This window comes from Monodelphis domestica, chromosome 5, assembly GCF_027887165.1.
Source record: "Monodelphis domestica isolate mMonDom1 chromosome 5, mMonDom1.pri, whole genome shotgun sequence".
NCBI classification, from domain to species: Eukaryota; Metazoa; Chordata; class Mammalia; order Didelphimorphia; family Didelphidae; genus Monodelphis; species Monodelphis domestica.
The window spans coordinates 213,758,295-213,902,473 of record NC_077231.1 but is presented as its reverse complement, the minus strand read 5'-3'; the positions used below and the strand labels follow the sequence as shown (position 1 = coordinate 213,902,473).

Sequence of the window (144,179 nt, the reverse complement as noted above, 5' to 3'; positions counted from 1 at the left end):
TGGGAGCTGCCTCCTCCCTCCCCTGTCTGGGGAAGGGTGGGGTGGCTCTCAGTCTCTAAAAGGTTTGCCATCACTGATCTAGATAGTTGTTGTTCCATCATTTCATTTGGGTTCTAATTCTTCATTACCCCATTTGGGGTTTTCTTGGCAAAGATACTGGAGTGGTTTGCCATTTCCTCCTCTAACTCATTTTATAGATGAGGAAACTGAGGTAAATAGGGTTAAGTGACTTGCCCAGTGACTTGCCCAGGGTCACACAGCTAGTATGCATCTGAAGCCACATTTGAACTTGAGTTTTCCTGACTCTAGGCCAGACACTCCTGCCACTTCACCACCTAAGTGCTTGCATCTTGACAGAATGGTTTCTTAATCCCTGCATATTTACTGACTTCTTTCAAAGTTTTGTATCCAGATGTTCTGGCTTGTCTTGTGATGAAGATACATCAGAGATTCTCAACTTTGTTGTTGTTTTGGTTTTTTTAAATAGTAATTGGTGCATTTGTGCTGTGTCCTTCAAGGGTTCCGCACAGCTATCTTTAGCTTTTCAACTCATTTATGCCATGCATAGCAACACACACACACACACACACACACACACACACACACACACACACATACACACACACACACACACAGCTATATCGGGCTAAGACAGGGAAGAGAAACCAGGTATAAGACAGGTCTAGACAAATAGATTTTGGGAATTAGGATATATAGACAAAGCATTTTAGTGCCTACCATGTTCTAGGAACATAGTAGAGTCAGCAAAGCAGCAGTGGCAAGCAGGGCAAACCTCTGATTTCTTTTTTAACTCTGTGAAATTGTATACACTCTACTGGGTTTTGGTGACCCAGACCCATAGGTATTACACAGAGGCCAGCTAACTCCTGCAGTTAAGACAGAGTCATTTTATTATTAACTCTGACTGTACAAGACGTTATATCAGAGAGCTGTGTAAGCCTGAGTCTTATGAATAAATGCAGCAACAATTTCATCTACCCACAAGTCTTGGATGAACTGTGAGCATCAGAATTCAGGGAAACCAAGGAAACCAGAAAAATCTGCCTCTTCCTACACCTTTCCTATGCCCAGGAATATTCTCCTATGCCCAGGCTCTCCGGAATGATAAAGGTGTCAAAAATGAGGTGACATCATCTGGGAAACTTGGGTGGATAAGTTGTTTTACCAAAGTGAAACCAAGCGTGTTTGAATTTCATGCCCTAAGAAGCTTTCAGAATGTTCTGATTAGAGAGATAATCAGCCATATCCTGCCCTGCCCTCTCACTGTCCATTGAGTTACCCCGCTATTTTGTTTGAGAAGGAAGAGGAAGATATAGGCATAGGCAGCAGGACAGAGGTAGGAATGTGCTGGTAATCAGAACCTGATTTCCTGGGAGAAAAATGCACTCAGGACACACTTTAAATTTAATCTGCATTAACATTTTATCCATCACTTTTTAAAAACTTTAAAAAAATGTTTTTGAATTACATGTAGGAACAATTTTTGACAATTGCCATCTGATATTTTGAAATTCAGAACCTCTTCCTCCCTCCCTTTCTCCCCACTCCCCAAATACGGTCAATAGTCTGATCTGGGTTATACAAGTGTTATCATGAAATACATTTGCAAACTACTCATTAAGAGGAAAGAAGACACATATCACACATACAATAAAAAACTCATCTCCATCCTTTTCTTAAGTCATGGACACTCAACAAAACAATATATCAAGCATTTGCTAATTCCTGACATGTAAAGGCATAATGAAAATCTAACAATTAGCTCTGTGAGCCAGTTATAGAGCGTCACCATGGACCAATGCTTCCTATTCTGTCTTCTGTTTCCTGAGATTGACCAATAACCTGGAACTGCCATTAGAGGGTAATTTGGTAAGGCTCCAGGGGCCATTCTCTGTCTCTGAATTTTCTGTTGAGTCTCTGAGGGAGAACTCTCCCTCTTCCCAAAGACTTATAGGGGGACAGAATTTGTATTTCATTACCCATATTGTTTGCAGGAATACTCAAAGACATTATCATCTCTGGGTATTTGTTTTATGTCCCCAGTAAGATAGCTAAAATCGGAATCATGGAATGTTAGAACTGAAAAGGGACCTCAGAGACTCACTTCAGTCTAACCCCTTTATTTTGTTTTGTTACTTCTTGTTTTATTAATCTACCAGTGATCTGGGGAACCCTTGATTTACAGGACTGAGGCAACCACCCAATCATTAGAGACCATTTGAAGTTCCCAGGTGCCCTTGGTTTCTTGCATTGAAATAAATCGCCAAAATATTCTGCTCACACCCTACCTTTCCCCACGTTGCCTTTGCCTGACAACAAAGAAAAACAAGCAAAATTGACCAACACAACGACCACCTAACAACATATGCAGTGTTTTGCTTCTATAGTCTTTATTGTATCATCTCTTCCCTGGGACCACTATGGGCCACTGCAATTGACCATTGACCAACACAGTGATTGTCAGTTCAGCTGTCTTTTTGCATTGTTTTTATTTGCATTATTGCAGTCCCTGTTCTTCTGATCTGTTCTCTTCAGTCTGAATCAATTCATATGAACCTTCCCATGTTTCTTAATCCATTGTAGTTATTTCTTGCAGCTCAATAATACTCTATTATATTTATCTGCCACAGTTTGTTCTGCCACTCCCCACTGAACAGGCACACATTATGGTTCCATTCTTTTGCTACTATAAAAAGTACTAAAAAGCTACATAAGAGCAGGAGGATTTGGAATGTTCAGAGGGAGTTTTGATTGACAGAAGTGGACCGTTGGAGTCAGGAGCAAAGGATCCTGGTGAAGAACGAAGGGGACCTGAGAAAGATCCCTGGAAAAGGAGGGTTTTTTGGACCGGAGATCTCAGGTTGAGGAGAGGTGTTCTAGTCTTGCTCAAGATCGTTCAAGAGCCAGCCCAGAGATTAGCCCCAAGAACCAGCTGTGGAGCTTCTCAGCAAAAGACTCATTTGTTGCCTTACATCTTCATCAATATCTTAAGAGATTCAGGGAATCAACCATTACAGCTAGAAGGAAAATGAGCCCCCATTGCCTGTGGATTGAATGAACAATTGTGACATATGAATGCAATAGAATATTTTTTAATGTAAGAAAGTATGAGTGTGAAGATTTCTGAAAAATTTGGAAATATTTCTCTGAATTAATGTAGGGCAAAGAAATCAGGACCAGGAGAACATTTCCTCATTGAATGCAATGATATAAAAGAAAACATCATTGATAAACTTTAGAATGATGATCAAGGAAATGACCAATCATGACTTCAAATGACTTAATAGAAAAGCATTATTCCCACCTTTCAGAGCAGTGGTAGGCAATAGGTATAGAATGAAACATACTTTTTCAAAGATGGTTGATGTATTAATTTGATTTGCTTGACTACCTATTTGATGAAAAGAAGAATCTTTCTTTCAGTCTTCAGCCTCCTTGGGGTCCAACAGTACAACTCCCTCATTTTACATATGAGAAAACTAAGGTAGAGGGCCTTCCTAAGGTCACATAGCTATCTGGTGACAAGGTGAGAACTCAGGTGTCCCAGATTCCATATCAGTGTTCAATGTCAAGGAAGAAGCTTCCTAGGAATGTTCCTATAAGGTCTATATGGCATGTTATACAAAGCTAGTATATAATAACTGCTTATCAACTAGTCAAATAAATCATTTCTTGGCTGATTACCTTTATTAAAGGGAAATACATTTTCATTATGTAGAAGAGGATACTATCCACTTTCCTCCCTCCCATACAAAGACTTATGGCTTAATCCAACAAATATTTGTTAAGCACCTACAATGTGTCAGCCATTGTGTTCATTGATGAGAATAACAAAGACAAAAGTAAAACAACTTGCCCTCAATGAACTAGCCCATCCATAGCCACAAGCATTGGAAAATATGGTTGAATATCATCCCTGATGCTAATCTGACTTTACCTCTGGTCATTCTTTCTTGTATTTGTGTCCTGTGTTTGTATGTCATGTCTATGAGTCTCTGCTGTCTCTTTAGCCTTTGTGTATTTTTCTCTGTCAGACAATGATAGACCTGTAAGAGATTAAGGTCTAGCTTCCTGGATCCTTTAGATGTTCTCTAAAATATTCCTAACAAATCTCTATCTAAGCACTTCCAGTGACTGGGGAATTTGCTACCAAAATAGAGGGGCTGCCCAGTGAAAACACAGTACTAGAGGCATGTGCTAAAGATCCTTTTAGCTATTTGACAAACTTGCTTCTAGATATGTGATTAAGTAGAATGGAGACTCTTCTCTTCAGAATATATTCAGTTCTTCCCTCTGGAAGGAATGATGGGTTGATTATTAAATAATTACTATTTTCCAGAGACTGTGATAAATGATGGAGACCCCAAAAAGTAAAGTAAAACAGTTCCTGCCCTCCAGGAGCTCACAGTCTAATGGGGAACATAATGAGGTACATACAGAACAAATAGAAGAAGACTGTGGCATTCAAAATTTTGCTTATTTTATTGACCTTAATGCCGTTCCTTTGCTTTAAGCCAGTGCTCATTAAAGGACTTACTGATTTGTAATTTGATTTCTGTTATGGACATGAGGAAGCACCAAAATAGTGCAGACTACCAAGAAAATTGAAAGGTACTTTCTCATCTCTACCCAAATAAAAGGCAGGCCTGGAGATGGTCACTTTAGATGGAAGCAAAGCAAAGAATTTTAAAATAAAAATTTGGCCTAAGCACTTCTGTATGGGGGCTGGCTAGCTGGCTAAGAATTTAGATCTGACTCACAAAAAGGCTGAAACAGCCCTGGGTTATGGGCTATCTCACAAAAGAATTGACCAATTTCCCTTCAGGAAAGGGATAGCATAGTAGCTAAAATTCAGCAGAAAATGAGAAGGTGGCAGAAAAGAGGATGTCCAGAAGATGATAGAAGCAACCTATAACTCAACAGAGAAAGGAACTCAGCAGAGAGTAATTAATTCCACATGGAAGCAGCAAGTGACAACTTTAGAGGCAGAGCAGTCTTCAGCAGGGGTGCAACCTTAGGTGCATGAGTTGTTCTTACTATTATAGTTCCCTCTTCTGTATATAAGTTCTATACAGGTAGCCCACACTATTGGGCTGGGAACCTGTGGAGAAACATAACTGTATGTGTACAAAAGAATTTTCCTTGTTATTTATCACATTATTCTGTCTCAATTAAATGTTTTTAACTGAATTTAGAATGTATAGTTTTTAATAGACAGGATAACTTGAACGTGGGTATAACTTTTAGGGGCCCATATTTGAGGGAGGATTGAGCTATATTTGGAAGTTTCTCTGGGACCAATCTTTTGGGAAGATAATGCTCTAGCATTGAAGAAGTTCAACGATTTTTCCTTTTAATCCTATTTTCTAGCTACTTTTGGATAGCAGAGTTTTCTGATATGATTTTTGTAGACTAGACCAGTTAATTTAAAAATAAATATTCTACTATTATATGTCAAAGTATTGCTACCATTTTGTTATTAATTATTGAATTGACATTGTGAAACTGGTGTTTAAATGGCATTATTTTGAATTAGCATGGATGCTTAGTTGTTAAAGAACAGGTACCCTGTTGGTGGGAATTAATTCTCATTGAGGACTGTCTGGGGGGAAAGGACTTTAAGGATGGCAATGTTAATACAGCCTCTAAACCATTCTATAGACAAGTAAGAGGAATGTAAAGTTAGGCTAAGATAGACCAAGATAAGGCAGGGTGGTAGTAGCAGCTGCATTATATCAACTTTATGAAATATTACTACATTCTATCACTCCCAAAGTGACAATTGTTGATTGATGACTGGTTAGCAAATCTCTCCACTATTGAGCAGAAAATAATGAAGAAGTTTGAAGACATCTTGATGGGAAAAGGATGGAATGTAGACCATGTGTGAATCTTGCTGGTGGAAGGGGTACCATTCCCCAGCAATTTTGCAATTCAGAAGTTGTACCAACTCATGATTGAAAAGCAACCCCATTTGCTTCAATTTTAAGAAATAGAGACAAACTATCATCAGCAATCTGTGACCACCAGTAGTTGCACCATCTCCAAGAATAAATGATCCTGAAGGAATGATTCTGCAGGTCCTCTGCTCCCCTGAAACCCTTGATTCTGCAATTAAAAAGATGGATCTTTGTGTCTAAACAGTCCAGAATGTTCAAAAGGACACTGAAATTCCCCAAATCCAAGCTAGTCTGTACTATTCTTTTTATTTATTTCTGTTCCTAGTTGGTCATAGTTTATCTATAGCATCTATATAAGATATATGTAATGAAGGGATTAACCACCTAACTAACATCTCAGAATCTAGGATCCAGGCTATACTGAAAGGTATATTGAATAAAAATTTCCATTGCACTTGTTAATTAATGATTATACATACCCACATACAAACACACATGCCTGCACACACATAGCATTTGACTTGGTAGAGAACAACAGTCTAATTGTGTCCTTCAGATATCTCTTTGGAAACTCTCCAATAGATTCTTAAGATGCTTTTCTCCCAGATCTTTGACTACTCTCAGGTCTTTGGCTTCTCCAAAGATGGAGGCAGTTTCCCTGGGAGCTCAGGCTACAATCTTGCAAGCCTAAAGTATTATTTTACGAACATATTAATTACATACTAAGATCCTTGAAAGAAGCAACCCATACCTTGGGCTACAACCACAATAATAATTTGTTCAACAATCTTCTCTGATCCTCAATACCAAGCCATTAATAAAATAAGTAGAATATACTCACCAAAGGCATTCACCAAATTCAAATAGAAGAGGGACTTTTTTTTTTTTTTTTTGCAGAAAATCTTGTCTTCTAGATGTTTCTATTTATGGGTGACATTGGGCAAATTTCTTAGAGTCCCAGTGTACTACAAAATGTTCAGAAAACTAAATTGCTAGTAATTCACACAGGAAAAACCAAATGGATGAAAAATGACTGTTGCTTAGACAACATAACACATTTATTCTCTGTTTCATTAAGTGGAGTGCCTGATTTCCTTTGGGTCTATTCCCTGGTTTATCTAGGTTCTCCCCCATAATCTGATAAAGAGGCCTACCTCATCTTTCAAGCTCCCTCCAAATGTTCATTAACTTTTAAAAAGCTAGTCTCTTAGAAGTTTGAGATGTCAAAGGGCTAAAATGTAATTCTGGGTTTCCCAACTCTAACACAAGAGGACAGGCTCTGATAGGGAAAAGAGAATAGGAGGGCAGCCTTTTCAGGACTCCAAGTTTATGGTTCTCCTCTCACACACCACCTTTACGGTCCCGGTATGGCCTGAGTCTCCCAAAGCTGCTAGCCCACACTTGTTAGACCCAGCCAGGTATCTGCCCCACCTCATTCCTGCCTCCAGGTCTGGGGTGTTGGGGGGTCTGGGAGGTTGTGAAAGGGGGTGTGACCACTGGAACATAGCCACAACCAATCGCAGCACGCCATCGGGGACAGCGGGATGCGGGCTCACTACGTGAGCAAACGCTCTCCTTCATTCATCCAATCAGGACTGCCCAGAGGGCGGAGCTGAGGTCTACCTGGGTGCAGGTGAGGAGATCTCCTTCCTCTCGGCTTAACCTAAGCCTGTAGTTCAAGATATGGTTCGGCACCGAGCTTCCCTAGAGGAGGGAATGGCTGGGGCCGAGTTCCCAATGGAACCGATTCAGAATCAGGCCCAGGAACAGGAGAAGCTGGGCGCCCCGGAGCAGCAGGTAGCCGGGGAGCAGCAACCGCCTCTGGAGCAGCCGGAGCTCGGGAAGAAGCCTGATGAGCATCCTCAGGGGCCCAAAGAACAGGCGGCGGGGAGCCCGGCTACAACCCGGAATCCTCTCGGAGAGAAGCCGCTCTCCTTGCGCCCCACCTTCCTCCGAGTGCCACAGCCAAGCTTGGGTTATGGCTCTTTCCGCTGTCGGGGATCTTCGAGCTCCGAGCAACTCCAGGGCCGCGGGGATCGAGAGGGGACCCTGGCCCTGGTCCCTGTCCCAGCTCCGGCAGAATCTCAGCCTCGGGAGGGCGAGCCGTCCACTCCAGGCGCTGCGCGGGATCCGGGCGAGGCGGGGTCGGGGGCCTGGACGCCTGTGGAACTACAGGTGGACGTGCGAGTGAAGCCCGTGGGCACGGCGGTTTCAGGGCTCTCTCCCTCTCCCCTGCCCACCACCCGGTTCTTCTCTGTGACTGTGCCGGACTCCCCCGCCTTCTCGCGCCATTCCTCCATCTCCCGCTCCGGGGTATCCCTAACCCCTTCCCCCGGGAGCACGTGGGGAGGGAGTCCTCACCCCTTGACCAACTGGGCCGATCGGTACCGCGAGCAGGAGGGGCGGGCCAGCCCTGGACTCGCGCGGTCCAGGGAATCCCCGTCCGAGCTTCCCCGATGTCGGTGCCGGGAGCTGGGGCTAGGGGATAAGGAGTGGGAGAAGCTACTGCCCGGGTGCGGGGCCGACGGAGACAAGCTGCACCAAGCGATCGCACGCATAGGTAAGAGACTGCAGCCCGCGGGGGTTCCCCGGCCCGGGAGCCCTGGTTAGCCCGCACTTCCCCACTGGGAGGAAGAGGGAAAGCCCCAGTGTCCCATCGGTATTCGCCTGCCTTTCCCAGTGGGGGAGAAAGGTGACAAGGGAGGAATCCAGAGAGAGGGAAATCCAGCCTGTGTGGGCTCCTGGACCTAGCTCGCCTGTGATGCGGGGGGAATTAACTCTGGAAATGCTGGAGGATATTTACTCCCTGAATGGCAGCCCCTGCATCTTCTTTCCTTTCAGCTCCTTCCCTCAGCCAGGAGACGTTTTCTGTTATTGTGAATGCTGACATCATGTTACTGTATGTTTGATTCTTCGAAAACATCAAAATAAAACGATCATCCTGGATTTCGTTTACATTTTCCCCCAATGTCTTTTCTTCTCTTACCACCTGCTGAGGGGGCGGGGAAGGAGCTGACCCCTCTGCTTTACTTGCCCCAAGGTTTCCGGGATCCAAGCCAGTATCTGGACATGGTGGAATTATTAACCTGCTCAAGGCCCGAATTCTCTTGGGCTCATTTCTTTCACATACCTGTACTTTTGGCTAAGTGAATTCTCTACACATGGAAATATTCCTTTTGGAATATATTGAGGGAGACTGAGTAGGGGGAGGAGGAAAATGAGTAGTAAATGGGAATGGTGGGAATCAGCTCAGACCCAGGGTTGCGGAGAGATGAGGGGCAGGACACGGCTCTAACCTTTGAGGTCTGAGTAGGTGAGATGAGGAATTATTTGGAAGAACCTTTCCTGAAAGAGGAGGTAGGACTAAGAATGTTACTACACTGTCTTGATGTCTCTTTAGCATCTCCTTAGCACAGTAATATGTCCACAGTCGCCATTTAATAACTCCTTGAATGAATGTAGGACAGTGAGGGGGTAAAGCTCTCTCTTGGCCTCCCCAAGAATATGCATTTCTGTCAGTGCAAGAGAGAAAGGATAGCCAGTATGTAGGAATCAATGTTCTTAAGGAGGGAAAGACTGGGTCCCTTGCATTCCTGTAACCCAGGCTAGTTGTCTAAGCAAAATCATTCAACCTCCTTGTCCCTAGGCAACTCAGCCTACTTGGGTGAAAGTTTCCAAACCTTGATTTCTCTCCATTGATAAAATCTGAAGTCTAGATGTTTCTTTTCCAAGAGAGATACTGAGATATAGAGTCGGTTGCATTCAAGGTCATGTAGTTCCATGTAAAAATCCCATGATGTCCCAGGCCCCGTGCCCTGGTCTCTGTTCACCCTTGAGTCTTTCTTTTGGGATTGCTGTATATTAAAATAGGCTGTAATTAAGATGAACCCCCTTTTCTCTTTTCTTCCTTTCTAAGAGAAAGTTCCTGCAATGGAAAAGACCAAATGAGGGAGGTTCCTGAACTCACCTCTTGCATGAATTTTTGCAATTGTCTCCTCTTTGTTCTCTAGGACCTCCCTCTCCCCTCTTCAATCCATCCTCATACAGCTGCTGAAGACATTTTCCTAAAGTCAGGTCTCACCATATCCATTCTCTACTCAATAAATTCCAGTGGATCCCTACTGCCTCTAACAGCAAATTAACCTCCTCTACTTGGCTTTTAAAGTCCTTTATAACATAACTGCAAACTACTTTTCCCATTTTTATTAGTGGTCCTCCCATAGTCCAAAGTTCAGCCAAATTAGCCCTCTTGCTATTCCTTTTGTACAGCACTCCCTTTTCTCCCATCTCTCCCTTTTCTATGATTTTGCACTAGCTATTCCCCCAAGTCTGGCATACACTGTCTCCTCACCTCTGATTCTTAGGATCTCTGCTTTTCATCAAAGCTCCCTCCAATCACTGTCCCTTTTTTTTAGCCTTTTCCTTCCATCTTAGAATTGACACCAAGTGTCAGTTCAAGGCAGAAGAGCAGTAAGTGCCAAGCAATTGGGGTTAAGTGACTTGCCCAGGATCACATAGCTAGGAAGTGCCTGAGGCCAGATTTGAATTCAGACTCTCCAATCCCTAGGCCTGGCTTCTGTCCACTGAGCCACCTAGCTGACCCTAATGACTGTGTCTCACATGCAGCCTTTCCTGGTTCCCCTGAATTGTTTGTGCTTCCCCATGCTAAATTACCTAGCAAATATTTTGTATATACTTATATATGTATATATGTATATAAATATATGTATTTTTTTCTCCTATTCAAATGTAAGTTCTTTTAGCTTTAGGGAAGGGACTGTTTTGTCTTTGTATTACCAAATCTTAACATAGTGCCTGGCACATAGTAGGTTCTTAATAAATACTTCTTCATTTATTGATTGGAAAACTAGAAATGTAGTGCAGTGAACAGGGAATTCATAAGTTTCCTAAATAAAGATATGCAGGTAAAGACCTAAACTGAGGAGTATAGGGGATGAAGATGGTTTTTAGCAGGTTAGACTTAGTAAAATTGAATCTATAAGATCTTTAGTCCTAGGCTATCACCTGAAAGGGAAATTCTTGCTTTACTGACTAATCATTTGTTATATATAGTTATTAATTTGCTAGACACTGAGAAGGAACCAAAAGAAAGTAGATCCCTGTCTTCCAAGAACTTACAATCTAATTGGGAAGGAGGAGGAGAATAAGAATGTACATGATAGAGGGCACCTGGGTAGCTCAGTGAATTGAGAGCCAGGCCTAGAGATCAGAGGTCCTAGGTTCAAATCTGGCCTCAAACACTTCCTAGCTGTGTGACTCTGGACAAGTCACTTAACCCCCATTGCCTAGTTCTTGCCACTCTTCTACCTGGTTCTAAGGTGGAAAGTAAGGGTTAAAAAAAAAAAGAATGTAATTAAGTAATAGTATGAAGGAGTCAGTACTGAACACCAAAATAAAAGACAGAGAGAGAAAGCCAGCCAACCAGTCATCTGAGAGGGTAAGTGCTACAGGAATTCAGAAATAGGAAACAATACCTTGGAGTTGTCCCCCCCCCCAAAAAAAAAACACATAAAGAAGCTCATACATTCTCATAGCTCCTATTGAAACTTCTAAGCTGATGACTCCCACATTTCTATTTACAACCTTCTAATTTTGTTCCTTCCCTTGAAAACTTCCTCCTCCTCTAGCCACTTTTCAAGGTCCAGTTCTATTTCAAAGCTGGCAATATTTAGGAACCAGAAGAAAGGCACTGCATAGGTAGGTAAAGCAGTAAAAAGAGTTCTGTGAGCAGTAAGGGAAGAAATTCACAAAATGTTAGTGGGGATACCAGGAATCACCAATACGGTTAAGTCCAACAAGAAGAAGAAAAATGCAATTTGGCCAGAAGAGTTTCTCTATAATGAAGAAAATACTTTCAGTGGATTCAAAGAAAAAGAGGCTACAGAGGTCTAAGGAGGAACAAGTAGTGAGGAAGCAAGTAAGGAATATAGCTTATACTTTGAGAAACAACAGTGAAAGGAATTATTAATATCTCCTTTAATTCTTAGGATTTACAATTTGGTGTTTAATTGGGGGTTTTTTAATTTGTACTTTTTTTAGTTGCATGCCCAATTCATTGATCTGGTCTTTCTCTACTTTATTGATGTAAGTCATTAGAGATACACATTTTTTCCCCTAAGGCATGCTTTGGCTATATCTAATAAATTTTGGTATCTTGTCTCATCAATTTCTTTGATTTAAAATTATTGTTTCAGTGATTTTTTTTTCTTTTACTCACTCTTTTGGATTAGATTATTTAGTTTCCAATTGATTTTTAACCTATGTTTCTCATATGTCTATTGAATGCAATTTTTATTGTATTATCATCTGAAAATGATGTATTTAATATTTCTGTATTTGGTTGTGAGGTTTTTGATGCCCTAAAACTTGGCTGATTTTTGTACAGTAGGTGCCATGTATCATGAGAAAAAGTATATCCCTTCCAATGCTCATTCAGTTTTCTGAGGAGGTCTATCATAACTAACTTTTCTAAAATTCTATTCATCTCTTTAACTTCTTTCCCATTTTTTTTGTTAGATTTATCTAGTTCTGAGAGGGGAAAGTTGAGATGCCTCATCAATATAGTTTTACTTTCTATTTCCTCCTGTAACTCATTTAACTTTTTGTTTAATAATTTAGAGCTCTACCATTTGTTGCATATATGTTTAGTATTGGTATTACTTTATCATTTATGATAACCTTTAGCAAAATGTAGTTCCACTGCTGTTCTCTTTTAATTAGATCCATTTTTGCTTTTTCTTTGGTTGAGATCATGTTATTTCTCATTATAATTTGTCACTACATACAAAACTTTCATTAGATTTTATACATATGCAGCTTTTTGCCCTCTTAATACAGCCTAGTTCTAGTAACAGGATCCACAGGTTAACAAGGATGAACAGCTTTACAGCTCTAAATATATATCCATATTGTTTTCTAAAAAAACAATTCACAGATGCTCTAGCAATATGATTTCAGGCCTGTTTCTCAATGTTCCCATCAGCATTTAGCCCCTTCCCCCTTCCCTCCTGTTTCTCTGTATGTTAAAAAAAAAAAACAACAACAATTTTTACTCTTATAACTGTACATATTGTTCTCTCTTTATCCCAGGTCTGATGAGAGTAGGGTTCTAGTACTACCAGCCCTCCAACCCCACCTCCCCTTCTCTATGGCAGATCCTACACTCATTCCTCTTCTATATGAGATAGTCATTCCAACCTACCTCTTCCTGGTCTATTCCACTAGGATTTTGGTTCATTTCATTACATTCATCCCAACCTCAAGTCTTCCATCCATACATGCCCCTTCAAAATAACCAGGCAATAATGCCATTCCCAGGGTTCATAAATGATATTTTCCCATATAGGAATCAAAATTGGACTTTTTGTGTTGTTTATGGTTGGTCTTTCATTACCTTTGTATGTTTCTTATAGATCAAAATTTCTTCTGACTTCTGGATTTTTTCCCTGGGAATAGTTGAAATTCTTTTAGTTTGTTAAATATCCATTTTTACCTTTTATAATTATTCTCATCTTTGCTGGATATATTATTCTTGGTTGTAAGTCCAGTTCTTTTGTTTTGTGAAATGTTGTGTTCCAAGTCCTTTCTTTTGATGTTGTGGCTGCTAAGACTTATGTTATTCTGACTGTAGCTCCCCAACATTCAAATTGGTCTTTTTTTCTTGTTGTTTGTAATATTTTCTCCTTATCCTAGGAGCTATGAAACTTAGCAATGATATTCCTGTGCATTTTCATCCTTGGTTCTCTTTGAGATAGCAATCAGTAGATTCTTTCCATTTCTATTTTACCTTCTGATTCTAGAATTTCTGGACAGCTTTCCTTGATGATTTCTTGAAGTATATACCAAAACTCTTTTTTCATCATAACTTTCTGGGAGACCACTAACCTGATAGTTTTCTCTCCTTGATCTATTTTTCAGATAAGTTTTTTTTTGTGATAAGATATTTCATTTGCTCTTCTATAAATTCATTCTTTTGATTTTGCTTTATTATTTCTTGTTTAAAAATTGTTAGCTTTCCCTGGTCCAACTCTAGTTATTAATACATTATTTTTTCCCATGAGTTTCTGGATCCCTTTTTCCATTTGGGTGTTCTTTATTTAATAATTTCCTTAGTTTTCTTGCATTGCTTTTGTTTTTTTCTATTTTTTCCTCTCTCATTTGGTTTTTGAGGTCTTTTTTAAACTCTTCCCAAAGCTCTTTTTGAGTTTGTGGCCATTTATAGTATTTCTTTGCTATTTCTGAAGTAGGTATCTTTATTTCACTATCCTCTGAGTTAGAGCTGTGGTCTTCCATGTCATTATATTACCTATCAATAGTGAGGTTCTTTCAACTTTGCCTGCTCATTTTTAAAAAATTTTAGCACCAAGACTTAATCGTTGGCTTTTTACTGGAGTCTTCGGGCTCCTAGTGCACTGGGGTATATTGCCTTAGTTTCAGGACTCCATTTGTGCTTTTCTCCCTTGCATTCCACTTAGTTTTTACAGTTCAGATCTAATGAAGTCCTGGATCCCTTGCTCAAACCCCAGTCCATGATTGAACTCAGGTGTCTGATCAGAGCCCATGGGCATTCTGCCACTGCAACAGCAAGCAGTAAGTTTGCCTCCTCCTGTGGCAGCAAAGCATCCCTCTTTCATACCACTTAATTTTATTTCTTTAAGTCATACCATTATAGTCAGCTCAAACCTGTACTTTATGACTATGCATACTCATTCTAACTCTTCTAATAATGATAAAGTTCTTGGGAGTTATAAGTATCACTGCCCCATGAAGGAATATAAAAAGTTTAGACTTACTGAATTCTTTATGATTTCTCTTTCCTTTTTATCTTTTTATTCTGCTCTTCAGTCATGTATTTGAAAGTAAATTTTTCTATTCATCTTTCGTCTTTTCATAAGGAATGTTTGAAAGTTTTCTGTTTCATTGAAGGATTATACTCAGTTTTGCTGGATAGGTTATTCCTGGTGGTAATCCTAATCCCTTTGCCCTCTAGAATATCTCATTCCAAATCCTCTGATCCTTTAATGTGAAAGCTACTAAATCTTGGATGATCATGCTTGTAGCTCCATGATATTTGAATTCTTTCTTTTGGATTGCTTGCAATATTTTCTCTTGGGCCTGGGGAATCTGGAATTTGGCTATAATATTGAGGGAGTTTTCACTGAAGATCTCTTTCAGGAGATGTTTGGTGGATTCTTCAAATTTCTATTTTGCCTTCTTATTCCAGGATATCATGGCAGTTTTCTTTCATAATTAGTTTAAATATGATGTCTAGTCTCTTATAAAGGATTTCAGGTTATCCAATAATTCTTAAATTATGTCTCTTAGATCAATTTTGCAGGTCAGTTATTTTTCCAATGCCATATTTCACATTTTCTTTTATTTTTTTCCATTCCTTTGACTTTGTTTTATTGGATTTTTAAAAACCCATTCCATCTTAGAATTGATACTAAGCATCATTTCCAAGGCAGAAGAGTGGTAAAGTTTGATATTAAGTGAGGTTAAATGACTTGCCCAGTGTCACATAGCTAGGAAGTGTCTGAATCCAGATTTGAACTCAGGACCTTCCATTTTCAGCTTGGTTCTATCCAATGAGCTGCCGAGCTGCCCCTTGTTTTATTGTTCTATAAGGTCTCATGAAGTCAAAAGCTTCCACTTGCCCAATTCTGCAAATAGGCATGTAATAGAGTCATACAGCCAGTACAAAGAGTTCCCTGTAATCTTTTTTTCTTTAGTTGTCTTTAGTGAGTTTTGTGCCTCCTTTTTTATTTAGACATTTCTGTTTTTTAAAATGTTATTTTCTTCAGTGTTCTTTGTGCTTCCTTTACCAAGCTGTTGCTGCCCTTTTCATGATTTTATTATACTGTTCTTCATTGTTTTCATTTCTTTTCAAAATTTTACCTCTGCCTCATTGTAATTTGATTTTTAAAAATCCTTTTGAGGTCTTCCAGGAGTTCCTTTTGGATCTGTAAGCAATTCATGTTTTTCTTTTTTTTAACTTTGCATATAACCATTTTGATTTGTGTTCTGGGTTTGTTCTTGATCTTCTCTGTCACCATTGTGACATTCTTTTAAAATCTGGATGTGTATCATTTGGTGCATATATGTTAAGTAGTGATGTTTATTCATTATTTATAATACCTTTTATTAAGATACAATTACCTTCCTTATCTCTTTTAATCAAATCTATTTTTACTTTAGCTTTGTCTGAGATCATGATTACTATTCCAGCCTTCTTTGTCTCTGTTGCAGCCCAATAGATTCTGCTCCAGCCTCTTACCTTTACTCTGTGTGCATACCTGCCTCAAGTGTGTTTCTTGTAGACAGTATATGGTAGGATTCTAGTTTTTAACCCATTCTACTATCTGCTTCTATTTTATGGGTGAGTTCATCCTATTCACATTCATAGTTATGATTACCATCTGTGTATTCCCCTCCATTTTTACTTCCTCCTTTAATTCTAACCTTTTTCCTTTCCCTCTTACCCTCCCCTCTAGTGTTTTGCTTTTAGTCAGTTCCTACCCTTTCCCCTTCCTTATATTACTAACCTTCCTACCACCTCCCTTATTATTCTCTTACTATAGGGCCTCTGGAATATCCTCTAACCTCTCCCTCCTTGTATTACTTCCCTCCCCACCACTCCATTTCTTACTACCCTTCTACTTCCCTTTAGGGCAAGAGACAATTCTGTACCCCCAATGGATCTGACTACTCTTCCATCTCTGATTCAATTCCAAGGAGAATAAGGTTTAAGTATTATCTGTCACCAACCTCTTCCTCTCTTCCACCTTATTGGTTTTCTCTCCTCCCTCCTCCCCCCAAACTTCTTTATGTGACACATTTTACCCCATTTTACTTCTTTTCCCAATTCTCTTAGTATTATCCTCTTTTTTCACCCCTTGTTTTTTTATATTTTTTGACATATCCTAAACAGTTTACCATTGCACCCTCTATGTATACTTCTAACTAATATGATAATGATAATATTTTAAGAGTTATAGATATCATCTTTCCATGTAGAAATACATACCATTTGACCTTGTTGAAGCCTTTAATTTTTTTTCTCTTTCTTATTTACCTTTTTATGTTTCTCTTGAATTCTGCATTTGGGCATCAAATTTTCTATTTAAGTCTGTTCTTGGACTTCTTGGAATGCTTGGAAATCTTCTATTTTATTAAATGACCATACTTTCCCCAGAAAGAATATAGTCAACTACCCAGAATATAGGGTAGTTGATTCTTGGTTGTAGACGAGTTTCCTTGCCTTCTGGAATATCATATTCCAAGCCTTCTGATCCTTCAATGTGGATACTGCCAGATCCTATGTAATCCTAATTGGGGCTCCATGATATCTGAATTGTTTCTTTCTAGCAGTTTCTTGTATCTTCTCCTTAGCCTAAGAATTCTTGAGCTTGGTTATAACATTCCTGGGAGTTGTCAGTTGGGAATTTAATGCTGGAGGTGATCTGTGAATTCTTTCAATCTCTACTTTACCCTCATGTTCAAGAATTTCAGGGCAGTTTTCTTGGATAATTTCCTATAGTATGCTATCTAGACATTTTGGGGGGGGGGTCATGACTTTCCAATTCTTTGCCACTACAAAAAGAGCTGCTAAAAATATTTTGGTGGGGGAAGCTGGGTGGCTTGGTGGATTTAGAGTCAGGCCTAGAGATGGGAAGTTCTAGGTTCAAAACTGGCCTCAGACACTTCCCAGCTATGTGACCCTGGACAAGTCACTCAAACTCCATTGCCTAGCCCTTACCACCAATACACAGTATTGACTCCAAGATGGAAGGTACAGGTTTAAAATAAAATATTTTGGTATAGGCAGGTCTTTTCCCCTTATCTCTTATGTCTTTGGAATAAAGACCCAGTAGCAGTATTTCTGGATCAAAAAATATGCATTGTTTTGTGGCCCTTTGTACCTGGTTCCATTTTGCTCTCCAGAATGGTTGTATCAGTTCACAGTTCCATCAATAGTATATTAGTGTACCAATTCTCTGTCTTGTTTCATCGTAAATTCTTCTCTCATCCATAAGTCTGAAAGATAAATTTTTCCATGGTCCCCTAATTTGTTTATGGTGTCACCTTTATTTCTAGATCAAGTATCCATTTTGACATTTTCCTGATGTATGGTATGAGATTTTGGTCCATGCCTAGTCTCTGCCATATTGCTTTCTATTTTTCCCAGCAGTTTTTGTCAAATAGTGAGTTCTTTACTCCAAAAGTTGGATCTTTGGGTTTTTTGTACACCAAGTTGCTATGGACCTTAAATGTCATGTCTTGATTACCTAATCTATTCATTCCATTGATCCACCCTTCTATTTCTTAGCCAGTAACAGATTGTTTTGATGATTACTGCTTTATAGTATAGTTTGAGATCTGGTATGGCCAGGCCTCTTTCCTTCATATTTTTTTCCATTAATTCCCTTGATATTCTTGGCCTTTTGTTCATTGCTATTGTTTTTTTTTTCTAGTTATGTGAAAGAAATTTTGGGTGGTTTGATTGGTATAGCACTAAATAGGTTGATTAATTTGTGTAGGATTGTCATTTTTACTATATCAGCTTGGCCTCTGCATGAGCAATTAATGTTTTTCCCAGTTGTTTAGATCTGATTTTATTTGTGTGAGGAGCGTTTTGTAACACTCTAGAGGCAGAAGGTCTGAGTTCAAACCCTACCTCTTGTGTGACCCTGATTGGCATTCCTTTATATCTAAATTATCTTTTTCTGGCTTCCTGTAGGGTTTTTTCTTTTGTTTGAAAGCTTTGGAATTTGGCAATTACATTCCTGGGAGTTGTCTTTTAGGGATTTAGTGTAGAGGGTGTTCTGTGAGCTCTGTCAGTGGCTGTATTGCCCCCTTGTTCTAGAATCTCTGGGCAATTTTCTTTGGTTATATCTTGCATTACAATGTCGAGTTTGCTGTTTATTTCTGGCTTTTCTGGAAGTCCAATTATTCTTAAATTATCTCTTCTTCCTCTATTTTCCAAGTCTGTCACCTTGTCAGTGAGATATTTTATGTTCTCTTCTAATTTCTTGGTCTTTTGGCTTTGCTTTATTAATTCTCGCTCGTTGTCTTTGAGTTGCCTGATTCTGACTTTTAAAGCCTGGTTTTCCTTTTCACTTTGGTCATACTGGTTTTGTAGATGCGTGAATTGCTTTTGCATTATTTCCCACTTTTCCTCCCAGAGGGCTTCCATCTTTTTGATCCTTTCTGATTCAAATTCTTCATGGGTTTGTGGAGAGTTTCCATTTCCTTTGGAAGGTTTCGGAGCATTTGCTTGTGTTTCCTCTTCTATTTCCTCTGTATTTTGTATTTTTGCTCCATAAAATGTGTCCAAAGTCACCCTCTTCTTCTTGTTTTTCTTGGAATTTTGGGGCTTTTGTGCTTCTGTGGAGTTTGCCATCTCTATCTGAGTGGAGAGGACTAGCTTTTCTTATCTCTGTCTGGTGTTCAGAGGTTTTAGCCCTAGGCAGATTGTCCGTTCTATGCAGTTGTTGTTCTGTCTTCCTGGGGAAGCCAGGAATTGCTGGTGTTTCCGTGTTACTGCCCTCCTCAGTTCTCTCCCAATGCTTCTCCTTTGCCTTACTTCCATGCTCTGAGCCTGGCTTGGCCCTTTCTGCGGGGTGTTTGTTTCTGTGCCTTAGCCGGTCAGGAGAGCCAGCACTCTGAGGGGAGAGGGGCCGCGGCTTCCTGGAGGTCCTAGGGCTCCTGATAGGATTAGCTTTCCCTGGGTTGAACTGAGTATGCCCTGAGGCGGGGACCTTCCGTGAGACTAGGATGGAAGGATCCAGCCAGGGGGTTACAAGCTCCCCCCATCTCTCTCTGTTTCCCTGCTGTCTGTGTTGGGTGCCCCCTCATCTGAGTCAGGTTGTTTTCAGGAAGCGGCCTTCAGAATAGCCGGTCTTGAGGCTCTGAGGTTCCCTCTGCTGCCTTGGACTCGGCGCTCTGGGTTGGGGGGGATGGGTCCTGGGACCTTCCTTCTGCCTACCCCTTAGGTCCGAGTGATCTCGGGTTCTGGCTTTGTGGGGGGGGGGCGTACCTTTTGATCCAGGTCCAGGAGGAGGATTCCCGGAGTCTATGCTGTTGTTCGTTTTTAATTTCGGCGCCTTAGGAGCATATAGTTTGAGTTCTGTAGGGAAGGGTTTCCGGAGATCTGAATTTTAGCTTTCTCTAAGCCGCCATCTTGACTGGAAGTCTCCCCTACCTCTTATACTTACTACCTTTTTAATCTTGAACAAGTCATTTCTCCTTCCTGAACTTTAGTTTCCTCTACTTTAAGATGAAGGGATTGTACTGGGAGCCTCGGAAGTATATTCCAACTGTAGGTCTATGATCCTTTGACAAGTAAAAAAATGATCCCTGCTCTCATAATGTTTGGCATCTAGTAGGGGAGATAATATATGTACCCAAATAATCATAATACAAAATGAAATGTAAAGTATTAATGGGAAAGGTCAAAAGCAAATTGCCCCAGGTTCAATATCCTGGAAGGCTAAAAGTAACCATATTATTACTACATAAAAATAGATTTTTTTCTTCATTAAAAAAATGACATTCCATTTTCCTATATATGAAGTTGAGGTTCATTTTCTCTGTTGAATATAAAGAAATGGGGATATTAAAGGCATCTCTGTTTCTAAATCTTAGGTGAGAATGGAAACACTTTTTTAAATTCTGGAAACCTCTCTAAATTGAAAAATATTATTTTTTTTTTAATCCAAAGCATTTTTTCTTGTCTCCTGTAAAAGCACCATTAGTGGGCAAGTTTGCTTTGTTCCTCCAGAGTTTGGTAAACATTCCAGTTTATTTCCACAACCAGCACACTGACCAGGTGGTGCTTTATTTAGGGGGATAAAGAAGCTGGCCTTACCGTGTATTTCTGGTGTCTCGAGATGAGATTACAGAAGTCTAGAAGAGACGTTTTTTCTTTGATTGTATACTTTGGCTTTGGTAAAGCAATTGCATTCAAAAATATTCAGTTACCTTGAATAGATGGAACATTCCAGGCAAAGAGTTACTTAAAACTAAAAATAGATGTGAATTGGCATTTCGGAGACCTTCCAAGGTGACTGTAAGAGCTCCTTATCATCATTATTTCTTTTGACTATAGATTCTACATGCTGTATAGTTTATTTGGGGTGCAGACAGGGAAAGCTACAGTAATGGATTAAAACTATTCTGTACGGAGTTGTCATAGCTAGAGGGTAATTCTAGTGTGACAAGTCTGTAGTTGCAAAAACACTTCTCCAGTCAGTCATTAGACATCCTTTAAGCTCTTACAAAAGAACTATGATACGTTCTGGGGATACGAAAAGAGGCAAAAGACAGTATCTACCCTTGAGGACCTCTCAATCAAATCAGGGAGAGAACATACAAACAATTACAGACAAACAAAATATATGCATACATGAAATCACTAACTTTGGAAAGGCACAAAAATTAAGGGGTGTTAAGAAAGGTTTCCTAAAAAAGATGGGATTTTAGTTGGAACTTAAAGGGAACCAGGGAAATCAATGAGCATAGCTGAAGACATACAGCATTCCATTCATGGGAAGAGCCAGAGAAAGTGTTGGGAGTGAAGAGTGGAATTTTTGTTTATGAACTAAATTAGCCTTGGATCTAGGAGGCCCTTAGAAATAATCTAATTCAATGCCCCCATTTTATAAAGGAGGAAAACTGAAGTCTAGAGAGAGGAAGTGATTTTAGGAGAACAGCTTTCATCTTGTTCAAAAGATAGAGAGAAACCAACCTCCAGACTAAAATTTGACTGTCTAAGATGGATGGTAAATTTTCAAGAGTAAAACTCTGAAGGCAAAGGAATAACCCTAATAAAGAAAGGAAAGGGAAAGGGTTTTTTAATTATTATTTTAACAATATTATTCATTAAAAAAAATTTTAGTTCCAAATTCTCCCCCTTTTTCCCAACCATTAAGAAGGCAAGAAATATGATGTCAATTAACATGTGAAATCATGCAAAACACATTTCCCTATTAACCATATTTCTCAAAAATACATGAAAAAATAATTAAAATGAAAAATTACACTTCAATCTGCATTTAGAATCCATCAATTCTTTTCTCTAGTGGTACATGGTGTTTTTCTTCCTAAATCCTTCAGAAGAGTCTGGAATCATTGAATTGCTGAGAACAGATAAGTCTTTCATAATTGATCACTGAACAATATTGTTTTTATTCTGTAGACTGTTCTCCTACTTCTGCTCACTAAAAAGAAGTTTTTTTTAAAATAGAGATTTTATTTTTACCTATTACATGTAGTAACAAATTTCTACATGTTTTCCAAAATTATATAATCCCAATTGTCTGTCTCCTTCCTTCCTTCCCTCACCTCTCCCAGAGCCAGCAAGCAATTTGATCTGAGTTTTACATGTTAATACATGCCTCATGCAAAATATATTTCCATATCTTTCATTGTTGTAAGAGAATAATCACATAAAACCAAAACCCAAATAAACTTAAATGAAAAATTATATGCTTCGATCCTTTTTCTGATTCCAAGAGTTCTTTCTCTGGAGGTAGATAGGTAACATTCTTTGTCATAAGTTCCTCAGAACTGTCCTGCATCAAATCAAAACAACTCTGAGGTATCACCTCTCTCTCACCTAGCAGACTGGCCAATATGACAGCAAAGGAAAGTAATAAATGTTGGAGGGGATGTGGAAAAATTGGGACACTAATACACTGCTGGTGGAGTTGTGAATTGATCCAACCATTCTGGAGGGCAATTTGGAACTATGTGCAAAGAACTGTAAAAGACTACCTGCCCTTTGACCCAGCCCTACCAGTGCTGGATTTGTGCCACAAAGAAATCATAGGGAAAAAGACTTGTACAAAAATATTCATAGCTGCGCTGTTTGTGGTGGCAAAAAAAAAAGGAAAATGAGGGGATGCCCTTCAATTGGGGAATGACTGAACAAATTGTGGTATCTGTTGGTGATGGAATACTATTGTGTTCAAAGGAATAATGAGCTGGAGGAATTCCATGGGAACTGGAATGATCTCCAGGAATTGATGCAGAGTGAGAGGAGCAGAACCAGGAGAACATTGTACCCAGAGACGGATACATTGTGGTACAATCAAATGTAATGGACTTCTCTACTAGCAGCAAGGCAATGACTCAGGACATTTCTGAGGGACTTATGAGAAAGAATGCTATCTACATTCAGAGAAAGAACTGTGGGAACAGAAATGCAGAAGAAAAATATATGCTCAATCTCACAGTGAGATATGGATGTGACTAGGGTTTTGATGTTAAAGTATCACTCTACTGAAAATATGAATAACATAGAAATATGTTTTGAACAATGATACATGTATAACCCAGTGGAAATGCTTGTTGACTTTGGGGAGGGGTGAGTGGGGGAGGGAAGATTATGAATCATGCAATCATGGGAAAATATTGCAAATAAAAATTTTAAAAAATTGTCCTGCACCCTCTAAATAGACCTTAAGGATGGAAAGGGAGCTCACCTACTAACTTAGATTTGTTTAAAAGCTATGTACAGAAGATGGAAGCAAAGAAGAATAACAGGAATAGCACAATAGCCCAGCATCATATGGAAGAAATAAGGTCACACGTGCTAAGGAATGGAGCCTGGTGGGGAAAGTTTAGAAGAGAAAAGGTTTTTTTTTCGTGACTATTTTGGAGAAAAGAGGAGCAAAGAAGATAGAGAGCCTCTGCTCAGGGTAACTGAGGTGACCCATCACCCCAAAAAGAAGGCTAAGAAACTCAGTTCATATTTTGCTTAGGTTTTCTTTGCCAAGGAGGATAATCTTTGGGTTGAAAAGGACTGAACACAAAAAGATGGCTGATAGGGAATTGATACTCAAGATAAGGAAAGACATTATAAGAGAGCACCTAACTACCTTTGAGTAGTTCAAATCACCTGACCCAGATAACTACATCTTTAGTTCTGAAGGAGCTGGCCGGTGTAACTGTTGATAAACTTTGAAAGATTCAGAGAGAAGATTGGAAAAGAGAAAAATGGCCCAATTTATTTTTTTAAAGAAAGAAAAATCTGAAAAACCAGGGCCAGTGACTGTGACTTTGATCGCTGGCAAAATTTGAGACCTGGTTAATTAGAGATAAGCAGCTTGTGCTGGTGGGTAGAGGACCAGCCTTGGATTCAGCAACCTGACCTGGGTTCCAGCCTTGTCTTTGATGTACTAGCTCGGTGATCATGGGCAAATCACTATGGCATGGCAACTCTCTGAGGCTGTAAATTAGAGATGAGTCACTGATTCTCACATCTTGATGAAATCAAAGGTCTAAACAAAAAAGAAGCCTCTTAGAAATAAGGAAATCTCTAAACTATAATTCTGAACTGATAACTGACTTTATTCATGGGTAAATAGAGTCAGTGGTCCCATCATTCCCAGTCTGTGATGAAAGATATCTTGTGGATGTTCACAGTTGTTTTTTTATAGGCTTTTGACAGTTGATACAAATTATTGCTTAACAAAATCCACATGCTCAAATTGTTATTATTTAGATAAATAATTAGATAAATTAGGTTAGCTAATTTAGGTTGATAAATTCTAGTGAAAGGTCCAAGCAATTTATTGATCTTATAACTTGTACCTTCAGACAAAAACTCTTAAGAGACATAAAGGTAAACAGAGCCCTCTCTCTGAGTCATGAAATCTGAGGACCTTGTTATTGACCTGAATTCCTAGAAAAGCAAATACTCTTCCTACTTTTACAACTGACTCTATGATTGCTTCTGTTATCTTTATTCAAAATCAGGAGATAGTAAAGATGTGTACTTAACATAAGAAGGTTTATAACAGGAGCTCTTGGGCTAACTCTTTCCTTATCTATCACTGCTTATTACTGGAACTAGCCTTTCTCACATTCTAGTTACATATGCTATTGAAAAGATTATGTATGATGAATTAGTTTTATTAAATGACAATAAATGCAAGTTCAGCTCTTCAAGCCCACTACTAAAGCGATAACTAATGAGCGTCTATAAAAGGAATCCATGATGGCCAATCATGGATCCATCAAGAGAAAGTCATGGCAGATTGATGGAGAATGCTATAGAGAGTTTACCTAGATTTCAGCAAAGCATTTGATAAAATTTCTCCTGCTATTCTTGTGGAGAAAATGTGGAAATATAGGCTAGAAAATAGTACATTTTAAGACATGGACAAAGTAGGGATTTGTCTGGCTGGACTCTGCATATTTTCTATAAAAGTTTTATTTTTTATTCCTTTAGACAGATAGAGGGAGGGAGAAATAATAAATAATTGGAAAAATAAAGAAATGTTGTGGGTTGTTTGTTTTTTTAACGGGCTTTGAGTGGGTGCAGAAAGTATTGATTGAGAAGACTCCAAGAGTAGTCTGAATCTCGAAAGACATCTACAGGGAGAGCATCAGGGACCTGGTTGTTCCCATAGCATTGAATATTTGGATATGTAACTTGGAAAAAGGTTGGTATTCTTAACAGATATGCAAATGGAACCAAGCTAGGAACCATAAGTAATACTGAATGGCAGAGTTGGAATCCCCAAAGAGCTTGAACATCGTATATCTACCCTGGAACCAAAGCAAACAGAATGAAATTCACTAGGGATAAATGTGACGTCTTATCTTTGAATTCAGAAAATCAGCCTCCCAAGGATGAGAGAAGCCTGGCTAGGCAATGGTTCAGATGGAAAAGATCTGGAGACTTTTGTAACCTGGATGTTCTGCATGCATCAGTAGCATTGTCTGATAAGAAGGAAAGCTACTGTGCCTACAGGTTACAATAAGAGATCTGGCATCCAGGGCTAGGAAGGCAATAGACTCTTTGGGCTTTATGTTTAGTTTATGTTTAGCCATGTTTTAGGGAGGACTAATGAGCTAGAGATGGCCAAAAGAGAACAACCCAGGCTTTGAAGACTCAAATTCATGCCACAAAAGCATCACTTGGAAGGACCTGGTGATGTTTGATCTAGAGAAAAGGATGTAGGAGGCATGATTGCTATCTTCAAACATCATCATATGGCAAAGGAAAAGGCTTTATTTCGATTGGCCTCAGTAGAAAAGGTTGCCTCAAGAAGTAGAAGTAGGGGGCAGCTAGATGGTTCAGGGGCTAGAGAGCCAGGGCTCAAGAAACTGTTGTGATGATTAAATGAGATAATATTTGTGAAGCTCTTCACACGGTGCCTAGTACACAGTAAGCACTATATAAATGCATATTCTCTTCTCTTTCTCTCCCTTCTTTCCCCATTTTGCTGCTATACTGTAAGGACTATGGGACCTTTCCATTTGACTTGAACTGAAACCTTCCATGTGTGTTGTCTTAACCATTAGAATGTGAGCTCCTTAAGAGCAGAGACTGTCTTGCTTTCCTATTTATATTCCTAGTGTTTTAATATGCAGTGCTTTGCACAGAACAAATATTAGTATTTTTTCATTCATTCGTTATTGACTACTTTGCAATTTCTGTGATTCCATGACTTGCCCAAGGTCACATATGTAAGCAAATAGTAGAAGAAGGAGTCAGATCCAAGGCCTCCTTCTCCACATTCAAGGTTCCCTTTTCATTATAAGTGATTTTTCTGTTTCCTATTAAGAGAAAAAATATGACAGAAAATCTTCTTAAGAGCAAATTACAGCTGTAAATGGGCTAACCCATTTATTCATTGCTGAAGGGGATTTATCACTGTTGTTTGGGGAAGAAGGATGGGGAAACTCATAACTAGGACCCAAGGAAAGCGAAACAACGACAAAACAGATTCAACTGAACTCAAGGATAAGTGAAGACCTAGTACTGACCAAAAAAGTCCTCCAAATATTGTATTCAATGTGGCCCTTTGGAACAAGGCCATGGGGCCATCTCTGAAGCATAAAGGCAGATATTTTGTGTATCAAAAGGAGTTTCAAACTTGGCCAAAAAGTTGATATCAAAGGTTCAAAAGCAAAATTTCAAGGCTAAGTTATTGCTGCTTAGACTTACAAAACCTTTAGAATTCCATAGGAAAAGAAATTCTGAATCTTGAAATAAAAAATAGAAGCAGATATTTCTTAGAACCTCCAGGCTAGAGGCCTTCCTTATTTTCTCTTGCCATCTAGAGAACATGGGCTGCCTGTTGGTCCTCATCATGTCACTGGCCTGTCTTTGTTGAGCATTTATTTCTTTGATGATGCCGTCAAATTTTAATGGTGTTATCTGTACTCTGTTTTTTCTTTGGAGTTCCTTTTTTGTGGTTCACTGGAGTGGGTTCAGGCCATTATCCACTCACCTACCCCTCCATTATCCTCTAAGATGGCTACCTAACTAGCCAATCAATATTTATTTATTTTTAATATCTCTTGCCTTCTGTGTTAGAATCAATACTAAGTATTGGTTTCAAGGCAGAAGAGCAAAGGCTAATCAATTAGAGTTAAGTGACTTGCCTAGGGTCACACAGCTAGGAAATTGTTTGAAGCCAGATTTGAACCCAGAATCTCCCATTTCTAGGTTTAGCTCCCAATTCCCTGAGCCTCCTCACTTTCCCAGCTACTCAATACGGATATCAGGAGCACACTCACAACAAAACCCGCTGGATCTCACCATCTCTCTCAGATTGTGTCTCCCCATTTTTCTATTTCTCCTGCCTATTTTTTTTCTCTCCTCCCTTCTCCTCTTCTTTTCCAGTTCCCAAGTCTTCCTCTCTGGATGGCTTCATCTGCCTGTTCTCTCCACAACACTTCCTCCTTAGTCCTTCTTCCTCCTCCCAGCTCCTCATGTCCCCCAACCTCTAGTCCAATTCTTCTTCTTGCTTCTGTGACTCTTATCTATTTAGTAAGCCCTGCAGGGAAGCTCTATACATTGATACAGATAATCAGCATTAGACAACTGCCTGAAGCATTTAGAGATTGTTATTGTGTGGACAGGTTCAACTCTTCATGACCCAATTAGGGGTTCCTTGGCAAGGATATTGGAGTTAGAGGCAAGTGGGCAGCTAGGTGGCTCAGTGGATTGAGAGCCAGCCATGAGATGGGAGGACCTGGATTCAAATCTGTCCTAGACAGAAGGCAGCACCAAGATGGTGGCTTAGGAGCAGCAAAAGTTGAATCTGCTCTGACTGTCCTTTCAAACTGATCTTTAGACAGTGCCTCAAAAGGATAGGATCAAAGCAGGACAAATGAGGGGGCTCTCCCACTGAATGTAACTTGAAAGGTAGGCAGAGAGAGAGTTAAATTTAAAGAAATAATATTTCCTAGCTGTCCAACCCTGGGAAAATCACTTAACTCTGTTTGCCTCAGTTTCCTCATCTGTAGAAATGAGCTGGAGAAGGAAATGATAAGCCATTCTATTATTTTTGCCAAGAGACCCCCAAATGGGGTCATGGAGTGTCAGACACAAAAGAAATGAATAAACAACAAAGAATTTGAAGTATACATCATCTAGGTTCCAGCCAAACTTGTTTTACCCTGTACAAGACTTTTCTTCTCCAGCAGCATAGTATGGTTGAAAGGGTACAGGATTTAGAGTCAGAGTGCTTGGGTTCAGATTCTGAGACTTGCTATTTGTGTGACCCTGGGCAAGTTGTTCAGCATCTCTAGGCATCAGTGCTTCATATGTCCTTTCTATCTCTAAACCCTGTGGCCCATTTCCATGCCTTTGGTCGGGATGTCCCCTATGCCCAGTGTACACTCTCTTCTCACCTTTGCCTCATAGAATTCCTAGCTTCCTTCAAAGACCCTCTCAAGTACAATCCCTTATAAACCATCTTGAACCCCCACCCCCAGTTGCTATTGGATCCCAAACTCTCATGAAATTACTTTGTATGTATTTTGTACTTGCTTTTCTGCTTTCCCTCCAGTAGAATGTAAATTCTTGGAGGCCAAAGACTGTTGCCCTTGCATCTCTAGCTCCTTGCAAAGTTCCTGGCCCATGTGGATGATTCAATATTATCTCTATGTAGGTTCTCATAGACCCTCTTCAGATCTATTTCTTCAGTCCCAACATTTCTCCTGACCTCCAGGCTCATGTCTCCAACTGCCTCTTTGTCCTGTAGACATCTTAAACTCAACATGTACAAATCTGAACTCATTACCTTTCCCTAAAAAATCCTCCCCCTTCTCAGCTTCCCCAATCACTCTAAAGCAGTGGTTCTCAACCTTTCTAATGCCGTGACCCCACAATACAGTTCCTCATGTTGCAGTGACCTCCAAACCAAAAAATTATTTTGGTGGCTACTTCAGAATTGTAATTTTGCTAATTTTGATTTGGAATATAAGTACCTGATATGCATTCTCATTGCTACAAATTGAGAGGTTGAGAACTGCTGCTCTAAAAGCTACCACCATCTTTCCATTCACCCAAGCTCACAACCTAAATGTCATCCTCAGATCCTTACTCCCTCTCACAAGTCTCCTCCATAATCAGAGACTTGCCCAAGTCCTAGTAATTCTCCATATGTTGTATACTCTCCTTTTTCTTTTCTGACACTGCCACCTCATAGGTGTGGACCCTCTTCATCTCATCCCTGGAATATTACAATTCCCTGTGGTTGATCTCTCAATCTCTAGTCCTGTGTTGGTGAACTTATGGCACATGTGCCAGAAAAGGAGCTGCTTCCTACCACCTTCTCCACTGTACCTGAGGATATTTCTCACATCACCTACCCCTCTGCCCAGCAACCCAATGGGAGTGCTTACTCCCTCTTCTGTCTGGGGTAAGGAGGAAGCTCACATAAGGTATGAGGGTTGCAGTTTGGGCACTCAGTCCCTAAAAGATTTGCCATAACTGCTCTAATCTCTCCCCACTCCAGATCATCTTCTGCTCAGCTGTCAAATTAATTTTCCTAAAGCTCAGATTTAGCCATGTCAACCCACTCTTCAATAAATTCCAATGGCTCCCTATAACTCTAGGATCAAATAGAAATCTATCTGTTCAGCATTCAAACTTTATAAACTGTTCTCATCCTGCCTTTCCAGGCAGTGAGTTTGACCTCTTTGCTCTTCCTTACACAAGTCACTCATCTTCCAACTTCCTGTATTTTTACTGATTGTCCCCCATGCCTAGAATACTCTTTCTTCATTTCTGCCTCCTGGGTTTTCCTACCTTCTTTCAGGTCCCATTTACAATCCTATCTACAATTGACAACAAGAAAATGCGTTCTCCACCAGCCACTACTGCGTATGTGGAACCATGGGTTATAGCAAATGGAGAAATTTTGAATGCTGTGGATAAGATCACTTATTTTCCAGGGGTGTACACATAGATGATGAGGTTGAGCCACACATTGCCATAGCTAGTCCAGCGTTTAGGAGACTCCAAAAGAAAGTGTCAGAAAGAAGAGGTATTGGACTGCCTACTGAACTGGAGGTCTCAGAGCTATTGTGCTGACCTCATTGCTGTATGCCTATGAAACCTGGACAGTCTGTCAACACCATGCCAGGAAGTGGAACCTCTTCCATTTGAAGTGTCTTGAGAAGATCCTGAAGATCAATAGGCAAGATAAGATACCAGATATTGAGGTCCTTTCTTGAACACAACTACCACACATTCAAACTCTACTGCAGTGAGCACAACTCCATGGACTGACCATGTTATTCTAATGCCTTAAAAGACAATTTTACCAAGAACGCACACAAGGCAAACCCTCATAGGTATCTAAAGAAGCAATACAAGGACTCTCTCAGAGTCTCTCCAAAGAATTTGAGTATTGATCAAGGGACAAAGGAGACACTAGCACAGTTCCACCCAGCATAGCCTCCCTGCATCAAAGAAGGCTCTGTGCTCTAAGACCAAAGCAGAATTGCCATAGCTCAAAAGAAACATGAGATGTGCAAATTTTGAGCTTTCTGAGCTCATATTGTCTAATCAGCCTCAGTCAGACACCCTGCACATTACAATGTTGTCATATTGGTCGTCTTCTAGTAGGAGGGACAGCCATGACCTATAGCAATGCTAGCTTCTATGGTAAGCCTTTCTGATCCACTTAAGGCTAGCACCTTCCCCTTGTTGATTACTTCCAATTTATCTTGTCTATACCTTGTACATATTTGGTGTGTGAGCTTTTCAAGGGCACTTTCTTTGCCTTTCTTTGAATCCCCAATGCTCAACACAGTGCCTGGCACATGGAGGACACTTTTAGAAAGCCTTTTCTTAGAAGTCTAAAAGGTAATAGATTATGGGATTTAAGCTGGAGTCTTTAGAGGTCATCTGGTTCCATTTTCTTTTTTTTTTAATAAGATTCAGAGGGACAAGTGACTTACTCAAGATCAAAAAGCTGATAAGTGACAGAACTATCACTTGTCCTCAGTGTTCTTTCCCGTAACCCCCATAGTGCACTACACACAATAGATGCTCAATAAAAGTTGGTTATCCATACTATTTCCCAAGTAGTTAGTTTTACATTTCCCATTGCTAATTTTAAAAGTGGATGAGTGGTATATTTTCTACTTTTTGCTTTTAAAAAAATTCCAATTTTTTACATTTAAACTCACATAGCTCTTAGGTGATTTCTGTACTTCCCAGGGTCCCCAGACCTCTACCCCTACTATTATCAATGTGAGATAATCCAGGATCAGATGCTGGGATATTCTCATCTTCCCCATAATCAATTTAGCTATCTCCTTGTTTTTGCCGAGTCTGTCTCTTGTTTTTCCACCGTCTAGGGCTGCCAACATACATGAAATCCCTACGCTGGTCTCTGGTTGTCATGGCAGTATTGCTGGCCATGGCTGTGATTACCCTTGTGGTCCTGGCCTCTCGAACAGGTAACGCGTCTTTTTTATGTTTTTTTTTCATCCTTTAAATCTCTCCTCCACTCCCCCTCCCTCCATCCCTTCAACCCCACCAGAATCCCATCACTCCCAGCCAGAATTCCCCTCATATTCTCCCAGATTTGCCCCAGTGGCCCATTTGGTTATATTGTCCCTGTTTCCACAGGAATGAAGTGCCAACCTTGTCCAGAAGGCTGGATGTGGTCAGAAGAACATTGCTACTATCACTCTTTGGAGGTTCAAAGCTGGGAAGACAGCAAGGCTTTCTGCTCAGCCCACCAGGCATCTCTCCCATTATTGAGCCACTCAAAGGTGAGAGGGAAAGAGCCTGTGATAAGGCAGTGACCAAACCAGGACTGATCTGGAAGCAGGTTTATGGAGGTCCATGGGCTTATAATCTGGGTGAGAAGATAGATCATACTAGTAGCAAATGAGGTGTCCACACTTATAACAGACCTAGCTCTTGCCTTAATTTTCCTGGTTGTCAGAAAAGCAACAAAAACTAATATATATCACTTACTATGTGCCTGGCACTGTGCTCATTCTTTTTCAGTTATTATCTCATTTGATCCTCACAACAGTGGAAGATAGATGCTATTATTAGCCCCATTTTACAAAAGAGGAAACTGAGGCAAACAGAAGTTAGGTGACTTAAGCAGGATGGCCCAGCTAGTAAGTGTCATTTAAACTCAGGCTGATGTTATGGAAGAATCTTAAAAGATTGCAAAATAGCAATGGCATTTATAAGAGTAGACTGATTGAAATAAATGGGATACTCCCCCTCTGGTGTGGTAAGTTAGGGCTTTTTCCCCCCACTAAAAATGCAGAAAACAGTGTTTTAAAGGCTGGGAAACCAAATACAAAGTAGGAATTAATCCTTTTTTTTTTTCATCAAGAAGATTGTACAATGTATGCCTGTCCTCACCCCATAAAAAGAGTACTGTGCGAAAATTAATTCTATTTTTTACTTCTGAATTTTGGCAGACACCGCCATCACGTTTTTTCAACTATAGACAGCCTGAATAAAGTAACTGGTTCCTCAGTTGTTGTTGGGTCCTTAGAGGAGGAGAGACAGATGCCAACATCTGAGATAGAATTCTTTCTGTGCCCATTCCAAAGCCCCTTTTGATGAAGTTCTAGGCAGGGTAGTTTCTGTTTCTGCTAGAATTTGAAGAATACAAGAATACTTCTATGTTAAAAGAAAAAGGAACAGTTGGGTGGCTCTAGAGCCAGAAGGTCCTGAGGTTCAAATCTGTCCTTCCTAGCTGTGTGACCCCTATTGCCTAGCCCTTACTGCTCTTCAACCTTGGAACTAATACATAGTGTTGATTCTAAAATGGAAGGTAAGGAAAGAAAGAAAGGAAGGGAGGGAGGGAAGAAGGAAGGAAGGAAGGAAGGAAGGAAGGAAGGAAGGAAGGAAGGAAGGAAGGAAGGAAGGAAGGAAGGAAGGAAGGAAGGAAGGAAGGAAGGAAGGAAGGAAGGAAGGAAGGAAGGAAGGAGAAGGAAGGAAGGAAGGAGAAGGAAGGAAGGAGAAGGAAGGAAGGAAGGAGAAGGAAGGAAGGAAGGAAGGAAGGAGAAGGAAGGAAGGGAGGGAGGGAGGGAGGGAAAGAAAGAAAGAAAGAAAGAAAGAAAGAAAGAAAGAAAGAAAGAAAGAAAGAAAGAAAGAAAGAAAGAAAGAAAGAAAGAAAGAAAGAAAGAAAGAAAGAAAGAAAGAAAGAAAGAAAGAAAGAAAGAAAGAAAGAAAGAAAGAAAGAAAGAAAGAAAGAAAGAAAGAAAGAAAGAAAGAAAGAAAGAAAGAAAGAAAGAAAGAAAGAAAGAAAGAAAGAAAGAAAGAAAGAAAGAAAGAAAGAAAGAAAGAAAGAAAGAAAGAAAGAAAGAAAGAAAGAAAGAAAGAAAGAAAGAAAGAAAGAAAGAAAGAAAGAAAGAAAGAAAGAAAGAAAGAAAGGAAGGAAGGAAGGAAGGAAGGAAGGAACATAGGTCATAGAAAGAGTCTTAGATTTGGAAGGAATCTAATCCAACTTCCCAACTTGTCATCTCCTGCAGGGATCCCCATATAATGTCCCTCCCCCTAGGTGTTCCACCTACCTCTCTTTGAAGACATCCAGGGATAGAGAAATCACATCTAACAAACCAGCCTCGTCCCATTTTTAGGCAGCTTTGTTAGAAAGCTTTTCAATGGAGCTTCTGAAATCTGCCTCCTGGTAACTCCCACTCACAAATTCGAATTTTGATTTTTGGCATTGACTTCCTCTTTTATCAGGTCTCTTCATCTTTTATGTGTATGTCCTGGACTTCATGGGGAATCTGATAAAGCCTTTGGAGCCTTTGTAAATATGTTTTAAATGCATAAAATCAAATATACTGAATTTCAAAGAAAATAAATTATATTGAAATATAGCTACCAAAACATATTTTTTTAAATTCATAGACCCCAGGCTAAGAACTCCTACATCCTGTACATGATGGCTCTTCAAATTGTGGAGTTTTTATGGTTTGTTCTCTAGGCTAAACATTCCTTCAACCTTTCCTCATGGGACCTGCTTTCAAGACCCAACCTTCTCTACTTCCCAGCCACCATCCTGCTTGGCCTCCTGTGTATGTGCTCAGCATCCCCTTAAATTTCAGTACCTAGAGATGTGGTCTACCCAGTGTAACACAGTAAGACTGTTTCTTCCAAGAACAAATAGCAATAGCTCTATGGTACTTTGTTGTTTTACCCACTATTTCTGTAGATAATTAGTAATAGTTTGTATAATCCCCATTATACCTATGAGGGGAACTTGAGCTCAGATATGTTAAGTGACTTTACCAAGGTCATACAAACCAAGATTTGTAACCAAGGCCTCTGATGCCAGATCCAGGCTCTTCCCACTATTTGATTTGGGGGGGGGGGGGGGCAGCTTCATACGCTATTGACTAGAGTCCCCAATCAACTAGATCTCTAAATCTTCTTTACATGAACTGCTGTTAAGCCAGGTCTTCCCTAATAATGAACTGGTATAGTTGATTTTTTAAAAAAGCAAAGCATATTAGAGTTGTCTCAATTCAGTCTCATTTTTTTAGTTGAAGTCTATTGTTTCAGCCTATGGAAGTTTTTGAATCTTGCATCCATCATATGATCATTAGGCTTATATCAAAGCAAGAGTGTGCTGGAGTCAGCTCTTAACAGCTAGCCGAGTGTTAAATTCTCAGGGTGAGCACTTTACATTCTAGAAACAGCTGATACTACACATCAGGACTTGATTTGTGTTTTCTTGTTGATTTTTGGACTTGAGAAGTGGAGAGATTAATTTTTTTTTTTAATTTTTACCTTCCATCTTAGAACCAACACTGTATGTTGGTTCTAAGGCAGAAGAGCAGTAAGGACTAGGCAATGGGGGTCAAATGACTTGCCCAGGGTCACACAGCTGGGAAGTGTCTGAGGCCAGATTTGAACACAGGACTCTCTGTGAGGGAATATAGTGAAAAAGGTGCGGGGGCAGTCTAGACGTGCCTCTAAGCTGCAGACACCTCAGAACTGGGATCAAGGAAAGACATCATTCCTGAGAGGATTCTTTGCTGAGTCTTTGCAACTGTTGCTTCTGCCAGCTGTTACAACTAAAATTCTCTGGAGACTGTGTCTTCATTGTATACTTATTGATTAAATAGCAACAAATGAGACAGCTTAGAAGGAGAGCTTGGTGGCTAACCACCACCTCCTCGACCAGGCTGAACCAGCTCCAAGCCAGAGCCAATGCCTGCCCGACTCCCTGGTTCCAGGAGAAGGGGCTGACATCCTTCCCCTCCACCACTGAGATGGAGGACTCAGACCTCAATCTTCTGGAAGCCGAGTAACCATGTGGCACTTAGAATGCTTGCCTGGACATGGCGTGGGTTTCCCAGCAGGGCAGCTAGCTGACTGACTTCATTACTAAGGGAATCCTTGTTTAGAGATAAAACAAAGAACTTTCCTCCAGCCAGCCCTTCCTTACCAAAGACAAAAGATGTAGGCAAAAGGAGGGAGGACTCTACTCATGCATAGCCTCAGCCTGGGGAGAGATGTAGCCCCCAAACCAAGTGGTTTGTTTTTTTTAGCTCTAAAATCCAAAGGTTGATTGGGGAGCCAAAAAGGGGTATAAACTAATATTAACTTTCCAGATAGCTATTAACCCGACTAATATCAAACCAGATTTTTTAAAAGTTAGAATCTCATAAGATCAGAATATTAAAGCTAAAAGGATCCTTTGAGGTCTTCTCATACAATCACTTCATTTTACAGATGGGGAAATTGAGGCACAGAGCAGTCAAATGACTTATTAGTTAGTGGCAGAGTTAGGCCTAGAAGCCAAGTCTTTTGACTATTTCTACTTCAAGTTCTCTTGGGCTCTGTGAGCCATTTTCCACATGAATTAAGGGCAACTAGGTGGGACAGTGGAAAGAATGCCAGTCCTTGAGTCAGAAGAACTCATCTTGCTCAATTTCAAATCTTTCCTCAGACATTTACTAACTGTGTGATCTTGGACAAGTCATTCAACCCTATTGCCTCAGTTTCCTCATCTGTAAAACAAGCTAGAGAAGGAAAGTGCAAACTGCTCTAGTATCTTTGCTAAGAAAATTCCAAATGGGGTCATGAAGAGTCTGGCACGACTGTGACAACGGAACAACAGTCACCACCACATGGCTTATAACTGACATAGCTGTAAAATAACACTTTGAGTGCTATTAAAACTCTCATTTTAGCCTCACAACCCTGTGAAGTCAGTACTGTAATTGCAGTTCTGTAAGAAAAAAAGGACTATCATAATACTATTATTCCTATTTTATAAATAAGAAAACTGAATGTCAGAAATGTTAAGTGATTTGCCTAGGGACTAAAAGCTAGTATCAGTCAGAATTATCATCCAGGCCTTCTTCCCTTCTGGACTAGTACCCAATCTGCTGTGAAGGGTTAAAATTTTGGGAAGGAGTTTGATAAACAGTACGGAGGGCAATTTGGTAAACCACAAACACTTACTTATTTTGAAGAGAAATTAGGATAGGAAATAGGAGGGAAGACAGTGAGATGATCACTCATATTTTATAGCCATGCCTAAAATTCAAACCCACACAAAAATTCTAAGAAACTATAAAAGATAAAATTAAATCTCAATAATAAACATATTGTATTTTAAGAGATTTATTAGTGATCATTAGAAATCAAGGAATAAAGAAGATACAAAATAAAGACCACATGCCCATGACTGATCAGCCAGTTCAAACACCCACCTTACCACCACCAAGCTCTGGACAGGAAGTAAAGATGGAACCTTCCACATGCCCGCCTAATATCCCCTATCTACAGGTAATACATAATGACAGGAAGTCAATGGGCTCCTGGGAAATGTAGTTCTTTTTTAGAGTAACAGATTTTCAATTATACAAAACCCTAAATCTAACTGCCTTTTTGGGCAGGATCTTCTTGCCTGGCAAAGCAGGCCTAATTTATCTACCCTGTCTAACTAAGATTATATTCTCTATCTATCTACCTGAACTTAATCAATGAACATTAACCATTAAACAACCTCATGAAAGTAGTTCTTCTCCCTCATCTGTAAATAGTGAAACTGCCTGTCAGAGACACAGACATAAATGCCTTTTCCTTCCAAGTTCTGAGTAGAAAAGCCCTCCTAGTCAGAGCCTTCTCCCTCAAAGTCCTAAGGAGAAAAAACTTCAGAACCAGCTCCTTCTGCCTCAAAGTTTTGAGGAGAAAAAACCCTCAGAGATAGGCTCCTTCTCAAATTAGTATCTCAACCCAAACTCTCAAAAGTTAACTGCCAGTTTCTCGTGACAAAGAGACTGATACAGAACCCTGCTCTCTCTAGGAAGCCAGGGAAATCTGCCCACTGATTTCTGCCCACTGCCCACTGAATCCTTTCCTTATATAGTTGGCTTCTTAAAGAGAGAGAGGGCCGATCTGTCTATTATTGCCTCCTAAAGAAACAGAGGGAGATTAGGAAAACTCCTTTTAACACTACCAGTCATGAACTTCCTTCTTGGTGATTCTTTTCTTCCCACAAATCTTTCTCTTCACCTTGATTTTTCTCTTACCCCTCTGCCATTTGCTTTCTATCAATTTGTGTCATCCCTTCTCCAAATTCAAACTCAAAACTCACCTCCTCTCTGAGAAACCCTTCCCTGGTTAACCCCATCTGACCTTGTCCAGTACTCTAATAATGTCTTCTCTCAGTACTTACTTGGTTTCCATGGAGTATACTTTTCATTTATCCTTGTCTATTTCTTTTGAGTGTCCTAGAATTACCCTGAATGGAGAAGCCTTTTCTTCCTATGAAGGCTCAGTAATTCCCCAATTCCAACCCTTCAGGGGAGAAAAATCAACTGAGAGCTACCAAAAGATAAAAAGTGACTTGATTCAGTTTAGGTTGGGATTCTTTCAGGGAGAGAAGTACAAAATGTTCCACTTTTTAAATTAACAACTGGGGTCATAGAATTCTATTCAGTGTCTCAAATACTTCAAAGAAACTGCACATACTTCAGTTCCACTGGATCACCAGACAAAGGAAAAGATAGAAAGGAGAAAAGAGTAAATGAAAGGCCAAAAGACAGATGGATGCTAAACTAGACCAGACCATCCCAAATAAAGACAGAGCCAGGAAAAAGAGAGGAAAGGATAAGAAAGAGATCGTGCTCTTTAAAGTCATATTTTTATGGATAGCTTTTGTTTTTATGTTACTGTCCTTTCCAAGTATATCCCTGCCATAACCAGCATGCCATCTGCTCTGTTTACTGCTGCTACAAGATAGCTTCTCTTTTTTTTTTCCAAATCTACCCTCAACAAGATCTCAGCTCTGCCCCATCCATTCCCACTCCCACCTTCCAAAGTTTCTGGTTGAAGCTCCTAATTCCCTTCTTATTTTTGGGGAAAAAAAGTTATATTGTATGGAAGCAATTGCCAAGGGAGTTTTTAACTGAAACTCCTGGGATTCAGAAGCTCCAGGGTAAGGTGATTATGAGTTTTAAGATTTATCAGCTGTAGGAAGGTAGGGACAATATCGTTGTATTTCCCAGAAGTCCAGAACAATAGTAGTTGGCGCTCATTAAATATTACGTGAATGAAGCCCATCTTACAAGTGCAATAAGTCAGAGGGAATGTAAACTTAAAAAAAAAAAGGAAAGAATGATAATATGGCCCTTTCCTAAGCCCAGGAGCAAGGAAGAAATCTATAGACAGATGATAGAAGAAGAACAAATGCTTCTCCTTTGTCAGTCCTTGACGGCCCCTTGGAAGGTGGACCTATTAATATTTTGTTCTGGTATTCCAAAAGATTAGAGTTTATTTCCATTTTTTTTAACTCTTATTTTCTGTCTTAGTAACAACTCTAAGACAGAGGGCAAGGGCTAAGCAATTGGAGTTAAGTGACTTATCCACAGTCATACTAGGAGGATTAGAGTTTAAAGGACAAATCTTAATGTAAGAGAACTCTAGCAAGAACAGTATCTATGGACTCAGGAACTGGATTTAAGTTCTGGGTTGGTCCTATTTCATTTGCCCCTTTCTTGTGTATGATCTTGGGCAGCTTGTTCATCCTTTCCTAGGACCTCATAGAGAATGAACTTCTAGTTAGAAAATTATGGATTAAGTTCCTGATGTGCACACCCTACCCCCACAGCCTCTGGATCCCCAGTGTTTCTCACTTAACACCTCCCCCAATAATTTGTGTAAAATATAACTTTTCCCTAAGGATAAAGGAGTGGGAGTTGCAGGTAGTAAAGAGGAGGATGGGAGTAGGAGTGGGAATGCAAACAGATGGGACTGATTTGGGGAGGGTCTGGCAGACAGGTAGAAACAGCTGGAGGTTGTAATCTAGAGGGGGGAGATGCTGAAATGATGAGGGCAGAAGGGATGCGATGGAAGCAGGGCAGGGAAGGTAGCTCAGAAACTCTTGAAATACTTGACTTCTGATTAAAATAAGAACCTTGCTCAATCTCCTGGAGGTGGCAGGGTAAATGGTTGATCTTTGGGATGGAGAACTGGGTTTCATGGGTTTTTCTGGGTTGCCATGAGAGAAGAGAAGAGACAAAATAGTGGAGCTAATTGCTGTCCTGGGAAAGGTGTTAGAACAGGAAGAACCAGTTGGGTCTTTGGCTCTGACCAAAACATAGCTTTCCATTTCTTTTGGTAGTCATTTCTTGGTCAATTAGTTGCCTGGCAAGAACACACTGATCTACTCATGTTCTCCATGTTCCTTCTCCCTTGGCCACCCCCAGAATTTCCTATCATCCTAGGAAAATGCAATGCAGAGGGAATAGTAAGGAGAGACCAATAGGAGCTAACGTCCTTTTCTGGCTTTTGGTTCTGTTGCCTGCCATTCCATTCACAAGACTGCTTTGGGGGAAGCAGAGCTTAGAGGAAAGAGCTAGCCAAATATTTAGCCCCACCCCCATAAAAGAGGCATAAACGAGCAGGACAGCCTAAAAGTCCTGGGTTGACTTTATATACCTAAAAAAGAAGAGCAAGCTATACTTAATAGAGACTCACAGTTTCCCATATAGATCCCCCTTTTTTTCTATGTTCTACGATGTATATGGAGACACCAATTTTGTTTGGCATTTAAATACATAATGAAAAGGATTTTTATTAGAAATATTTTAAACCCATTTATTTCTCTCCTTAGCCTTGTATTGCTGCCAATCAACAGCCTACTGGCTCCAGATTGTGCCTCTATTGACATTTCTGTTAGGAGAAATATTGTGTTAAGAGAAATATTAAGTTCTGTTCTTAATTAAATGTTGTTACCTAGCCAGCAGGGTTAGGGGTACAGTTAGGGTTAGGGTTAGTGGTGCCCCTTGGCCAGGACCCCTTCTCTGCTGCCTCTTCCTTTTAAAAACAAACAAACAAAAAAAAACTTTACCTTCTATCTTAGTAATAAGGGCTGGATAAAGAGGTTAAGTGCCTTTCCCAGGGTCACACAGTTAGAAATGCTGCCTTCTTCCTTGGTGGAGGGAAAATGCTCAGATGTGGCCCCAGGAGTCCTAGTTCTGACACCTTACTAGCAATATAACCCTGGCTGAGTCACTTAACTTAATCTATCACATAGAGATAAAAACATATATAACCCCCACACACACCTTGTAAAGAGGTATATAAATGTGAGATTTTCATCTTCTTGTGGACGGCTTTCATGCCAATGTCACTCATATTCATCCATGGTTTCTGAGAGGTAGCACAGTGTATCAAAAAGGGGGAAATGCTTTCAAAAGAGCTGCGTTCAAATTCTGGCTGTGATTGGGGACCTTGTACAACTTTTGGTAAATTATTTCATCTCTCTGGGGTTTTGTTTCCTCGTCTGCAAAATGGCCAAGATAGTCTTACTCTGCTCCAGCATTCTTTGCCTCCCATTTCCCACCCAAGACCCACTCAGGTCTTGGAAGGGACAATTTGCGGAGCAGCCCAAACATAAATAATGGAGAAAAGGCGTGAGATCTAACAAAATGGTGAATGCTTGTGGAGGATAGGTTGGGGGAAAGTAGTTTGTCGTTAGTCAATAATAATGCAAGATGAAGGGCCATTCTCTGGCGCAGACTTCAATGCGGAGAGGGGATGGTTTATCAGGGAAAGGTCATGAATCTAAAGACACTTCCTAGAGGAATTTTCTGTGTAGACACAGAAATGTCCAGGAAGGCTCTGGACTTGGCCTTCTTTTCTTTACTCTTTATTTTGCCTTCCTCAGAGATACTTTCCCACTCCCATTCTCCTATGGCTTCAACTAGAACTCCTCTGCCAGAGCCCTTCAGGTCTATGCCCCTTTGACCCTCTATCTTCAGCCCCATCCTCACTGGCAAGATCCAGTCTCCCATTTCTACTCCATGTTAGACATTTTCAGCTGGAAATCTCTCAGACATCTCCAACACCACATCAACCCCTTCAAAGTAGTCCCTTACTCTCACCTTCCTCTTAATGATCACTTTAGTTTTCCAGACTCCCAGCCTCCTTCCTTCACTCTCACATTCAATCAGTTTCCAAGTCCTACTGATTCTTCTTTCTCAAATCTGTCTCTTTGTGTCCCAACCTAAAAATGAAGGGTTGCTCCATCTCTAGGTGCCTTCCATCTCTCATATTCCGTGAGGCTAGTGACTCAATGGGTTAAGAGTCAGGCCCAGAGATGGGAGGTCCTGGGTTCAAATCAGATCTCAAACACTTCCCAGTTGTGTGACCCTGGGCAAGTCACTTGACCCCCATTGCCTAGCCCTTACCACTCTTCTGCCTTGGAACCAATACACAGTATTGATTCAATGACTGAAGGTAAGAGTTAAAAAATTTTTTCTATGATTATATTAGATTAGTAGATTCATGAAAGCAGAGACCATGTTTCTAACTAACATCTTTATCTAACCCCCCCCCCCCCGTAGCATCCAGGATAGTGCCTTACACATAGACAATGGACATTAAATATTTGGTGAATAGATTTATGAGGAAGAAATATCTTGGAGTTGGAGGAGCCATGAGCTTATTAGCTTCTCTGGAGCTTTGGAAAATGTAGAGGACTATTTAGAGAAAGGATGCTAGATAGGGTAGCTCTTGGGCCACAAAGTAAAACAACATTCCTATTTTTTTCCCCATAGAAATTCCTAAGCAGCCAGATCTACAGGTTATATTGGGTGGGTCTATATCGAGGCCCTGAAGGTTGGCACTGGATTGATGGGGCTCCCCTGCACCCCCAGCTGTGAGTGACTACATTGGATCTGGATGGCCTGTATGGGTAGGATAGCACCTCTCTCCTCTATCATGGCTCTCTGCTGATGCTATTGGTTCTCCAGTGTGGCCTCATCCATGTGATGATGGGCTATGGACCCAGTATCTGTTTCCCTGCTGTATGGGTACCCTGGGTGAGCCCTCTGTCCCCTAGCTGGCAGGCACACATCTACTTTCTCTTCTCTGTTGAGCTGACCCTACTCTCACTGTTTCCAGAGTATCTGGGAGGAGGGAGGGTTCAGAAGAGCCCTTTGCCCTCTTTTTAGCATTCATTTTCTCCTCTCATGGGGCCAATTGTGGTCCCATCTCCCCGAAATGAGTTAATACTATTTACAAAGCCACAAACAGACCAGCCTATGTAAAAAGAGTACTTAGGTACTAGGGGATGCAGAGTCAATAAGTGCCTGGATTTCCATGGGGGTGGGATACCAGAAAAGGCTTCCTGGAAAAGTTAGTGTGTTAAAGGGAAGGAAAGCAAAGACAATTATATAGCATCTCCTCATCCAAATCCTTTATTTTTTCCATCTTTGCAGGCTCCCAGAGGAAGATGAAGGCAGCCTTCAGAATCGGAACTGTGGGGGGTTGGAGGCAGGGAGGCTCAAGGCTTTAGAATGTGCCTCCTCCAGACCCTGGATCTGTGTCAGGGAGGCCAAGTGATCTGCTCACTCTTCAAGTCCAAGCCCACAAGAAGTGAGTCAGAGCATCATGATATGGCATGGACAAGGTCAGATTGTGTGCTGGGGGTGGGGGGTGGGGCACTACTGCTTCTCAGAATAAATATTGCTGCGAAACCTTGGCCTGGGGCCCAGAGAGAGACCCTGAAAACAAACTATTCATCAAAAACTCGGGTAACGTACCTCTATCCTCAGCCAAGAAGACCCTATCTTGTGGGGCGAAGAAAAGTGGCTTGTGACCAACGGAACCTTAACCCTAGATTTAATCCAGCCTCTGAACTCTGCTCAACCAGTGGTCAGTTAATATTTCTGGGGTCAAGTTGTCCTGAAATAGGATCCCCACACCCTTCCTTCCCAACTTCTTATACATACATGCTCACTTTATTTTGTCAAGGGATAAGGAGAATTCAAAAAGCCAAATTCCTGTAGGGATTGAACTGCTACTTTTCATTACAGTACACTAAATTCCAAGAATGTCTAAATTGCTTTGTTACGGTCATCTCTAGTTAAATGGTGGGCTCCATTGTTAACCATTATACTTCAGGTCTGCAGAGGTTATAGATGAATCCTGTACACAGCCGAAGCAAAAGAATACAACCTCAGGGGGGCCTTTGCAAAGCATGAAACTTTTGTCACTTAAAAGGGTGTTTGTTAGAAACCAAGGTAACCAGGAAGGAGGTCAAGATGACTGAATACAGTGTTCTTGAGCAGATCCAAAAGGTAGGGACCAGAGGCAACATTGGAACATGGTTTATTAGAACTGTCATTAGAATGGAATATAGGAAAAACTTTTACTATTCTAGTCCTTACTTCTTAGAACCATTAAGTACATTCTTTTAAAAGACTCCCTTTCCCTCTCTCTGCCTCCTGCTCCTCTGTCAAAACTAGTCCTCTTTTTTTCTTCTTCTAATTATGCAACTGAAAGTAAATATGTACTTGAAATTGCATTGGACCACACATTAGAAGATTTGGGCTCAAGCCCTAATTCCAGGACTTTATTAGGTGAATGACTTTGGGAAAGTTGATTGACTTCTCTAGGCTCAGTTTCCTACTCTTCGGAAGGAAGGAAGGAAGGAAGGAAGGAAGGAAGGAAGGAAGGAAGGAAGGAAGGAAGGAAGGAAGGAAGGAGAAAGAAAGAAAGAAAGAAAGAAAGAAAGAAAGAAAGAAAGAAAGAAAGAAAGAAAGAAAGAAAGAAAGAAAGAAAGAAAGAAAGAAAGAGAGAAAGAGAGAAAGAGAGAAAGAAAGAGATTGAACTAGATGATATCTAAGGTCCCATCCAGCTCTGTACATTCATGAATTAGGTATTTACCCTCATTTACTCTGACTATTATAATTCCTGTGTCCTGGGCTAACCAGATTCTAGTTAAGTTGCCTGGAGAACTCTTTCAAGATCTGGTTTTCCATACACCAGCTTTGCTGTTCAAGATGCTGTAAAGAGCAGGGCAGAGGGGATACATAGCACAACTGGTGTCAAAAGATAGCTAAATGGCATGATGGGGAAATGAGAGATGCTTAAAGGAGCTGCAAGAGAACTTCCTTATTTCTCTTATAGGCATCATCAACCTTCCAGATCTAGAGACCATAACCTCAGAATCATCTTTGACTCCTCACTCTCACTTACCATCTATAGTCGTTGGAATGAGTGGTCAAGTCTGGTTTCTACCTCCCCATATCGCTTGGCACCATTGGCTTATTTCTGCCCCTGTGGCCACCACCCTCATTACTTCTCACCTGGACAATTAAAATAGCTTTCTCATTGGTTTCTCTGACTCCAGTCTCTCCTCTGTATTCATCTTTCACACAACTGCCAAAGTGATATTCCAAAAGGGATAGATAGGTGTGACTTTGTCACTCTATGTCCTGCTCAGAAAGCTCTAGGGACTCCCTATTGCCTCAAGGATAAAATGTAAACTCCTCTATTTGGGATACAAATCTTCCATTTCTAGATTTCTTGTATACTGTCCCTTCAAAACAAACTGGACCACTGGCTATTCTCCATTCCTGATACTCCATCTTCAGGCTCTATGTCATTGTACAAGCTATCTGTCACATGACAATATCTTCACTCTTAGAATCTCTAAGTCCCTTCAAAGTTCAGCTCAAGTGCCACCCATATTCCTTGATGCTTTCCCTACTCCCCTTCAGTTGTTGGGTCCTGGGAATTACTTTGCTTTCTGTATATGTATATAAACGTTATGCATTTACTTATATGTGTACATATTGTTTTTCCCTTTTAGGATGTAAGTTCTGTGAGGGCTGAGACTATTTCATTTTTGTCTTTGTATTTCCACTGACTATCACATAGATGACACTTAATAAAATGTCTGTTGATTAATTAATTGAAGGCTTTCTTCATTTTCTCTCCCACTACTACTCCAGGGCTTCGAAAATCAGTATTTCAAAATAAAAAATTTTTACTTTTATGTAAAAAGTTTATTACTTAAAGTCCTTATTTTTTAACATATACTTTTATTTTTTGTAAAGATATTTTATTTTATCAATTACGTGTAATGACAATTTTGCACATAAGTTTTCTGAAGTTATAAGATCCAAGTTGTCTCCCTCCTTCTCTTCCCTCCCCCTTCCCAGAGATGGTAACCAATTTGATCTGGGTTATACATGTATTATCATGTAAAACACATTTCCATACTGTTCTCATTATTGTAAGAGAATACTCGTATAAAACCCGAACCCCAAATAAACTAAAGTGAAAAACAGTCTGTTTTGATGTTCATTGTGACTCCAACAGTTCTTTCTCTGGAGGTATTTAGCATTCTTTGTCGTAAGTCCTTCAAAATTGTCCTGGATCATTGTATTGCTGAGAGTAGCCAAGTTATTCACAGTTGATCATCCCACAATATTGCTGTTACTGTGTACAATATTCTGGTTCTGTTTATTTCACTCTGTATTAATTCATGCAGGTCTCTCCTGCTCTATCACCGTCATATACCACAAAATGCTTAGTCATTCCCCAATTGATGGACATCCCCTCAATTTCCAATTCTTTGCCACCACAATAAGGGCTGCTATAAATATTTTTGTACAAGTATGCCCTTCCCTCTTTTTTTTTTATCTCTTTGGGATATAGACCTAATAGTGGTATTACTGGTTCAAAGGTATACATTCTTTTTTAGTCTTTTGGGCATAATTACAAATTGCCCTTCAAAATGGTTGGATCAGTTCACAACTCTGCCAACAATGTATTAGTGTACCAATTTTGGCACATTTTCTCCAACATATATCACTTGCTGCCAAATTAGCCAATCTGATAGGTGTGAGGGGGTACCTCAGAGTTGTTTTAATTTGCATTTCTCTAGTTGAGGGGAATTTAGAAGATTTTTCTGTGATTATTGATAACTTTGATTTGTTCATCTGAAAGCTGCCAGTTCTTATCCTTTCACCATTTGTCAATTAGGAAATGGCTTGTATTCTTACAAATCATATATTCATTTTGATCTTTTCTTCGTATAGGGTGTGAGATATTGGATATACTTAGTTTCTGCCATATTGTTTTGCAGTTTTTGTCAAATAGTGAGTTCTTATCTCAAAAACTGGGATTTGGGAGTTTATCGAACACTAGATTGCCAAGGCCATTTACCCCTAATATATTTCATTGATCCACCATTCTGTTTATTGGCCAGTACCAGATTGTTTTGATAATTACTCCTTTGTCATAGTTTGAGATATGGTATTTCTAGGCCACCATCCTTTACATTTTTTTTATTAATTCCCTTCATATTGCTCATCTTTTGTTCTTCCAGGTTAATTTTATTATTTTTTCTAGTTCTCTAAAATAATTTTTGGCAGTTTGATTGGTATTGCACTGAATAAGTAAATTAATTTAGGTAGAATTATAATTTTCATTATATTACCTTGGTCTACCCATAAGCAATTAATGTTTAGATCTGACTTTATGTAAAAAGTGGTTTGTATTTGTGTCCATATAATTTGCGTGTCTGTCTTAGCAAATAGATTCCTAAGCATTTTATTTTGTCTAAAGTTTTTAAATGGAATTTCTCTATCTCTTGCTGCTGGACTTTATTGGTAATATATAATTATGCTGATGATTTATGTGGGTTTATTTTGTATCCTGTAACTTTGCTAAAATTATTTCAACAAGTTTTTTAGTTGATTCTCTAAGTATGCCATCATATCATCCACAGAGTTTAGTTTCCTTATTGCTTATTTAATTCCTTCCATTTCTTTTTCTTCACTAATTGCTATGCTAGCATTTCTATTAAATATTAGTGGTGATAATAGGCATTTTTGGTTCATCCCTGATCTTAGTGGAAAGGCTTCTAACATCCCTATTACCAATGCTACTTGCTGATGGTTTTTAAAAGATAATCATTTTAAGGAGACACATTTATTCCTATGCTTCCTAATGTTTTTAAAGGAATAGGTATTGTATTCTGTTGAAGGTGTTTTTTTTTTGCATCTATGGAGATAATTTATTATTGATATGGTCAATTATGCTGATGGTTTTCTTAATATTAAACCAGCCTTGCATTCCTGGTAAAAATCCCACCTGGTCATAGTGAATGATCATTGTGATATATTGCTATAATCTATTTGCAAGTGTTTTATTTAAGATTTTTGCATCAATATTCATCAAGGAAATGAGTCTATTCTTTCTATTTTTACACTTCCTAGCTTAGGTACCAGCACAAGATTTGTGTCACAAAAAGAATTTGGTAGGGCTCCTTCTTTGCCTATTTTGCCAAATAGTTTATAAAGTATTGATATTATTTGTTCTTTAAATATTTAATAAAATTCATTTATGAATCCAGCTGACCCAGGGAATTTTTTCTTAGGGAGTTCTTTAATGGCTTGTTCAATTTCTTTTTCTGAGATAGGATTATTTAAGTATTCTATTTCCTCTTTTATTAATCTGGGCAATTTATATTTTTATAAATATTAATCCAATTTGCCTAAATTGTCAGACTTATTGTCATATAATTAGGCAAAATAACTCCTAACAATTACCTTAATTTTTAATTCATTAGTGGTGAATTCATCCTTTTCATTTTGGGTACAGGTAATTTAATTTTCTTCTTTTTTAAAAAATCAAATTAGCTAATATTCTATTTTGTTTTTTTTCTCATTAAAACCAAGTCCTAATATTATTTATTAGTTCAATAGTTCTCTTTCAATTTTATTGTTTTTCCTTTGGTTTTCAGGATTTCCAATTTAGTCTTTAATTGGAGTTTTAATGTTTTTTTTCTAGTTTAGTTGCATGTCCAATTCATCTGCCTATTCTCTATTTTATTGATATAAGCATCGAGATACAAATTTTCCCCTTAGTACTGCTTTGGCTATATCCCATACATTTTCATATGGTGTCTCCTTGTCCTCTTTAATGAAATTATTGTTTCTGTAATTTGTTCTTTAACCCACCCCTTTTTTAGAATGAGATCATTTAGTTGCCAATTAATTTTTAATTTCTTTCCATGAACCCTTATTGATTATAGTTTTATTGCATTATGATCTGAAAAGGATGCATATTATTTCTGCTTTTTTGTATTTGGTGATGAAGATTTTATGCCCAAATTTTTCCAGAGATCTATTAAATCTAACTTTCCTAAAATTTCATTCACTTCTTTTACTTTTGTTTTTTAATTTATCTAGTTCTGAGAAGGAAAGGGTTGAGGTCCCCCAATAGTATATTTACTGTCTATTTCCTCCTTAAGCTCATTTAATTTCTACTTTTAAAAATTGGTGGCTATATCATTTGGTGCATTTGGTGCTAAATATTTATATTACTTCATTGTCTTTAGTACCTTTTATCAAGATGCAATTTCCTTCCTTTTTTCTTTTAATTAGATCTATTTTTGCTTTTGCTTTGACTGAGATCACAATTGCTACTTTTAATTTACGTCAGTTGAAGCCCAAAAATTCTGCTCCATCCTCTTGCTCTGTGTGTCTCCCTGCCTCAAGTGTGTTTCTTGTAAACAATATATTGTAGGATTCTGGTTTTTAATACACTTTTTCTATCTGCTTCCATTTTATGGGTGAGTCCATCCCATTTATATTTATAGTTATGACTACCATCTGTGTATTTCTCTCCATATTATCTCTTTCTTTCTCCTATTACTATGTCCCTTCTCATAAGTATTTTGCTTTTAATCACCTCCCTCAATTCTCCCTCCCTTATACTACACTCCCCTTCTTATTCCCCTCCTTCTTCTCTATAGGGTAAGATAGGATCCTATACCCTAGTAGGCATGGTTGTTATTCCCTCTCTGAGCTAATTCCAATGAGAGTAAGGTTTAAGCTTGGCCTATCACCATTCTCATCCTCCTCTCCACTGAAATAGTTTTTTCGCACCTCTCTCAGTGATATAATTTATACTATTTTACCTCTCTTCCCTTTTCTCTCAGTGCAATAGTTTTTCACCCCTTCATTTTTTTTTTTTGCATATCATGTCATACTAAACAGCTTACTCCAGCACTCTCTATGTATACTCCTTCTAACTGCTCTAATAATGACACAAAATTTTAGTTACAATAGGAATATAAAGTTTGACCTTACTGAATCCCTTGTATTTTCTCTTATTTACCTTTTTGTGCTTCTATTGAGTCTTGTATTTGGACATCAAATTTTCTCTTTTGGTCTGGCCTTTTCATGAAGAATTTTTGGAAATATTCTATTTTATTAAATCACCATTCCCCCCCTCAAAGAATATATTCAGTTTTGCTGATTAGGTGATTCTTGTTTATTAACCTAGTTCCATTGCCTTCTGGAATATCATATTCCAAGCCCACCAATCTTTTAATGTAGAAGCTAAGACTTATATAATCCTGGTTGTAGCTCCATGATATTTGAATTTTTTTTTCTGCCTGCTTACATTATTTTCTCCATCTGGGAGCTCTTGAATTTGACTATATTTCTGGGAGTTTGCAATTTGGGATTTATTGCAGAAGGCAATTGGTAGATGCTTTCAATTTCTATTTTGCTCTCTTGTTCAAGAATAACAGGGCAGTTTTCTCTGATAATTTCTTGTAATGTGATGTCTAGGCTTTCTTTTTTATCATGACTTTGAGGTAGTCTAATGAGTTTTCTACTGGATCTATTTCCCCGGTCAATTGGTTTTTCAATATTTCATATTTTCTCCTTTTTTTTCACTCTTTTGGTTTTGTTCCTTGGTGTCTCAAGAAGTCATTAGTTTCTATTTCTCCAACTCTAATTTTTAAGGAATGATTGTCATCCATGATCTTTTGAACCTCTTTTTCCATTTGGTCAATTCTACTTTTTAAGCTATGATTTTCTTCTTGCATTGCTTTCATTTCTCTACCCTATTTTTCTTCTGCCCCTCTTATTTGGTTTTTTAATTTCTTTTTGAGCTCTTTCAGAGCCTTAGACAAATTCCCATTTTTCTTTGAGGTTTTGCATTTGGTTGCTTTGATCTCATTGTCATCTTCTGCATCTATGCCTTGATCTTTTGTTTTCATAAAAATTATCTGTGGTTAGGGTTTTTTGTTTGTTTGCCCATTTTCCCAATTTAGTTGGGTTTTTAAAAAACTTTTACTTTTATCTTAAAAGTGGGCACTGCCCTCAGGGTAGAGTGGACACTCTCATCCTTGCTACCCTCAGCTCTAGTTCTGGGTTTCTGCCACTTTCAGTTTTTCCAAGGTGATATGGCATGTGGACTAGGAGCTGCTGATCTCTAGGGACTGGTGATGATTTGCAGGATTCAGATCACTGTGAACTACCTTGTGCTCAGGGTCAGGACCTCACCTCAAGCCTAGGCAGGAGCTCTGGGCTTCACTCTTGGCTTACATAGGATGGCACACAACAGACTACCTTATCCTGAGAGGTTTGAGACCTCAGTTTAGGCTTGGACAGGGCCCTGGGGCTCTCCTTAGGCCAGAACCAATCAGGCATGGACTGCTTTGTGCTGGGGTTTGGGTCTTCATTGCTACCTTGAGCAGAGGCTAAGAGCCTCACCTGTGCACATTAGACTGCCCTGCAATGGAGCTTGGGACCTCACTGTAGGCTTGGTCAGGGGCGCTGGGTATCCCCTTTGGCTTGAATGGGTTGGGCTAGGACTTGGGTCCTCACTGAAGGCTTACACTAGAGCCAGGAACTTCAAGGGGTAGGTGTGGGATGTTCTGCTATTGGCTTAGGATTTTTTAGGATCTCAGCTTCTCAAAGTTGGGGGTGAGTGGCTTATACTCCTCACTGCATAGTTTGCTTTTAGCTCCCCTCTCACCCCAGAGAAATAGACCCTCCTCTCTGCCTACCTTCCAAATTATTCTCTGTTATTCCAATTTGTTCTGAAGTTGGTTTTAGTGGATTTCCAGAGTGATTCCAGTTTTCTGTGCTGCTACTCTGCCATCTTGGCAGACTCTCCCTTCTTGTATGCTACTAATTGGACCCTCATTTCCCTCCTTCAACCTGACTCCTTGATTAGCTTTCTGAGCAACAACCAGTTTCTCTCCACTTTCACATTCTGCCCCCAACTCTTTACCAGTTACCAGAACTCATCATACTGAGGCTAGGGCCATAATACAGGATTTACAGAATCTCAGAGGTGGAAATAATATTGAACTCCTTCATGACCTCAAAACCTATAATATCCCCAACAAGTCAACAGCCTTCTCCTGAAGACCTCTAAAGAACTAAACTCAAAATTTCCCAAGACAACTCATCACATAATTAGAAATCTCTAATTGCCAGGAAGTTTTTCCTTACATTGAGCCAAAATCTGCCTCCCTGCAACATCTCTTTTGATATTTTGATGCTTAACAGTATATTTTGGATTCAGAAACCAAAGGCTTAAGAGGCGAGATGAAGAGAAACCAGTATTTCTAAAGCATCGAAAATGGTCATCCAGGTGGCTTCAAAGTCAATGTGTTTTTGGACACCAGGAAGAAGGAATGTAGCTAAGGTCAGTAAACAAAAGGACCTACAGCATCAAAGACAAAAGTGGGATTAAAAGTATTAGTTCCACCTGGAGCAGACTTAACCTGAACTATAACAATAAGAGAATTATTTAGGGCTTTTTAAGCCTTTGAAAAGCTTGTCATGTGAGACTATAAGTTATTTCTGATGTCAGAAGTGTGATACTAAAATCAGGAAATTCATTTTTACCAGCCACACATAAAAATCTGAGTCTTTGAGAGACACAACTTTCACTTTTATATTGTTTAGTATTCTAAAATTCCTTTATATCATAGAAAACTTCATTTTGCATTTGAACCTACTTTGTAGTGAATTGCAATGGACTGGGTGGGAGAAAGGTGCATGAGAATCTTTCCAAGGGGGAAGACATTTTTTTTTTTACTTTTTTACCCTTAGATGGTAGCAGCCAAGATCATAGGGTCATATATGACCAGAAATGGCATCAGAGATTGTTAGTATGATCTGGAGCTGGAATTCTCAATCTGGGGTCCAATTAAGTAAACTGATAACTATATTTTTATAACACAGATTTCCTTTTTAATACACGTATTTTGTTTTTAAAAACATAATTCTGAGAAGGCATCCCATTAGGTTTCACCAGACTGAGGAAGGGTTAACTTACGGTCTAGAGAGTTACAGACTGATCTTAGAAATGAGTCCAACCACGTATGAGGAAATGGAGGTTCAGAGTAAAGTAACTTACTTATCCTAGGTTGTAAGGTTCAGTGTCCAACTTCTCTGGCCTCAGTTTCTTATGGGTCTGATTCTCTCCTTCCCTTCCCCTTCCTCTGATGTCCGGGGAGCCCCAGGTGAGCCCCCCTAGTCCCTGGCTGGACTGCACAGCTGAGCCTTCTTTTTTGGATTGAGCCTTGTTCTAACACCACTATCTCCAGAAAAAAAGAACAGCAGCCTTTGTACAGCAACTCTTGAGACATGGCTGGTAGTTGTTGCAAATGGGCTCTTCACTGGATTATGACTGCGACTCCTGCCTCAGTTATCAACAAAAACAATAATAATCTTCACCTGAGACTAGATGATGGGCATTGAGGGGATGCTTAGGGGGCTCCATAGTTCCTTGAAGGACTCATCATCCCCAGCAAAGTCAGAGAAACAGATCCTTGCAGGTGGCATATTGACCTAGAAAACTACAGATTAACATTATCTGTTGTCTTGTGTATTTTAACTTTTTCTCATTATATTTTAATCAACTTGGAATCTGTACTAGTGAGTTTTGCCAACCGTGTCCCAATACTCTTGGTAAGGGAAGGGAGGCAGGAACTATCAACTCCCTGGAATGGTGTAACGAATCGATGTCCTTTTCTGGATATGGATGCTTTAAGGATCGGTAGCATTTCATCCAGTGGGCTTTAAGGTTGGTCCTCTTTGAACCTAGCAAGGAGGCAGGCCTGGAGCCAGATTCATTCTGTCACAAGGTCTATAGGCTAGTTTTCCCAGTTTGGTTGTGCCTGCTAAAGTATAGGTCTCAGTGAACAGTTTGAAAGAAGCCAGGGCTGCCTCCTGACACCCGAGACATCCTGGAAGATTCTGATGGAGGCATGTTGTGAATATTCAGACTTCCCTAGTGTATTCTCTTCCTCTTCTGAAAGCAAGCTCAGTGTAGTCCTTTCTGGGAAAGCACTATTATTGAGTTAAAAATGGTAAATTGAAAACTTTTTATTAACGATGAGTTAAAGCCTAAAGTTAGTTTTAAAATATTTGCACGGAAAACAAAAAGGTAAAGCATCCTTATTAACCTTTTTTAAGCTCATGTTTTGTGGTTTGTCCCCCCCCCCCCCAGTAGGCCCCAATTCATACTTTCCTGTGTACTGGAGAGCATCCGTTAACATTTGCAAATTAGCAAATGTATTGGCTCACTTGAAAATGAATATTTGAGACATAAGTAGATAATGACGGACTGAGTGGAGGGAATTGGCATAGCTTTCTCTTGCCCAGCCCCCCCTCCTTCTTTTCTCTGTGTATTACGTCATGGAGTGAAACCAGGAAGAAAATACTGAAACCACAACAGTTCGATGAACAGTCAAAGCTCCCGTATGTTATTTGGGATCTGTGACATTAACCACCTGACTGCTTCTTGAACTCGTGTGGACAAAGATGACATCTCCCTCACCTCCGGGCCTCGTCGTCTTTGTGTGAAATCAGGGCCGAACTAGACGCTCACCAAGGCTCCTTCAAATTACTTGGGCAAAGGATTGAATCTTTTACCCACTGCCTTTGGCACTTGGTGCTCAGAAATTCACTTCTTGTCTGAGTGGTGATTGGCCAATTGATGCTGCCAGGAATCATTTGCCTTATTTTATTCAACTAAACTAACCAACTTCAGAACAAAAGAGAGAAAGAGATAAATGAGTGGACAGATCTAGCTACTCGGCTCTCAAAGCGTCAGTCTAGATCATGTTCATGTTCCACTTGGGCTCCTGATCACTCTCTTCATTGGGAAGAAGCTATAAATCCAAAGCTTGACTTCCTTCTCACCAAATCTCAGTTCCACAAACTGTCTCTCTCTCTCACACACACACAAAGAGCAAATAGCAAATATTCATTTATTCAAGCTAACAAGCAAACAGAAATCAGAGAAGGTATACAAGTGAGACTATGGCAGACAATACAGCCCCAAAAAGCTCTCGTTCTGGTTCTGGGAGCCCGCTCTCTTAGCTCAGCCAATAGAAACGGGAGAAATTTCCCCAAGTCTCTAGTGCAAATGAGTTGAGAACAGGGATCTGGGGGAGGCGCCGATTCCTCTACTGGCTGTCATCCCACAGTCCTCCTCTCCCTTCAGGGACCTGAAGAGGCTCTAGGATTCCATTAGTATCTTCTCTCCGGACGCCAGAAATCAGGATCTGTCCCCCTCACCCCTTCCACAGGTATAGAGCATGGAGTCATCAGTCTCCACCAGTGAGGAGGCTCTGAACTGAGGGCGACGCTGTGACCTAGGCAAATCTTTTAACCTGTGTCTGCCTCATTTCCTCATCTGTAAAATAGGGATAATGAGTACCAAGCTCACAGGATGGATGGTGGATTTCAGCATGATTCAGGCCACAAGGCATTGCTATTAAAATGCGAATGGGAACTAAGTCATGTGTTGGATACTCTACAAAGGACATCATTGGGCCAGATGAAGATGGGTCAATTCGGAGCCCCTGGAAGAAGACTGGGAATTGTCCTCTCTACGGACCAGGGGATGAAGGATGCTCTTAAACAAGAGAAAGAAGCCGGGCAGAGGTCGAGCCTGTAAAAGTGAAATAGAGGAGACAGAAAGGGCAGCCCACCAACGCCAGCTGAGTGACAGCAATAGGAAGAGGAGATAGGAAGTCGTAGTGCCACTGTGATAGGCTCTCTAGGACTCATTCAAGAAGAATGGGGGGAACGACCAGAAAGCAGAAGAGCAAGAAGCATGGTAACAGGCATGTGCAGTCCTGAAGGACGTACACCTTAAGGCAGTGCTTCCAATGCTCCTACTGATTAAAATAAAGTGTGAATGGCCCCTGGCAAAATTTGAAGTCATTCCACCAAGCATCAAATGTTGACTATGTGCCAGGCACTATACTAAGGGCTGGAGATAAAAAAAAGGCAAAAATAGTCCCAGACCTCAAGGAGCTTACATTCTAACGGAAGAGCAACAGATAATTAGGCATAACACAAAATATGTATAAAGTAGGTGTAAGTAAAGTCAGGTCATCTCAAAGGGGAAGACACTAACCAGTTAAGGGGTGGCGGGAGGGGTTTAGCCCAAGCTAGGAGAATGGGAAGAGTAAAAGTGCAGAGATTTGAGAAGGAATTTCATGTGGAAGAGCTTCAAGAAGACAAGTGTAGCTGGAGCCTATGGTAGAAGAGAGCAAAGTTTAAGAAGACTGGAAAAGGAAGAAGGGGCCATATTAGGAAGTTTATAGTGGATCCTGGCAGTAGGAATACAAAATCTGAGCTTTAGAAAAATCACCTTGGCTGCTGAGTGGAGGACGGAGTAGAAGCGGGAAGAGATGAGGCACAGAGATCAGTCAGAAGGCTATTGCAATATTCTAGGGCCTGAACTTGGATAGAAATATCGGGTGGAGAGGAGCCATGCATACTAGAGCCCTTGTGGTGGTAGAAACAAGACTTGGCAACAGATTCAAGCTGGGATGAAGTAGGAGTTGAAGAGGACACTGAGACTGCATGCCTGGGTGACTGAAAGGATAGAAATACCCTCAGTCCTAACAGGTAAATCCAGAAGTGGGGAACATTTAAGGCATGAATTCTATTTGAACATTTTTGAGTATGAAATTAATGTGGGACACCCAGTATAAAATTCATAAGGCAATTATCTGTGACTTGGGAGAATACTTTTGGATATATACAGCTAGGATGGAGAGAACTGAATCCATGGAAGATGAGGCTATCACCAACTGAGGGAGTTAAAAAATGATCCAGGAAATGGAAATTTTGTTTCTAGCTTCCCTTTTCCACTTCCGTTCCCCTGAGAACACCATTTTCTCATTTGTTTTCTGTTTGACTCAAGAAGAAATCATTCACACTCTGAAACTCATTCACAACAATATGTCAACTATTTCAGATATTTTAATCTAATCTTCAACAAATTTAGATTTGACAAAAGGAAAACTTCCTAACAAATGTCAGAAATATTCTATGTCCTCTTACCTAGCTCTGAATGGATAAATAAATGAAGAGAAGCAATTAACAGTTTTATACCAACTTGCAAAGTCAGTCAGTCAATAAGCATTTATTAAGCACCTACTATGTGCCAGGCACTGTGCTAAGCACTGAGGTTACAAAGAGTCAAAACAGTCCTTGTCCCCAGGGAGCTCACAGTCTAATGGAGGAGACAAGTAAATAAGATTATGTACAAACTATATACAAAATAAATAGGAAATAGAAAGCCCTAGAATTAGAGGGGTTGGGAAAGATGTAATTTTAGTTGGGACCTGAAGAGTCAGGAGATGACATGGGGGACTGCCAGAAGATGCCCAGAGCTGAAACACAGAACAGCAAGTTCAGTTCTCAATAAACTGAAGAGTGCATGGTACAGAGTAAAGGGTAAAAAGACTGGGGGGGGGGGGAATAACAGGAACCCAAAGCTTTGAATGCAAAAAAGAGAGACAATTTTGTATTTGATTCTGGAATTTTTAAAAATCTACTAGTTTATTAATTAGGAGGGCAGACCCTACACTTTAGGGAAATCACTTTGGCAATTTGAGGATAGAGGCAGGAAGACTCACCAGCATGCTACTGTAATGTTCCAGGGATAAGGTGATAAGGGCATACACCAGGGTGCTGTCAGGAGAGGACACTTATCTGAGAGATGCTGCAAAGACGAAATGGGCAGACCTTGGCAATTGCTTGGAAACCAGGGGTAAGAAATAGTGAGGAATCTAGGATGACTCCTAGGTTGTGAACCTGAGAGACTGAAATGATGGCAACACCCTCAAGTTACAGCAAAAACAGAAAGGAGATTTGTGGTTGGCCCTGTGCTATAAAGGCATGGATGGCATACTTATAAAACCTGCATAGGGCATAAAACCAGGAGCCATTGCTAATAGACTTTTTAAGAGATTGGATTCCAAAATATCTGGAAAGGCTTTGGGTCAAACTAAGAAGATGCAATTTAATAGTGACAATTCTTAAGATTTAAACTTTTAAAAATCAACAACATAACTACAAGATGGGGGAAGGCACAGCTAGACAGTGATTCATAATAAAAGAATCGGGAGCTTGAGTGGGCTGAAATTCAATGATAGGGAAACCAAAAAAAAATGGATGCAATTCTAGGTGTAAGAGGCATATCTTCCAAGAAAGAGGGAGTAATACTTTAAGTAATCTACATGGCTAGACCACATCTGGAACATCAGTCATCTCTGGGAAGACTTAACAGAAGAAAGGAGTAAAGCACACATGCTATCTTCAAATACTTGAAAGGCTATCATAGTCAGAAAGCTGGATTAGTCTTTTCACTTGATCCCAAAAGGCAAAACTAGGAGCAACAAAGAATGAAAATTGTCACAAATTTAGGTCTGATGTAAGAAAAATCTTACCTATTAGAGCTATCCAAAAGTGGGATCAATGTCCTGAGGAAGTCATGAATTTGCCTTTACTAGGCCTTCAAACAAGACTAAATAACTGCCAGTTATGAATTTTTTCTCAGATTAAAATGAGATTGCCTTTGTGTTCTTCAACTCTGAGATGTTGTGAAATGGCACTATTCTTGATCTAGACTTCCCCATATCCCTGTCTGGAATAGAATGATCGTATTTTAAATCCACAGATTCATGGCCTAAATTTTATAAATTGTAGCCAGCCATAGGCAGGAGAAAAGCAGGCGCTATTCAAGGACCCTTCTATGTGGGAACAGAACTAAAGAATAAACACAAGAAACCTTGGCCCTTGGCTGGGGAGGCAAGAAAATCCTTGATAAAGGAGACTATATAATCTCTGACAAGCCTTAGTTTTCCTTAACTGTAAAATGAGAACTGAACAAAATAACTTCTGAGATACTTTTCAGTCAATGAAATCCAGAATTTAAAAGTGTTGCTGTGTGTTAGGTACATATAGTATATAGCATATAATATCAAGAAAAATGATTCCTCAATCTTTAAATTGAGGGACCTGAAATAGTGTATGAGACCCCTATAGTTATGATCCCATGAATCAACTGTCATTAATGCCAATTACGAGACAACAAAATTAACAAGGTGAGAAGGAAAAAGGATTAAAATATGAATCAGCTGAATAAAAGCAATGCCAACTACAATGTTTACATGGGCAGTACATTATATCTATCCATCCATAACTATTAATGTAAGTTTAACTTTATTGTAATTTCATGTTATAAAAATTCCACATGTAGCATGGCTAATTTTTGTAGTTGATTATACAACATAACTGTGAACTCAAAAATTTAATGGAAATTTTAGTTCTAACTCTGCTTCTCTGTCACTTTGGCCAAGTCATTTACTTTTTCTGGGTGTTTCCTTATCAAGATGATCTCTGTCTCTTCCAAACCTAAATCCTATTAATTTCCTTATCTACAATGAGAGGATTATGGAACTTGGGGCCAAAAAGGTCATGTTCAATTTAACCATCCTATTTTACAGACCAGAAAACTGAGACCCAGAAGGCTCGTCTAGATGATCTCTATAAAATTTTGTTTTCCTTCAACTATGTCAAGAAACCTGGCTATGTTATAGAAATGCTCCAAAAATCACATTCTTGAGAAGTCTCAACTTCCAGGGAAGCCTCCTGCTATGACTGAAGATCTCTTCCAACTCTAGGATTCTGGGAAATATGGAAGGAATAACAAAACTGAAACTCTTGGGGTCAGAGTTCACCTCCAGTCATGTCAGGCAGCCAAACATGTAAAAGCATGCAACATTTCAAAACTCTCTAAAATTTGGAAAACATCATATGGGTTAAATAGGTGACTTCCAAGACTGATTTCTTTAATCGCTGCAGAATAGACAGAGAATTATTTGTGGTTGTAGAGACTTGGACAAATTAGAAAGGTACTGTCTCCCTTCACCAATTGTATGAAATCCAATAAGCCCGTGTGAACTTGCCCCAGCTAGTGTTGTCCATGTGGAAGATCTCAGGTGAGTTGGGATGAGGGAAGCCATTCTAGTGGATACCCAACACTGATATAAAAGGGAAAGGATCCCAAGATCTTTTTTCCCATTTAGTATAATTGTCCTGAGTGTTTCTCTTTCCCTTTATACCAGAATAAACATTGGAACTCTTTCCAAAACTCCAAATAACATGTCAAAATACTCATAAAGCCAGAACTGGGACTTTGGTCACACAGGTACTAAATACATATATATAGCAGAATTGGCATTTGAATTCAGATTAAGAGTCCTTTCATTGCACTCTCCCTTCTTTATATTAGGATGTGAGAAGCCCAGGGAGTGAACCTGCCCCTGCAGTCCAATCCTCCATCCTGCTTTGATGATGCTTGATCACCAGGGAAAACTTTTTTTTTTTCAGATGATTAGTTGTCCTTCATGAATATTAACCACTCATTTATGGGATTTTTAGTGACCAGCTCAGGCCAAAAACACTGGGCTCCAAATGTCTGCTTCTTTTTGAACCAGGAAAAAGAAATGCTGTCATCCAAGGCTTCTATGTAGTGGGAAAGCCTGGATACCCTGCCAGAGGATCCTCTATCCAGGATTTGCCTGAACCTGGCCTCTAATTAAAAAACCTCAGATCAAGTTTAAAATGATCTTGCTGTTGGCTTTGTCTATTCTCCCAACTATTATCTAGTTTACTGGGTTCTGAATTCCTTTCCTGATTCATAATATTGTACAGTCTGGTTTCTATATTAACCTTCTACTAGGGTTTTGTCATGGTAGCCCGAGTCTGGGTTTCAAATTCTGTGTGACCCAGTCAATTCTACAGGGACCAAGTTCCTTACCTAGGTTTCCACTGTCTAATATTTAACCCCCACCTGCTGATGCTGATTGATTACACTACCTACCAATGACTACACTGCTCACCATCTCCCCCAATTTTAAGCTTGTCTCATGGGACACCAGCAATGTATCTGCTTTGTACTCCCTGGATTTCATGTATTCTGCTTCAGGCCTGCTTGATGGAAACTCACTATATCCTCTCTCTGGTGTCTTATTTCCAATCAATATAGCACTCAATGACTTCCTAATTCACTGACAGCACTCCCTAGCCTATATTGAAATACCACTGCTCTTACTACTAATAATACTCAGCCTACCAGCTTATCTTGATGCCTCCCAGCTCTCTACAAATTGCAATACTCATAGCCAGTGCCATATTTTAGATGAAATCCCAACATTAGCAATGTTTTCCTGAATCTTCTTTCCTTAAGGAAAGAATTAGGCATGTATTTTCTTAAAACCATTACCCTTTTCACATACAATCCTAATGTTAGGCAGGATAGCTAATATGTTTGATGTCAGAATCAGGATCGGAAAAATGTTATGACAGGCTGAAATGATGGACTGAAAGAAGATGAAACTTAAGATTCAATGTCAATTGCATAGCAAAATTGCATAGGAAAGACCTACATAAAAGCAATTGATATAAAACTGATGGGGATTTTAGTACACCACAAACTCAACAAAAACTAGTAATGAGGTTGAATAAAAGGTTAATATCACACACACTCACACACACACACACACACACACACACACACACACACACTCTCTCTCTCTCTCTCTATTTAACCCAGGCCATGTGTTAGGTTAATATATTTTATATAGATATTCTTTAATTCATATTTTTCTCTAACCTAAACTAGCCTTGCTCAAAGTCAGTGTGGAGTAGTCTATCTGGTAATTTTCTATTTGGTTTCTTAATGAGCTAAAAGAGTTAATGCCCTTCTCAAAGTACCCAAAGGCACCAAGAATTGGTTAGCATTGTGGTCCAGTCTTCAATAAGCCTGAGTTCCTAAGAAGCCCTTGGTTAAAATATCCTGAAAGGTGGCGATGTTAACCCACCGGAAGGGTAGGAACCTCTCTTCAAGTCACTCCCATATTGAAGATACTTGTTGAAGAGTCTGATTGCCAGGAAGCAATTTCCTCACTGAAAGAGCACACATGATGTTCATCTAACTCATTTAAGCACAAATTTAGAAGGACTGGCTACCCTAAAACAGATGAGGTAGATAGGCAGCAGAGAAACAAGCATTAAGAGTCTTAGCCATCTGACAGTGAATCACAATGCAGTATTTTTCAGTTCCCTGCCAATCCTGGGCACATAAACTAATCTAGCTTCTTTCTCAACCTAGCATTTTATCTTCCCTATGCTCAAGATTCTATTACCTTGTATCACATCTGATCCTATCCTTTTGCTTTCATGATAATAATATAATTAGAAAACATTGACAAAAAGAAAAAAATTAAGAGGCTCTTCGGCAAAGAGTCATTATCGGGAAGACTGGAATTTTTAGATTTGGGTTACATTTATCATTTTTATTCAACTAAAACATTTTTTAGAAAAATCTCTATGGAGTTCTTACAATTCCATAGATATTCACCTCTCTTTAGGAAAACTGACATCTCAGGGGATTACATTAATTATAAAGCAATTTTCAATGGATAAAAGTTTGGAATTGATTTCTTTACTCAGGTAATGCTTTCCTCCTACTTTTTTGGACCTTATAGTATGTGAAATCAACTCTTAGTAACCAATACTGTTCCTTTCATTACTTTGGTTAAACAGTTTTTATTTCATTTTGTGCTGTTGAATAAACTGAAGAATCAGAACACTTCTTTTTGCAGGTCCAAGTCCCCCTTTGTGGCAGGTGTAATAGACCTGGACCCCTAAATACAAGCAGTAGATGGCCTGGGTTAAACAGTTACACCCAGAGTTCAGAAATTTTGCAGGTGTCTCCTTACTTTTATATGTCTTATATGGCAAGGAATTATCAAAGAAAAAAGTAGGGAATGTCCACAGGAGAAAGTGCTAAGTGACAACTTACTGAACAATGCAGGTTGTTTAATGGTGATGGTGATGGTAGTGATTGCTGCTTTCATTTTATTATCTTTTTTAAAAACAAGAGGTGTAGCCTTTACACTCCACAAGAAAAAAAAAAGGCAAGAAGTGCTTAAGAAAGATTCCCCCCAACAAATTGAACATAGCAATTCAATGTAACAGAAAAATCAAGACAAGGTTTGATTTCAAAATTTCAATAAAAATGCAAAAGATGTAATGCAACAGCTGTTCAACTTCCAAATCTAAATAGGCACTGTTTTAAAAAAGGGAAAAAGAAACAAACATTTCCATTTTCTCCAGAACACACACCCCAGCAATAAATCCTCTGAAATGTAACCAACTAGTAATCAATCGGTAGGAACAGAAATTTCTAACCCAGGTTATATGGTGCCTCCTCTTCCCACTCCACTTTGCAATTTGGGATGGCAGGTGGGAGGGTAGAACAGAAGGGCAGAGGAAGAAATCAAAACAAGACTCCCAAAGCTGCTGCTATTTGGACTAGAAAAGAAGAATTTTACAAATGTTCAAGAAAGCCGAAGGCAAGTAACACAATTTGTTCACTCTAACTTCTACTGAAAATAAAACATTGAGATCTGTATCTTACTACATAAAACTGCACTTGTGAATAGAGTAACCTTTCAGAATTGTATACGGGTTCACCAGAAATTAGCGATGTAATTTTAGACTTCATCCAGGAAAAGATGTTCAGTTCAGATTGAGTTATAGCCAAACTTTAGATACTGTACATCTAGCTTAGTTGGATTGGTGTCTGGAACGGCTGGGTCACCATGAACAGCTGTAAACTAAACAATAGTATATAACTCCATAGGAAGCTTAAGAATTGAGGATATGTACAGCCTGTTAAATCTCTCCAGCTTCACGCTCTTCAGAGCTCCTCCTTTCTTCTGAACGGCCATTAGCACTCTCATAGGAACGCTTTTTATCTTTTCTCTCTCTGTCTCGAGGTGATCTCTCTCTTGAACTCCTGTCTTTGTCACGAGATGCTAGATCTTGGTCTCTTAATGACCGCTCTTTATCTCCAGAAGACCTTTCTTTTGAGGATCTGAAAAACATTATTTGAGAACCCAAATTTGGCATGCTAAATAGAGGCAGCCCAGAATCACAAATGAAAGAATAAGGATATTTACAAAGCAAATTAGTATGAGAATGAACACGAGGGAAAATATCAATATAAATACGTCAGAAAAGACAGAATTCTGCTGTAGATAGCTGAGCTAGAAAAATAAATGCAATAAATAAGGTTCGTAAGGAACAAGTTCATGGATGCCATGTCAAAGCTTCTCCCCTAAAGCATTTTTCCTGCTAATCAGGGTTTTTTTTTGCATTCCTAAGGCCCTAATTCTATCCTGTCAATTCAAAAACTCAACAAGTTCCTGCCACAGTCTTCTTCAATACTTCAAGAATGTGTCTTCATCAATATAGATGACAACTATCTTGTTAGAGGTGAAAGATTTATCAACTTCCAGATAACGAGGCAAACCTCTTCTTAGAAAACTGATATACAATGAATGGGACATTGGGCCCATATCCAAAACTTCTCTCCAGTTTGGTAGGATTGAAGAGTTTGTGCTCCACTAACATAACTTTCAAGAATCCAAGGGTCATTTCAATACCACCATGAAGCATCTAAAGATTTTGGTTGAGTCTTTTCTTCAACTCCACTGTTCTGGGGGGGGTGGGGGGGGGGGGTGGGGGAGAGGGGGAGTGTGGGAGACACCAGTTTATAGCATTACAATATACTAATGACTATAACCAAGAACTTATGCCACTTTCTTTTCACATCACTGAAAATTAAGCCTAAGAATCCTTTGTTTTTATTATAAACTAGGAGTGATGTTCTCTTCTTTCTAATTCCAAAAAATTTTGTACTCTTTTTAGCTATATGGCCCAAGGATTTTGAGTACTTCTCATAAGAAAATGAGGTGAAGTTGGACAGAATATGGCTACTCTGCAAATAAATATTATTTTAGTCTAAAATAATCTTTTATACCTTCATGTAATCTCAATGACTTCCTGTAGACTAATATACTGAAATCCAAGATTGTTTTCCTTATAACAACCTTTTCTAAATTTCCCTTTTATTACCAAAAGTATCACCATTCTTAAATCCCAGGCTCAAAAAAAGTTGCAACTAAATTTTAACTTCTCTCTACACCCTTCTCCCACACTCTGTCATCCGTTTTACCAATGGTTAATTCATATTAATTCCTTCCCTACAATCTCTTAAATCTGCTTTTACTTATTTTTTTTTTCCATATGCAGAGACACATCCTAATCCAGGTCCTTATCCAAAGCAGCTGCTTCCTAGTTGGCTTCTGTCCTCTTCACTCAGTATAACCTAATCCTCTCTATAGATGGATGCTGAATTCTTACTGCCTCTATCATACCAATTTAAAAAAAATTAAAAGTGATTCATGCCTCCTGTTGTACAGATGGTTCCTTCCCCTGGAGGGCAGGGATTGTCTTTTCTTTTACATTCCTTAGAGTTTTATAGTGTTCTTTACACAAAAGGGTGCCTCCATAATGATAAGAGTGGAATGGTTATCATGCTAAAGAAGAATGAACTGTGTGTGCACCCACATACAAGTAACATTTTATCCAGAACATAAAGATCTTTGTGATCAGAAAACAATAACCAATAATTTAATTGCCTTTTGTTTTTGTGATTTTAATACAAATAATATGCTTTGTGACTTAAAGAAAAAAATGTGGCTATAGTTGTAATTTATTCTTAAATCTCAATTATTAAACATCTAGTTAAGTAATAAAATTCTAAACTCACAGAGTATAAGGCATTGCTATGAACTGGCATTTTAGTGTTAGAAAAATTAATACCTTCTTTTGGATCGCTCTCTGCTCCGGTCTCTGGAGCTATGACGACTTCTCTGGTGGCTTCGGCTTCGGCTTCGGCTGCTAGAACGTGACCTGTGACGATGGCGTTTCTCACGGGACTTAGATCTAGTTCTTCTCTTTCGTTCTCTTGAAGTAGAACGAGATCGATGTCTACGATGCTCTCGAGACCTGGACCTGTAAATAGACAAGAGGAGATTTAGAGTATCTTTATGAAACCCTGCTGTTATTTCACTAAATCTGTTCATTGGCAGAGAAGCTCAAGATAGTAATAATATCAGGTGAAATTCAAATTTAATTTTCCATTTTCTCCCCTAAAGGCTAAAATAATAAAAAGTCTCCCTCTGTACCTTCAAGCCAGTGCTAAGGAGAAACTGGAAAGTTGATATATCAAGTTAAATAAGCAACAGATAAATAGAAAAGTACTAGGGAGCAGAGTGAATAGAATACTGAGTGACTTGAGTAAAACCTTAATTCATATGATGTCTCAGACACTTACTAGTTGCATGGCTCCCTCTGGGCAAGTCACTTAAGTTCTCTCAGGCTCAGTTTCCTCCTTTGTAAAATGAGGATAATTAGCACCATCCTCACAGGATGTGAGGATCAAATGAGATTAATATTATATAAATATATTTATAAATAATGAAAATTTATTAATATAAACAAAGTATATAATATATAAAATAATAAAGTGGTTGGCAAATTTTGAAGTACTATACAAAATTCTATATTTTTACTATTATTCTAAAAAGCAGATAAATAGGTTCATAGAACCTCATAATTAGAAGAGAAAGATTTCAGTGACTACCTAATTCAATTCATATCTAAAAAATCTTTTCTATTTTCTATTAACACACCAAATTCGTGGCCATCCAGCTTTTCCCTGAAAAACTCCAGTGAGGGAGAACTTGCTCCACGTTAAGGTGGCCCCTTCCACTTTTAGAAATCTCTTACTCTTATTAGTCTTTCCTTATATAAATCCTAAACTTAGTTCTTTGCAAATTCTGTCCATTGCTTCCAATTCTGCCCTCTGGTAAGTAAAACAAGTCAAGCTCCTCTTCCATCAAATACTTGAAGACAACTATAATATGTGTTACCAATCTCTACCTCCTAGCTAAGTATCCCCTTTTCCTTTAATTATCACTGGCATGAACTCAAGGCCTTTTATCACTTTGGCTGCCCTTCTCTGAACACTCTCCAAACTTTACCTATGGCTCCCTTAAAATATGGCACTCAGATCTATACACAGTACTATGGATATTATCAGACCATGGACGATTCCAAGAGGATTATCCTAATCCTAGACACTATTCCTTTTCTTAATGCACTCAAGAGTGCCTCAGAACTCCTGGTGCCAGTATCACACTATTGGCTCATATGCCCAATCACTTTTGGACAAACTTTTCCCTAATCACACCTCTATCATCTTATGAGAATATAAGATCTTTGAGAAGACTAATTAATTTCTTCATTCTTCATATTTGCATCCTTAGTGCCTGGTATATCAAATGGAACATAGTAGATGTTTAATTGCTGATTAACTGTGCTACTTGGGATTATGATTTTCTAAACATACGTGGATGATTTTATATTTATCCCTATTAAATTTAATCTTATTCAGTTCAGTCCAACATTCTTGACTATTGGGATCTTTTTGAATCTCGACTGTCATCCAATGTGTTAAACTTCTTAGCTTTTTGTCATCCAAAAATATGATATGCATGTTACCTATGCATCTAAGTCATTTGACAAAATGTTAAACAAAATAGGGACAATTATGGAGCCCTCTAAAATTAACCATTTGTTTTAATATTATGCATATATTTATTTTTCATTTATATTTATTTATATACATATTTATATTATATTTATATATGTAAAACCCAACAGCATAAATGTCCATTTCAGAAGAGACGCTATTGGTACATTATTAATTCATTCTTGAAGTATAAAAAAATGTCCAGTTTATTACGATTTCTTAGAAAATACTGCAAAAGAAATTCCATAAAAATGTTAAAAGAACACAGAAATTACCTTAACTGAAAAATACAGAGATATGAAAATCAAGGACATTATAGGTAGGATCTTATGGATAGATGGAAAATTATAAAAAGCCATCTCCTCACAAAAGAATAAAAAAAAGAAAAATGAAATAAAGTAACTCAAGTTAACCTGGGAGCAATTATAGATGAAACTGAAAAGAGAAATGATAGGCTCAAATAAGATTATATTTGCACTTAATAAAAGTTTGTTTCCTTCAATGAGGTCCCTTAAGTACTCCTCCTTGCTTCCTGAAGGCATTCAGCCCTAGAATAACTGAAGAGACTAATAATGAAATCCACAACACCCAAAAAGGATTGGTATAACAATCTACACAAGAAAATAAAATCATAACATGTAGATTATAATGTGAAATTATATGATAATCTCAGGTTAGTCCATTTCTACAATCTTAGTTGGCACTCCAGAAAAATAAAGAGCTAACGAGTGCTTTAAAATGCATAGGGCCTGACTAAAGATGACTAGGATGACAGAAATTTGGGAAACAAGGGAGAATTACTTCTTGGTCCATCAGCTGTGGAGAGAAACAAAGTACTTACAGGATCAAAATGATGATTTCTTTCTGAAAAGACAGTTAAGAATAGTACTGTATGCAATAAAACCATAAAATGTTTGAGTTGGAAGAGATTCTAAAATTTCCTAGGCACACTAGTTACTTAAAAAATGCTTGCTGAATTGAAATGAATTAACTATTAAGGGGGCAGGCTATATCACAATTGGGAAAATACCCTGTACCTTCAATGAACCCAAGCTGCTGTTATCACAAAAAAATCATAGTATCTTGCCAACATCAATGGTCTTTGCTGATTTTATGACCCAGAAGGCAAAGAAAAGTACACGGTATCTGCAAAATATAAGAAATGAGGACCTCTAAAAGAAGAACCAGAGTAAAGGTATACCATCAAGGTATGAAAGAAAGAGAAGATACTGCTCACATTTGGAGAGTCAAGGATGACAGGGAGATGGACAGTGCTCCACTGACAGAAATGAAATGTTGAGGAAAAGTGAGGCAAGCCTCTTGCACTGCTAGTTCAAACAGTGAACCCATTTTGAGTTTTTAGGACATGAACAAGAGTAACAGAGAGTATGTAGGCATGGGTAGGCTTCTATCTGCATCACAGGAGAGAACTCGCAAATCAATGATTCTTGCAGGTTCATAAGAGTAGGTTCTAAGCCAATGAATCATCCACACCTAAAAACCCAGAATAATTAGCACAGCAAAAAAATATAACACATGCAGACTTCAATATTATTGTCTTAAGTACAAGAGAGAGTGAAAAACCACCAAGAATATGTATAACTACAAAATCAAGGAAATTTTGATATAGTCATGTAGTAGGAATAAAAAATAACAGTTTCTACTTACTCTGCTAGCATGGGACAAGCTTTTAGAACAACTATAAATACATCTTAACACTGACAGCCTAAATGAGATTGGAAGATCCTTGTTTAACAACAGATATGCCCACATTCTAGTGGAGGAACTGAATCATAAGAATGTTGACATTTATGTCATAAATAAAACCAAATCACATAAAGACGTTGAAGGTAAATGGAAGGAGGGTTCAAAGGCTCTCCCTGTAGACACAAAAAAGGGAACTGACATCTATTATGTATTCAAATATAATAACAAAATTTCATGGGACACTTGGCTTCTTCACACTTCAGTGCTCATGAGGAACATAAGCAAAATGTCAACCATAAATCTCAACTACAGAAAATGAATCACAGAATCTCAGAGTTGGAAGGGTCCTAAAAGGCCATCTATTCCAACCTAAACCTGTACAAGAATCCCCTCTACAACATACCCAACAAGTAGACACCCAGCCTCTATATGAAGACTTCCAATGAAGAGAGAAACCCATTACCTCCGGAGGCATCCTGAAAGTAGAAAGAATACCATTTTTGGATAGCTCTAATTTTTAGGCAATTTTTTTTTTGAAACAAGTCTTAATCTCCCTCTTTCCAACTTCCCACTAGTTTCTGAATCTGCCTTCTTGGGGACAAACAGAATAAATCCCACCTCCACAAAAGAACCCTTTACATACTATACACCTTTGAGTTTTCTCTTTATTAAGCTAAACAACTCTAGTTTCTATAACTAATTCATATGGCATGAACTTGAAATATTTCACTATCCTGCTTCAGATGTGGTCTGACTAAAGAAGAGTACAAAGGGTTTTATACTTTCTTATGTCTAGAGACCATGCCTTAAAGCAGGCCAGAGTTGGATTGACATGTTGACTGACATGTCATATTACTGACTTAAGTTATGTGTTAAAGTCCCTAAAAACTATTAGATATATTTCAAACAAATAATCATATCTAATCATATCTCCTCATATCATTCTGTGATTGTGAAGCTATTTTGAACTCAAGTATGATTTTATATTTATCTCAATTGAATTTCATCTTCTTAGATTCAACTCAGTGCGCTAACCTATCAAGATCAATTTGGATTCTATTCTATCAATCAGTGCTTTAGCTATCCTTCACAAGCTACAGGTCATCTGTAAATTTGACAAATATGCCCAAATCACTGATAAAAACGTTAGTGCAGATCTCTGAAGCATTCCACTGAGGACCTTCAGCCAAGCTGATTCTGAAACATGAATTACTGAGTCTAGCCATTTAACCAGTTCTGAATTAATCTAATTATATAATTGTCTGCCCACTATCTCTTTCCCTTTTCTGCAAAAAGTCTAAAGGACATTTTATCAGGTACTTTGTTAAACATCTAGGTAAACTTCATATAATGATGATAACTAGTATTTACATTTCACATTAAGGTTTGCAAAGCCTTTTATAAAAATTTTATCATTTGATCCTCACAATTCTAATAAGGCAAGTGCTATTATTACCCCTATTTTACAGATGTGGAGTTGAGTGTGAGAGGTTAAGTGACTTGATCAGTTTGTGTCCTGAGGCAAGAATTCAGGTCTTCCAAATTCCAAGTTTAGTTCTCTATCCATTATGCCACTTATTTGCTTAGCATTCTCCTTTTCTACCAATTAAATAATACTTATCAAAAAATGAAATATGATTAGCCTGATATGACTTATTCTAGATGAAGTTAAGATTACTTTTTCTAGACAAATATCTCTTTGGATATTCCAAAATTTTCCCTAGAAACTGAAGACAGGCTCGCTGGCTTATTAATTTATACTCTATTCCCTTCCGCTTTATTTGAAAATTTTACATTTTGTCCTTTTCTAACCCTTTGGTATCTCTCTTGTTCTTTCTGATTTTTCAAATATCACTGATGATGGCTCAATGATTACAAACACCAGGTTCTTCAGTACTATTCAGGCTATTAACTCATCGGAGTCAGATAACCTGAATTCACCATGGGTATGTGAGCTTTTAATCATATTTTTTATTTATTTTGAACATCAACTTGTAGCTAGTCACTTCTGTTATGTAGTTTCTAGTATAAAGACAATCTATTCTCCATGGTAGAAAAAAAAAGAGAAGCAAAATCAGAACCAAGCAGCAGTTCTACCCAGTTTCGTCAAATCACCATCACCTTTCTGGTGACAAAAGGTCCTCACATTAGTGAGCAAAAGTGCATAAAAGGAGACCCAATAAAAAATGCGCTGCAAAATGTGTCTTAGTGTCAAGAGACTTGAACATTAAAACAGAAAGAAGCCTCACATCAAGGTCATCAAGTGCTTTTCAATAAAAGAGCTAAACAACAAAGACATGTTTTCTTCTCTTGTCAGAAAGGGAACAGAATTGTGATCCAAGCAATATAATACCAGCCATGCCCAAAGAGCTGATTGTTTGGCAAATCTGTACATCCTTCTCACAGAGGAAAAGGTATTTACTGGGAAGAGAGAGGAGAATCATTTGCCAGTGAGCAAAGTCAAAAGGAGAATCAATAAATATTTTAAAAACAAGAGATTGAGATAGAGGTATTAGGCATGAAGAGCACCAAATAACATCACAAATAACATTAGCAAATTTGATATAAAAGAAAGATCATCCATAACACATCACAGAAATGTGTGACCAAAACAATAAGTGGGATAGTCAAACAGATAAATATACATACACACACACACACACACACACACACACACACACACACACACCTGTGATATTAAGAGATACAGCATAAAGCACTGAAACACATAAAGAGACCAAGAGGATCTTTAGCACATATGTGGTTTTCTTGTGTAGTATTAATGAGAAGACACGGACAAGAGTAACACACAATGAAATGGAATGGGCTGTATAAAGAGTTGTCATGCCACTGAAATCAGAAACTCAATGCTTCAAAAATTTAAGACTCAAGTAAAATGATTTTGATTATATCAAATTTAAAAGATTTTGTACAAACAGGACCAATGCAACCAAGAGAAAGCAACAAACTGGGAAAAAATTTTATAACAAAACTTTCTGACAAAGGTTTAATTTCCCAAATATATAAGGAAGTAAGTCAAATTCACAAAAAAATCAAGCCATTCCCCAATTAACAAATGGTCAAGGGACATGAGTAGGCAGTTTTTACATGAAAAAAAAAATCTAAATCCCTTCTAATTCAAGAAATGCAAATAAAAACAACTCTTAGGTTCCACCTGATACCTAGCAGACTGGTCAATACGGAGGCAAATTCTGGAGGGAATATGGCAAAATCAGGATGTTAGTGTATTGTTGGTGGAGTTGTGAATTGATCCAACCATTCTGGAGGACAATTTGGAATTATGCCCAAAGGGTTTTAAAAGAATTTTGTCTGTCCTTTGATCCAGCAACACTACTGCTGGGTTTTTACCCCAAAGACATAATAAGAAAAATATTAAAAAAAAATATTTATAGCCACACTCTGTGGAGGCAAAAAATTGGAAAAGGAGGGGGTATCCATCAATTGGGGAATGGCTGAACAAATTGTGGTATCTGATGGTAATGGAATACTATTGTGCTAAAAAAAAGAATGATGAACTGGAGGATTTCTATGTGAACTGGAAAGACTTACAGGAACTGATGCAGAGCAAAAAGAGAACATTATACACAGAGACTGATACATTATGGCACAATCGAATGTAATAGACTTTTCTACTAGCAGCAATGCAATAATCAAGGACAATCCAGAGGAACTTATGAGAAAGAACACTATCCACATCCAGAGAAAAAACTGTGGGAACAAAAATGTGTAACAAAAACATATGATCGATCACATGGTTTGATGGGGATATGATTGGGGTTTTGGCGTTAAAGGATCACTATTGCATATATGAATGATATGGAAATAAGTTTTGAATAATGATACATGTATAACCCAGTGGAATTGCTTGTCAGCTCCAGGAGGGGGGAAGGAACAGGGGTGGGAAAAATCATAAATCATGTAACCATGGAAAAATATTCTAAATATTTAAATTTAAAAACATTCAAGACTCAAGTATACATTACATGAATGGAATACTTGTATTCAACATTTACACAGAAGAGAATATAAATCAAGGTAAGGATTTTCTCCTGTGAACCAAAACTCTGTAACATTACAGAATTGTCAGGCTAATCAAACAAATATTTACAGAGTACCTCCTCTCTCTCTCTCTCTCTCTCTCTCTCTCTCTCTCTCTCTCTCTCTCTCTCTCTCTCTCTCTCTCTCTCTCTCTCTATATATATATATATATATATATATATATATACCTATATATATCCATATAATGAAGGATATAAAGGATTTTAAATGAGCGAAATACAATTAGCATAAATAATTATGTGGCATGATGTAATAATTAATTATAAGCAAAACATAGCAGGGAAAACATCAATATGATTTCAATGTTACGGGAGAAAATTTCTACTCTCCTCATTTTTTTCTGAAAGGTTTTAGAAATGTTGGGAGAGAAAAAATATACATGTGGCATTATTTTCTTTAAAATGTGAAAACAGTAGAAATCATCAACATTATTTTAAATTATGACAAAGTAAGCAAGATATTAAGTCTTCTAGACCTGAGTTTTTTCCCATCAGGCAGGTTTCTTAGCATATTCCTTTATACTGTAAACTCCTTGAGAGAAGAGGTTTTTGAACCCCTTCCCTAGTTTGCTTGTTTATTTGTTTTTAATCTCTAGCACTTAACACAAATGCCTGGCACATAACAGAAACTTTAAAATGCTAATTGACTAGTGCAAATGAACTATGAGTACTGATAAGAGGATGTTATTATGAAGCTACTATTTGTGATATCTGAAAGATTCTGGAGGAGACATTGTCATGGTATAAGAAAAAGTTATCCCAAATATCTGAAAATGATAGGTCAGTAAGTTATAACTTACTGGGTGTTGGAAAAGTGAGATAGAGAAGAATAAAAGAAAGAATCAGGAGGAAAACTCACCTTGAATGAAAATTTTGCCACATGGAAGACTAACATCTCAGCTATGATGACTAGGATCACTTTTTACATCAAATAACTAATTTTTAATTATTTAAAAATTAAAAGATTTTATGAAAAGAAAGTCTACTTGTTTGAGTTAAACTTAACCATTCCTTTCTATCTTAGCATTATTCCTTTATTTGAGAATTTGGTTCCAAGAAGATGAATTTCTTTCAAATACTGGACAAATAGATGAAACTGAAGCAGATGAGACTAAAAGGGTAAGAGGTTGAATCATTCAATAAACACCATGATTCAAAAGGGACTAATTTCAATTCAACAAGCATTATTAAATGGCTAATCCATGAAAAGGAATGAGCTTCACAGAGAATTCTAGGTTGGGATAAAATACTTGAAAATATCATTTAATAGATTTGCAGTATCTTTTTCCAACGAGGTCCTAAGTGCATAGCAATAGCAAATTTATTTCTGTAATGACTATTGAACCCAAAATTTTTAGCAATTTATTATCTGACAAAAAGTCTTTTCATCTTTCACTTCATTTTCTTCTGTACTAGCAATTGGACAGTCTCAAAAATTACAAAAAAAAAAGTCTGACAAAATTATACTATTTTATTCAAATTTAGTGATGATAAACATTTTATAATCTTCATGAATTTCTAGAATAGAACTCAAGATACCCTCATCAAATTTTTTTTAATTTCTAGACTTTAAGATACTCAATATATATTTTCAAGAGCTTTTATATTTATCTTATTAGATTCTCAAAAAAACATTAACCTAACTAAATGAAAGGTTCATTTGTTAAGCATTACTTTTATGTAAAGTCCTGTGCTAAGGGCTAGAGATACAAATTAAAAACTAAGACAATTCGTGCTCTCAAAAAACTTACATTCTAATAGAAGCTAACAATTCTAAACATATACGGAAAGTTTCCATGGTGCTTAAGGTACAGTAGCAAGGCAGTTGGCCTTCTTGAAACAACATCTCATGTGTCTTCTTTAATGTTATTTCCACTGATAAAATCATATCAGTTTATGATATTGAACCATTTGACAATGCCAAGGACTTTGTTGGCAAAAACCTTATTTATTCACCTGAAATAAATTTTCACTGTTGCTATTATTGTATTTTTCTAGTCTTTCCTAGAAATAAAACTTAGAGATTTACAGGTTTGGAGCTTTAGGAATGTTTCACAACAGAGATAGGGAACTTGAAGAATGGATATAATTTAAACACGAAGAAAAAAGGATGAGGAATCAAAGGAATTAATGTTATGTATTAATATTCTAAACACATAAATATTATGATTTATTATATGTTTTTTAAAAAACCCTTACCTTCTGTCTTGGAATCAATACTGTGTATTGGTTCCAAGGCAGAAGAGTGGTAAGGACTAGGCAATGGGGGTTAAGTGACTTGCCCAGGGTCACACAGCTTGGAAGTTTTCAGAGGCCAGATTTGAACCTAGGACCTCCTGGCTCTCACTCCACTGAGCTACCCACCTATCCCCTATTATATGTTATAAATTAATAAGTTGAACATGTTTCCTGTCATTCTCTGTAACAAAATGAATAGACTCACACAACAGGTTTTGAATAGGTCTCTCTTTAAGAAAAACACCCCAAAACAACTATAGCCAAGCTGAACTAATAAGAAAAAGACCATACAATTAAATACTAATTCAACTATAACCACTATCCTACAACTGACTAACTAACATTGATGTGGTGCTTAAAGGCTTGCTAAATGCTTTCATAAATATCTCATTTGAGACTCACAACATCCCTGCTAGGGAAGTGGTGCTTTTAATATCCTTCAGTTTACAGATGAGGAAACCGAGGCTGACAGACTTGCCTAGAGTCAGATAGTAATAGGTGTTTTGAGACTAGATTTGATCTCAGATCTTCTCGACTCTAGAGCCAACTCCCTATCCACTATATTAAGACATCTAAAACCTTTAAATGTCTACATACAGACTATATTTAAATTTAATTTTCACAATACAGTCACCTTTTCTATTTCATAAATGTCAGGGGAAAAAGGTAGTTTCCAATGAAGCAGGACAGAAAGGATAGTGGGCATGTCTTAACAGAACTTCACTTAGTAAATGCTTGTTTCACGTAATGACATTCTTGGAATATAGACTCACTTCCTTCAATGACAAACCTTCCAAATTTTCTTAACAACTTCTTTTCCTTTCTTATTCATTCACATAAAAAGATTTTTAAAATCTCAGTGAAGGAATAGCATTTCGAACCATTTCCAAACCTGCAATAAGAAAGATAATTCCGCCATGTCCAAAGATATCACTTTCCCCATTTTCTAGCACATTTTGACTTTTCTTTTTCACACAAGGCTCTACTCCTACAATTTGACTTTTCCTTTGACCCAGAGAATATTTTGCTGTCATGATCAAACTCCCAATGAACATACATCATTCCTGAGATAGTCTTGGCCAGGCTTAAACATTAATACTCAGAATACTCAAATCTAAGGAACAATTCCTTCCCATTCAACACACTGAATGCTAAACATGTGCTATGTTTTTGTACACACAACCAAAAAACAGATGATGGTTATCACTGAGTATTGAAAAGCATCATATAATGGTGACCAGAGAAGCAAAGGGAGAGCTAAAATAAAGGTCAAAGGGAGAAAAAAATCCAATAACGTAATCCTCCCAACTCTATTACTTAAAGGTGTTTCCTCATCTAAAAAGGAGAAAGTTGAAGTAGATAGCCTCTATAGTTTCTACTTCTAAATGTATAATACTCTCTCTGGACCTCCTAGGCTAAGAATCTCAGACTCTACTGATAATATACCAAGATACTAGTAATCTGAGAAGCTATAATAGTGTGCTATTTTGCAGAGATTTTAAATCCCTCCATTCTCATTCAATTGAATTCAAGCATTAAAGCATTAAAGTGAATACTACATGTATGGCAATAATGCTAGGCACCAAGGATACGAAAGTGAAAAGAATTCCAGTCTCTACCTTTGAAGAGCTTATAATGTAAATGAAGGAATATGAAGTGTATATAGGTAACAAAATGATTTAGATTAGAGGGATCAAATGAAAAGGCAAAAGTGATTCCAGCATTGGAATCACTCCTACCTGAGAGGATCAATGAAAGATTCATTGAAGAGGTGATACTTGAATTGGATTTGGAAGAAGACAAAAGTTTCAACAAGAATAGGTAATAACAAAGAGTTTATATAGTGCTTTAAAGATATATGCACTCCTCTTCTTCCTGTGAAAAGAATATTAAATAATACTGGGAAGGTGGTCAGTGATATAGTAAAGATTTAGTAAATGACACTAAATCACAGGATGAGTTTATATTTTAGTTGACAAACAAGAGAAAGATACTAAATTTTGGAGATTTTTGAATAAGAGAAAAGATATGCTGAGAAAAGAAAAGAAAACAGCTAAGGTCAGAAAGAATATAAACATTTTGAAGTATTTGGGGTTATTTTGTGATTTCTTCCAAAAGTAAGATTCAATAGAAGTTGCAGAGAAGCCAGAGAGAAGTGACTGGAATTAGCAAAATACATCAAAGAGGCAAGAGACTAAAAAACAGATGAGGGAAACAACAATGAAAAAGCTATGCTAAGTTGTAAAGAGCTAGAAGTAAAATCAGGACAAGATTTTAAACTGGCAAAGAGAAAGATATTAAGGAACTAGAGGTCCTTGAAGACAGCAAAGGAGTATCGTAAAAGTAAAGGGGCAGGAGGCGAGTATCAAAAGAAGAAAATCTGAGAGTCGATATTGTTGGAAATTGAATTGTTGAAAGATAATGGGGCTAAGTTATGAATATCTTTTACCACCTTAGGATGGGTAAGAAACTCAAGAGGGTAAGGTTTTTGAAGTATCTATAATATGGATATTTAACAGTTACTTCAGATAATTAAAGAGAAAGAGAAATTAAAGAGATGATCAAAACCCAAGTGCCAACATCATAGAGTGTCCTGAAGAACAGTAGATGGCTAAGACAAAGATAGAGAGGAAGATAAGGAATTATCAATGACTGGGCAAAATCAAATCATGAGTGAGGTTGGTAGACCAAGGTCTTTGAAGAATATGTTGACATTTCCTCCAAATTCTATGTTTAAACCCAGTCTATAAAATTACCTTTTTAAATATAAATTCAAAATTAAGCTCAACTAGCTATATGCTACTTACCTTTTAGGATTCTTGCTATGTGATCGAGATCTAGAAGAAGGAAAAAAAAAAGAGCTGTGTTTAAGCTAAAGGTAATAAATAAGGAAAAATAGGAAAATATAACATTATAATGATATTTTTGACAAATATTTTTTTCCCTTTCCAGATATAAAGAGTCTCTAAGAATACTTTAAAAAAAATACCCTTACCTACTATCAGAATCAATACTGGATATAGGTTCAGAAACATTAGAATGGTAAGGGCAAGGGAAAAGGAGTTAAGTGACTTGCCCAGGGTGATACATCTAGAAAGTGGCTAAGACTAAGCTCTCAATCCACTGAGTCACCTATCTGTTCCCTATGGACACATTATGATGACAATCCAGCAGCCTCCCATCTGGGAACCTACCTAGGTTACCTTCTTGGTAAATAACTCAATGCTCTTTTAGATTAGAATGGGACACACACAAAAAATCTTTCCTTTCCTTTGAACTTTCTCCATGAATATTCTGAGACTAAAAGAAACCCTAGGTTCTAAATCTTAACTTTTAGAGCCACACACCAGAATTTTTATTACTAGCACTATTACTCAGGGATATAAATGTTCTTCCTGAAGTGAAAGGTCATGAGATCTCCTAAAACTCTAACTACTTTAAGACTGTCTCTCTAAGGTGTTCTTCCTTCAAATTCCACTAACAGATATGAGTACTTAAGTGGAATTCAATCTATTTCCCTCATCTCATATTGAAATACAGTGAATTTGAGTTAAAAACCTTTGTAGCATGCTTATAATTATTTTAAATAAAAACTAAAAGAAAAAATCTGAATCCCAAATTTGAGTACAAAAAATTTCAAATTAGTACAAAGTTATTAGCCCTTACAAGAATTATAAGGAAGTTCATGTTCTTAATTATTTCATCTCAAAAGATATTAAACTTTTAAAGCACTAAATGATCAACTAATTACATACTTACATTAAAAAAAGTTCTTTTTTGAAACATCTAGGTGGCTAAGTGGCTAAGAGAGCCATGCCTAGAGACAAAAGATGCTGGGTTTAAATCTGGCCTCAGATACTTCCTAGTTATGTGACCCTGGGGCATGTCATTTGACCTCCAATTGCTTAGCCCTTACTGCTCCTCTGCCTTGAAATTGATACTTAGTACCAATTCTAAGACAGAAGGGTTAAAAAAAAAATCACATACCCTTTAGTAGATCTACAGAAATTGTATTTCTTGATACTTTGGTAACCTTTTAAATTTTTTTCAAAAAAGATCGGGTGTTGCCATGTCTTGCCAAGAACAGAAATGCATGGACTATTCACAAGCCCACAGTAGGTCAGAACTTCTAAAGATATACCTCAACCTCAGCCTCCCAAGTAGTTGGTGTTATAGGAGTTCACTATCACGCCCAGGCACATACTTTACAGAAACAAAAAAATTTGAGTTTAATAATAACCAAACTTATTTATCTTTTCATGCAGATTCCATACCTTCTCAACTTCTCTCTTTCTTCTCTTTCTCTTTCTTCTCGGCGCTTCAGGCGTTCCTGATTTCTTTTCTCTTGCTTCTCAGCTACAACTCTCTAGAAAAATAAATACACGTTTGAGCAATGATGATTGCAAACTGATTTTGATACAAAGCCTTCTTTTTTGCCAAAATAATTTCAATTTTTTCTTTTTTTTGCTTTTAGTTTATCAAGATCCTATTATATCCTTTCCTTACCCCCTCCTAGAGAGCTATCCCTTATGAAACCTAAAGATGTATCAGCAAAACTAACCAATATGTAGAAAAATGACATCATATACAGTATAAGAACTTATTCTTGACTTACTCCACTGAAATGTATATTTTATCTTGTATTGCCAATGTGAGTTAAATCCTGTAAATTAAGTTCTAATATCATCCAAATGCTTTATCAACATTAGAATTTGGTTCTAAAAATATTATTTTACTTTTCTGGACATGGTCAATGTAGGAATTTGTAATGCTTGACTAGAGATAAACTACAAAAATTTTTTGTTTTCTCTGCTTTTGGGATGGTACAGGGATGAAGAGAAAGAAGATGGAAGGGAGGGAAAAAAATAAATGCTTGATGAAACAAAATTTAATTTCAAAAAGAATGTTATTTTAAATAGGTCATAATAATTAGCATTTATACAGTACTTTAAGGTTTGCAAAATGCTTTACAAATGTCATCTCATTTGATCATCACAACTCTAGGAATTAGTGCTATTATTATCCCTCTTCTTTTACAGTTGAAGGAAATGAAGCTGGCAGAAGTTAAGTGGTTTGCCCAGTTATAAAGCAAGTAAACATCTGAGGTAGGATTTGAATTCAGGTCTTTCTGGTTCTAACACACTATCCCAGAGGTGGTGAATGTTTTCAGGATCACATGGCAAAAAATCTCAGTCTTATTTTGTAGTCAGGTATGAATTTTTTTCTTTTTTTAAACAAAGTTTTCAGGAAACCCTGAAAAGTAAAGCCAGATTAGAGCAGGGCAGAGGGGCAATAGCAGCAGCAGTTATGTGATTGTCAGGAAGCTCTGCCCTCAGGAAGGGCTGCTAGTTTCTTTAGGACTTTTCACCTACTCTACCTATTAAAGAAGCCATGAGGAGTTGTAAATCCTCTTTCAGGGAAGAAAGAAGAGGGCAGAAAGAAGTAGCCTGGTACCTTTAAGAAACAAGAAACAAAAGATAAGAATTACCCTCATTTTCCTTTCTAGTTGTGGTTTGAGGGAGTTAAATTGAAGTATGATTGTGAATTCAACTAGAAGCATTATAGCATTACTGAAAATAACTTTCTATCATGTCTGTACTCTTAACATTTTCTAAATCAAGCCTTAACTATTAATACACTTTATAAGATACAGGTCTGTTAGCACAACCTATAAAAGGCTGCACCTCCCCAAGATGATTAATATGTATATCAACTGAGAAATCCTTTTTCACAGAATCACTCAGAATTAGAAGATCCATTCAAGCCAGATGATGTACGCTCACATCCAATGGAGGAGTCCCATCTATAATTCAAGTGTCCATTATATATAAGGTCAGTATCAGGTTTTGGACATATGTAGATTTACATAGAACTTACTTCTCAAGGAGTTTACAATCTAATAGTGAGGGAAACACATTAAGAGAATAAACTACAAACTAAGTAGAACTGTGATCCAAGGAAATCATCAACTTTCCCAAAATTAAAACTTCTAAACTCCAAGTTTCTCTGGCTTTCTTCAAGTCCCAGTCAAAATCTTACATTATCCTGAAAGCCTTTAGGGATTTCCCCCTTAATTCTAATGCCTTCCCTCTGTTGATTATCTCCAATTTATCCTGTACATAGCTCATTTGCATGAAGTTTTGTTTGTTTGTTTGTTTTAATTTTGTCTCTCTGATTAAACCATGAGCTTCTTGAAAGTTAGAATTGTCTTTTGCTTTCTTTGAATCCCCGGTGATTAAACAGAGTTCCTGGCACAAGGAGGTACTTAATAAATGCTTACTGACTGACATTCTATCAATTAAGAGTTTAAAAAAAAAAAAGGAAAATTGTATATAGAGTATTAGAACCAAAATACCTTTAACTCTTCAAGTTTCTCTCTTATTTCAATAAATCCCAGGTGTAGTTTCCCCCCAAAATGATCAGCTAGTCGCCTGTCATTGTCATGAAGACCCAAATAAGCAGAGCATACTTCACAGACCCGAAGTTTCTGTTGCTGAAAGCTAGAGGCTGGCATGGAATTCCGGTAAACTTCCTTTAAAAAAAAAAAAGAGCAGTTATGTATAGCATCAATAGAGGAAAAAAAAATAATAAGTTAAATGTAGCATCTTCCCAGATGCTTTAGGAATTAGCCATCTTTCATTTTCTGCAGTAAAAATATTTGAACAAATAACAATGATCATTTCAGTCATAAAACATATTGCTTCTTTTCCAATAAGATTCTTCTTAAATTTGACAAAATTCAAATATCTTGCGTTGTCCCTCTTTCTGAAATGGTATGTTCAATGTTTCCATGAAATGGTACTCTTAATAGGGGTAAGCAATAATAGTATTTTATATATGCATTCAAGAAAAATGAAGACAATAAAATTTAAAGGACCTTTTAGTTAAGCAATGTAACTTATCTTACTATTTTTCTGAGTAGGTAAAAATTACAGGACTATGCTTTTGAGAAAAATTAGGATAGCAAAGATCTCTAATGTCTTTTCCAGCTTTGGGAGGTAGTAAGTTCAAGTATAGCTTAGAAAACCAGTTGCCAATGATTACTCAGGAGGAATGTTGCTAGCAGTCCATGACCTCTGAACTCTATTCATAATCTAAGATTCTGTGGTTCCAATTTATTAGATCAGAAGTTCTTAACCTGGGATCTATAAATTACTTTTAAAAAATATTTTCATAACTATATTTTAATAAAGTAGGTTTCCTTTGTAATTCTATGTCTTTTAATTTATGCATTTTAAAAACATTCTGATAAGCAGTCCACTGGTTTCACCAGCTTGTCACAGGGATCCATAACACAATAAGGGAGAAACAACCCTTTCTTGGATGATCTCTGTGGTTGTGGTCCCTTTAAGCTCCAAAAATTCTATGAATCTATTCTATTACTAAATCGTATGTACCAGAGATTCTCAAAATGTGGTCTTGCAATTTTTCAGGAGATCCATGATGACAGAACAATTATAACAAAACTTAAAATGTTTTAATTTGTTGTTGTTGAATTATTTTATTTTTCCAATACATGTAATAATTTATAACATACATTTTCTTAAATCATAAAATTCAAATTGTTTCTCTCCCTTAATTCTTCTCTTCCCGCTCCCAGAGATGGTAAGTATTTTATTTAGGTAATGCATGTATGAAGATACAAAATATATTCCTATACTGATCATTGTTGTGGGAAAATACTCATATAAAAACCAAAAGCCCAAAATAAAAACAAAATTAACTAAAATGAAATAGTATGCTTTGATCTGCATTCCAACTCCAACAATTCTTTCTAAGGAGGAAGACAGCATTCTTTGTCATAAGTCCTTCAGAATTGTCCTGGATCATTATATTACTGAGAATACCTAAGTCTTTCACAGTTGATCATCATACAATATTGCCATTATTGTGTACAATGTTCTTCTGGTTCTGTTTACTTCACTCTGTAGCAGTTGCAGTTCATGTGGGTCTTTAAAAGCATTGTCTGAAATCATTGTATTCATCATTTCTTACAGTGTAAATAGTATCAACTATATACCATAATTTTTTCAGTCATCCTCAATTAATGAATATCTCCCTCAATTTCTAGTTCTTTACCACTACAAAATAGTCTTGTATAATGAGGTCCTTTCCTCCTTTTTTCAATCTTTCAGACCTAATAGTGGTATTACTGGATCAAAGATTATGTACAGTTTATAGCCCTTTGGGCATAGTTCCAAATTGGCCTCCAGAATGGCTGGATTAGTTTACAACTCCACCAATGATTCATTAGTGTCCCCATTTTGCCAAACCCCACTCTATAATTTATCATTTTCCTTTACTGTCATATTGGCCAATCTGAGAGATGTGAGGTGGTACCTCACAGAGTTGTTTTAATTTGCATTTCTCTAATCAAGAGTGATTTAGAACATTTTCTCATAAAATTATTGATAGTGTTGATTTCTTCATTTGATATTTTAATTTCTAATACAGTAACTGTCAAGGCTATAACCCACACTTAAAAAAACTCTCTGAATCAGTAAAGGTACATGGAGAGGCAAATTAAAAAACTCTTTGGATGAGGGGGATGGTTTCATAAAAACCTGGGAAGACCTATATGGATTGATGCAAAGTGAAGTAAGCAAAACTAGGAGCACACTATATACAGCAATAACAATATGGTAATAACGATCAACTGTGAAAGCCTTAGCTACTCTGATTAATATAATAAACCAAGACAATTCTGAAGGACTCAAGATAAAAAATGCTATCCACCACCAGAGGAAAGAACTGATAAACTGAGTGCAAATTGAGGTATAATTTTTTTACCTTATTTTTCCTGGGTTTTTTTGTGGCATATGTAATATGGAAATGTTCTGCATCATTTCACATGTAAAATTTATATCATGTGGTTTGCCTTATCAATGGGTACGGGTGGGGATGGAAGGAGGTAGAGAATATGGAACACCAAAAAAAAAATTTCTTTTAATGACCAAAATTAATTTTTTAATTATTCAGGGGTGGGGGGAAATCCTCAATAATTTTTAAGTATATTGGGGTCCTAAGACTAAAAAATTTGAGAAAAACTGCTCTATCCTAAATATAGTTAAACAATAATTTTATTAGTATATAAAGAATTCTGTACTGAATAGGTATAGATGTGCAGTGGGGTAAAAAAATATTGGTGAACTACAGGGCATTTTTCTTTAAATATAGACTATCTGAAACTGACATAAGTAAAAATTATACTAGGTAACTAATAATATTCACAACTACACACTGGAGAGTTAAGATACTATACAGTTTCATAATGAACACAGCCTGTTGATAATCAATTTATTTGGTATTATAAAGACCCATTTCTCAATTTACAAGTAGTAAAGAGAAGCAGTTAGGTGGCTCAGTGGACAGAGTGCTAGGTTTGGATTCAGGAAGACCTGATTTCAAATCTGGCCTCAGACACTTCTTTCTTGTGTGACCCTAGGCAAGTCACTTGACCTCTGCTTTAAATCCACTGCAGAAGTTAATGGCAAATCACTTCCGTACCTATGCCAAAAAACAAAACAAAACCATATAGACAGTGTTGCCCTGCTATGTATGCTACGTAGAGGGTCAAAAAGAATCTGTCACAACTGAACAACAAGAACCAAAGAATTCTGATATAATTCCCTGCCTACTTCAAGCTGACTATAAATGGTCCTGCAATTTTAATTTTTTTAAGGAATAATGTGGTTTTAAAGAAATATTCACATAATAATACATATTAAAGATTAACTATCAATAATTTTGAAAAAGTGAATTTTTCTTTAACTTGTTCCCTCCTTTCTGATGAAAATCTTCTTAATGTGTCCCAAAGCAAATTGAACTAATCTTTTTAAAAAATGCTTCAGTGAGGTAAAATGATCAATCTTGATTACTTAAAATTAGTTTTAAAAGATAAAACCAATGCAGCTAAAAAAAGAAAAGTATAATGCAGAGGGAGTCTAAAGGAAGACTGATCCAAATTTATAAAAATAAGAGACATTCCCAATTGGTAAACAATCCAGTTGATAAAGAATACATGAATAGGCAGATTTCAGTAGACAAAAACTATCAGTAACACAAAAAATGTTCTAAATCACTTAATAAGAATGCAAATTAAAATAGCACCAAGGTTCCACGTCACACTCATCAGATAACAAAGTTGACAAAAATGAAAAGTATTCTGAAACTATTCCCCAAAAGCAGATATGTAAAGAGGTCTTATCATTCAAAGGGATCAAAAAAGAAGGGCCAATACTTGTACAAAAATATTTGTAACAGGTCTTTTTGTGGAGGCAAAGAAATGGAAACTGAGGGAGAGCTGAATAACATATATCTATACTTTTGTGCTATAAGAAACAATGGTTTCAGAGAAACATAGGAAGACACATGTGAAATGATATAAAATGTTATTTATACAATAAGAGCAATACTGTGTAGACAAACAACAATTCCAGAGGACTTGAGATGAAATATGCTACTCACATCATATTCACCCAACAAGAATTGAGACTCATCACAGACCAAGATATTAATGGGGTAGAGGGAGAACATGACCAATGAGGGTATTTGTTTGCTTAACTATACATGTCACAGTGTTTTTATTTTTCCTACTTTCCCAGTGAAGGGGAAGGGAATTGAGAGAGGAAGAAGGAAATGTAGATTTGAAAATAAAAGTAATTTTAAAAGAGCTTCAAGGTCATTACGGTTGATTATTATACTGTGTGTTTCAAAATATACTATAAATACTGGCCCTGGACCAAAATTGTCCATGACTAAGATATACTACACATACCATGATTTCTTATTAAATTGCTTTGGTTAAGTTTTCCTATCATTTGACTAATAAATTTTTTCATGTACTTTTCCACCTTTCACCAATGCATAGCATAGGGTTTGACACAAACCAGATGCTGAATAAATGCTTTCTGATTGACAAAAGTGGAGTTCATAATGCTCAAAGCACATACTCCCTAAGCAGGTACAACTGGGCAATCTTTGAATAAAACTGTTTAACAAAGATTCAGAGGCTTCTCTTACATTGCTTCCTCACCTTAAAAAAAAAAGGGGGTGTTTTCACTTTTCTGATCAGTCTACTAAACAATATTCTTAACCTTATGATTTCAGAATCAAGACCTACAATCTCCTTGCTGGTTCCAGCATTAACTTCCTGCCTTTGCCAGGTAGGGAGTATTACATTTCATATGTCCTATTAACACTATCATCTTTCAAGGAAAATTACTGCCATCTTGTGTGCTCTCAGGTTAATGCCACTAACAAACACTAAAGTCTGATTGTATTTTTACCATGTTTCCAACAATCCCCTCTGCTGTAATGGGAAAAAGGAATAAGTAGACCACAATGTTCACAGTGCAATCATATTTCTTTCTGGGTTGGAATTTGACTACTTGCCTATTGGGTAAAAGTTCTTACTCTCATATATTTATGTTAATTCTCTACAGATTTTGAATATCAGACTTTTAACAAAGATTTTTATGCAAAGATTTTTTTCCCTCACTCTACACATTTTCTTCTAATCCCAGTTAAACAGTCTGTGACTGATCAATGTAATGGAATATTACTCTGCCAAAAGAAATGAAGGTAGATCCCAAAGAACATTAAATATAATTACTTGAAGAATGTAAATATTACATACTAAAAGATAAACACAATAGACAATGCTGGTACCATACTATCAATATTGAGGCACTTGCTTTGTTAATCAATAAACCATAAAAATAAAGTGACAATGTATGAGGTAAATGTTGAAGGGGAAACAAGGTTGCTGTTTGGGTAGTTATCCAAAATGTTTGTTGCTTCAAAACAAATGTATCAATATAAAAATAAATAATTTTTTAAAAACTGTAATCAATTATAAATAGTGGACCATACCTACTAAGTTATATTATTATGAAAGTAAAACTGTCAAACATCCTTTTTAAGAATTAAAGGAGGGGGGCAGCTGGGTGGCTCAGTGGATTGAGAGTCAGGCCTAGAGACAGGAGGTCCTGGGTTCAAATTTGACCTCAGATACTTCCTAGCTATGTGACCCTGGGCAAGTCACTTAGCCCATACCACATTGCCTAGACCTTACCCCTCTTCTGCCTTGGAACCAATTGGTTCCAAGACAGAAAGTAAGAGGTTTAAAAAAAAAAAGAATTAAAGAAAGAATATCTGAGTCAATATTTACAAACAGGATTATGCATTCAACAAGAAAGTTAAGTACTAACATGAGTACTTCAAAAAACATTTAAACAGAAATCACCACATCATCAAACAATGTTTTAAGTTACCTCTGCCTCTCTTTTCTTTGCTCGGGCCTTCTCAACCTCATCCATTACTTTCTGGGACTCCTCCACATTACCTTCAGCTCCTAGTTGTTCCACTTTGGCTAGTAACTTACCAATTTCCTCATTCAATTCATGGACACGTTCTGCCTAGTAAGAAACAGAGAAGATAATGAATGAAACTTTTCACAAGTAAAAGTTACAAATTTCAAGCCTATTATTCTTGAAAAATCTGTAACATTATTCAAGTTGTCTAAACATATAGTTTATAACCTGTTTTATTATATTGTTTAACTCATTTTATTGAGCTTCTCATTATTGTACTTTGCAGATTTTTAAAAAATTTAATGTTTATAACAACCCTGAGTCAAGTAAGTATATTAGTGCCATTTTTCAGCAATATGTGCTCACATTATGTCTGGGTTACATTTTTGTAATTCTCACAATTTCATTCTTTTAAGCTTTTATACTAATCTGTAATCAATGATCTTTGATGTCACTGTTTTGGGGCTCATGAACTGTTCCCATATAAAACAGCAAACTTAATAATTGTTGGCTATATTCTGATTGCTCCATAACCCCCTAGTTGGAACTAATACACAGTGTTGACTCCAATATGGGAGGGGAAAGAGGGGGAGAGGGACACACACACACACACACACACACACACACACACACACACACACACACACACACAGAGTCATCTCAACCTTCGCAGCAACCACCACCCTGACCAATCAGCAGCCATCAACAAAAAGCCAAGACCCACCACCAGCAAAAGGATTAAGAATGGCTAAAGGTTTAGAAGATAGTTGGCATTTTCAGCAGTAAAGTATTTTTTAAATAAAGTATGGACTAACATAATACTATTGCACACTTAAAAGATTATAGTGTAAACTTAACTTTCACATGCACTGGGAAACCAAAAACCTTGTATGGTTTCCTTTCTTGCAGTGGGCTAAAACTAAGTCCACAATATCCACAAAGTATGCTGGTATTCAGATATTTTCAAACATGGCAAATGTGTTGATTTATTTTGTTTAACTGTACTTATGATTTTCAAAGGAAGAGTGAGCAGAGCCATGACAAGGAATTTTTATTTTAATGTCAGTTAAATTTCAATAAGGTAAATTATAAAAATTTTAAAACATTCCAAATTGTACAATGAAGAAAATGGTATCACTTAAAAAAAAGTTATTAGCACAGTAATTTACAATAATAAATTAGTTAAGCCAGCAAACTGTTTCAAGTTTGGCCTTTAAAGGGCTACAGCTTAATAGATTTAATATGGTCCACAATATCTGGCATTTTGCTTAGCAGGTTCAGATATTAAATTTTATCTATTCATTCAAGGATAATTAAGTTTGAGGAAGAAATTCATGCAAACCAAAATGAAATCACACTAATTTGCAAATCAGAAAACTAATCTTTTAACTTATGGTAAAGAATATAACTTTCCAATGATCAAAAATATTTGAATTTAGGGAAGCATCTTTTCAAAACCAAGGGTAGTGGCTCTGAAGTCAGAGAAAGTAGATTCTAATTTCACCTGCTACTTACTAGCTAAACGACCTTGAACTAGTTACCTAATCTCTGTAAACCTCAGTTTCCTAATCTGTAAAATGAGTTGGTAGGACTAAATAACCTCTAAGATCCCTTCTAGTTCTAAATCTGTGACGCTAAGAATCACCTTTAAAACAATTTCATCTAGGCTCTGGGGGACTTAAATTTCATAAATGTGCCCTTCCAAATACTTGACTTTGCATTTGCAATAACTGTCCTTACCAAGGATTACCAAGAATCTTTTTTACTGTCGGTGGTGGTTTTAGTACTGATATAGGGACTCTGCATCCTCAATCTACTTCACTGGGACCTTTCTTCATTGTGTTACTTATTAACACATATTAGAAAAATTGTCAAGTCTCACAGGTTCCTCAACAAGAAGACTGTTTAAGAATCTCTGAATTCTAATGAAAGTGGATAAAACTCTTGGGTTTACTGTCACAAAGATAAAGAACCGTCCACTGAACAGCCTAAGACTAGTTTCTAACAGAATTTTTAATACTCAAGAGAACCATAATTTTATTTTGAAATAGAAATTTTCATCCTCTCTAATTTCTTTGCTTTATAGATAAAAAAATGAACTACATCAATTAATAAAGCATGATCTTTTCAAAGAATTCTTAAAATCCCAATCTTTCTAGTGTACTTGGGAGAAACTAGAAAATGATACAGGTTGCCAATTAAGAAGAGAAAAATAGGTGAAACATTATTTATTAAATTACCATTTCACATATAACCAGATAACCTTCTCTGCTAGTCTGGATATTACTGATACTTGTGGAAAGATTCAGCACATGATGCAGAATACTAGGATGTAATGAGATAAAGCTGGGGTTATAAACTTCTAATATACTGATGGATACTGCAATCTTTGGACTAATTTATATTTTGTCTAATTTCCTTAACTTTTGGCTCTCAAATCGTGGTTGATATGCTCCTCAGCCTCAGGACCACCTACTTGCTAAAAGTGAGTAGCAGTTCCATAGTAACTAGCAAGATGAAAGATGCACAAACCCATTCCCCTAATACTTAAGAGTGGAAATATTTTTTCCCCACCAGCAGGACTTTTCAAATAAATAACTTTTCTCAAACACAAATATATGAAAAGGAATGGAAGGTAAGTTATTATGATTCATATTCCCATGAATTTTAAAAACAACACTGCAATAACACACAGTAAGATTTATACTACCACCTAGTTGTAGAATATCCTAATGGAAAAATATCTCATTCTCTCAGTTCTTTGGGTGGGGAGGGAGGGAAGGATCTACAAGTGTTGTACATTATATATATTTTCAGACTCTTTTGGTGCATTGATCAGTTTTTTTGATGAATTGTTCCTCTTTTCCTTTTTTCATTTTGGTCCAAAAAATACTGTAACATATAGGATAGTTGAGGTGAGGAGTACTGGGAGAAATTATGGTGATTAAAAAATTTAAAAACCCAAATTAGAGCAATAAAAACCCATTTATAAAAATAACAACAAAATAAAATATGTAAAAGGGAAAAAAAAAACCTTTGTTTCTAAAACTATGAAGCCAAACATATAAAGTAATGCTCAAAGACCTAAAATGATACTTGTTTTAGCTAAATCCCACGAGTTTAATTAAGGACATTCAGCCTTGGGACATCTGTAGAGGGAAAAAAACCTATTCATACGAGCAGCAAACTAGGACTCAGGACTGGGGTCATAACATGCATATCACCATGCTTCTTTCTAGCCATCAAGATTCAAATGCTGAGGTCATTTCTAATTCGACTAAACACCCTACCTCCCCTGTCATTCAGTTGCCAAATTTTAAGAATTCTGCTTCCATAATATCTTTAGTCTCCATAACTTATTCTCCATTCACAAGAGATAATTCTTATCACTTTGAATAAAGTGATAAAAAAGGAGAGGTCTTGACAAAGTTTTATGAGAAAATTTAAAAGGTCACTTTTGGCTGAAGGAATCATATCAGGCTTCAACAAAAGATAGTTGGGCCTCAAAAGAAAAGGCAGCTATGTGAGAGGAAAGCAGAGGCATGTAGGATAAAATGTCTACAAACATGAAAGTAAAAGGAGCAAGGAAACATCAAAGAACAAGGTAATAGTCTAGTAGAACTGGAGCTATAGAACATGTGAAAAAAGGAATAAGGATACAAATACCAAAGCAAGTCTTTTGCTTTTCCTTCCTAAAATTATTTTTAACATCCACCTAACAAGTCTGAATTATCAATTCATGTTCAAGACTGAGTTTCTTACAACTTGCCAACTGGACTTTTCACTCACAGAAACCCATCATATCCTAGATTTGAACATATACTCATAGTGAAAAGCAAAATACTAAATTAGACACCAGTCAGTCAAATGGTCTGCTACAAATTTAAAACTTTTGAAATTCTTACTTTAGCTGCCACTTCAGCACTAATCTCTTCCTGAGTTTCAGCTAATCTTTTCTTGGCCACTTCTGTTCTCCGGTCACAGTCTGCAATGAATGACTGCAGATGATCCATTGCCTAAGACATAAATGAAAATTAAATTATTCCAAGTAAAAGCAATTATTTTCCTCCAGAAAAAAACTACTTCAATCATAAATTACATTTTAAGCAAGCAAAAATCATAGTTTAAACCAAACTACTCAAAAAATAAGATTCAATTACAAATTTAAAATACCTCAATATATTCAAAATATCACAGTAGTCACTAAAAAATTTTATATTTATTTCATCTGACATCAGATATACTGTTACAAAATTAATTCTGTATTGGTAATAATAAAAGTAAATTAAAAATAAGCTTTTTTCTATTATTAATTTTTTCTATTTTCTTTTATTCTATTCCATATTTGACAATTGGATTTTTCTACTTACAATGTGCCAAAAGTAGAGTTAATCTGAAATATAATAATCTGAAGCATAGATTTATGAAACAATATTTCAAACTGGATATTCACTTCAAAAGAGGGCCAAAACAGATATGAATAAAATACTGAAATAACAGCAGAAATAGGAAAATAAAAAAAAATATTTAACCAAAATCATTTAAAGGCTCTTAGTTTGAGGTGGTTGTTTTTTTTTTACCTGCAATTAGATTAGGATCGGTCATTTGATACTTTCAGTTTGAAACGGTTTTTATCATATTACAGTATAATTTAATTACAGTATTATTCCTTGTGTTCCTACTGATTCAGTAACTATATTGAGCATATCACAAGAGGATGAATTAAGAGAATGATTCCCTACTACAAAGATTTAAGTTAATAAATCAGATCATCTTTAAGTAGTGGTATCTCAAGATACTACCTAAGATCAATTAACTACTGATCTACACTGAACTATATAATCCAAGAATGTTATCTCTAAGGTTGTATTACTATTTGTTTCTAAATCATCTAGTGAAAAAGTGGAGACTAAAATTGGGAAGGAAGGGAGAAGCCAGGTAGCAAGGTTTGTATTATAGAAGGGGTAAAGGAAGAAAGAAAAAGAAGTTAAGCCAGAAACAGAAAGATAATTCTATGAATATCTATCTAGATGGCCATTTAACATGTAAAGTACTTAAATAAAGTAAAATAAATGAAGACTGATTATATTTGAAATCTCTCTTTGGGTCAAAAATTTTAAATTATAATATACCTTTCTTTTATATTTTCTCTAACTGGCATCAAAAATGTACATACAGATTTCGATTAATCAGAATTTCAAATTGAGAAAATTCTTGGACCTCCAGAAAAGAAAAAAATAAAGTAGATCCACTCACCCTGAAACCAAATAAAAAGCTACCATCACAATGATGACAAACATGATGAAACTCATACAGGTTGATGCATTTTTGTCTGTTTTTAACTCTACAAATAGGAAAATTATAATATGCTAGAGATCATGTTTTCCAATTTGCTATATAAAAGCTGTGAATAATTACTTTAAACCCAAGTGCTAATCCTTAGAAATCCCACCTTCAGAATCTCATATTTGAAAGGTATCTATTACTTCCATTAGCTTTCATATAAAACAGAACATTGTTTTATAATAATATAAATATTATATATATAAATTATAATATTATGTATATATACATACATAAATATTAAAGTTGTATTTGAGTTGACTGGAATAATAATATTTGTACTTCCATCTTTTGCTGCTGAGAACTAAACATTTAAACTATAGGGCACCTCTATCATTAGTATCTATTTAATTAGATAATCTACATGAACTTCACAAGAAGATATGAATTGTACAAACTAAAATGTCCTTGAAAACTTCCATGGAATACAGTTTTGAGGAACATATAAGGATTTAGTTTAAGCCAAGGGTTCTTAATCTGAGATCTATGGAATCCCAAGGGACTTATGAATAGGTTGGTAGAAAAGGGAGGGAGAGAAATAGCACGAACTTGGATGGGGAAAATACTCTAATACTTCATTATAATTAGTTTACTACATAATCCTTTATATCAATTTCCTGAATTTAAAAAACATTATGAGAAGGGGTTCATATGGCTCCAGGTTATTAAATGGGTCAATGACACAAAAACCTTTGCTTTAATCTACTAAAAAATTTAAAATCTAAATAACCTGCTTCCAGTTATTTTATAGCTAGAAAAAGATTGGCCTAAATTAAAAATATGTAAATTCTAAAAGAATCAATATTAAAAAGCAAATTACATACATCAAGTTCAAAGAAAAAGTCTTGTTCTTTGGATGCGATTTCATAGTCTGCTCTTAAAGCCAGGTCATGGACCTTCAGACATTCTCCAAGATCCATCCTCTGGGGAGAAAAAAAATTAAATAAATAACAGTAAAAGCTACAAATAAAATGCATTTTAATCCTTATCAAGAACAATTCCTGCACAAACGAATCCATTCAACATTATTTTATTGCTTTTAACTGACCTTATATTATGAAAGCCTAAAGATTAATGTCATCACATTATATCAATTTTGGAAAGTTCCAGAACCTGTTTCAATATATCATGCTAAATTATTTCCAGTAATATTTATAAGTAAGTGTATTTACCAAACAGAATATTTACGACAATAATAGCACTAGTAACAAATAAGCAGACTTGTGATAAATTTTGGTTGCTTAGTAATGGTTTCCTGTTAGGTTTCAAAATTCCTTAAATTTTAACAGGAAATGTGTAATAGAAATAGTGAAAAGAAGCAAGGAAAAATCAATGATTGAACTTATGATAGATGGTAACACAAAACAGTAATAAAAGTGAATACACACTTTCGCAGAGGACACTAATATAGTCTCCAATAGAACAATCTATTTCTTAACCCTAACTCAAACTCTTCTATACATAGTGGACAATCAATAAATATTGACTGCTAAATGAATATCTTTCTATTTCATTTATTGCCCTTTCCTCTTTTCTTTTCACCAATTACAATAAAAATTTTAACTATGAACCTGGCATTTATAGCTTTTCAAATAGTTCCTCTGTATTTATAAAAACTAGTTAATGCTCATTTCTATATGATCAATAGTACTAACCCATGCATATGTAGAATTTATCATTTAATCTGCCTTAAAAAGAACTCAATTCCTTGTGCCTCTGTCAGATCCTGAACATGAAAAGCCACACACAGAGGAATTTATAATATCATAGGTTTTTAGTGCTATTATCTTCCCCCAAAGGTCTCTGACTAATGATACAGGAGAATTTAAGAGGAAATTAAAATAAAACTCTTCCCTCAATTAAAATGGGAAGATAAATAAACAGAAGAAATTATTATACTGGAAAGAATGTGTAGTTAGAGGATCTGGGTTCAAATCCTTTCTCTTTTACCTAGTTTCAGAATAAAATCTGGCCAAATCATTTAACATCCTTAAGTTTCATTTACCTCATCTGTAAAATAAGGGGGCTAGCCTAGGTAATTTCTAAAGTCTCTTACAACTCTGAATCTATGATCTTATTAATTTACTTAAATTAAAATATTAAGTTTTGGGGGCAGCTGGGTGGCTCAGTGGATTGAGAGCCAGGCCTAGAGATGGGAGGTCCTAGGTTCAAATCTGGCCTCAGACACTTCCCAGGTGTATGACCCTGGGCAAGTCACTTAACCCCCATTGCCTAGCCCTTACCACTCTTCTGCCTTGGAGCCAATACACAGTATTGACTCCAAGAGGGAAGGTAAGGGTTTAAAAAAAAAAGTTTTATAAAAGGACAAAAAATTAAACAGATTAGAGAAAACAATGCAAATATAACAGATGAAACCAAGGCTAGGCAACTTAGGATGAACATATGAAAGAGTAGCACCATTTTTTAAAGAACCATTTTAGGAACACTGACATCGAAGAAAAACTAAAGCTGTCAAAACTTTGTTCAAGATGATTAACAGAATATTGGTCTCTGGCTATCCTGGGCACATAGAAAAAGGACAATAAACAAGTAGAGGACCCCATCTGCTATACACAAAAAAGCAGAGGAAACAACTCCACTCTTATCTTGCTTCTGTTTCATTTCTATCGAGAAGCATGAGATTTCTGCTGGAAAAAGAACAGAAAACTGGTTAAAGAGAAGTGAAATTTGAAATAAATAAGGGTATGAAGTCACTAGGATTGGATGAATTATAATCCAGGGTACTGAAAAACTTTTTAAAAGAAGCTTAAGAACTGGAACTGACCTTTGAAATAATGTAATTCAACTCCTTCATTTTATAAATAAGGAAACTGGGGTCCAGAGAAGTAAGGGATATGGCCCAAGGTCACACAAGTAATATGCACTAGAGTCAAGATTCAAACCCATATCCTATGGATCCAAATCTCATGTGCCTTCCATAATACCATGGAGGATAGAGAGGACATAGGCACATAATAACCCAATTTTCAAGAAATGTAAGAAAATAGATAACTTTAAATCTTTAAATTTAACATAAAATATCAATTTAATAAGCTACAGAAACTGATCCCTGAAAAAATTCTAGAAAGTATTATTAACAATATTGTTTGTGAGAAAGGAAACTAGTAATCACCAAAAACCATCAAGGTTCATCAAAATAAAAAGCAAATACATTTTGTTTAAACTAGTACAAATGCTCAATGTGTCCCTAACAGAAATGTTTAAATGTGTGAACAATTGCAAAGGATATACAAATTATAATTAGTCAAAAGGGTTCAATTTCACTAATAAAAGTTAAAAACAACTTTGAAGTGTTATTTTGAAATTAAACTGCCAAAAATAATTAAGACTGGCAGGATTCTAAAGAAATAGTTATTCTAAGAGAAAGCTAGTGGAATTGCAAATTAGTGCTATCTTTTTGAAGGACAATCTGCAGGGTTACAAAATAATCATACCTCTTATATACTTCAAATAAATCCATTATTGGCCATAAACATTAACATGAATCATTAACAGCAATATTATATCTACTCAAGAAAAATTGAAACCTTATGTCCAACAATTAGAAAATGGTTGCACCAAATGTGGTTTATTGGTGTAACTGAGTAATATCATGCAGTAAGACAAATAAGAGGAATAAAAATGTGGAAATATATGAAATAATGTGAAGAATCAGAAGAGCACCATCAACAACTATATTAAATGAAAAATCTAAACACAAATATGAAAGTGAATGCATAAACTAGAAAAATGGAAGGGGATAAATAAGACATAACTAACAAATTGTTATCAACATTTAATGTGCTGAAATCAATTTCATGAAATATAAATAGTTGCAAACAATTTTGATTTTGCAGATGCTTAGAGTTCAGCTAATACAATATTCATTTAAAAACAATAAAATCTATGCTATATTTATCTTTGCTTTTGGTATAAATAATTTCCACATAGCAGATGTTCAATACAAAGATAAAATTGAAAATTATTTGAAAAGTAGTACTTAACTGCTGACTGGGCCAGGTGCTAATTAGATATATTTGTAGAATTAAATTAAAATACTACAATTACAAATAACAGAGCAATTCTAACAGTTGTTTTTCCTTTTAGATAACAGCAAAAGAAATCAAATTCAAAATGTAACAGTTTATTTTATATTTAATTCCTTCTACATTTTTCCTTACTTAAAATGGACTTTTCAATTCAATACATATACATTATAGTTTTAGGGTGAAAAACTATTACATAAGAATTAACAAAACTTAATAAGAAATGTAAAAAAAATTTGAACTTATTTCATTGTAATTATTTAAGTCAACTCTAAATTTCTCTTAATTCCTTTCTTTTAATACACCTTCTAAACTATTTTCCTCGCTAATTTCACTTGGTTCTTATCACACCTTTATTATTTTATGGTTGAATATACTGCTTCCAGTTGTTTTTGTCATTTTAATATAAGAATGTAGCATTCCCAAACAGACCCTAAGCTCCTTGAAGAAAAAATTTCCATTTATTTCTGTTGTTTGAGCCTCCTGCACAGCACCTAGTAGAGTTTTCTGCACAAAGTAGGTGTACAACAAATGCTTCTTGAGTTAATTAATTTAGGCTAATAGCAGGTAAATATAAGCAATGATTATCCTAGATGACAGATAATCCATATACTATGCAAATGATAAGTCACAATAAGCAAATGAGATTACAAAAAAACAACAACAACAACAACAAACATTTATTAACCACTTACAGTGTGTAGAGAACTGTGCTAGGCCCTGGAGAGATAAAGTTTAGATAAGAAAGTTTAGATAAAACAGGAATTACAGTAAATCAGTTGACAAGTGCTAAATTACTACATTAATCCCTTTTCACATTTTTGAAGATATGGGAATAACTGCTGACAACAGAAGAGTATAAAGCAAAGAAAATTAACCAGAATATACAGAATACATCATGCAGAAATAGCAATAATAAAGCAAAGTTCAAGAACAACCATATTTAATAGGCATATAGACTGACATACAATCATATTAAGTGCCAACTACTATGAATAGTATTGTGGTTTTATGCTAGGCAAGATCTATGATGAAATACAAGAAACACAGCTACTTAGGAGGCAATTACCATTTCACTGAGGACATTTAAGTTAACATCTGGCTCTATTAAAATTCTGATCCTAGATCTACCAGTTACTAGCTATATATAATTCATATTTGTATAGCTATGTTTACAAAATGCTTTACATATATTATTCCATTTGATCCTCACATAGTCTTACAAGGCAGGTAGTATAGAATTACTCGTTCCATTTTACAGATGAGGAAACTAAGACTGATTGGTCACACAGCTAGTAACAGATGCAAGATATTTCCTCATCCAAACTCGGCATTCTTTGACCACATCATGCAAGTAATTTAACTACTGAGCCTCAGCCTTCTCAGCTATACAATGGGGGAAAATACCCTTTTTTTGTGTGTGTGTACAATGATGAACTAAAGAATCTTGAAAGTTGAAAGGGACCACAGAAGCCATCTAGTAATAAGTAACAAGAAACTCTTCTACAACATACTCACCAAGTTGGTTGTTCTAGTCTTACTACATCGAGAGTTAGTCCATTCAACTTCTAAATAATTTTGTTAAGGTACTTTTCCTTTCACAAATTCACCTAATCTTCTTTTGCCCTCTGGTACCAACAAATTTAATTCCCTATCCATATGACTTTCAAATATTTGAAGACAACGATACATCTTTCCTCTTCATTCCATCCCCTCCCCCACAGTTTTCTCCAGTTCCTTTTCACAGTTCCTTTCAATTGATTTTCATAAGTCAAGATCTGAAAGGTCTTTCACCACAGACGACCAGTTTCCTTTCTAAAATAAGATTCCCAAAACTAGACAAAATATTCTAATTCTAGGCATTATACTTCTAAATTAGCTAACATTGCATTTCCTCTCTTGGCTAATGAATCATACTATTCACTAGCAATAGCTATTTCAAAAATACTCTGAAAATAAAATTTTATATAAATTATTAACAATAAAATAGTAACAAAAGACAATGATAATGAAATATAAAGATGAAGGGAATAAGATCTAAATGTTTATTTAAATCATTAGAGAAAACAGTATATGCTGGAGTTGTCCTAGAAAGCTTTGTAGAAGAGATGGGCCTTGAACCAATTTTGAAGTAATAACAAAGAATTTGGACAAGTAGAGGTAAAGGAAAAAGGTTATTTCAAATAGAAAAAAAAAACAAGGAGTAAAAGCCTAATGGGAAGAATGAACAGAGCATGTAGTGAAAGTGATTTGAAGCTGCTTATTTTGTATTTCATGAAGACTAAATAAAAAGCCTAGTTTGCAAAAAGATCCTGAAAAATATACATGTAATAGACTATAATGAACACTAAAATTTTTTTGAACACAGGAATGGCAGGATGGTAGCAATTTTATAAGCTTAATACTGTAATAATATATAGACTAAATTGGAGGGAACATAAAGCATTGTAATTAAGAGTTTATTACAATGATGATGGAGGAAGTAACAGGGGATGGTGGTAGCGGTATTTTTTTAAACCCTTACCTTCCGTCTTGGAGTCAATACTTGCCCAGGTCAAACTGCTGGGAAGTGTCTGAGGCCAGATTTGAACCTAGGACCTCCTGTCTCTAGGCCTGGCTCTCAATCCACTGAGCTATCCAGCTGCAGTGGTAGCAGTATTGATAGATAAGGCAGTATGATACAGAGGAAAGGACTCTTGAATCACAGGACCTGGGTTCAAATCCAATACCTTACATGTACTATCTATATGCTGGACAAGTCATTTAATCTGCTTGCAAAATGAAGGAGTTAGACTAGATGTTCCAAATTTACAATATTATGAATCTGTTAAAAGGGATAATAGATTTGGTCTAATGTTCAAATAACAAATTTAAAACAAAAGATACCACTAGCCCAAAGCCTTCCATTTATAGCTGAGAAAGCTGAGGCCCTGAGCAATTGACTTGTCCATGGTCATTCATATATTTAGATGACAAAATAAATTGCCTAGTCCTTACCACTCTTCTGTCTTTAACTGATTCTAAGATGGAAGGAAAGTGGGGTGGGGTAGAGAGGGAAAAGGAGGGGAAGAGAGGAAGAGAGGGAGAGAGAGAGAGAGGGGGAGAGAGGGAGAAAGGGAGAGGGGGAGAGAGAGAGAGAGGGAGAGACAGAGAGAGTGAGAGAGGGAGAGAGAGGGAGAGAGTGAGAGTGAGTGAGTGAGTGTGTGTTCTGGACTGGCTACAGGAAGACAACCATACAATTAACTTATAAGGCAATATAGAATCATAGAATATAAAAGTCACAAAAATATTCAGATCCCTGACTCAATGATGATTATTAGATTTTAAATTTATGAAGGTTATTGACATACACAGAAGTATTACCCATAAAAGCAAAAAAAAACTAGAAACAGGAGCCAGCTGGGTGGCTCAGTCAAACGAGAGCCAGGCCTAGAGATGGAAGATCCTGGATTCAAATCTGGCCTGAGACACTTCCTAGATGTGTGACCCTTGGCAAGTCCCTTAACCCCCATTACCTAGCCCTTAATACTCTTCTGCCTTGAAACCAATACACAGTATTGATTCTAAGATGGAAGGTAAGGGTTAAAAAAAAATGGAAACAACTATGTCAAACAACTGGGGGAATGTGTCCTGGAATATTACTGTAATATCAAATTAGAAATGTGAAATTATCATGAAGAAAACAATGAAATATGAAAAGACAAAATGATATAAAATATTGAAAGCAGAGCAGAACAATAAATACGAATTGCAATTATATAAAAACAAGAACCATAAAACATTAAAATAATGGGCAATATTGGCACCACCTTATGAAACTTAAAGCACACAGTGTAGTCTTCTAATAATAAACGACAAGCATATAACTGCATATATAATTCCTCATAATATATTTCTCTGCCTATTTGTTTTGAGAGATTTTAATTTGAGGGTAGAAGGTTATTCTCACTCTCTTTAGAACAGTCTTCCTACTTCTGAATTTCATTATCTGAGATCCTATACATGTCAACAGAAATCTAAATTAAAAAAAAAATGAAATTTATCCTGCTTCCACAAAATATGTACATGTCTCCAAAATTAATCATTAAGCCTGTTAATGGAAGGGCCTGATCTCTAAAGACAATGTTAAGCACTGACCTAGATCAGAACTGCAGACCACATTGTCTCTGGATTATTCAAAATCCTTTGGAAGCAGAATTAACTAAACCTGAAATTGTTGATGGAGACAAATCAGCTATTTTTAGACCAGACTAAATCACATGCAGTATATTCATAGTGATAGATGATTGTTTTAGAAAGGTACAATCACACATTAGATGGTTAGTACATACAGGTTCTCAAATACTCTGACAGTGAATTTAAAATTATTTATATGGACAACTTATTGGTTAAGTCAATTCATGGCCAATTTTTAATAGCAAGCTTTGGCCACCAATCATGTTCGTGGGCCACTTCTCAGAAATAGGTGTTCAAATTATTATGTTAATTTTTTATATTAGGCTAAGAGATGTAATCTAAGATAAAGTTGTTGCCTTGAAAAAAATCATGTTTAAAAAGTTAAATTCAGTAAAAAGTTGTCTTATTTGGTACTTTAAACACTTCCTTTTGCCAACAGACAGTAACTGTTAATTTAATAAGATCAATGCCAAAAGCAAATTGAAATTTACGTCAAGGTAGGTGAACAAAGAACACTAATAGGTTATGATGTGGGAAGCTAATTTTGAATATTGTTATTTTTACATATTTAATTGTTATCAGTTTTAATAGGGGTGTAAAAGGGTTTGTTAAGTTCTGCAGGCTGTAAAAATGTAGCAGCTCTGCTATTATTGCAAATCACTAATATTTAAAACCTAAGTTTCATTTTTTGTTTAAAAGCTTTATTTTTCCATGTAGTCTTTTTCTGATTGGCTGAGCACGTTTTCAAATATTGGCATTTCATGTTATAAAGTATCATTTATTTCTGCTCAGAGGTCTTCTCTCTTGCTCTCCCTTCTACATTTTTATTCTACATGGAACAGGCTACTTGTAACTTAAGATAATTCAGATTTTGTTTACAACATCCAAAGCAAACTAAGTTGTCTTTGTATGTCTATATATGTCTTCTTGCAGGGGTAAGACAACTTTGTGTTGCTCCTGGCCACTTCTACATGAGAGCTTCTTTAAAAACTATTTAACTTGGTCTGAGGCATTTCTAGCTATGACATTACCTGTGGAAGGGTATAGCAGAAAGAGCCCATTGGTTCCAATATCCTTTTATTGACTGAGACCCTGAACAAGTTGATTAGCTATCCTGTACAGACAATCAGGATGGTCTCTGAGGCCTTGTTCCAGCTTTAGATCTAGCATCTTATGAGAGAACCAGGGTGTTTTTGTGGCCCAGGAAAACTTGATGACAGAATAGTGATCAAATTAATTCAACCCAGAGCCAATTTTCTAAGGGTACTTTAAGCTGTGTGTGATGCAATAGTAATGTGAGTAACCAGAAAAGTGAGGGATCTTTGGATTTTTATTTTTTATGCTTGTTGACAACCTTTAATATTGTATTTCTTGGAAACTGATGGGATGTCCATCAATTGGAGAATGCCTGAACACGTTGTGGTATATGATTGTAATGGAACATGACTGTGTCATAAGAAATGACAAATAAGATAAACACACACAAAAAGAAAAACCTGGAAAGATTTACATGAAGTGACACTAAGTGAAATAAGCAGAACTTGGAGTACATAGTAACAGCAATAATGTATGATGATCAGATGTGAATGAATTAACTCTCATAAGTAAGGATGTAGGACAAATCCAAGGGACTCATGACAAACAAGGCTTTCTATTACTATAGAAGTAACGGTCTGAATCTGAATACAAATTGAAGCATAGCATTCTTCACTTTATTTCCTCCACGAATTTTTCTTTAGTGTAAGCAATGTGTCTTCTTTTACAATATGACAAACATAGTAATATGTATTATATAAAAACACATATACAACTTATAGCATATTACGGGGGGGGGGGAGATGGGAAGTAGAGAACACTGATCACAAAAGGTTGGGAAATTATCATTAAAAATTGTATCAATACATAACTGGAAAAAAATTAAATATACCAAAAAAAAACCACAACTATATTTCTTAAAGTCTTCTGGGTCATCTTTGACTTGGTTTCTGTTTGAGAAAAGGAGATAAGAATAATTCCCTCTACCTTTGGTACCATGGGGGGGGGGGGGGGGATTCCTCCTAATTTTGATGTCTCATTTCATTATACCTTCTCTTTCACAAATTTCTTTTATCTTCTAAATTCAAGTAAGAATAAGAGAATCTAAAGAGCAGACTTGATCTTAGGAAATGCAATAATAAAGCAATTAAAAATAAAGCTACTAAAAGATTGAGAAATTTAAATTGGCTCTTACTTGAAAAAAAAAATTTTAGAATGGTCGACACCATTTAATTGTTTCCAAAAAGCAGATAAATCTTTAGTAATGACTACTAATGCAACCACTTTCTTTCTTCAAAATGAGAATCCTTTCTCAAGAGCAAGAATAAAAAAGAGAGCTGACCTAAATGGTCTCTAAATCTTTAAAATTCTTAGTATATAAATGCATATATAACTAAAATGGACTTTTAAATACAACATTTTAGGTGCTTAAAAATCATGAGTCTCATATGTTTCTTAATAAAACCAAATCTGCTCATCATAAGGTCCTCTACTGACTCTGGTTTTATTTATTTATATATGTTTTACCCATTCCAATCATTTCTGAAATAGTTATTTTCATCTAACCTCAGACAAGTTATGAATCAAAGACTTGGCAGAAAAGGGTTTGGTTAAGACCATAGAAGCTTATTCTTTAGTTGTATCAAATGTTCTCCAACTGTTGTTAGAGATGAGAGAGAAATTGTTTATTTTAAAGGTTAGCAGAAAACTGGAAAACTTATAAGCTTTTCCAGAAAAAAGACTTCAGACTGTGCCTTAAATTTATTAAATTTAATTACTATGAAGCAATGTGAATTCTCTAAAAAGTCATACTCACATTTCAATTTAAAAAGAAAAACAAAGGCAAATAAATGAAATTTTTAAAAATATTCTTCATTAACATATTTATTAGTGTAGGTTAATGTTGATTCTACAAGTTTATGTGACATTTAAGAGTAGAGGGGTAAACTTTATTATGCTGAATTCCTTAAGACAAAAAGTACTTTGTACTTGTTAAAGAGAAGATGGGAGGTGGTTTCACATACTTCACTACACTCACTCTTCACCTTGAATTCAGGATCCTTTTGTGTTGTCTTGTTCAATGCTTTGGGAGAGTTTATTCTGTTAGAAATAGTTGAGATTTTTGTGGTAAGCCAGAGCAATAAGAGTTCAATAACTCAAATTCAATATACATTCAGTAGGATCCTATTGTGGACAACACATTTTAGTCAATATCTAAAGAAGAGGGGGAGGGGGAAGTCCTATGTTCTTAAGGGAATAAGTTCAAAAAAGTATAATAAATGGTGCTATATAATGAGAAGAATGGAGTGGAAAGAATTAAGTAAAGCTAGAAATCTAGGTTGGAGTTAAGATTGTATAGGGCTTTAAACTGAAAACTTTCAAAGGCATTTGTATAGAGGGAGAAACTACTGAATGATTTTGATCAAGTGAATAATATCTTTTAATCTGTGTATTATGACACATTTAAAGAAAAGATTAGAGAGGGGAAACAATGGAGGCAGGGAGACCAGTTAGAGGAATCATCATAATTCTGGCTAGGACTAAAGGTCATTTAACAGTGCAAGTAGACAGAAAGACAGAGCTGTGATAGAGTAGCTGTTATATGGCTCTTATTATAATAAATGTTAAAGAATTGGAAATTGAGGGGATGCCCATCAATTGGAGGACGATAACAAGTAATGGAACGTGATTGTGATTATGCTATAAGAAATGATGAAGACTTCCTTAGGAACTGAAGCAAAGTGAAGTGAGCAAAACCAGGAGTAACAACAATATTATTAGCATTGATCACTTGTGAAAGACAGCTCAAATTAATATAATGATCCACAACAATTCCAAAGGACTCATGATGAAAAATGCTATTAATATTCAGAGAGGTCTGATGAACTATGAGCATAGACTGAAGCACATTTTTTTCCAAACATGATCAATATGGACATAAAAATAAATTATTTCAAAGAGTAGCTACTCTGTTGACTGCCTCTTGTAAAAAGGTAGCTGATTACAGTTGTACAATCAGACATTATTTTCAAACATGGCTAATGTTTCTATTTTGTTTCACTGTACTGATGTTACAAGATATAGTTGTCCACAAGAATTTGGGACCAAGAAGAAAAAAGAAGTAATTAAGAAGTGACAGTGATATTTTTAAAACAGCATCAATTTAAAGCCTTTTAAGAATAACTGCTATATGAGAGCAAGACAACATAACTGTAAAAACTTCAGTCACAGCTGAGCTCTCCTGACATTCAAGATGTTCACACCTCTCACCTTTTATTACATAAGGTAAGCCTCACAGAATCTGACCAGAAAAAGCATTTATTAGAGTATCCACATCATGTTATGTAACATCCTTGGCACATGTGTTGAATGAAGATTCTGAAGATAATATTTATTAGTCATGTCACTGTGGGCAAATCACATGGGATAATAATGCCTACCTCTACAGATTATGAGGAATTATAATTTATGTTAAAGACATTTATAGACTGCTAAATAAATATGAAGTTTAAATCGCAGTATTATTCTCAAGACTTGATGATAGCAAAGCCTTGGCCATTCCTTTTACTTGGACTATGGTAAGTAAGCAAGATACTCTAAGGTTAGCTATCTACCCTTTTTAGCATTATCTCCTTTAATATTCTTTATCTAGTCAAAATTCATTCAAAAATAGTCAAATTCATTCAAAGTAGTTCTTGGAATTTTCTGAATAGATACTAATAATACAAATACTTTAAAACCTGTGAGGTTTTTTACGTCAAAAAGATATCTTTCCAGGTGAAAAGTTTGATAACAATCACCCCAAAATGCATTTAATGATTCCCCCAACCCCTCCAAAAACTAGTTCTGCTAGACATTTTTATTTTCACTGCTCAATTCCCATAGACTTAAACTCTGAAGTTATCTTTGTTCCCTCTTCTGCAATATTTGATAGTTTCCTAGGATTTTTTATCTAAGTTGTAGCTTGTAATATAGATAGCTAGATAGCTAGATAGATATATTTGTAATAATATTTAAGCAGTAAATCAAGAACACTTCATTCTATTTCTTATTCTGTCACTGATTCAAACTTGGAATTTGAATTTTAAATTTCAGAGTCAGAAGATCTAAACATTCATTTAACATTTATTTATTATTTCCACATTGACTTCTAAAACCACTGTGCCAATTCACAGTAAGAATTAAATTGTCTACTTGTCTTCCCATAACCAGGCAAACATTGAATTTTTGGATCTGTCATCAACTAATTGTATGCCTATGGAGGCAACACTAAATCTCTGGGTCTCATGTTTTTCTCATCTGTAAAATTGAGGACATCTGACTAGATGACCTCTCAAATCTCTTCCACCTTAAACTCTACAACATGCCAAAAAAAAAAAAAAACAAGCACTGAATACTTAATCTCATATACCTTCATCATCAGGGAATGTTCACAAGGTAAATAAACTATTTATAAGAACTGTGTTTTTCTCTCAGACTCATTATTCACTAATTCTATGAGCCTTTATTTTATAAATTATGGAATGGGGATAATGTCTGTCCTGATCATGCCATAAGGTTATTGTGAGGATTAAATGAGAACATGTATGTAAAAATGCTTTGTAAACTATAAAGCACTATAGAGATGTAAGGTAATTATTTATGACATTACTACTATGCCTCAGTTTAATCAACTAACTCATGATTATTCAAAATATTAGATGTAAGACTTGGCATGGATCTCTACAAAATAAAGAATTAAAAATAAGATACATCATTTAGCCCTTTTTTAATTAAAACTTAAAGTATTAACATTTTTGCAACTATAAGTTGGGGGAAAAAAGCTGTTAAAAATTTTGAAGAAGATATCTACCTATTAAAGTTCTAAATGGAAAATGCAGGTGAAATGATTCTGTCTTACTAAAAAACTGACAGGATTTCACATTGCATAGTATTAATTTTAAAACATTGTTATATGAAAAATACAAACTTTCTTTTTAAAAAAATCCATTTGTCCTCCCACCACAGGAAAATTAAGAGGTCTATCTTTTTGGACATATATCCAATATCCATGGTTTTTTCATGCCCTTCCTTTAATCTTTTCAAAGTGGGGCCTGGCTGGTTTATTATGACAACTTAAAGCCAAGAATCAACAAGAAAATAAATCTCTTCTTCATCGCTATCAAAAATTTCAGACTTATATGAGCTAAAAGTTGTGCAGGGTTCAACATCCTACACTATTAGATGTAGCATACTGATGAAAGTCATTTTTTCCATTCTCAAAAGAAGCCTAAGTAATCATTTGAACAACTGGCATTATATGTAAATGTCAGGAATTCCCTACCTCTTTTTAATGGTTCAATATCATTTGGTCTACCACAAATAATTAAAATAGTAGGCACTTAATAAATGTTTGTTGAATTAAATTCAACAACTGAATATCATCCAAAATCATACCAATGTTATAAAGTATTACAGAAAAAGTCAATTATTGGGAATAACCTACATTTCAACTGAAAAAGTACTCATTGCATAAAATCAGGTGCATAGCAACCTATTTTCTCCATTGTGCCTTAACCATCTAAGTCATTCTTAATGAAAAAAGTATACTTTTTACTATAAAGTTTTATCAAGATTAGAATGCCTAAGAAGCTAGTTTAAATTCATATTTAGATTTATGAATTAAAATGCAATGCCTATGATATTTTAATAACTAGCTATTTTCCAAATAAATTTCTTTGAATGATCAGGAAGAAGAGAAAATAATTATAAATTATAAAACTAAATGTGGCAAAAATTAATTTCAATAAAGTTTTTATTACAAATTTATAAATACCACACATCAGTTATATATACTGAAATTTAACTATGCAAAATAAGAATGACTTGAAAGACAGTCTTTAACAATTATTAATCCTGCTCCTCTCTGATACCATTATCATAAAAAGGTTACAAACAGATATATCACTATACCTATTACTGTACTGAAGGTTCAATGTCTAGAAATTGATTTTCATTATTACTAAATAACCAAGCATAAAATTAATAAATACATACAGTTCCAGAGAGAACATCATGAGGACAGCAGTTGAGAAGGTGACTCTTGCATACTCTGTCATCGCTGAATTTGATTCGCTGGCGGGTAGTGTCTCCTGTAATATAGGAAGTGACACCTAAGGTTAGACAACTGGAAAGCATTTATTTTCTGAGAACCCTACTTTTGCTAGCCTTTTATGTGTATGTACACATATAAGAAGGTAAAAACTAACCCTTTATAAGTTGATTTACATAATGCCCTGTGCCAGAAATTATTTAAGTATGCAAACTATAATGGACAACATGCAGTTCCAATATAAATTAATGAAAATGTAATTCAAAAAAAATCAAAGTTGGAAAAGCAATGCATTATAATAAATAGGGTACACCTCATAGAATCAGAATTTAGAGCTGGAAGGGACCTTAGAGATCATTAGTCCAACCCCCTCATTTTACAGATGAGGTAACTGAGGCCAGAAAGATTAAATGACTTGCCCAAGGTCACACAGTGAGTGGCATAACCACTAGAATAGATTTTATTAAATGGTGTTAAAGGTCTTCTCAACACTAAACACTGATTTTAAAAATCTTTCACATTAGATTGCAAAACATAAAAAAAAAATCTTGCAAACATTGAAATACACACTGCGAATCCCCACTGAACCCCAAGCCGCCATTTCTTCCACTATTTTGTTCCAGTTGCAGTGTCTCCCTTTTGCTGCTGGGGAGGGGGGATGGGGTTAGAGAGGGTAGAATAATGTGTTTAAGAGTGTACAAACCTGGAAGAAGTACTTACACACCAGTCAAACAAAGGTACATCGCCTAAATTCAACATCATTTAAAAAGCCTCCAAAGGCCCCATACCACTGAGTTTATGTACTCCCGTGCTCTACAATGCCAAGCTGGAAACATTTAAATTCATTCTGTCTTCTTGTTGACAAGCTGCACTTCCTACAGCAGCAGAAGCATCACCTGCTTACCAAATATGGATGTCCAATTGTAAGTTTAATAATCCATCTAAGAATCAGGTGGGCAACTTTAGTTTTAATAATATAAAGTGCAGATGTTACAGTTAATTAAAGAAACTTATTTTCTTGGAAAAAGAAAAAAACCATAATGGAATTTTCAGTACTGCATTCCATTTTCGGAAATGAGTTCATTCCTAAGGCATTTTTCTCTGAAGATACAGAGTGTTAAGCCCTGAGAAAATTATTTAAACCTTAAATTCTAATAATCTGGGTAGCATCACTGATAAGTGAAAACCTACTGGTGAATTACTGAAGCAAGAGCAACTGTTGGGGCCAAACAATCCAAACTCAGTTTGTCATTCTTCCTATTATCCTAAAGCTTTTAAAGTATTTTAAAGAAGGTGGATAAATTTTATGATTATTAACATAAATACCTATCCACTTCACATAGCGCCTGGACCATTCTAGTAACTTTCATCTATAAAATGATTCAATGATCCCAATTATTGTATTTTCATATATCTAAATAGCAAAATAAGATTCTTTAATTCATTGCCTTGACCCCCATTATATAATCTAATTTTGAAGGTAACAACTGTTTATTTAAAGGCAACTAAACATTTGTCATTTCAGATGGGCTAGATTTTGTTCAAATTGTTTTTAACTTGGTTAACCAAACTTTTAACAAAATACTTATTTGCAAACCATTTATATCAATGTCAAGACTAGTAATTCACAGGCTAAAGTGATGGCTTCAGAGCAGTTCAACAATAGGTTTTCTAGAGGCTAGTCTATTGTTTTAATAGGTTATTTTTAATACCCACAATTTGGATTAATCCCTTTAGTGTTCACGCCTGCTACTACAATAATGGTTATTTTGGGGGTCCTTTTTTTTTTTCCTTTTAAACACAACTGGTTTGTTCCACATTCATTAACACATCTGAAAAGTTAGTGATAACTCACGGCTCGGCGATTGCGGGGCCTTTCTGACACTCCCTTGCAGATTGAAGTAGGCAGGCATAGATACATTGAACCTTTATAAATAAAACAAGGGGCCAGATTGTTCAGTTTGTATAGAATAAATAGACTCTGCCAGCAATTTCAACACAGCATCTAGAAGTACATGTTGACTGTAAAGATTGTCGTATATGAAAACAAAAGTGAACAAAATCAAGTTTTTAAAAAGATATCCTGATTTAACCACCTAAAGCCCCAGATAAGAATTTTGCCAACCAAAGATAGGAGTCCCAGGTTGGAGCCCAGAGATCCTTGCCCTTTAGGTCAATTGGAATGAAAAATTATTTCACCAGCCCTTCCAGTGATATAAAGCCTAGCTTAAGTTGGAATGGTACTAAAATAGATTCACAATGGTAATGCTGCTTCTGGCATGCAGGCATTGTACAGACCAGCAAAGAAATAAATTAGTATTCAAAATCTATATTCAAGTTAAGATGAGGTATTGATACTCGAGGAAGAAAATGCTCATATTTAAGATTGTATAAGTACTATAAAAGCAAGCTTCTTTCAGTGCTTTCTGTTAAACCTAAGAATTCAGGGATATTTAGAGGGTAGAGTTCATGAATCAAGATTTATAATAATTTTACTAATAAAAGACAAACATGTTGATGTTTGTTTAAGTAGCATCAACATTAAATTTAATTTATTTTTAGGATGTAGCCTTTGGCTAATAAACTATAACATTGAATTATGAATTAAAGCTGCCTTAAATGCAATGAGGATTTTTTTTAAAGTTCTACTGCCATTAAATCCCAAAAATTATTTTAAAAGTAATTTGTCATTGTCTAGCACTACATGTACGTGAACACCTCAAAAATACTAACTAAGATAACTGGAACTAACGAATTGAATTTAGATATTAACCTCTTTTCTGTAAGATTACAAAAGGTTTCATAAAGCAACAAAATAAAACTTGAAGCAGTATGAAATATAAGACACAGTTGATTAGGACTAGCAAATAAGTATTGGCTTACTGCTATTTTATGGTTTCTAAAGAAAAATTTAAGTTTTACTTATTTCAGTACAAATTAGCCACACTACCATGAAATGCAGTGTTTGAGAATTTATTATAGGTTGTGCACTAAAAGTAGAGCTCTGCTGAAAACAATAAAGTGCTTTGAAAAAATTTAGAAGTTCTAATAGTAGATTCGGTTTCAGTTAAGGATCTGACCCAAACCATGTTTTTCAAGAATTAAATAGCCACCATTTTTTTAAAGAAGGGGGGAAGGGGAAACTACATTTAGAACCTAGACAAAGCATAGGTGCCCCCAACGCAATGTCTAAAAATTGTGCCTTCACAGTTATCCCTCTGGAGGGAGGCTTTGAGTCTGAAACTCTAACATACTGACTTGCTATAACAAAATAAATAACACAGTCAAATTTGCTAGCATTAAAAACACAATCAATTTAAAAAAATAATTCAAGCTTCCCTTTTGGCACAACTGTTCTACCTAAACCCACCTCTGTGAGCATATGCATTCCCATTTTATTCCCTTTTCACTTAATGCGATAAGTTCTCGTCAAAGAGTCTGAAGTTCCCTCACTCCATATCCAATCCATGTCCCTGCACTATCTCTCAGCCTTCTCCCATCTTAGAATCTCTTAGCTTTTTCAAAACCTAACTCAGGTGCTATACCTTCTATTGGAAACTTTTTTTGCTCCCTCTCTCCTCCTTAAATACTTTACCTTGAAAAGATAAGATGCTGAAACTTTTCAATAGAAAAAAAAATTCTTGAAGGGCAGGAATTGTTTTCTTTTTTTCTATACCTCTCCAGAACTTAGCATATTGCCTTACATAGAGGATGCTTAATATGTTATTGCTGTTCATGGTTCCATTGCAACCAACAGGAAACAACAGTAATGTAGCTTGGAACTTCAGGGTATGGGGAACACCATTTCCATGAACAGAAAGAAGATTGGGTTTTCTGGGCAAAAGTCCACAATATCAAATAAATTAATTCTTTTTTAATGCTAAAATTTTGTCCAAATTGTCATTAAGCATTTGAGAGTCAACTATGAGCTAGGGTCTAGGATATACAAAGTATAAGGTATGGACCTCATCTACAAGTTTACAGACTATCTAGGCAAACAAGATATCTAAAATAAATAAGAACGCAAGGAAGCATAGAGTAAATTCTAAAAGAATAATACAGACAATAGTCACTACAAGATTTATGAGAAATTAGAAATTGTCAAAGGTCAGGCAGTTTAAGAAAGGCTTCATGGAGGGGATACAACAACTGGTGTCTTAAAAAAAGGACTAAAGCAAAAAAAAAAAGAGAAAGGAGGTAGGAATATGAATATATGCAGAGAATAAGTAGATTACTTTGTCTGAAGCAAAGAGCTTATGTAGAAGGGGGGTGAAAAGGTGGAAGAAGCAGTGGCCAAATAGTGGAAGGCTAATTAAAAATTCAAGGAAAACACACTAATTTATACAGTGGATATCTGCACACTATTTTACATTATATATAAACAAGCATCTGGTTTTGATCCATAAATTTCTAGCTATTTAATGGTGTGTAGATACTATCTAAAATGAGGATATTTAAGGGCAAAAGACAGATAAAATTATTTCAGTCCATACCACTGAAAAAAAAAACAAACCACTCTTCCCCTTTCGGCCCATGGGAGAATTGTGGACCATGGAAACAACACAAAGCTTAGCATGTATGCTCTCCAGTACCTGTCAAGTCTTCATGCAATTCAAGAGAACTTGGGTTGGTATTTATGTAACTAATAATATGACTTGGAGGAGGTAATTCTCCATTGACAGGTCTCTAAAGGGGAGTAATGTCCAATCCTAAATAAACCCTGAACTGAAAGAGAAGACCTTTGAGATACAATTCAATCTCCTTCATTTTACAGAAAAAATGTTAAAATAACTTAGTATGTTGGAAATTCAGCACAGTTGGAAATTTAGCACACTAATACTAAGGTTTCACCTGCAGAGGACGTCCACATCCCAAGTTTTTCGGTTGCTGGGTGCCCATCAACTTTCTTTTCCCTTTCCTCCTACTAGGAACTGCCTTAGGGAAGGGAATTTAGGTCAGAGTAGGATCTGCTGACTGAATTTGCCATCCCAATCTACCCAAAGATGCCCCCATTTTTAAAAAAAATATCTCTGCCACACCACCTGAAATTCATCAAACTAGAAATTAACAAGGATCGAAAATCCTACTCCTGTTTGAAAACATGAGCTCCTATTTTTGCCCACAGTCTACACAGGAACATGGGGAACATACTTGGAATCATACAGCTCAACTAGTTTACTATGCTAATTTAGGAAACTGAGACTCAGATGAACATATACTTCCTCCCTTCATCTCCTAGATCTATCTGACCCCATTGCCTTTCTCTATCCCCTCATTTGTTAAATTGAGCTGGCTCTGTCTGTGGTAATAACAAAAATATGAGCAGAGAAATCTAGAATAGGACTCAATACACATCTCCTTCTGCATTCATGTTGCTTAGCGGACAATACTGTTCTCTCCCTTGTTCCCGACCCACTCCTCTATAATTACAGTGGAGGAAAAACAGGGAGGTGAGTTCTGCTTCTTTTTATCGTAGATGTATGACTCAACTACCTCTCTGATTTCCACGTAGAACCAATTTTAATTGCTTCAATACAATTTTATATCACCTAAATAATGTCATAAGTAAAAAAAGCTTTAGGAATGATATGGCACAGTTCTGCCTAAAAATCAGAGAATGGAAGAAACAAGATCCTTTCTAGGAAGATATCTTTGTAAGAGAGGAGAGACACTCCACTCATTCAAAAGGAACTTTGGCTTAAAAAGGAAGAAAAAGATATACTACAATGACCACTTTCACATACAAAAAACAGCTATAGAGAACTTCTCTCCTATTCATCTTTTCAACTGGCAACTAATTGTGACTTGAGGGGTCTCCATTAAAGTCTTTGATCAGTTTTCACAATTTTAATTGAATAACTAGACTGGAAGAGACTTTGAAAGACATGTGGTATAGCCTTTTGTCTTTAGGCAGAACTACAACTAACTAGAGATGAATTATTAGAAATTTAACAAGTACATTAAACATCCAACCTCAACCAATTTCCATATTCCACATTCCTACCTATATTTCAACCTTTCTTTAACTCTGACCTACTCAAAACAAAATTCAAATGATTATTTATATATCCTACCTTTTCCCTAACCACCCTGATTTTTGAGTCCCATCAATTAACTTTTTTTTTTTTAGTTCATACTTGTGGGGGAAGTTTCCAGCAGAACTACAATTATTCTGCAACTTACATCCTAGGGAGCGGCCTGGGGCATTAGATAGTTAACTGGATGGCTCAGTTTCGGTAACAAAAGCTGAACTTGAACCCAGGTCCCTTCTGCCACTATTCCACCAACCTATCATCCAAAATTTACAACTCAAAAATTAACCCCTTCCAACTCCAAATCACTACACTGCCATGCATGTCCTGTTCGTCCCTGTTCATATTGGCTTATTTTCAACTTGTAATTGGGGTTTTTTCAAAAGGGACCTACCCAGGAATTTTTTGAAGTGCTGCTACTGCTGAGTTGCAAAAACATAGCAATCGCTATAAATATTGTTTACTGGGTTCTGACACCTTTTGACAGATTCAAGGGATCATAAGTTAAGATTGGAAAGGAATTGAGAAAGCATCTAAGCAAATCTCCTCATTTCAAAGATGAGGTACCTGAGTCACCATAGAGCAATGTAATGACTTAACCAAAATAAAAAGTAGTAGTAGAGATAGGATTTGAACTACTTCTCACTCTAAATCCAGAACTCTTAGTAGTTCAACTGTTTTTTCCTTCAAACAAGAATATAAAATTTCAGACAATTCGGTAAAACTATCCTCTGACATTCAGTGTTTTCAGAGTCCTAGATATTGCATCTATAGTCCAAGTATTTAGCATAATCTGTCACATAAACAGACATTCAATACTTCTCTTCAATACTTATGCTATTTCTAGGATAACTAGTAACTAAGCTACTCTAGTTATTACAAGGAAAAGAGCCTTAGAACTCTCTGGGCCTGAAAATCAAAATGAAAATTTTAACAAGCAAAGTAACTAGAAGTTACCTTGTCTATTTCAATATGTCCATGAAAGGAAGGAGGGATTGATACGAGACACAGGAATGGTAAAATTAGAAAAAGATGTTACCTTATAATGCACCCCACATCTGTTAACCCTACACAAGCAAAAGTGCATGGGCACTGATAGAGGTGGATGCCAGTAGAAAACTTCTAAAGACTACACTTACATCCCTTTGTGGTACTAAAATAGCAAGTACAATTTGAAAGATGCATTTTGTGATGTACTTTCTCCAAGAAGGGCTGGCTGGATAGTATTTTTCAGCCTTGAATATTTCTTATTTGCACAGAATTATAGGCTCACAGAATCTTCCTTTCCTTATGAAATCTTATCCATCCTTCAACATTTATTTCCAATGTCACTCTTCCTCCTTGAAGTTTTTGTCAATGATCTGAAATGGTATTGATCTCTACCTCTTGTAGCACATTAGAATCTTCCACTTATAGTAGTCTATTTTCATTTATATTGTGTCAATAATAGAAGTATGTCTCTCCAACTAGATTGCTTTAAAAGAGATTATGTTACTGATCCTTACCATCCCTACTCCCAAGGGTACCACTCTGAACTTCATAGGTGATTAAAATTTTTGTTGAATAGAGCTACACTAGATTTCAAAGTTAATTTAGTCAACTATAAAAAAACCCACAAACCTCACATTAAGCAACAAGGTGTAGCAAAAAGATTCCTGGATCTACTGTTGTAAGAGTTACTTTGGAATCCCAGATCTACTACCTACCCTTTAAGACAACAAAGACCTACAACTAACAGTACACTGGTCCACCAGTACAATGTAACTCCCTTCTCCCCTTCCATGACACCAGTCTTCTATTGTTTTTAAGGGAAAAAAAAAAAGTAGGGCTCTGTTTCTTACTGTGTCACAATGGGCAAATTTACTGGCCTCCATTTACTCATCTTTAGAGATGGGGGGAAAGGGAATGGTTTGAACTACATACAAATTTCTATGTTCCCTTCCAAATCCAAATCATGTGATCCTTAAGAACCACCTATGTTTAAACAAATGAAAAGAGATGAATAAAGCTGAAGACATGAAAGAATTGTTCAGTTGGTCAACAGGAAAAGCAGCACTCTCATTGATTAGTGATGACTATAAAAGTCAGCATTTTATAGTTCAAAGTCAACACAGAAGAAACAGTAAAGAGAAGTGAGGCAAGAAGAAAAATAATAAAAGGCAGAAGACTACTAGGTAAATAAACTCAATTATCTAGCTCTCAGTACAATGCTTAGCGCAAAGTAAGGAATTAATAATTACTTGATTGAGAACAGTGGGAAATGAAATGTGAGAAAAATATTGTCCCCCTCACCCCCCCAAAAAAAAAGTTAGGAAAGACTTTAAAATAGCAAATCTTAATTCTATAGGGGCAACCAAATGGTAACAGTGAGTTGAGTGCTAGACTTGGAGTCAGGATGATTTGAAATCAAATTCTACTTCAGACACTTAATTGCTGTGACCTTGGGCAAATCATCTCTCAGTTCCCTCTTCTGTAATATGGAATTAATAATAGCACCTACTTCCCAAGACAGTTGTAAGGATAAAACTAGATAACATATGTAAAATGCTCTGTAAACTTTAAAATGCTATATATAAATGCTATTTATAATTTATTACTAAAGCACTGTTTATATCTCAAAATCAAAATAAGATAGTTTTTTAAATGTATTAGGTTTCTCTCTCCAATTAATGTCTTATCCTTTTCTTGAATCCACCTCCCCACAGATTATCATAATATATAACACATTTTAAATGATGGGGGGAAAAGAGTCCCACAGGCCAATAACCATAGAAAGCATCACCTAAAGGAACATCTAGAACAGTGCATTTCAGTATGGTATAATGGAAAAGGCACTGAGTTTAGCAAGTCTCCTCAGCTCTCTAGAATTTCCTTACTCTAAGATTTGGGGATTGGACTAGATGATTATCTAAGATCACTTACAATTACAAATTCATGATTCACGACTGGGGAGATGTCGAGGATACATTCAGTGCCAGGGTAATAAATTCCAACTTGCCTCTGAGGATAAGGCATCACTGTTTTCAAATAGGACCATGGTAAAACGCATACACACACCAAATAGCTGGTGGGAGCTGACAAGGGGAGGCAGGAGGATACAAAAATCTTAGCAATTTGTAGTTTCTAGTTTTTCAGTTTCAGGCATGCTTTCTTGGAAAAAACAATCATGCCATGTTCTGCCACTGCCACAGCCTCAATTTAACTTCTACTCTCCCTGTCTCCCTCACCATCTACATATAGTTCTTTCTCTAGGTGCTCTGTGAGTCAGAGCTCTCAAATACTTGGGAATCTTCCCATGACCGTAACACATCAAATTTTAGGGGTGCAGATTCCTCCAAGACTAGGCCTATACAGACTCTACCCATCACCAACTTTCAAGAAAGAGGCAAGAGTAGAAGACAATGAAGCCAAAAAAAAATGGTGCTCTTATGAAACCTGGTCTTCTCAAGAAATCTAAAAACCATATATATCTCAATTATTGAATTATGCTTAAAGGGTAGCATATATATTCACAATATTTGTGAATTTTCTCAGTTGCAGATATAGATGATTAAGGATCATGATTAAGGATGGTATTCTATACAATTCAGTCCTACAGCAGAATAGAGAAGCAATCAAACAAAGCATAATTAAACAGTAATTCTACTACATTGATTCCAATAACAGACAAAGAATTGAAGCACAAGAAAGTTGTGCTAACTTTAAAAGAGAAAAATAACTGTATATGTATTTCATTATGATACCAAAGGACAACAAACTAAATTATTTCCAGATTTAGGAAGGGAAAAGCTGTTAAGTAAGCACCAATTGACACTGCTCACAACTGAACAAAATTGCCAACTAATGTTCAATATGAGTTGTTTCTAGTAAAAATATTATAGTGACTCCATTATAATGATTTTAATTAGCTCAATGCTAAATGAGAAGCCAAATTATTTTTTGAGCAAAATTAGTTAAGCCTTTTGTACTTTTTGACAAATGGTTTACTTTTTTTTTGCTTTGTCTGCTGTGCCTATAGTTTCTATATTAGTCATATTGGTCATTATTTCCCCTCAATCTTTTTTAAACATCTTAATTCTAGCCTCATTTTTTCCCTCTAATCTTTTATCTCTTCTCTCCATGTCTTTCCAGTGACTCTTCCTCATGCCTGGAATGAAGTTCTTACACCTCATAGAATTCCTCATTCAGTTCAATTCCCCATTAGATAAATAAACAAAGCATCTGAGCAGATGTTTCTCATATGAAAAAATAATGCTATAAGTCAATAATAACAGATGTGGAAATTTAACTACTTCTTAAGATTTCACCTAATATAATACACATCAGAATGGCAAAGACACCAAAAGAGAAAAATAACAGTGGTTGCAGGTGTTGTAGAATGGCTGGCATACTGCTAATAGAGCTGTTTTGTAAAGTAGTTTAATCATTTTGGAAAAAAATTTAGAACTATACTCCAGACACCAAAAACTACATAACCTTTGACCCATCAAAAAATACTATTAGATAGGAATCTCCAAAGAAGTCAAGCACAAAAGGAAATGACATATGTACAAGAATATTAACAGCAGCACTTTTTGCTTTAGTAAAGAACTAGAAACAAAATAAGTACCTTTCAGTTGGAGAACAGTCAATTTGTGGCATATAAATGCAATAGTTTTATACCATAAGAAATGATATAGATTCAAAGAACTACAGAAAGACTAGACAAACTGACATGAATGAAAAGAGAAAAACCAAGAGAATAATTTATACAAAAATTGAAGGGAAACAACACTGAAAGACTAAAGCAGCCATCAATAATGACTATAAAAAGACTAATGCTGAAACATTAACTCCAAGTTCCTGTTGTAGGTAAGTGACTAGAGGTACAGAATCTGATATAAATCCTCAGATAGCCAATGTGTTGATTTATTTTGCCAGACTATGCATAGTATTTACAAGAGAGAGATGAGGTGGTGGAGTAAGAGTCTTTTTTTTTTTAATGCGCAGAGAAGGTAGCTAGTTAAGCAGCACAGCTCCAGGACTTGAGTCAGGAGAATCTGAGTTCAAAACCTGACTGCAGACACTTCCTAATTGTGTGACCCTAGGCAAGTCACTTATCCCCAAGTGCCCAGCCCTTGACACTCTTCTGTCATAGGATTAATACTAAGACTTAAAAACAAAGGTGAAGACTTCACTAAGCCATATACGAATATTTTTTAAATGTATAATTTATAATCCTCTTCCCTGTTCTTTACATTTTGAAATGTTTATGTTGGTTAAGTTCACATTAAAAAAAAAGATGTAGAAAGCCTTTCCTAACTGATGGTGATATCTTTAACTAGTTCAACTACTTTGTATTTATTCTGCATAAATAAATGTATGCACATGCTATTTCCCTACAATATTAAATGAAAAATCCTTGAGAGTAAGCATTGTTTCTTTTCTTTTCTTTTCTTTTCTTTCTGGTCTTTGTAGCCCAAAAGAATAAGATGATGTTGGGATACAAAAGGAGTTTAATAAAATGTTTGATTAATTTCTTCTAGTTCCTATTTTATTTGGCCTTGTGATTTTCTTGCTAGTACCAGTTCTTACTATTTTAAAAAATATTCATCCTTTAGAATAAGAAACCATATAAAATATCCTCAAACACTTTTTCAATCTCTATTACTTTAAGTATGTAAGCGGATATAACTGCTCCATAAAATTTGTTTTATTTTACTCTAACTGGCACTCTGCTTTGACCATTGTTATATTTCCATGTGGGTTTAGTCATACTTATTCTCTTTAGTATTTCCATTTTCTGAAGAGGATAGGGAGTAAGGAAGTCTGTTAAGGAGCTTCACTTTCTTCTACCACCTCACTCCTAGACACTCCTAAATTGCCTAGATCAGTCTAGTAAAGCTACAGTTCTTTCCAAGTGAAATATAAAAATAGCAAATTAAGTTTTGGGCCAGTTTTTCACCTTTTACAGAGAACTCATGTTTGTACAGATTTTTACTATTGACAAAAACAGTCTACTGTGTACCAAATTCAACACTATAGGCACTTGATAAAGTGTCCCCAAGGTATTACCCCATTAAAAAATTAATCTAACTGCCTACTTTGGTTATTTCAATTGACAATTCATGTCCCTTTCCATCTTTGTAGCTTACCATTCAACAGAAAGGATATGTTTTAACTTTAATAATTTTGAACCAACATTGTTGTATTTGAACTAAATTTTGTTGCCTTTTAGTATTTTCTTCACTTACACCATATAGTTACTGTGTATGTTGGCTTCCCCCCCAAGTCTACAACAATTCATACAATTCTTCTCTAAATTCTTCATTTTGTCTTCCTTTGGGGAACAATAATATTCCATTTGTTCTTAGCCTTAAGTAGACTAAAAACAGAATGACTCAATCTTGTATGTGCTAGTGGTACAAGTTCTAGTCAGCAAAAACCTGGAACTTGCCCCCACAACAGCCAGATACTTCTAACTACTCAGCCTGAATTGATTATGGTGAGATTTGTTTCTGTCTCCACAGGAACTACATAAAATTCCTGAATCCTTAAGGATTCTCTCTGGTTCCATATTCTAAAGTCTACTGCCTGCTGTTCCAATTCTTGAAACCAGTTTCAGAGGTGTACTGTCCACCTAATCCCTCAACACTATTCACCCATGGATTATTTTGACATTAATGGTTGCATGTACCCTGGCCCTGATTAACTGCCTGCCCATTCAGCAGCTGTTTAGAGTCTACTGTCACATATGCTACAGATCATTATAATTCCTATAAGACATCCTCCAGGAGCTAACAAATCCATTGCAGTTTTATCCACTGTTAATACTATGAAAATAAAAGAGATGGGCAAAAATGTCTTCTGATGGGCTTAATCATCTTTTGATAGCTATTTATTATAAAGGAACATTTCAGAACCAAGGGCTTACCTGAAGCTAGCAAAGCTATTCTATTGCTAGACAACTGTAGAGCTCACCGAGGACACAGCTACTGTCAGGTTTTATTTTAACATTCTTCTGTCTGCTCATTAATTCAACCTATGGATCAGGGTGTCATTCAGAATATGAAATATTATTACAGAACAGTTTTATGAGAAAGTTGATCCAGCATACAAGTTATATAAGGATTTCAAACTCATAATATCAGATATACAAGTTTAAATGTAGTATATGCCTGGAATTCTAAAAGATAGTATGGAAGAATTTGGAAAAATGCCAGAGTTCTAGTGTCATACTAATGGAAATGCCTTCTAGTTTAAAAAAATGTATAAGTTTATTGGTGAAATATCCCCTAAATAAACTAAGACAAATCCCTTAATGGATGAAAGGCAAGAGTCCACAAAGGACATAAGACGATGATGGCAAACCTTTTAGAGATGGGAGTGCCAGGCTCCGCCTCCCCACCCCCCAGACTAAGTGTTATGCTCCCCCCCCCCCCAGTGCCATGTACCACACCCCCATCTCACACAGGGGAGGGAGAAAGCTGCTGCCATTAGGCTGCTGGGCAGAGGGGCAGAGGATGTAAAAAAATATTAGCAGGCACTGTGGAGAGGAGGGCCGCAGTTCTGCCTAGTCCCTCTGCCTTTCTAGTAACCAACCCAGCTGGGGAGGGAGAGTGGCTGAATGCCCACAGAGAGCACTGTGTGCCATCTTTGGCACCCATGCCATAGGTTCGCCATCACTGACATAAGAGGTTGAAACTGATAAAGAAGATGGCACAGGTAATTGTGTTAGAGACATTAAAAAAAAAAGACATGTTTTTGAGACCTAACACACTAGAGACACTGAAAATGAAAACAAGATGATGCTTTTTAGTGGCATTTGTCTAAAATATAGTTAGTGAATTTGTATAAAGGCAGGTATGTTATACAAAAATGGACATTATGAAACTGCCTATATTTTTTAAATTATGCAAATAATTAAAAACAAGGTTAAATTATCAACATTTTACAATGTTTATTTAACCTGATGGCTTCTCACATACATTTCTATTTATATCTACACACACAGCAACAATGCTCTTAAATCAAAAAAGGATTGTATTATAACAAAGGCAGGGAAATGTAAAGGACATTGTTGAAAAGATTCCCCTCAAAAAGGAGAGGTTGTGTTTAAATACAAATAAAATTTTGGGAATTAAATTAAATTTCAGTTATCTATAGGTTTCACTTGTTTAGGAAAACCTTCCTCCCAGATCATGCCCTATAACTTAAGGTGCCCTGAAACCTGATATCAAAATAAAAACTTAATAGGGTTGTCTGGGTGGAGAGAATTGTGTGAAGGAAAATGTCTACTGATGTCCTATCCTTCAAAGAATTCTTCAGGGTTTATGGGCTCATCCAAAGGTTACAAACATACATCATTAAGGGATTCAGAACTTTCAGGAAGGTACACTATGAACAACCTTGTCTTTTCCCAACAAGATTTACTTAATTTTTATAAGGCTAGTGCAAGTCAGGCAAGTCTTGGCAAGCCCCCCAGAGGCCATTTCAGTCTAAACACTCTGAGACTGTTATTCATTCATCCTTAGACCTCTCTGGGTGAAAAATCAAGGAAACCCTCAATTCTGTCTCTTTGGCACAGGTGCTTTGAACAAATGAAACCTTTCAAGGCATACCTATCTAGAATTTATTGTTCATAGAATAGCTGAATGGTGTTTTCAAGCTTTCCTATGTGTTACCTCATTTAATACTCACAACACTGTGAAGTTCTGTTGTTAAATTGTTTCAGTTGTATCTGACTCTTCATGATCCCATTTGGGCTCTTCTTGGCAAAAAAACTGGAGTGGTTGCAATTTCCTTCTCCAGCTCATTTCAAAGATGAAGAAACTGAGGCAAACAGAGTTAAGTGGTTTGCCCAGGGTCACAGAGCTAGCCAATATCTGAGCCTGGATTTTTAACTCAGATCTTCCTGACTCCAAGCCCAGTAAGCTATCCACTGTGCTACCTAGCTGCCCCATCCTGTGAAATAAGTTATCTGTATATTACAGAGAAGGAAACCAAAGTTTAGAGCTGACTTGTCCAAGATTACAAAGCTAGTAATCAACCTTCTGAGTTTTGTGCTCTCTTATATATCATACTGCCTCCTAATATAGATTCATAGATATTGAATCCCTCTGGAGGACATTCAATTGTTATATAGACAATTGTACAATATTTGCATTTTCACTCTTCAAAAATATTTTCAAATCCTGCTTTCCACCTGTTACCCACAGACTTTCCACCACCAACTGGAAATACAAGTATTGTAAACATGAATTCAAGTAGAATGTAATTAGAAAGTTAATTTACTGGGGCAAAAATAGTAATTTCTCTTATTTGGTTTTGTAATATTATAGACAATTCCTCCCTTCCATCAGTACAGGCAGACTAGCACAGAATAAGAGACTCTTGGAATAAGAACTTACAAAAGTCATTATGTTTTGTACTGAAAAAAAAAAAACAGTAACACTTTAGATTTATATATAGTATTTATCTTCCAAAGAACTCAGAATACACATTCAGTGAAAGAAAAAGGAAGTATATTACTTTTCCCATTTTAGATTTTTTTAACTAGAGGCAGAAAGGTTAAACTTACCCAAGGTCACAATTAGGGGTCATGCCTGGACTAGAAAATCAGATCTTCTGATTCTCAGGCCAATGCTTTTTTCACTAGCCCATGATGCCTTATTAAAAAAATCCAAATAGAGCTGGACCCCCAGTTACACTGGTTCATGTAAACCCACTTTATAAAGTGACCAATGTTTCAACTCACGCGGTACCCTGCTTTCGTTTATGCAGTATGTCAGGCATCGTAACCTAGGAACCAAGATGATTTTCAGTGGCACACAGGCAGTTGCCACCACCAGGGCCCTAGGCAAAATTGCAAAGAAGGCAGTTTGTCTTTGGCCCTCTTACCTTTTGGTAAGATATCCCTTTACTTTTTTTCCCCTCCCTTCTCCTCCCCACAGTACCCAACATGTTCTTATAGAGCACAAAAACTAGACCAGACCTCTAGAAATAACCCAAATTCAAAAGTACCTCTACCTTCTTCCTCCCAAATCAAAATCCTCTTTCCCAGAAAAGTTCAAATAGGATTTTTGGAATCTGCTGACCATAGTTAATGATTTCAGAGTCAAGTGTAAAGAACCAATATGCTTAAAAACACCTAAGAGTATGTGTATGCTTTAAGAAACTAGTTAATCTAAATTAAACTAGTAGAGCATAAGAGAAGGAAACAAAGTACAATGCTCAACATCACTCAATCTGGGGTCCTACCATCCAGAACTTATCAAGAGATGGGTTCACTAAGGTAGAACAATATAGTAGTTCTTTTCCTCCTTGGGTACCATTTTCCCAAGGTATCTTCATAATTTCTATGATTAGAGGGAACAGATCTCACTTTAAGTCCCCCTCCTGTTCTGCAGTCCCTTTCCCTCTCAGTACTTTTGTCTCTCTCTACCCCACCTCCAGGAGACCCAGTAATGTTATCTGTAAGTTGCATTTGTTTCCCCCACTACCAATTAAATTGATAAACTTAATGCTGGTTTCAAGTTACATAGTGTTTTTCAGGAACTTGTTTGGTATAACTTCAGGTGGATTGCTACAAAAAAAATCCCAATTACTTTAAGACTGGAATCATGACTATCAAAACACCAAAAGCCCCATACAAAGGATAATGAGGAAAGGAGGAATAGTTGTTTTAATCCAAAACTTGCATAAACAAAAGAAAAATACTTCAAATGAAAATAAAGCATTTCATTTTTCTGGAAAGTCTGTTCCCATTTATGTTCTGGACACATTGTAGATTTTAAAAATATCAACAAAATCAAAATCTACATATGGCGGGGGGGGGGGGGGGGGGGGGGGGGGGGGATAAAAAAGGAAACTACATAAATTGAAATAGGGTTAGTTAGAGGTGGCTACATTTCTGCAGAACAAATCATAGCCACATTAAATTAGTTCAGTGTTGTGGAGTTGGGCTCTTTTGTTGTTTTTAAAATCTCTATGTACACCTGCTTGTCACAGAAATTTTTGTAAGATTAAGGCCCTGAACCTTAAGAATGTATAGTAAAGAACTACTACCCATGTAAGGGAAACAAAAATGCAATACTTTGTACACAGCAAACGCTTAATGTTTGCTAAATTGCATTAGGATTAAGATTTGCTATACTTAAATGAACTTAAAAGAATTCAATTATTTCTTTAAGTGGAACTACTGATTATGATTTCTATTAATGAACTAGCTTTAAAATGGGATTTTTCAAAAGATGCTTCCAGTATCTCTTTCAACTGAAAAGCAACAGTTACAAAATAGTTTCCCTATATTTCAATAACTATCAACAAGGTGATAATTATCTTGCAACTAAAAAGTATTTTGCATTTTCACATATTAAAAACCCATGACAATTTAAAAAATAATTTAAATAGATAACACAAATAAAACTCACTTCTTTCCCCAACCTCCCCACTCCATTAGAGCACACTTCTGAAAATTTGATAAAATTGTTTGTATTATGTGAGGCCTACAAGTCTTTCAATGCCTTTACAAAAATTAAATTTGCAAAGTTATGATTTTGAGAGAAAATAAAAACAAAAAATAATGACAACAAATACTGAGCTTGTAAAATTGGGCAGTGTCCTTTTAAAATATATCCTAAATGAAAGAAAAAGCTAATATATAAAACTAGATTGTATGGGGAAATTGTTTTTATCTTACCCAAGATATTTTGCTGAAGAGAATAAAAAATAATAGCATTACTTAATTTCATTTCGAATCAAATTTAATTATCTAATGGAACTTTGTTTTGGTATTAAGAAATGAAAATAAAGCAGGTAAAAGAATGTACACTATACTCACGATACCTTATTTTTTCACATGCATTTGATTAAAGATGTTGAATACGACTTGAGGACACATTACTAATAAATGATTACATTCAAACAAACAGTGCGTCATCTTTTGGGTTAGAAATTTTTTATAAAAGAGATTTCAATTAAGCTGGTCTCCGTACAAATGTTTTTCTAACTTAAAGTCCCTCTCTCTCTCTCTCTCTCTCCCACAGAGTTGTCACTTTGGCACCAAGTTTTTAAATTACTTCAATTTGGGGCACGTGCAAAAATAGTTAACTTTTAACTGGATAAAGTTGTGCAGCTACTTTTGTCACTAATTTATCCGACAACAAAATGGAGGTTCTCTTGGAAAAATTGACCTCGACAATCTGTCACAAAATGGGACCAAACCCACCCACTTCACGAAACCATGGTTTGGGTCAGATTTTCTCCAAAAATGGATATTGCCATGTGGGAGAAGAGTGCCTGGCTAAGGCACTGATCAGAGGTTTTGTCTTCCACCTAAGTAAAGAGTAGCCTTCCTTAGGACTAGGGAAGAATGGAGTTTCTCTCCCAGTCAATATCCAGAAGAGAGCCGGCTTAGAATGATCACTGGGCTCCCTGGTGGGGAACTAGTTCTTCACCGCAGGGGCCGGAACCTGTGCGAGTGAGGCAGCCAGTGTGCTCTGTAGTGAGCCGAACCATTGGGGAACCTCTGCAGCAAAGCAAAAGTCTTCAGAGTAGTGCTCGGGAAACTAAAGTCCCCGGGTCTAGGGTAAATCAAGAAAAATGCCCGATTTCTCGTCTTTCTACTGCCGGCCCGACCCCACCTTGCACTATTGGTAGCAGCTCCCGCCAATCATCTGATCACCGCCCTCAGCCCGCCCCCCAGGCCCCGGATTGGTGCGGAAGAGAGCGGGGACCTCGTGCTACCAATCTCCAGGTCTCCTTCATCCGCCTAGCGCACTAGGCAAGTCGAGGGCAAGATACCGCTCGCTCGCCTGCTCCCCTCCCCCCCTTCCTCCACTTACTTCCCACCTCCGGCCCGCTCCCCTACCCGGTCCCCAGGGCTCTGGCTGTGGCTTACCGTCCCGGGAGGTGCCCATCAGCTGGTCCAGCATAGCACGCATCTGGGCCTGCGCCGACATGGCGGCGGCGGCAGCAGCAGCGGCGGCGTAGCGAGCGATCGGGCGGGGTGAGGAGAGAACTAAGGCACAAGCCGGACTTCTTAGGGCTAAGGGGCGGGGGAGGGGGTAGGATAAGGTGGGGTGAGATGATGTCGCCGCCGCCGCTTCCTTCGGGCGTGCGATGAGGGGGCGGGGGTTTGGGGTAAAGGAAAAGAGTTCGGACGGCGGCTCCTCCTCACTTCGATGTACGGGAGAAGTCAGCGACCCCCGCTCCTGGCCCCTGTTCTGTCACCCTCCGTTCGGCTCCCGCCACAGAAACGGTACGGGCCAAAAGAAAGGCGCCACCGCCGCTGCCGCCACCCTACTAAAGCCCTTAACCCTCCCCCCCTTCCTGGAGCTGACGCCGCCGCTCGCCGCCACCGTCGCCACCTACATGAGCGCGCACGCTCCTCGCGCTTGCTCGTTTCCCGCGGGGACTCCACCAACTGGCGTTCAACCGCAGTACCTCTGCCCGCCCCCACCGAGGACGCGTTCCACCCTAACGGCTCTAGGGCGCGTGCACGTGGCCTCCTCCGGAACTCTCGCGAGTATTCTTGTTTTCGATGACTTGAGCAGGAACTGCCCTTAGGGTTCGTATCTTATCCGGCCCTCTAGGTCTTCGTGGCTTTCTGGCTATATAGTTTCTTACAAAGTCTGCTGCCAGTGAGCTCTTTTCATAGAAAAGTAGTGTGCCGTGGCGTTTAACCCGATTCGAAAGTAAAGAAAAGGTCGACCGCTCGAATTAGGTTTAGTATGTGGTTCTGGTGTAATGCAGTTTGGTTCTTAACTCTCCCCGGGTAAATGCTCCTTAAGTGCCGGGGACAGTGATGTTGGGTGGGATCCATTAAACCCTTCTTCAAGCCTCTTGTACCGTCGGATCGGGAGGCAATTGTTCGGGCTTGGTCTGCGGTGGCGCTAAACATGGGAACGTTCTCAGCCACGGTCAAATTGGCAGACTGAAGACTGCAAACAGCGCCCTGGATTAGAGTCGCTCTGGGTCCTGCTTTAGTGGAGGTTTAGGTAGAAACCTGGCTAGGACCGACTTGTATCGGTTCTGTGTGACCTTAGGCAACCTGCCCAAATCCTCTTGAGTGTCCTTGTCTCTAGGAGAGCCTCAAATGAAAACTTAGGTAAAAGACTTTGCAAACTTTAAAGCCAGTCAGTTCAACTAGCATTTAATAAACTCCAGCTGTGACAGTCATTGTGATGAGATGGGAACCCAAAGAAAGACCAACAAACAAATGAGGTCCTGTTCTTAAGGAGCTTTCATGGATAGCATGTAACCAGTTAACAACGAATCAACAGGAAAGTGTTATAGGCTAAACTTAATGTAGCAGAAGGGGCATGAATAAGTAACAGTGAAAATACCTGGAAAGAAACAGATGAATGATGTCTAAAAATGGAAATTTTTGTATTTATTAAAATATGTGTTTAATTTCAAAAATGAAATCTTGTTAAAAGGACAACATACATATGCAAATATGTATGTTCAAGTGTATGCATTGAAAAAATACCAAAAAGTTGTGAATTACTTGATTAATCAAAAAATTTTAAACTTTTTAAAAATCATGACTGCTTTTTTCATCTTTGTCACTTTTGTTGTTCTCCAAATCAGACTTGGGAAGTGTGGCTGGTATTTGATCTAACACTACACAATAGCTCCATTCTCTGCTCTCTTTGCAACTCTGACCCTGCTTCCCTCCTGTGCTCAGTTCACTGGCTTATTCTTGGTATTATCAACATTCTATCTATTTAACTAAACACCTATGTCTCAGCACTGTAGAATACAGAAAATCATCAAAGAGGAAAATGTAGGCAGTAAAATATAAGTTTTTTGGGAAAAGGAACTTTTCCCCCCATATGTCTTTGTATTCCTAGTGCCTTGTATTGTGGAGTCTCATACCAAGTGTTTGTTAAAGTTAATGGAAACAGAACTGTACTATCAGAAGCAGTTAAGTGATGTAATGGATGGAACTCTGTACTTCCTATAGGGAAGTGAGTTCAAATAGCCTGGGATACTATCCATGTAACTATCAGCCTTAGTTTTCTCACCTGTAAAATTAGAATAATAATAACACTTCTCAGGGTTGTTGTGACAATCGAATGAAATATTTGTAAAGCAAACCTTAAAGTGCTATATAAATGTTAGTTATAAGGTGTATTTTGCTGATACTTACAAATGTAACAAAATCTTAAGCAGATTGTCATTCCTGGCATACTATGGAAATGTTTAATGAAAGAAATGGTCCTTGAACTAGGTCTAAAAATAAATTGTTTTAGGAGAGGACAGAGAAATGAGGAATGTACAATAACACCTGTGGATGGGTTACATTAACTGAATAGACATACTCCCTGATAGCAAAAAAGAAAGGTGGGAAAAGGTAGACCACTGCCAGGTTAAGGAAAGGGACAACTATGGTGAAAGGAAATGAATGTAGTACTCTTGGAACTGAGGAGGAAGGGAAAGATATTAAATGGGGGGGGGGGGGGGAATGAATCTGTCATAAACTTTGAAAGTCAAGTGGACCTCAGTTTGAATATTTTTCTAAATGATTTGGCACAACTATAGTTTTATAAGTTCTTTTGTTCCCTTTTCCTCTTGAGACATACTTTTTAAGTGCCACAGTAAATAGGTATGTGGACATAGCCCACCAACAGTTAAGAGACTTCCTGATTCTCCAAGTGAAAGCATACCAGTTGGCAAAGATACCATGGTACTGTGGAAAGATGCTGTTTGTCATGGGCAAATGAGAAACATGCTGGAGGGTAGGTTTCAAGTATAGAGTATTATGGGAAATGATGTAATACTATAGAACTTTTGCTAGACAATAGCTGAGATAACTAGTTTAATTTTCTCATGTACATTTTATTTTTTTATCCCTTACCATACCTTTTTAAAAAGTAAAAGATAAAAGTATGTATATCTTACTAACCATCAGTTTCAAGGCAGAAGAGCAGTAAAGACTAGGCAACAGGTTAAGTGACTTGCCCAGGTTCACATAGCTAGAAAGTGTCTGAAGCCAAATTTGAACACAGGACCTCCCATCTTCAGGCCTGTTCTCTATCTGTTCTCTAGTAGCACTACCCAGTTGCCCCTCTTATGTACATTTTCAACTAGCAATCCTATTTTTTTATATTAAGCTTTACAAAATACAGACTTTTGTTCTAGAGCCATGGTGGTAAAGCTATGGCATGCATGATGGAGAGGTCATGCAGAGCCCTTGCCCACCAGAGCTTGTTACTAGAAAGCCAAAGGAACTCAGGAGGGAACTATTCCCCTCCCTCTCTCCACATGTGCCTGAAGCCATTTCTCATTTCCCCCATCCCTTCTGCCCTACCAGCAGCCAATGGGAGCACTCCTCATGTCTAGGGTAAGGCACTGGACAGGGTACTCCTATGCTGCATGAGGGTGCCACACAAACTGTAACCTGTGGAGTCTGGTGAAGGCGATTCCCATGGTGGGGTTGGAGAGGAGCAAAGCTCACAGAATGCCCATAGCTGGAGGGCAGCAGAGCACTAAGGCCACTCCCCCCCTTCCACAGACACCTCTCATCACCCCCCCCCCAGCCCAGAAGCCCAACGGGAGTGCTTCCTCCCACCCCTGTCTGGGGTGGAGGCAGGGCACAGTAGTAGTCTCTCGATGACGATTGTCTTTGTGCGTTTTTGTGCACAAAGACACTTGTGCGTGAAGATTTAAGTGGAAAAGCCGATGCACAGAGAGACAGTCCCACTCTCTCGGCATTGGAAGCCAGGGTCCATTGGCACAAAAAGTCGTTACACCTGGAGACTTCCTCAGCTGCATTGGATGGCCGTGTTGTCTTTTGTGCTCCAACACACCCTAAGCACTCCACAGTGCTTTGCTGCGTGGCCCTCTCAGCCGTTGAACCTTCTTATTGGTTTCTTCCGTCTGTTCCGCCGAAGCAGTCTTCACATGCTGGGTGAGCAAAGCCCTGGTTCACCAGGGGTCGATGACCCGATGGCTATCCTCACAAGGTTTAGCCGGCCTGTCGAAGCCGTTGACTGGGGTGTCTCTGCTGCCTCATGCTAGCAGCTACTGGGAGCCACAAGTGAGAGCTGGGTGTCAGGTGGGGGTCAGAGGCTGGAGAGCTGCCCTAGGAGGGCACGACAAGCCCTCCATACCAGAGATACTACCCCTCCCTGAGCACCCCATACACCCCAGGCAGGGCACAGCACTCCTCTACACAGCCTATCATCACTGTTCTAGAGTAATGACAATAGAAGTGAAAGCTAAAATTCATGGAAATGGATGGCAGGAGCCTAAGGAAAAGTAAATAGTGATCTATATAACATGTTGATGAATCCAGGGAACTATGAAACAGAAAAAAAAAAGCCTTAGAGAACAAGGAGGTAAGGAGTTTTTATGCTTCAAGTTGGTATTTAAAAATAAGTATCAGTCATGCTTTGAAGAGAAAACCTTTAAGGACTGAGTGCCCAAACCACACCCTCATACAGCATATGAACCACCCCCTTAGCCCAGACAGGTGAGGGAGGAAGCATTCCCATTGGCTGCTGGGGTGAGGGGTAGGTGATGGGAGAAATATCCTCAGGCACTTGTGGAGATAGGGAGGGAACAGCCCCCTCTGGCACACATGCCATAGGTTTATGAACATGACTCTAGGCTAGGGGCAAGAATCCCCTGGATTATTTCTGAAAAGGAACTCATTCTGGAAATCTAGTATGGTCAGCAAAAAATATATAGTTTAGGATGTATTCCTGACCATGATATTAGAGCTGAACCGGCAGTATGTTTCAGGGCAAATATCACAGGATTTAGAATCAGAAAATATGGATTCATACACTACATGTTTATTACCTGCCTTGGCTCTGGGCAAATCACCTTTTTTGGACTTCACTTTACTCACCTTTAAAATGAAAGGGTTGAACAATGATGGTGAACCTTTTAGAACATATGCCATGCCCCCCCTCCCACTGTGTATAGTGCCCCTCCCCCACAGAGACCTTGTGTTCTCCCTCCTCTCCCCCCCTTCAGGGGTGGGGCCAGGCTTCCAGCAGGCTGGCCCCCCTGGAAGCCACCTCCTGCTGCCATGGGGACCCACCCCTGCAGCCAGCCACACTGGGGCCAAGCAAGGGGGCTCCACTTGGCTGGGATCAGGAAGGTTGGGGAAGGTTGGAGGGGAGGCAGCTTCTTATTACAACACAAGGTACATGTTCTTGTGGAGTCTGATTCCAACTCAGCCTTTTAGGCTGCTTATATTTGCATAACAATGATGCACCCAGACAAGACCACAGTACTGGGAGTGGTGCTCCTATTGGGCTTTGAGGAGGGCAGGAGTTGGGGTGGGCAGCAGAGGGAGCCCCTTAGCCTTTGGGGAACAGGGTTAACCTCCAGACTGGGGGCTGTTATAGAAGGAAGGAATGAAAGTACAGATCTTTTAGGGGGTAGGGCCAGGCCAGTGGTGGAAGAGGGAACCCTACCACCACCACCTCCACAAATTCTAGTCCCATACTGGGAGGGAGAAGGTGGGGAGTGGCCTGAGTGCTCCACTCCCTGAAGGAGTAAGCACAGAGGGGTGGAGAGGGGGAAGGGAGCAGCTCTCCAGAGTCCCTCTGCCTTTTTAGTAACTAACTCAACTGGGGACAGTACATATGCCCACAGAGAGGTCTCTGTTACCTCTTTGGCATGTGCACCATAGGTTTGCCATCATGGGTCTAGAAGATTTTTGTGACCCCTTCTAGCTTTAAGTCCGATTCTGGATCATCCTTCATAGAAGGAAGAATCATCAAAAAAGCATTACTGGTTGAAATATGGGATTCAAGAAAGAGGCAAGAGTTTAAAAATGACTTCAAGGCTTATGTTTATTCAATAACTTGCAGATAGGGGACACTGATAGAAACAGAAACAAGGAGCTCCTCCTTGTTGCATGAAATTATTGTGTTGAGTACCCTGACTTCTAGAATTAAAAGAAACATGGCAACACTAGGATGTCCCTTTCTAATATGCAAAATGATAATAAAATCATTATTTATTATTACAAGTTCACTTAACCTCTGTGTGCCTCCGTTTTTAAATGCAAAATGAGGACAGTAGCTAATTTCCAGGGTTATTGTGAGGACCAAATGATATCTGATATATTTGAAAAACACTTAGCACAGTGTCTGGCATATAATAGGTATGCTATTTTAAAATATTTGCATATATGTATATTAAAACTTATTAAATACATACAAAATAAATGCAAAGGAATTTTAGGGAGATAGACTCAGCAGCTGGAGAGATCAGGAGGCATTTGAGCTTAACCTTGAAAAAGGCTAGGGATTCTAAAAAGTGAAATGAATTCCTTCTAGACAAGGGGGACAGCCCATGGAGAAATACAGAGATGGTGGTTTTGTGTAAAGAACAGCAAGAAGGCCAGTTTGGCTGGCTAGAGTATTTAAAGGATAATATTTGTAATCAGGTAAGAAAGTAAATTGGAGCCACATTGTAAAGGACTTTAAATGCCAAACAAAGGGGTTTATGTTCTATCACAGGGTCAATGGAGTTTTATTGTCTATGTTTTAGGAATATTACTGGCAGTTACATGGAAGATGGATTTGAAATGGGAAAGGACTGGAGGCTATTGCTGTAGTATAGACCAGAGGTAATGAAGATTGAACTTGGGCAATGGGTCCTGTGAATTAAGAAAAGGATATGGATGTGAGAAATGTTGCAGATATAAGGTCAATAAGATCACTGTTGAATTACAAATCTGGGTGACTAAAAGTATGGTGGTATCTTTAGTATAAATTGAGACATTCAGAAGAGGAGTAGGTTTGTGGAAAAGGAACTTTCTAGACAACTATCACTTGTGTATTTGTCAGTACATAGAAGCAGATACACAGGCCTTCACCTCTAAGCACAGAAACATTAATTTCAGCTTTTTTTTCCACTGGAAAAAAATATATTCTGGTCAGCTCAATACTGGAAGTGCTTATTATTTATTATTCATTATCATTAGACATTTATTTTTTAAACCCTTGTTTTCTGTCTTAGAAACAGTTCCAAAGCAGAAGAACAATAATATGAGCTAGGCAATTTGGGTTAAGTGACTTCCCTAAGGTAACACAACTAGGAAGTTTCTAAGGCCAAATTTGACCCCAGGATCTCCCATCTTCAGGCCTGACTTTCTATTCACTGACCCACCTAGCTGCCCCCTCATAAGACCTTTATTAAGTACCTGTGTGAAAGCATATTAGTATATTTGGTGTGATATGATATCCCCTATGCAAAACAAGTAAAGCATGTTCCTCTTAAAAAATATTTCATATGCCAAGACAGCCATACCAAGCCATATATAACATTTAAAGAGATGATAAAATAAAGAATAAAATTTAATGTTAATTTATGTATTATACTATTTATACATTTTTATATTAATGACATTTGAGTTGGGAACTGGTAAATTGATTGTTCAAGCTGGAAATTATGGCTGATTATTATCATTTTCAGTTTTGAAGATGAAACGGAAACCTTGGCCTCAATCCATCTTTCTACCGCCTTTGCTTCCAGCCACACCTCTTCTTCTTTCCATAATAACCAAAAACATCATATCAGGTTTAAAACTTAAAGAAGTTAGAGAGTGCTAGAACATACTGCTCCCCCATCTAAATCCAGGTATCTTAGTGTACTTTATATCCTCCAAACCTGAAATAATTTTTTCTTTCTCTATAGACTCTTTTCCTTCCTTCAGAAAAACTCAGATCGCCTCTTTTAAAATCACACAAGCATAACCTTTCCTTTGAACCAGCTATCCTTTTCTGTGCTTTCTAGTTGTACTTTTTGTTACTAGACTTCTCAAATGTTCTGTCCCAATAATTTCTTAATTTTTTGCATTCTAACTTATACAACCAGGATTCTACAGAAATTGTATTCCTGAAGGTCTCAAAAACCTTTCTTTTCCTAAATCCAATAGAATTTGATCACTCTTCATTTTTCTTAACCTCTAATGTTTGGCATTTGTATAGTGCTTACAATGTGACAGGTACTATGCTAAGCACTTTATCCAAACATTATTTCTTCTGATTCTCACAACAACCCTAGCAGGCAAGTGCTATTATTATCTTCATTTATCAGATAGAAATACTGAGACAAACCAGTTAAGTGACTTGCCCAAAGTCAAAGAACTAGTATCTGGGCCTAGATTTGAACTTGTCTTCTGGAATCGAGGCCTAGCATTTTATCTACCATACCAATTAGTTGCCTTCCATAACATTAGCTATTATTAATCATCCATTCCTTTATATCTGCTCCTCTATGAAACAACTTTTTTGTTGTTGCAGTTATAACAAAAAAGCTTTCTTCTTTTCTTTTTAGGCTGATCTTACTTGAGGTAGATGCCTCTAGGTAGGGTTTTATATAGCATTTTTACATAGCAGGTATAGTCTAATTTAGCAAGTTGAGAAACTCAATTTTTATCATTTTACCCTACAATGATTATACTTGAGGGAGCCCAAATGATTAAAAATGCATAATGACAATTTGCTAAAAGAGATTTAACTCTATCTGAGAACTAGAACAAATCATTTTTACAAGGCACACCTTAGGAAACCAAATTATCCATTTTTATGGAAGAAAAGAATTGCAATAGAGGGAGTTGAATGTTCAAGTGACACTATTTAGAGGTATTTCTCTTCTTCATTCTGTTCAAATTTCTGCCTAAACTTAATACTTGTTTTATAATGAGAATACCCTTTTCCCTAGATCTTGATAATTTTTTACTCTTTCAGCTCCCTTTTTTCTAGACTATAATAGATCAAATTTATTATATCCCATGATGAAGGACATGCTACATTTATATTATCACTCTGATTATACTGTAGTTGCCTCCATGAAGAGATTGATAACATAACTTGAAAGAGAATGTGCTATTTCGTATAGAGAGCTGAGGCATTAGATTAGACTCTTTTGACACATACTAGATATATTCATGATATCAAAACCAAATTGTTATTTTTGTGTTATCAGGATCTTTGTATTTGATTAAGATGGATTAGTAGGTAATGGGGGTGGATATGCATAAGTAAACTTTTACTAATCATGTTTATGCCTCTTAGGTGACCAGTATTGCATGTATGGCATACTATTTTCCCTGTATTTAACATTTTCTGATTTGCATTCCCATTGGAATTAGATGTAATTTCCTAGAAATTCTTATTTGGAAGAAACCTTGGAGATCAGTTAGTCTAAATTAATACCTGTGCAAGTCCAAGTGGGAACCAAATTAAAATGTAGTTGGGAAATGTTTAACAAAATAAATTAAAATACAACATGTTAACTTGTGGTTTTCTAAATCAAAATGTGGACTATAGGGATATGTTTCTTTTTAGTTTGATACCATTGATCTAGTTCAGACACAATATCTGACAGAATGGAAGCCTAGAGAGAATGACTTTCCCAAGGTAACACAAGAAGTACTAAGTGGCATAGCTAAGATTTGAATCTGATTCCTCACACTTCAGGTCTCTTTTTAATTAATCAACAAGCAGTTATTAAGTGCTTACTTTGTACCAGACACTCTACTAAGTACTAGGGATACAAGGAAAAAGCTAAAGCAATTCCTCTCCCCAAAGAGCTTCTGTTACACTACATGATATCTCTGACAGTATTATTCCGTACTGTAATGATTAAAATAGTGGGAGCCATAAACTGTAACAATTAAAGTAGTGTTTGGCATAAACTGTAACATTTAAAAGGGTGGTTGGCTTAAATTGTGACCGCATAAATATGGTTTCAAATCAAAAATATAGTGGTTGCCAGGGAAAAATTACCAAATATGAAATATACCCAAGTCAGCTGGGTTTTATGGAGATTTTAATTAGTACAAATGAAGGAATTAAAGAAAGGGAGAGAAACAAAGTAAGAGGGAATAGTAGGAAAAGGGCTAGACCAGCTTAGGTCAGCCTTAAGGCTTAATTAAGCCTTAAGAGAGAGATCAGTCAGTCTTTTATCAACTCACCACAAGATTTGTCCAAGCAAGACTCTAGTGTTCAGAGTCCCACCAGTTCAGCTTTGGCCAGCTCCATCTCCAGAGAGAGTTCTCTAAGAGAGAGTCCCTTGCTCTCAGCTTCTCATCTCCTTTTAAAGAGAACTTTCTCCTATGTCACCTCCCCTAAGTTCTCATATCTACCAATTACAGTAGACGTTTTCCAAAGGACAGACCATTCTTAATTCACACCTGAGTAGATTAAACTTTTGAGTAATTCACACCTGAAAAAAACCTCTGAGTAAGTTCTCACCTCTTTGCCACTTGCAAGTTACAAAGTTGCCTGACCTTCATGGGTCCTTAGCACCTTCCTAAAAATAGACTTAGCTTAAGGCTTTTGCTTTACTATAAGTATGAGCTAAGTACTTTTTCATTGTTCAGTAAAGAGTTTACAACTTTATCTTCCCCTAAAGCATGCTTAAGTATGGGTGAAATAGAGTTCCCACATTCCTGATCAAGTACCTTCATTGTTTAAATGGGGAATGGTCTTAACCAAATCTTATGAAGTAGGGTCTGAGAATTTTTGAGATTCACAATCCCCCCTGATGATCATTGGGAGACTAGTCTCCCCATTGATCATTTAACATAATCATCTTGTAGTCCTAAACGCACTTCTAACTACAGATATATACAATATTCAATTTTCTAAGAGGAAATTAGAGTAGTGAGGGAGGAATAGAAAGAAAGAAAGCAAAACCATTTAGAATCAAAACTGTGTGTCATTTCTAAGACAGAAGCGTGATAAGGGCTAGGCAATGAAACTTAAGTGACTTGCCCAGGGTCTCACAGCTAGAAAGTGTCTGAGGCCATATTTGAACCCAGGACCTCCTATCTCTACCTGGCTTTCAATTCACTAAACCACCTTAGCTGCCCCCCAGATTTTATTTTTAATAGAATAAAAAGTAGTAGAAATTATCCTTATGAAGGATAAATGGCATTAATTAGCTTAAATTTAGTTCCAAATAAGTTTTCCCCTATGCTATTATGCAAAAAATATTTTCTCAATCCTATAAGTTATGCATTAAAAATGAAAAAAAAAACAATAGTGTAAATCTTGAATTCTAGCAGAAAACCACTTCTCACCAAGGCCACTAATGATAAAATAATTGTATTACACCTATTCCTAAAACAATGCCTATAAAGTCAATTTCCATACACTATGTATTCATTTGATGTTTTTTGTAAGCAAGGCATTATTCTAAGTGGCTAAGTGCTATGGTGGGTAAGAAGAAAATTATGAGAATATATGTGGTGATGTCCTTCAAACACTCTAGCTTCAGGTCATCAATCTCAACTCCCATGACCTACTACACCTTCATTCTACTTCAAGGATACATGGGCAATATCTCATCCTTAAATGTTCTACTTCTTTGTTTAAGAATTATGAAATTCCTTTTATCTGACATCTCATGGTTTCATTTATCCTCATGATTCATTCCTCCTAAATCTATTATTTGTTGTCACTTTGACCTCCACTCTTTCCATCCTTCAATGCTCTGCTGGTAAATCCCTGAACTGTTTCACTTTCTTCACTTTGCAATCTCAACCATACATTTTTTAAAAATCCAAGAAACCATGAAGGATAAGAAAACTTTTTTCCTCATGAAGGCTCCTCTCCTGTACTAGAGAGGGCAGGGAACCACAGGGGGCTGCCATCTAGGGAGAGGGAGCAAGAAATGGAAGGTTATTTTTGCTGTCAAAGGCTTTTCATGCAATCAACTTGTTTCAATCAGAAGTGGCTGAGATTCTCAGTCCTATCATCTTTATCTATATTGGCAATGATCCTTTGGCTGTTTTGAAGTGATATTTTTTTTAATTGGAGAGTCGTTTTTTAATGGAAATGTCTGAATGTTTGGAGGGAAAAACAAACATTTACATACGTGTGTGTAAATGCTAGATATTCTATTTTCTCATTAAAAAAACAAAAATCCAGTGCATATTGATAGAATTAGTGAGGAGTTGGGAAAGAATAAGCAAAGATGGATGCAAAATATATGTGCGTGGGACAATGAATGTCATTAATAGGGAAGTCTGGAAAAAGAACATATTTGAGGGGGAAAGATGACAAATTCAGTTTTTAATTACATGTTAAGTTTGAGGAGATACTGAATTTTAAAAATCCCTGTCAGTGTCCCAAATATAGTATGAATTTTAAGACAGAAAAGTGACAAGAGCTAGGTAGTTAGGGTTAAGTGACTAGCCCAGGGTTAAACAGCTAGGAAATATCTGAGGCCAAATTTGAATCCAGGACCTCCCAACTCCAGGCTTAGTGCTCTAGTGTGCTCTCTAGATGGCCCTACCCTAGTTTTGCTAAACATTTATGGATCCAGTTTTTCTTTTGATCCTTAGATAGTAACATTATTATGCTTGAACTCTTATGTTATAGTATGTTATTTCTAGTTTTCTCCTTAGTTTCTAAAGAGTTTGAGATGATTTTAATATTTTAGGAAATACTATACACTTTGGTTCTAAGGTTGATAATAAATGACTTTTCCTCAGTAGTACAAAAGTTTGTTTCTCAATAAATGGAGAACCATGTTGGAGAATAGGGTGGAAGTAAGAGCAAATCCACATATCCTTTAGCCACAAGGGCAGAACAAGAGCCAGAAAAATGGAGCAAGGCAGCAGAATGATTTTCCAGGCACTGGCCCCTGGGCAGTCCAGACAAATTAGAAAACCATGGGCTCCTGAGACATCTCTAATGAGAGGTAGTGGGAGGAGAATAGGCTTGATAAATGGAGGCAGGAGTGAAGGATGCTCTCTCGGGACTTCTCTGTTTCTTGGTATCTGCTCTCCTCAGCGTCTATGTAATTAGGGGCCCAAAATGGTGGTCACAGATTAGCCAGCTAAGTACCTTTATATCTCCTATTTTTTCCCTCTTTTTCCTATTTTTGATTTAATAAAATTGCTAATTCTAAAAGGACCAGTGTCATAATTTTAATCTTCACAACAGAATAACAATATCCATGGATTTAATTTTTAAATGCTTTTTCCTTTATTGCCTGAATATATACACTTCTAAATCATATAGACAAAGATGACACAGACTTATATACTTCTTTCTTAAAAACCTGTTCCTTTGGGTCACTGACCTAAAAAAAGGCTTCACCTTTACACCAAATATTTATGGGCAGCACTTTAAGCAACAAATAGGGTTGAAACAAAGAAGTCTTGAAAAGACATTTAATATGAACTGATACAAAGTGAAGTAGAAGGGCTATGAAAACAATAATACACAATGACTACAGCAATGTAAATTCAAAGAACCTTAAAACAATCAATTAAACACAGGTTACATATATATCCTTGTAGGAGTCGCCTTCAGTTCCTACATAATATACTTGTGGGTGGTGACCTGAGAAGGAGAATGGAGACTAAAGGAAAAGGAATGAATAGACAATAGAAATAGAGGGAGAAACGCAGGAATAAAGGCTCAGAGACAATAAGTTAAAACACGTGGGGTGCAGCAAGCTCCGGTAATACTTCCCATGAGCAAGAGAGCAAGAGGAGTAATGAGAAGTATGAGAGGTAACAGCGTTGCAAGAAACAAGAGGTCATGAGGAACAAGAGAGGCTAGAGCGGCAAGAAGATCCAGAGCAATGAGAATTTCAAGAGGGAGACTCGCTTGTGTTCCCCAACTTTTGTTGGAGATTTTAGGAATGTGAAATGGGAGGTGATTAGTGAATACGTAACATGACATAGGTTTTTAACACTGGTTGAATTGACAATCACGAAATCAAAGAGGTGATTAATCCAACATGTGCCTTGGAAAGGAATGTGATCTGACAAGGTGTGAGCTAGGACGCTGTGGCTGGTAATGCCCCACTCAGGAATTCTCTTGTCCTTTGGATTGAAGATTTGGCAATACAATAGTCAATAAGTAAATGAATACATAAGATACATTATCAATACATCCAAGATGCTAATATGCCTGGTATGCTACAATCCTTTTAGAAGTCATTTCTTGGTTTAAAAGAATCCTTTGCTAAAAGAGATGGCTTTCTGGGAAGACGGGAAGAATGTATAGTAAAAACAAAAAATAATATAAAAACGTTCAATATTTTATTCTTTCACTTCAGTTGCACTATATTTTTTCAACTGGCCCCCACCTCCTTAAATGTCAAGAAGGGAGATAAAAGAATTCACAAGCTCTTAACTCTAAATTTATCATTCTTGGAGTCAAAAGTCAGCAATATTGCAGTTATTTACCTTAAGATAAGTAGAAATGTTGTTCGTTTTAGTTGAATTTCACTAAATTGTGTCCTCCATCCTATTTGAATATCCTGTTTCTACAACCTTCTATTGTGCTTTGCAAGTTCAGAAACTTTATCTGTTGCCATAAGTTTGGTAAAGCTATTTAACTAAACTCAAAAGAACTTGATTAAAATAAAATGCTAGTTCCAAACATATTTGCCCAAAGAACCAAAAATAATCATGTACATTTCCCTTCTAATGGGAAGTGTACCCAATTAGAACAAATTATTTAGCAGAAGGTTGTTTGATGAACAAAGTGTTATTACAAAGAGTTCGATGTTCTTCCTAGATAAGTTAAAATGGCTTACATTACTTTTTTTAACCTTTACCTTCTGTCTTAGAATTGATACTAAGTTTTGATTCCAAAACAGAAGAGTGATAAGGGCTCGACAATTGAAGTTAAGTAATTTGCCTCAGATCATACAACTAGGAAGTATCAGAGATCAAATTTGAATCCACGACCTCACATCTGCCTTTATATCCACTGAACCACTTAGCTTGTCCTGGATTACATTATTCTTAATGGAGTATAGTAGAACTCATACTGGCCTGAGCTGGAAGTCAACTATTTAGGTTCAACTCAACTCCCATTTACTAGCTATCAAACTAAAAAAGCTATTTGTGTGGAATTCAACTTTTTTCTAATCTGTGAAAAGGGGATATTTTATCTACTAAACAGGATTGTTATAAGAATCAAGTGAGATGATGTATGTGAAAATAACTTGTAACCATACACTATACAAATAGAAATTATGTTATTACTGTTGTTATGAATTGCCATTCATTATTCTAGGGATATTCTGTTTGAAGAAACACAGTTGACTTTAATCAGCATAATGGCCCCCAATCATACTTCAAACACAATGAAAAATTCTGACTCTCCAACTATCACTTTTCTAGATAACATGACGACCACCAATATTATAAGATTACTGCATGAAGATAAATTATAATTAATTAGATTATAATTTGTTATGTTGTATTATTAATTCATGTCCTTCTTAAAGACATCTGAGTAAGATACCTTGGTCTAAGCATTTCAGTTTCAGGGAGTGACATTTTCTGATTTTGTCCCCCAAATCTATCTGGAGCTTATAATACCCTATATTCTGACTATCTCCATGAGGTTCCCCTTGAACCTTTCTGACTCCTCTTCTTCCTTCATTCTCTAATTATAGGTTCCCTGAGTTCTGCTTTTTCTCATGACACCAATTTTCACTTCTGAGTGACTTCCAAATCCACACCTCACCTATTCTTTAATCTCATATTTCCAGCTATTTAAAGTTCTGTTTTACTTTAATGATCCCATTCACAAAACTCAACTTATTACCCTTGCCTAAAAATTCTAACTATCCATTTCAGTGAGTGCGAGCATCCTCCAAGTTTTCAAGTCAGAAACCTTAATTATGCTTCCCTTCATGTCCTGCTGTCTTTCATTCTCTACATCCAAATTGTCACTAAATTGTTGGGTTTTAATTCTGCTCTCAAAGTGACCATTCTAGCTCAAGCTCTCATTACTCCCTTCATTCCCATATGGTTTCCTTGAGTCTCAGCTTTTCCTTCTCTCCACTCAACTTGATCTTCCTTAAACTTACTACTTCTATCACTACCCAACTTGGGAATCTACAGGTGGCTCCTCAAAGTGTATTGAATTTAATTTACTCATTCATAATTACTTAAAGTCATTAATACAAACATCAGTTTTTGTCCGTAGCTTTAATGGTTGCATTCCACTGAAGTGTTGTGAACAGTTATTTGTTTCTTTTCTAAAGGACTTAAGAGTACTGAACACTCAGTTCTTTTTTCATTTTAGTTTTCTTCTCCCTTTAAACTTAATCAATAAACTTTTAAGTGCCCACTGCTGCCTAGAACCCTTCTAGTCACTGGGAATACAAAGACAAAAGTGCAAGCTTTGAGAAATTACTGATTTATTGCTCAATCCCTTTGTTTATTTCCAATTAGCATTACCCAGTTGGTATGATTCCATAGAGGAAATGATTATTTCTTTTATATTTATCTATCACTATCTGGCTAGTCATATATTTAGTCAGGTAGGCTAATCAATATTAATTGCATTTTAGATGACTGAATCAGATTAGAGACACTTTATTTTTGCTTTGCTTACTCATACTGACTAGTAGACTTCTACCCTGAGCAGAAGACTCGAGCCAATATGACTCAACTCAACCCCTGAATCTGAACATCCAGTTCAGCATGATAGAGATATCCTAATATTGTGGAAAGGCCTCCAGTTATTTTTGTTGCCCTTCTGCTCTTATCATTCCCCATGGTTGCCCAACATGGGAGGTGTCCTGCCTGTCTACCAACCCTTAGTCATCAGAGATGGCCTTTAATAGACCCATCCTATGATCATCCATGTCTGCCTACTAGCCATCCTGGAAGGCCCTCCTGAAGGGTCAAAGTAGATTCATTAATCAATTCGATTTTGTATTTTATTCTGCCTCTTCTGTACCATCTGAGTATTGAGCATTATAAAGGTTATACTGTGGAGGAAGGGTGGATCTTGGATCAGGAGGAAGATCTAAGGTGTAACAATTAAAATTAGTTTTTCTGCTAAAAGTATTATATTTTTATGAGGTTTATTAAAGATTAAGAAATAAAGAAAATACAAAATAAGAAAGCACATGCAACATCTTGCCTGCCTGGTAGAGGCATGTGCCTAGAAGCTGTGAGGACCTCAGGTGAGATTTTAGGGCATTCTGGGAATTGCCAAGGATTTCTGGGAATTAAAGTCTGGGGTTCAAATCTCCATTTTATAAAGATTCTATTCCTTAAAGGGGGCCAGGTCCCTTTATTAAGT

At 37.0% G+C, this 144,179-nt stretch overlaps 2 protein-coding genes across 9 annotated transcripts; one reads left to right on the top strand and one right to left on the bottom strand.

Annotated features, from left to right (window-relative positions):
* The first annotated feature begins 7,486 nt into the window (after positions 1 to 7,486).
* On the top strand, positions 7,487 to 45,787 carry KLRG2 (killer cell lectin like receptor G2). Of its 2 annotated transcripts, none has more exons than XM_016426185.2 (5): positions 7,487 to 8,481; positions 31,560 to 31,661; positions 31,834 to 31,979; positions 42,267 to 42,367; positions 42,930 to 45,787. In XM_016426185.2, exons 1-5 carry the CDS (start codon positions 7,605 to 7,607, stop codon positions 43,051 to 43,053), a joined length of 1,350 nt encoding a protein of 449 aa, XP_016281671.2. In that variant the 5' UTR covers positions 7,487 to 7,604; the 3' UTR covers positions 43,054 to 45,787. The 2 variants fall into 2 exon arrangements, with proteins under 2 accessions (XP_016281671.2, XP_016281672.2); XM_016426186.2 differs by having other exon boundaries at positions 7,522 to 8,481; positions 42,267 to 42,403; positions 42,930 to 43,041.
* Positions 45,788 to 62,439: 16,652 nt separating this feature from the next.
* On the bottom strand, positions 62,440 to 127,157 carry LUC7L2 (LUC7 like 2, pre-mRNA splicing factor). Of its 7 annotated transcripts, none has more exons than XM_007504406.3 (12): positions 127,025 to 127,156; positions 109,968 to 110,038; positions 108,683 to 108,757; positions 108,058 to 108,152; positions 93,589 to 93,687; positions 91,327 to 91,437; positions 87,383 to 87,526; positions 81,463 to 81,639; positions 79,382 to 79,473; positions 77,915 to 77,944; positions 65,310 to 65,501; positions 62,440 to 63,516 (listed from the first exon to the last, which is right to left on the bottom strand). In XM_007504406.3, the coding sequence occupies exons 2-12, from the start codon at positions 110,023 to 110,025 to the stop codon at positions 63,315 to 63,317; spliced, it is 1,275 nt and encodes a 424-aa protein (XP_007504468.1). In that variant the 5' UTR covers positions 110,026 to 110,038; positions 127,025 to 127,156; the 3' UTR covers positions 62,440 to 63,314. The 7 variants fall into 7 exon arrangements, with proteins under 7 accessions (XP_007504468.1, XP_056655740.1, XP_007504469.1 ...); XM_056799762.1 differs by lacking the exon at positions 127,025 to 127,156 and adding an exon at positions 123,881 to 123,971; XM_056799764.1 differs by lacking the exons at positions 62,440 to 63,516; positions 127,025 to 127,156 and adding exons at positions 69,194 to 69,266; positions 123,881 to 123,978 and having other exon boundaries at positions 65,340 to 65,501.
* Positions 127,158 to 144,179: the final 17,022 nt, after the last annotated feature.

What these genes read in the sequence shown, in the direction of transcription:
- KLRG2 (XM_016426185.2), top strand. Translation starts at nt 7,605, where the DNA reads ATGGTTCGGCACCGAGCTTCCCTAGAGGAGGGAATGGCTGGGGCCGAG. An exon ending in CCAAGCGATCGCACGCATAG is followed by an intron (nt 8,482 to 31,559) that starts GTAAGAGACTGC and finishes TCCACCGTCTAG; the next exon opens with GGCTGCCAACATACATGAAA. An exon ending in GGTCCTGGCCTCTCGAACAG is followed by an intron (nt 31,662 to 31,833) that starts GTAACGCGTCTT and finishes CTGTTTCCACAG; the next exon opens with GAATGAAGTGCCAACCTTGT.
- LUC7L2 (XM_056799762.1), bottom strand. Translation starts at nt 123,918, where the DNA reads ATGCCTGACATACTGCATAAACGAAAGCAGGGTACCGC. An exon ending in GGGTTCAGTGGGGATTCGCA is followed by an intron (nt 108,153 to 108,682) that starts GTGTGTATTTCA and finishes CCTATATTACAG; the next exon opens with GAGACACTACCCGCCAGCGA. An exon ending in ATGATGTTCTCTCTGGAACT is followed by an intron (nt 93,688 to 108,057) that starts GTATGTATTTAT and finishes TTTTCTCCCCAG; the next exon opens with AGGATGGATCTTGGAGAATG.